Source organism: Globicephala melas, chromosome 15, assembly GCF_963455315.2.
Source record: "Globicephala melas chromosome 15, mGloMel1.2, whole genome shotgun sequence".
NCBI classification, from domain to species: Eukaryota; Metazoa; Chordata; class Mammalia; order Artiodactyla; family Delphinidae; genus Globicephala; species Globicephala melas.
The window spans coordinates 35,735,236-35,850,298 of NC_083328.1; the positions used below are offsets into that span (position 1 = coordinate 35,735,236).

At 51.3% G+C, this 115,063-nt stretch overlaps 8 protein-coding genes and 1 pseudogene across 9 annotated transcripts; 4 read left to right on the forward strand and 5 right to left on the reverse strand.

The window, feature by feature from the left end:
• Positions 1–19,945: 19,945 nt before the first annotated feature.
• SRRM2 (serine/arginine repetitive matrix 2) lies at positions 19,946–27,092 on the forward strand. Its single transcript, XM_030848411.3, has 10 exons — positions 19,946–20,080; positions 23,275–23,548; positions 24,443–24,550; positions 24,726–24,890; positions 25,067–25,144; positions 25,586–25,648; positions 25,732–25,764; positions 25,984–26,034; positions 26,198–26,290; positions 26,376–27,092. The coding sequence occupies exons 2-10, from the start codon at positions 23,307–23,309 to the stop codon at positions 26,416–26,418; spliced, it is 876 nt and encodes a 291-aa protein (XP_030704271.1). The 5' UTR covers positions 19,946–20,080; positions 23,275–23,306; the 3' UTR covers positions 26,419–27,092.
• Positions 27,093–30,868: 3,776 nt separating this feature from the next.
• Positions 30,869–35,246, reverse strand: LOC138842347 (uncharacterized). The gene is made up of 3 exons (XM_070043718.1): positions 35,203–35,246; positions 34,923–35,098; positions 30,869–33,605 (listed from the first exon to the last, which is right to left on the reverse strand). The coding sequence occupies exons 1-3, from the start codon at positions 35,244–35,246 to the stop codon at positions 32,989–32,991; spliced, it is 837 nt and encodes a 278-aa protein (XP_069899819.1). The 3' UTR covers positions 30,869–32,988.
• Positions 35,247–35,269: 23 nt separating this feature from the next.
• Positions 35,270–38,254, forward strand: LOC138842280 (serine/arginine repetitive matrix protein 2-like). The gene is made up of 5 exons (XM_030848412.3): positions 35,270–35,465; positions 35,875–36,159; positions 37,232–37,345; positions 37,485–37,595; positions 37,690–38,254. Exons 1-5 carry the CDS (start codon positions 35,347–35,349, stop codon positions 37,697–37,699), a joined length of 639 nt encoding a protein of 212 aa, XP_030704272.2. The 5' UTR covers positions 35,270–35,346; the 3' UTR covers positions 37,700–38,254.
• A 462-nt stretch (positions 38,255–38,716) lies between these two features.
• ELOB (elongin B) lies at positions 38,717–43,321 on the reverse strand. Its single transcript, XM_030848414.3, has 4 exons — positions 43,199–43,321; positions 42,943–43,077; positions 41,503–41,608; positions 38,717–38,879 (listed from the first exon to the last, which is right to left on the reverse strand). The coding sequence occupies exons 1-4, from the start codon at positions 43,319–43,321 to the stop codon at positions 38,767–38,769; spliced, it is 477 nt and encodes a 158-aa protein (XP_030704274.2). The 3' UTR covers positions 38,717–38,766.
• A 5,804-nt stretch (positions 43,322–49,125) lies between these two features.
• Positions 49,126–55,025, reverse strand: PRSS33 (serine protease 33). Its single transcript, XM_060285304.1, is given in 8 exon segments — positions 49,126–49,284; positions 49,485–49,654; positions 49,847–50,115; positions 50,336–50,401; positions 50,546–50,642; positions 54,054–54,144; positions 54,204–54,252; positions 54,925–55,025. Coding segments are annotated over 8 exon segments (1,002 nt in total).
• A 1,036-nt stretch (positions 55,026–56,061) lies between these two features.
• On the reverse strand, positions 56,062–67,628 carry PRSS41 (serine protease 41). The gene is made up of 8 exons (XM_030848543.2): positions 67,578–67,628; positions 67,272–67,407; positions 67,029–67,173; positions 66,660–66,815; positions 66,444–66,451; positions 65,641–65,916; positions 56,665–56,819; positions 56,062–56,280 (listed from the first exon to the last, which is right to left on the reverse strand). Exons 1-8 carry the CDS (start codon positions 67,626–67,628, stop codon positions 56,062–56,064), a joined length of 1,146 nt encoding a protein of 381 aa, XP_030704403.2.
• A 5,364-nt stretch (positions 67,629–72,992) lies between these two features.
• On the forward strand, positions 72,993–77,003 carry ZG16B (zymogen granule protein 16B). Its single transcript, XM_030848544.2, is given in 6 exon segments — positions 72,993–73,053; positions 73,278–73,383; positions 74,489–74,508; positions 74,511–74,662; positions 74,664–74,798; positions 76,647–77,003. Coding segments are annotated over 6 exon segments (825 nt in total). The 5' UTR covers positions 72,993–72,998.
• A 12,615-nt stretch (positions 77,004–89,618) lies between these two features.
• Positions 89,619–94,849, reverse strand: PRSS22 (serine protease 22). 2 transcript variants are annotated; one of them, XM_030848515.2, is made up of 7 exons: positions 94,711–94,849; positions 93,722–93,857; positions 93,060–93,086; positions 92,461–92,632; positions 91,944–92,221; positions 90,719–90,876; positions 89,619–90,112 (listed from the first exon to the last, which is right to left on the reverse strand). In XM_030848515.2, exons 2-7 carry the CDS (start codon positions 93,801–93,803, stop codon positions 89,852–89,854), a joined length of 978 nt encoding a protein of 325 aa, XP_030704375.1. In that variant the 5' UTR covers positions 93,804–93,857; positions 94,711–94,849; the 3' UTR covers positions 89,619–89,851. The 2 variants fall into 2 exon arrangements, with proteins under 2 accessions (XP_030704375.1, XP_060140371.1); XM_060284388.1 differs by having other exon boundaries at positions 93,722–93,946; positions 94,711–94,794.
• A 17,170-nt stretch (positions 94,850–112,019) lies between these two features.
• LOC115848107 (cysteine-rich PDZ-binding protein pseudogene) lies at positions 112,020–112,325 on the forward strand (annotated as a pseudogene).
• The last annotated feature ends 2,738 nt before the right edge of the window (positions 112,326–115,063 follow it).

A 115,063-nucleotide genomic window follows, 5' to 3' on the forward strand; every position in this document is an offset into this window, starting at 1 on the left:
ACCCGCCCTGCCTCTCACCCGCCACCCCTCCTGCACGGCGCCCCGGGCCCTCCGCTCACTGCGACCCTCCGCAGCCCTCCCCCTGTCCCCCTTCGCCCCGCTAGAGCCCCCACTCTTTTAGCTGCGCGTCCTAACGTTGGCAGAATGAAGACGCTGCTGCTCTCTAGAAAACGTCACTCCCCGGACACCCCTCTTCTTCTCCTCCTTTCTTTCTCTTGCTCTAAAGCTGCTCCTGGGCTCCCAGCAGGTGCAGGTCCAGGTGCCATGAGGCCTGCCTGACCTGGACTTCAGGCATTTCCCACGTTCTCCGCATCTTCTGCATCCGCCGTGTCCTCCAGTTCTCCCGCGTTCTCCTGTATCCTCCTCCTCAAGTCCAAATATCAGCAGAACCTGCAACTGCCTATACAAAGGCTCCTAGCTCCCTCCTCCCCCGCCTCACCCCGCCACCGCCGCCCTGGCTCTGCAGATCCCTGATCACCACCCTCGGTTCAGCAGCCACGGCTTCCACCGAACTCCAATCCTTTCTCCAGGGGCCAGGTCATTTCCTGGGTATTCTTCAGAGTCATTCAAAGGCCTTCATGAATTTATTTGCCATTATCTATTAATAATCCACTGACTACTGGTTGTTTCTAATTTTATTACGTTATAAATATCTTTGTATCTAAATTCCTGACATCTGATTATCCCCTTTCTTGAAATTTCAAAAAATAGTAAAAGAAGGCAAACGTCTTAAGAGCTTTTTATTTTATTTTTGATAAGTTTTTTAAAAAATTATTTATTTTTATTTATTCATTTTTGTCTGCATTGGTTCTTCGTTGCTGCGCGCGGACTTTCTCTAGTTGTTGCGAGCGGGGGCTACTCTTGGTTGTGGTGCGCGGGCTTCTCATTGCGGTGGCTTCTCCTTTTGCAGAACATGGGCTCTAGGCACGTGGGCTTCAGTAGTTGTGGCACAAGGGCTCAGTAGTTGTGGCTCACAAGCTCTAGAGCACAAGCACACCAGTTGTGGCACACGGGCTTAGTTGCAGCATATGGGATCTTCCTGAACCAGGGATCAAACCCTTGTCCCCCGCATTGGCAGGCGGATTCTTAACCACTGTGTCACCAGGGAAGTCCATAAGAACTTTTTAAACATGTTGCCAGATTGTCCCCAAGGAAGTGCACAAGCTTGGAGTCAGATGCCTGTGTTCAAATCCCAGCTCTGGCGTTAGCTTGCTGTGTGACAAGCAACTGCTTCCCCTGTCTCTCAGTTTTCTCATCTGATAAATGGGTATAATAACATCACTCACCTCATGGAGTCATTGTGAGAATTCACAGAGTATTATCCTGTGGGTCGTGGGTTCCAACATTTATATTCCGTAGTCCAGCGGTTCTCAGGCTTTTTGGTCTCAGGACCCCTTTAAAGAGTGATTATACTCTTTAAATTATTGAGCAGCTTGAAGAGCTTTTGGTTATGTAGGTTACATCTATCAATATTTACAATATCAGAAATTTAACATGAGAATTTAAAATAGCAATAATAAATTCACTGCATAACTGTATCTTCAAACCAAAAATGAGTGAGAAGAGTGGCAATGTTCTACATTAAAAAAAAAAATCTGTTTGGGGACTTCCCTGGTTGTCCAGTGGTTAAGACTCCTCACTTCCACCGCAGGGGACCCGGGTTCAATCCCTGGTCGCAGAACTAAGATCCCGTGTGGTATGGCCAAAAAAAGAAGAAAAAAATCTATTTAATATCACGTTTGAGAAAAGACAGCTGGGTTTGCATATCTGTGTCTGCCTTCACTCTATTGGGATACGCTGCTTTGGTTGAAGTACGTGAAGAAAATTTAGCCTCACACATAAAAAACTGGAAAAGGAAGGAATATTTTAATATCCTTTTCAGATAATTGTAGATATTCTTCTTTGATACTACACCAACACTCAAAACATGGTAGTTTTTTGAAGGTTAGTTGCAACATGGAATCTGAGACGATATCAGTGAGCTTTTTGTGTTCTATTACATGAAAATCCATTGATCTGTCGTGCATTTTGAAAGACTCTTTTACCCTCATGTGATTTCATAAATCATGTGTTGGTCTTTTCAAAAATATTTGTTCATTGACTTATACAGATCTTGCAAATGTTGACACATCTCATTATACAGTATAAATAAAATGTATAACATTCATTAATACTGCCACCAATCTCAACACAAAAGTCTGGCAATATTGGGAAGCTGTGAAGCTAAAGGTGGCATACAAGTTTTCCAAAATTGTACTTTTTGCCAGAAGACTTAGAATTTTATCATTGGCAATAAATTCTGTCAGTTTGGTGTCACTGCCTTGATTCACACTAAGAGTCACCATTGCTTCTGCATCATCAGTGCAAAGTCATCACAGTGAAAAAGGCAAACATTGTCTCAGTATTACTATGAAAATAATCATGGACCTTCTGAAAAGTCTTTGGGAACCCCCAGGGGCCACCAGAACACACCTTGAGAACAGCTGCACTTTCATTTTTCTATTAGCTTGTTCATCTTTTTCTTACTGATTTAAGAAACATTTTTATTGAACTCAGATTAACCCTAGTGTTCCACATGTGATGGAAATATTTTATTATTTACACTTGGTGGGGGAGGAGGTTGGGAAAATAGGTGTATGATAGGTGTGTGTGTTTACACATCTGAATCTTTATTTATTTGTTTGTTTGTTTGTTTGTTTATTTTTTGGCGGCACCTCGCAGCTTGTGGGATCTTAGTTTCCCGACCAGGGATTGAACCCGTGTCCTTGGCAGTGAAAGCACAGAGTCCTAACCACTGGACCACCAGGGAATTCCCTACACAGCTGCATCTAGTGGTCTTTTCCAATTTGAGTTTCTCTGTTTTTTAAAATTATCCTAAGCAAGTTCTTCCCATACTTACTTGAATAAATACTGGATAGTTTCTGTATTAGTTTGTCAGAGATGCTGAACAAGGTATCACAAACTGAGTGGCTTAAACAACAGAAAATTTTTCCTGGCAGTTCTGGAAGCCAGAAGTTTGAGATCAAGGTGTGGACTGGGTGGGCTCCTTCTGAGGGCTGGGAGGGAGAATCTGTTCCAGGCCTCTCTCCTTGGCTTCTAGGTGCATTACCCTGATCTCTGCTTTGTCTGCACACAGTGTTCTCCCCGTGTGCATTTCCGTGTTCAGATTTCCCCTTTTTAAAAGGACACCTGTCGTTTGGGTTGTGTCCACCCTAATGACTTCACCTAACTCAATCATCGGCAAAGACCCTGTTTCTAAACAAGGTCACATTCACAGGCACTGGGGATTAGGACTTAAACTTCTTTGGGTGGGGGGGGTGGGGACATAATTCAACTCATAGCATTTGCTTTTACCTTTTTCTAAAGGTTTGATAATTTCTCCCTTTCCACTTGATTCTCTCATGTTTTGGAATAAATAATAAATAAATAATAATAAATAAATAATAATAAATAATAAATAAATAAATAAAATTTTAATATATATTATCAAATCGTTTCAAAATACTGATACTGCTTAGGGACTTGTCTCTAATTTTAATTGATTGAAAATTAAGTTTCTCATTGCCCCCCAAACCAGGGATCGAACCTGTGCCCCCTGCAGTGGAAGGTGGAAGCACGGAGTCTTAACCACTGCACTGCCAGTGAAGTCCCCTGGAATTTATTTATTCAACAAATGTGTGTTCAATAGCTACTATTTACTCGGCACTGTGAACTTGGGAACCTCAGTGAACAAAATAAAGATCCTGCTCTCCAGGAACCCATATTGTAGGGTCAATGGAGGAGACATAATAAAATAGATATAATAAGTGATCAAGTTATATAGTTTGTTTAAAGTTATATACCTTGCTATATATCAATAGTTTGTGCTATCTGAGGGAATGTTTTGGATTATGGAAATGTTCCATTTCTCGATTGGGGCAGTGGTTATATTTGTATATGGCAAATGTACATTTCCAAAGGGAAATTTTTATCCTATGTCAACTATATTTCAAGAAAATTGATTTTGTAAAAAGCGTTGTGAAAGAAAGAAGGAAGGAAGGAAGGGAGGGAGGGAGGGAGGAAGGAAGGAAGGAAGGAAGGAAGGAGATCGAAAGGGGGGCCTGCAATTTGTATTGCGATTTATGTTGGAATTCGGGGTGGAGTAAGGATGTCACCGCATTCTTCGGATAGCGGGCCAAATGCCGGGTCATTGCTGAGGAATCCTTCCTGGCCCAAACGCCACCGTCCCCGCCACCCCTGCAGAAGGCAAATTAGAGCCGATGCCCAGGTCTCAAAAGGGCCTGGGTGGGCTTCCGGGGTCCACTGGACCCGACGGCGTCCGCGCGCGCCGCCTCCCGGCCGCCAGGAGCATCAGCCATACATTGTCCACGGCGGGAAACATGGGTGAGATCGTAATCCGCTCTCCACGTTGACCGAGGAAAAGCACAGAGGTCGTGTGCACAGAGCGAAGGGGTGTTTTGTCTGGTCTCCCCTCCCCCACCCCCCGTTACCGAATAACTAGAAGACCTCCTGTTTATCCTTCTGACATAGTTGTTTCATCGCAATTTCACTCCTTGGCCTATGCTGAGGCGACACGGATTTAGCTTCAAGGCTTTTTGAATTATTCATAACAGTGAAACAAATATGACATAACTCGGATGTCCATCTAATGATGACTGGATAAATAAATGTGGGCTATCCCTGCAATGCAATATTGTTCAGCCATAATAAGAGACAAAATACAGATATCTGCTACACCGCGAAGGAACCTGGGAGACCATACTCTGGTGAAAGAAGCCAGACACAAAAGGACAAATACTGCATGATTCCATTCATGTGAAATGCCCAGGACAGGCAAATCTATAGAGACAAAGTAGATTAGTGATTGCCGGTGGCTGGGAGATTTGGGGGGAAATGGGGAGTGACTGCTAAAAGGGGACTGGCTTTCTTTTGGGGTAATGACAATGTTCTGTGATTAGATAATGATGATGGTTGCACAGCGTTGTAAATATACTAAAAGCCACAAAATTGTACACTCTAAAATGGTGAATATCGGGAGTTCCCTGGTCGTCTAGTGGTTAGGATTCAGGGCTTTCACTGCCGAGGGCCCATGTTCAGTCCCTGGCTGGGGAATTAAGATCCCACAAACCATGCGGCCAAAACAAACAAACAAACAAAGATAAAAAATGAAGGATCAAGAAGTGGCATATAGGGGCTTCCCTGGTGGCACAGTGGTTAAGAATCCGCCTGCCAATGCAAGGGACACGGGTTCGAGCCCTGGTCCTGGAAGATCCCACATGCCACGGAGCAACTAAGCCCACGTTCCACAACTACTGAAGCCTGTGTGCCTAGAGCCCGTGCCCCACAAGAGAAGCCACCGCAATGAGAAGCCCGCCCACCGCAACGAAGAGTAGCCCCTGCTCGCCGCAAATAGAGAAAGCCCCCGCGCAGCAACGAAGACCCAACGCAGCCAAAAATAAATAAATTAATTAATTTTTAAAAAAAGTGGCATATATATTAAAACTGCTCCCTCAGAATGGTTTGTATATCCATAGCCATAATTTCAGTTACTTTATATAATTTCACTTTAGTTTTTAAGATTTTAAACATCTTTATAGGAGTATAATTGCTTTACAATGGTGTGTTAGTTTCTGCTTTATAACCAAGTGAATCAGCTATACATATACACGTATCCCCATATCTCCTCCCTCTTGTGTCTCCCTCCCACTCTCCCTATCCCACCCCTATAATTTCATTTTAAATACCAAAAAGTGAAACTAAAATATCTTTTGTTCCTTGATTCTAGACACGCATTTTCTGCCTATATTCATAACTTCTTTCACATTAAAATCATTGTTTAAACAGTACTTGCAAAGATCACTGATATGTTTTGTACTGATCCTGCCCTCATTGGCGTTAGTGGATACTGGCTTCACTGTACATTTTTCAACCAGATGGTGTAAGTGTTGAAGTGGCCTTTACATAGGTGAGGAAGGGATGTGTACTCCAGCGAGTGTACCATTGGAATCAAATTACAAATGTGCCCTATGCTTAGGCACATGTATCCACAGGAGATGGTGGTTCTCATTTCCAAAGTATTCAGTTTCAGTTTCAATCCTGGGATAAATATATCTTGAAACTTTATCTCTTTTTCTTTAGTAGCTTGAAAATTAAAATTTTTTTTAATTGATTAATTTATTTTTGGCTGCTTTGGGACTGTGTTGGGTCTTCGTTGCTGCGCGCGGGCTTTTCTGTAGTTGTGGCAAGCAGGGGCTACTCTTCATTGTGGTGAGTGGGCTTCTCATTGCATTGGCTTCTCTTGTGGAACACGGGCTCCAGGCGCACGGGCTTCAGTAGTTGTGGCACATGGGCTTAGTTGCTCCATGGCATGTGGGATCTTCCTGGACCAGGGCTCGAACCCGTGTCCCCTGCATTGGCAGGATGATTCTTAACCACTGGCACACCAGGGAAGTCCCTCCATGGTTCATATTTTTAAAATAAAGTAGAACTATTGAAAATTTGGATCATACATACATTTTAAATTACTAATGGCTGTACAAATATTCTAGATGGTTGTCACTGATTGGAGGAGGCTAAGGAGACATGACAGAGAAATACATTTGGGATCCTGGGTTAGATCCTGGACCCGAGAAGGACATTAGTGGAAAATCTGGTGAAATTTGAGGGCTTTAGTTAATGGGATTGTATCAATGTTCTTTTCTATGGTTGATTACTATGGTTATGTAAGATGCTAACATTAGGGAAAGGTGGGCGGAGGATATATGGGAAAACTCTATACTTTTTTTTCAGCTTTTCTCTAAATATAAGATTATTTCAAAAGACAAAGTTTTAAAAATTCTAGTTTGTGGTTAGAGAAATGTGTCTTCTCCACACTTTATTGTAGAAATATACACATTTATTATATGATATCACTTGTGTATAAAAAAATGTACAATTGTGTCCCCCAAAAGATGCATTCAAGTCTTAATCCCCAGTAGTTGTGAATGTGACCTTATTTGGAAATAAGGTCTTTGCAGACGTAAAAAGTTAAGGATATCAAGCGGAAATCATCATGGATTTAGGGTGGGCTGTAAATCCAGTGACTGGTGTCTTTCTAAGGGCAAAGAAAGGGGATGGGGACACAGACACACAGAGAGACACAGGCAAGAAGGCCATGTGAAGATGGAAGCAGAGATTGGAGTAACGTGTCCATAAGCCAAGGAATGCTGGACCCACCAGAAGCTGGAAGAGGCAGGGAAGGATCCTCCCCTAGAACTTTCAGAGGGAGTGACAACCAGATTTTGGACTTCTGAACTCCAGAAGTGAGAGAGAATAAAATTCTGATGTTTTGAGACACAAAGTTCATTGGCTGGAGCGGCGGCTGCGCGGGTCGCGATGCTGTGAGATCTGCGGGCGCTGGTAAATCGGGCCCAGGATGCAGAGCTGGCAAATCGGGCCCAGGATGTAGAGCTGGCCGTGCCTGACGGGGAGCCTGACGCGGAATTGGGTGGGATAGAGAGCAGGGGGCAGTAGTCGGGGGTGAGGAGAAGGAGGAGGCGGCGAATCGCTTGTAAATGGCTCCGAATCATGACCTGAAGCCTGAATTCCAGGAGGGTGAGTCTGAGCCCCTGGGGAAAAGGCATCTAACAGCGTGTAAGAGGGAGAGGGAGAAGAATTGTAATAGGGGCGGGGCAGGCGCCAGCTATAGCAGCCTCGCTGCTCTAGCAACCCCCGCTCAGCCACTGGTGGGCGCCACAGTGGGCCTCTCCTCTTCCTCTCTTCTCTATAAAAGGAGTCGGAATTTGGACTGAGGTAAAATGTTTGGTTTTGTTTTGTTTTGTTTTTTAGATGCTTGTCTGCCATCTTCTGGGTCTGCTAGCTTTCTGATTCAAATTGTTATTCCTTGTTCCAAAAAAAAAAGAAAAGAAAAGACACACAGTTCGTGGTGGTTTATTGTGGCAGCCCCAGAGAACAGATACACCTACTTCGGATTGTCTCTGCACCAAAACATCCAGAGGGACAAGGTCCAATCCACCAGAAATGAGAACTGTAATTGGGGGCAATGGGACGGAAAGACTGTACTTTTACTTTACGTTTACTTTGTAAAATTTCTCTTCTGTGTGGACGGTCTTATGAACTGAAAATGACTGAGGCAGTGAAGGCTGGAAAAGAGGTCACCAGGGGAAGGTGATGCTGGAGGTCCCACTGTCCCCTTTTGGGTCAAGGACCACAGGAATGGGAAACCTCAGGGACCCTACCTAGTGGCTGGTTTTCCAGGTAGAGGGGGCCCAGGAGTATGAGGTCCTGTGACATAACAAGAAATATACAGTAGGGCTTCCCTAGTGGTGCAATGGTTGAGAATCCGCCTGCCAGTGTAGGGGACACGGGTTCAATCCCTGGTCCGGGAAGATCCCGCACAGCACGGAGCAACTAAGCCTGTGTGCCACGACTACTGAGCCTGCTCTCTAGAGCCCGCGAGCCACAACTACTGAGCCCACGTGCCACAACTACTGAAGCCCGCGCACCCAGAGCCCCTGCTCCTCAACGAGAGGAGCTACCACGATGAGAAGCCCGTAAGCCCGTGAACCCGCGAACCGCAGTGAAGAGTAGCCCCCGCTCGCCGCGACCAGAGAAAAGTCCACACGCAGCAATGAAGACTCAACGCAGCCAGAAACAATAAATAAATAAAATAAAATAATAAAATAAAATAAAATAATAAAATAAATAAATTTATTTTTTAAAAAAGAGAATTATACAGTATATTTGATCTCTGCCTGTGGTTCCGGACACAGAGCTCCCAAATCCCTTGGAATTTCCCGGGTGACAGGAATGTCGTTTGTTCTAATGTGGTGGCTCTGGGTGGTTAGGTTCAGGATGAGGGCTGCCACCAGAAAGACCAAGGCTTGATTAGAAACCTAGAACTTTCAGCCCCATCCTCTGGGGAGGGAACAAGGGCTGGAGATTGAGTTAATGATCAGTCACGCCCATGTGATGAACCCTCCATACACATCCGTGAACTATGGGATTTGGAGAGCTTCCGGGTTGGTGAACACCCAGAGGTGCTGGGAGGTTGGTGCACCCAGAGAGGGCATGGAAGCTCCTCGCCCCTTCCCTCATACCTTGTCTAGTGCATCTCTTCCATCTGGCTGTTCCTCAGCCATGTCCTTCATGATAAACCCGTAACTTTTTTTTTTTTTTTTAGCCACGCTGCGCCCCTTGTGGGATTTTAATTCTCCAACCAGGGATTGAACCCGGGCTCTCAGCAGTGTAAGCACGGAGTCCTAACCACTGGACCTCCAGGGAATTCCCTTTCATTGTTAACAAATTTGTTTTATTGAAGTATAGTTGATTTACAATGTTGTGTTTATTTCTGCTGTACAGCAAAGTGATTCAGTTATACATATATGTTCTTTTTCATATTCTTTTACGTTATGGTTTATCACAGGGTATTAAATATAGTTCTCTGTGCTATACAGTAGGACCTTGTTGTTTATCCATTCCATATGTAATAGTTTGCATCTGCTAATCCCAAACTCCCACATTTTTTCTTTTTTAATTGAGATTTAATTCACATGCCATAATATCCACCATTTTTTTCCTTTAAACAATTTTACTTATTTGTTTTTTTAAAGGAGCAGTCTTTTTTAAAATTAATTAATTAATTAATTAAATTTTTTGGCTGCATCAGGTCTTAGTCGCAGCATGCGGGCTCAGTAGTTGCAGTGCATGGACTTAGTTGTCCCACGGCATATGGGATCTTAGTTCCCTGACCAGAGATCAAACCTGTGTCCCCTGAAATGGAAGTCGGATTCTTTTTTTTTAATATAAATTTATTTATTTATTTATTTATGGCTGAGTTGGGTCTTCGTTGCTGCGCGCAGGCTTTCTCTAGTTGCAGCGAGTGGGTGCTACTCTTCGTTGTGGCGTGTGAGTTTCTCATTGCAGTGGCTTCTCTTTGTTGTGGAGCATGGGCTCTAGGTGCGCGGGCTTCAGTAGTTGTGGCACATGGGCTCAGTAGCTGTGTCTCGCCGGTTCTAGAGTGCAGGCTCAGTAGTTGTGGCACACAGGCTTCATTGCTCTGCAGCATGTGGGAATATTCCAGGACCAGAGCTCGAACCCGTGTCCCCTGCATTGGCAGGCAGATTCTTAACCACTGCGCCACCAGGGAAGTCCCAACAATTTTATTTTATTTTATTTATTTATTTTTTGGCCACACCTCGGGGCTTGCAGGATCTCAGTTCCCCAACCAGGAATTGAACCCCGGTCACGGCAGTGAAAGTGCCGAATCCTAACCCCTAGACCACCAGGGAACTCCCTAAACCCGTATCTTAGTAAGGAAACTGTTTTCCTGGGTTCTGTGAGCCCTTCTGGCAAATTATTAAACCCAAGAAGGGGGTCATGGGAACACATGATCTGTAGCCAAGTCAGACAGATGTTTGTGGGTAATCTGGGGACCCACTACCTGGGATTGGCATCTGAAGTGGGAGCAGTATTGTAGGACTGAGCCTTTAAAATGTGGGGTCAGTGCTAAATTCTGTCAGTGTCAGAATTAAGTCATAGAAATCTTAGTTGGTGTCCACAGGAAATTGGAAAATTGGTGGGTGTGAAAAATCCCACACATCTGGTGTGAGAAGTGTTGGTGTGTGACTGTGAGTGTAGGAGAGGGAAAGCAGGGTGTTTTTCCCTTTTCAGGACCTCAGGGCACAGAGGCCCCATAGAGCCTCCCTGGGGCTGAGAGGTGGCCCAGGCCAGACAGCCCTGATGAAGGGCCAGGTCAGGGCTAGTTAGGGGTGGGGAGGGCCCAGGGCTTCTAGGGTTGGAGCTGGGCCTCAAAGGACCCAGAATCCTGGGATTTGGAGCCCACTTCTGGAAAAGAGTCAGGCACACACAGTAGGCACTGAATACATGTGCATTCAGTGAATTTTTATTTTTGCCCACAAGTTGACTTTGTTCATACCTCAATGGTAAAATGTCGCCTCACAGCATTCCCATCCCCAGGAAGGTGGGCTCTCCTGTCTGTAGGGGGCTTGGAGAGGATTCTTGTCAATACATTTTAGGGTTCTTTTTCTTGTTCATTTTTACCTGCAAGAGAAGGGGGTGGGGTCAGGCAGGGCCCAGAATTGACCATGGGAGGAGGACAATGGTGGCCAGTTGGGTGGGGCGGCCAGGCCAAGGGAGGGGGTCTCCCACTACCCTCTCGCCACCTCACTTGTGCCTCCCCCAAACCATGCCCAGGCCTCCCTCTTACTCAGGCACTCCCTGACCCCTACTTCTGGCCACCCTGGGACCTCCCACGGTGCAAGCTCCGGCTTGCTCTGCTCTTCATCCAGCTGTATAAGGCCATCCCGTCAATCATTATTATCACAGTGTGCCACACTACCGACCCGGAGGCCATTAATTTCAGGGCCGGAGGAAACGGGGCAGGGTGACCCCACAGGATGGAGACAGTAAGGGGACTGTAGGGCTCAGGGTCCCAGGCTGACACGGGGGCAGGAACCAGAGAAAAGACAGGGACACTCGAGATGCCCCCTCTCCAGCTGAGCAGAAAGAATGGACTCCAAGGTAGATGCCAGCCTTGCCCCACCCTCTGTAGTGACAATCTGGTGGCCTCAGGGCAGTGACTTGGCCCCTCGGAGCTCTGCCTCCTCACAGCTCATGGAGATGGCACCCTCCAACCCCTGGGCTGGTGGGAGGAAGCAAGTGGACATATGGTGGCACCTGGGACAGGGCTGGCTGCAGGGAGTGCTTCCAGGTGAGCCAGGTACAGGCTCCAGGGTCTGGGGGGAGGGGGTCCCTCTGGCTCCTCAAGCACGGCTCCAGACCTGCCTGGACCCCTGGCAGGGGATGGAGGCTGAGGGGTCCCTCAGGTCCCCTGAAGCTCCTGGCCTGTAGCTGGGGATGTCTTGGGGTCTCAGTCCAGGGGAAGCAGCCCCCTCCCCCTCCCCCCATCCCTGGAGACTTTATTTGTCCTGGAAGCAACCAGGGTCCTGTTCTTGTCCTGGTAGCTGGCGGCTGGGCCTGGTCAGGCCTGGCTGATTGCGAGGGGGGACATGTCTCTCAACATGTTGATGGCCATTGCCATGGGCATCTCTCCTGCCACCATCTTCTCAAGGTATCAGAGCTCACCCCTGTGTGTGGGGCGGGGACATGCCTAGTCATCTTCCTTCCCACACACTCTGATTCCCCCAAGACCCCCAGGGATCCCCTCCCCAGAGGCTGAGGCCAGGGCCTTGGGCTCAGGAGTCCCTCCACAGGCCTGGGGATGCTCACATCCCCCTCAGGACTCTGGGCTGGGGGCCCATTGCCTCCCCACAGCCCTGCAGAGCCACCTTCCCCAGCCGCAAAGGGGACACACCCCAGGGGCCGTCACAGCGCCTGCTCCCTCCACCCACCCCACATCCCTGCTCTGTCAGGGGCCTTGGGTCTCTGCAGTTCTGGTTTCTGGTTTCTGGTTTTGACAGGGGAGGCAGCGGCAGAAGGCTGGAGCTGAGAGGAGGAGGGTCACATGTCCTGCCTCGCCCCACTCAGCCAGTGGCTCTCCTGCTCCTGGCCTCACTCCTTCTAGGCTACAGCTCTGGCTGGACTCCTCCCAGGGCCCCTTCGGGCCTATGGTTGGTGACAGCTTCCCCTGGGGTCAGCCCTCATGGCTACCTGTACCCTGACCCACTTCAGGAAACTGTCTCCTGAGGGAGCTCCTGCAGCCGCTGGTCTGGCCCCCTCCCTTCTGCCCTCTCCTCTTGCCCATCCTCCTCAGCCTCCTCCAGCTGCCCCCTCCAACTTGCAGCCCCAGGCTTGGCCACTGGGCCCCTCTCCTCTGCTTCCCATGTCATCTGGGAACACCCACCAGCAGCTCCCTGACCCCCGCCCCCACTCTGCCCCTCTTCATGTCCACCAGGCAATTTTGAAATTTTGTTCCTGCTCAGGATCCTGATGCCCCCCTCCCCCATCTCACTGCTCCCAGCAGGATCCTCTGGTCCTGAGAACATGCCATGGGACGAGCCTGGAGCTGACTTGAGGGGGATGGTCCTCTGGCAGGTGACAGTGGGGTGGGGGACCCCAGGGATTGCTGGGTGCAGAGGAAGGAGCAGCTTGGCACCCTCCCTCCCCTGCCCCACTCACACTCCCTGCCCAATTCCCCCTACTCCCTAGCCAGTTCAAAGGTACCCCCACATGCTGGTGGGGCAGCTCTCCCACCCTGGTCCCCTGCCCGGCACCAGGTCCTCACCTTCTGAAGAGAGCCAAGCTCTCTCCTCTCTGGCTCTTAGCCTCTAGCTAGGCCAGGACAGGAAATGGACTTGGGCGTGCTATTTCCTTGCTCCTCCCTCCTGTGTCCCCATGATGGCTTCTTAGAAAAACAGTGGCTTCACTGAAACCACGTGACGTTTTTCTGAGGCTATGATGGTTCATTTCATTTTCTCTTTCACCTGCTCTACAATAAAAGTGTTTAAGATGTACCTAGTTGTGGGACAACTAAGGGCACCGTGGGTGCAGGTGAGGGGGAGAGGGAGCACCCAGCTCCTGGGCAGGCTTCCCATGTGGCTGGTAGAGGAGGAATGTAGAGGCACTGGGCCACTAGCTGCAGGAAGTGGGGCCAAAGACTCCACAGTTCTGAGCCCTTTGGAGAGGAGGCTGAGCTCCTTGTGTAAGCACAGCTTTAAGTGCAGCCCCTATGTCCAATCCCTGCCCTCTCAGTCTGTAGCCCCCAGCTCATACTCATTAGAATCCCTGGAGCCAACATTTTTGGCAGGAGATGCTTACCCTGGGAGCTCGCAGCTGGGAGCCTTCAGTCCTGGGAGACTTCCTGGAGGAGGTGATACTTGGGCTTGGGAGGGCAGTGACCAAGGGGTGTCCTGGGGAGGGCTAGCAGGAGGGAGACTGAGGCTTCCTGGGGACAGGTCCTGCGGGGGGGGCCCAGGGTCCCTGACACATACAAAATGCCACTCATCTTACCATCTGCCGTACACCACCCACCATCCCTGTATCTCTGCATCTAACTACCTACCTTTGTGGAGAATGCAGGCTGCCTGACACGTGTGCCTTGACAACCAGGAGAATAGAGTTCCTCTCTTAACATGAGGTTGTTTCACCGTTACTTTAACTAATATCCTATAGATGGGTATTTAGCTTTTTCCCTTTTTTTTTCGTATTATGAACTTGTGCCAACACTATGCATGCATGGGTGTCGCCTTCTGATCTTCAGCCGGCACGGCACTCTGTGACCCCTCCAGGGAGCGGCTCCCACCAAGGCTCTGGGGGCTCTGCAGTGTGAGGGTACCAGTTGGGGGAGTACCGCTTTATATTTTTATAAAATATGTTTATAATTTTTAAGTGATGGGATTTTGGTTGATCTTTTACTTTTCAGTGTTTGGGGGTTTTTTCCTCAGTATTTTTTACAATAAAAAATGGCGGGGAATTCCCTGGTGGTCCAATGGTTAAGACTCCATACTTCCACTGTAGGGGATGTCAGTTGACCCCTGGTTGGTGAACTAAGATCCCACATGCCATGCAGCATGGCCAAAAATTAAAAAAAAAAGTGCCACGTCTGGCAGTCATAATTCATCTGAATTTTCATAAAGCCTCAACTGCTAACCTCTCCAAAGAGACTAAATATGCAGTCCTAACAAAATAAAGTTAGTGCTTTAAAAGCTCTAGAAACCCCCAAATTACGGAGAGCATCCACCCCGAGAAGGAAGGGATGGGGAGCACGGTGCTGCCCTGGGCCAGGGCGCGTTGCACAAGGACTGCCGGCCACAGGGAAGGAGGCAGTGCCTGTGAAGGCTCGGGACCAGGACAACCCTTGTTGTCCATGGAAGGGCTTCCCTTATCAGGGTCCTGTCCTGGGCACAAGATCAGGGTCATCTTCCAGGGCCTTGGATCCGAGGTTTCTTCGGGGGCCGAGTGCTGCTGGGAGGCTGCTCAGGCAGACACTCTGACTGGTGTGTGCCCCCCTCAACCTGAGCTGAGGCTACCTGGTCCCAGCCAGGCCACCGAGCCCACACAGGGCCTGGAAGCTACCAGGCCTGGCCAGGACCATGCTTACAGGCCTGTTGGAGGGGGCGAGCTGGGACTGGGGGCCTCCAGATCAAAAGACCATGTTGGAAACCCTCACAGTTGGCCCAGTGTGCCTCAACATCAGCCCTGGGAGCTGCCCTCCTGCTGGGGCCTGGTCTCCCTCTGGAAGGGAGGGTGAGATCCTTTTCTAGACCTCCTGCCCTCCCACCCCATTTACACCCTCCTTGCTGTTCCCATGATTGGTAATGGCCTATTATTTGTTTGTTTATGGTCTGTATTGCCTTGGGTGGAATGGCAGCTCCAGGATTCCTGGGTCCAGAAATCAAGAGGTGGAGGTGGGAGAGGCTCCACTCACCCCTGCCCCAGAGGTCACCAGCACCTCAGGCTCCGGTGGTCCAGCAGCTTAAGTTCCAGAAGGAGGAGTGCTTCCACTGGGGTGTTGCGAGGAGGCCAGGGAATCAGAGGTTGAAGGCACGGGCAAGGCCTGTCTGCCTGGGGGAACAAGCAGAGGCAGGTGTGCACGTTGATTCTTCTTCAAGTAGAAGGAAAAGAGGCTACAAAAAGGCCTGGTTCTGAGGCCCTATTAAGGAGTTTGAGAGTTTATCCTGAAGGCATTTGGGAGAACTTGAAGCATTTCAGAAGGTTGCATTTTAGAAATCTTACTCTGATGACATAGATGCTAAAGTGTTAACTGTGGTTGTTTCTGGGGGCAGGGAATTGCCTCTGTGCGGTTTGACTTTTCGCTTATCTGTATTTTCTCGTTTTCTACAAAGACTATGGCTTACCTATATGGATGAGGTTTCACGGGGCTGCCATAACAAATGTCACAAACGGCATGGCACAAAACAACAGGAATTTGTCACAATCTGGAGGCCAGAAGTCCTAAATTGAGGTGTTGCAGAGCCTCCCACCCTCCAACTTCTGGTGGCTGCTGGCATTCCTAGGTTTGTGGCTGCACCACTCTAATCTCTGCCTCCATCTTCCCATGGCCTCTCCTGTGCATCTCTGCATCTCCTCTTCCTTTAAGGACATCAGTCACTGGATTGAAGACCCACTCCAAACTCATGGTGATTTCTTCTGGAGATCCTTAACTGGTTACCTATGCAAAGCCCTTTATTCCAAATAAGGTCACATTCTGTGGTTCTGGATGGACATGAAGTTTGGGGGGCCACTAGTCAACCTACCACACTGTAGGATACAAATAAAGTTTCAAAGGAAAATTTAAAAATCTTTTTGGAGGTCCCATGAAGGTTGGAGGGGAAGCCCAGAGGCTGGGAGCCTGGAGAAGAGTCCACCTTTAGAGTCTAGAAAGGAAAACATTTGTTCACACAGAGACCTGCATAGTAACGTTCATAGCAGCACTGTTCACAATAGCCAAAATGTGGAAACAACTCAAATGTCCATCAGTGAACACATGGGTAAACAAAACGTGGTATATATACATTCAGTGGGATATTATTCAGCCATAGTAAGGAATGAAATTCTGATACATGCTACAATATAAAAAAGACATTATGCTAAGTACAATAAGCCAGATACCAAAGGACAGATATTTTATGATTCCACCCTATGAGGGTTGGGCTACACACAACAGGCCTACAAGGCCTGCACTTGCCTAGCTTTAAGAACGAAGAAAGAGCCCGGAGTCATCAACACAGACATCAATGGTTTAATGGATAGGGGGTTCTTATAGTTATCCATTTTATACATATTAGTGTATATATGTCAATCTCAATCTCCTAATTCATCACACCACCAACTAATAAGAATCTGCTGTATAAAAAAATAAAATTCAAAAAACAAAGCTGGCTTACACACACACACACACACACACACACACACACACAAATAATAATAATGGATAGGGGGGATCTTACATGTCTGAAGCAAGGTCCCGGAGCAGCTCCCCACCGTGTGCAGCTGAGGGTGGGGCAGGACATAATGGCAGTCTTCTCTGTGGGGAGGGGTGGGAGGTTTGATTACCAGTTATAGGGGCACGCCCCTCACTGCCCCTTTGATAAGAACAAGCACTAGCTGGGGCCTGGGGCAAGTACGTAGGAAGGTCAGTCATGTGCTTAAGATATAGGTGAAGCAGGCACTGGTCGGGCAGGGGAATATACAGAGAGCAAGAGAACAGTCATCTCGAGTGGCCTGACCATACAATGAGGTACCTAGAATAGGCAAATTCATAGAGACAGAAGATAGAATAGAGGTTACCAGGGGCTGGGGGGAGGGGGGAGTGAGGAGCTGGTCTTTAATGAGTCCAGAGTTTCAGTTTTGGGGATGAAAAACATCTGGAGGGCTTCCCTGGTGGCACAGTGGTTGAGAGTCCGCCTGCCGATGCAGGGGACACGGGTTCGTGCCCCGGTCAGGGAAGATCCCACATGCCGAGGAGCGGCTAGGCCCGTGAGCCATGGCCGCTGAGCCTGCGCGTCCGGAGCCTGTGCTCCACAACGGAAGAGGCCACAATAGTGAGAGGTCCGCGTACCGCAAAAAAAAAAAAAAGAAAAACTTCTGGAAATGGATGGTGGTGATGGTTGCACAACACTTTGAATGTATTTAAATATTTATTTTTTAAAAAATATTTATTTATTTATTTATTTTGCCTGAGCCAGATCTTTAGTTGCGGCATGTGAACTCTTAGCTGTGGCATGCATGCAGAATCTATTTCCCAGACCAGGGATCGGACCCAGGCCCCCTGCAATGGGAGCGAGGAGTCTTAGCCACTGGACCACCAGGGAAGTCCCTGTGAATGTATTTAATGCCACTGAATTGTACACTGAGAAATAGTTTAAATGGTAAATTTTATGTTTATGTGCATTTTACCACACACAAAACAACTGCCCTAGAATACCATTTCTCACCTATCAGGTTAGCAAAAATGGAAAAGCACAGAAATGTACTCTGTTGGTGAGGTGGTGGGAAAGTAGGCCCTCCCATATTTTGCCAATGCACACTGGTATAACCCTTACTGAGAGGACTCTGTCCTTACTAACAAAACTACATTTGTCTTTACCTTTTGCCCTAGCAATCCCACTTCTAGGAATTTACCTTGAAGATATACCCCCTAACAATATGAAAATACATATGCTCCTGGTTACTCATTGCAGCATGGTTTGTAATTAGAAAATATTGGAAACAATTTAGATGCTCATATATAAGAGTGGTTAAATAAAAGTCCATCCATACATCTCTGTGAACTGATATGCAATGATTTCCAGGATATATTGCTAAGTGAAAAACAGTAAAGTGCAAAAGAGTATCTATAGTATGTTAAAGGAGTCTAAGAATGCAACATGCATGATTTTGAATTTTCTTTTGTTATTAAGGATATTATCAGAACAATTGATAACACCTCTATATAAGGTTTGTAGATTATAGTATTATTTCCACATTACTTTTCATATTTTGAAAACTGTGCTGTGGATATGTAAAGGAATTCATAGTTCTCCCCATAGGAAAAGGAGATTGTCACGAGCATTATTAACTGCAGTGATTCATGTACAGAATTTAGCACAAAATATTCAGTAAATACAGGGAATAATATCATTGGGAATTTGATTACAGGGAAGGGTCTCACTGAAGGTGGTGGGTTTTAAGAAACCAGCACCTTCACCCTCAACCTCAGAAACACCAGCTTAGGCCCAGAAAAGACACAGGCTTTGCCACTTTGCCATAAATTACTCCAAAGGTTCATCCAGCTCATGGAAGCACTTGCCGCAGTTCAAAGAGGCAAGATTACAACATCCCGAGCACCGTACACCGAAGCTACAGTTCCTACGCCAAGTGGTGGGTGGCCCAGTTACAGCGTCTGAGATGACTTTATCCTTCCCTGGTTACAAAGAAAACTAACATTAAACACAATCAAACTCAAACGGACCACAGTTCATTATGTGTCTGCCACGTGCTGGGTCCTGTTTAGGGTGCGAGACCCTCGAGATAACCAGGACTGCTGAGTGCGAGCTCAAGGTCAGGTTAAAATGTTGGCCTGCCTGCGAAGCCCAGCTTCTTCAAAGTCTGCTCTGAGGGAGACTGGCTGGTTCTCAGGCTCAAAGAAAACGAACTTAAAACCATTAACCTAAGACATTCTGCAGAAGGGTGAAAAATTTAAGGGTGTTTGTAACGTTTTTGCCCGGCCACGACGTATATAACATGTCCCAGGTTCTGTAGGCGAAAATCACATCGCTGCCTGGGCGCCTTACTCGGAGATCATAAAAAAAAAATCATTCCCCAGGGGCAGCCGGCCGGGTTCAGCGGCTGGAAGCTGCGAACACCACGGCCTCCTGGCTCAGCCTTTGGCTCAGGCCCTGGGCCTGTAGCTAGGTTCTGGGGTTCCGCGGGTGTCCGCTGGCCGGGGTCTGGGGGGCGGGTTCTCCTGGGTGCAGAAGGACGGGTGCGGCGCGGCCCCGGGCTCGCCCCAGGAAGCCTGCGATCACTTGCAAACAGCTGTATCAGTGGGCTCGGGCTCATCGCCTCCCAACACGGGGAGACAAAATGGCGGTCGTGTGGGGGCAGGGAGGGCGAAGCTACGTACGGGTTCCATGCCACGCTAGAACTACAACTCCCAGGATGACCTGGGTGGAAGGCGGGAGGCCGAGGAGAGCGCTAGCGTCGCTAGGCCCTGTGTCCTCTCGACCCCTAGTGGAAAGTCTCTGGAATGCGTTGTTTGCTCCGGTCCGCCCCCCAGACATTCCTCGCAACTGGCTGACGGGAATCGTAGTTCTTCGACGACAGAGTTGAACCTCCTTCGGGCCTTACGAAACTACACTTCCCGGTGCGGTTTTGGCGCCTGCGCACAAGGCCGGGGGGCGTACTACGGTTCCCGGCAGGCCCTGCGACGCGCGCAGCTGCGTGCTGACGCACATAATTTGTCGTGCTGACGTGCAGCGCGGCCCAGGCGGGGTGCGAGTGGCGCAGTCGGAGTCCGCTGCGGCCCCGGAGGAAGCGAGGAGTCGGCGGTGTTGGCTGAGGCGGGCGGGCCGGCGAGGCAAGGCGGCGGCTCCAGGCCCCGAGGGACTCAGGAGCTCGAGCAGCGGCGGCGGCAGCACCTCTCCCCCTCGGAGGCGGCGGGCGGAGGCGGCGGCGGCGGGTGAGAGAGCGCGCGAGCCGGGTGGGGGAGGGGCGGCGGCCCCGGCGCAAGGCCAAAGCGCGCGGAGAACGGCTCAGGCCGCCGCGCGCACGCGCGCTCGCCGCCCCTAGCTCGCGCGCGGACGTCCTTGCTGGTCTGCCTCCCTTCCCCCCTTCTCGCGGTTCTTGTCGCGCGCGGGCTTTTATTCTTCCCTCCCCCATGGCAACGGCGCGCGCCGCCGACTGCACTCGGGCTCGCGCGCGCTCTCGAGGGGGGAGCGCGCGACTCGGCTTCTCGCCTCCCTGACGCGTGCGGCGAGGAGGCCCTCCTGCAGCTGTCTTTGCCGACATTTTCTCGGCGAGGAGGGGGCTGCGGCGTCCGGGGCCCGCTGCCGGCTCCTTTCCCCTGCGCTTCTCCGGCGTCCGGCCTACCCGTCCCTCCCGGGGGCCTGGGGTCGGGCCCGGAGCCTCCCATACTATGGGGCGCCGCGCAGCCCCCTCCCCCATTTCTCAAGGCTGAAAATAGGCCTTGGCCGCTCAGCCAGTGCAGAGAAGGCCTTGAACTAGATGTCCGGGAGAGTTAGGCAGTTTGGATTCATTACTGTGTGTCATGAGGTATTAGGAAGAGAAGGATTCTAAACGTTTTTTAAAAAATTTACGTATTTGGTTTAGGTATGTAAAGGCAGAACACATACTCCTTTCTTTCTTGCACTTTTTCATCGTCTCCCCCAAAGTTGTGTTACGGCTGGGGAGGAGGCTGCCAGCCCTTCCTTGAGAAAACGCTGGACTTTTGTCACTATTTCGCACACAACTTTTCTAGGCCTTGGTTTTCACTCGGACGCTTTTCTAAGATATCTTCTGGGTCAAAAATTGAAGAGTTGTGTTTCCTCTTGAGTGTGAGTCTAGGTCTCTTCCTGAGCTAGTATTTTAGCTTCTGGGGTTTCATAGTGTCTACTCAGCTACTACAGTGCCCCAGTGCTGAGCTTGTTGTGCTTATTACTTTTGTCCATTTTCTTGCACACTCTCCTCCCTTTTTGGTGCGTTTTTTTTCTTGAATACCATAATACTGAATTTCAAGACCCCCTTCTGCCTGGTTAGTTGGGCATCGTGATAATTTTCCAACAGAAAAAACGCCTTTTTGTCTTTTTTTTTTTTTTTTTTTTGCAGCTTTTACTGTCAACTTTTAGCTTGGGTGATTTTTGCATACCCACAGTCCTGGACCCCAGTTTAAGTGTCCTTATTTAGGTTTTGGTGATTTGTGTTTGTGTTGTTAATACACTTTTTGGTCCATCCATCCTTTTAGTGTTTTGAGCACTGTCTTAGATGCTGTGGTATTTCTGTTTGTTTGGGTTTTTTTTTTCTTTCTTTTTTGGCTCATTCCGTAAAAGTTCTCCAGTCTGTTGTGATTTAATATCCTTTGCTTAGCAGCTGCTGGTTATCCTTTTCCAGGGAGTGGGAGGATTATTGTGTGAGGTGGTATGGAAGTGTGGGTGAATGGTTAAGCTGAAGAATTGATTGCAGGTCAGAAGCGTTCTGCAAGGGAAGCAGAAACTGGGTAGGGTATAGAGAGCCAAAGAAGGCCTAGCTTTAGAATAGGGAGGAGAAAATTTGAGAAAATAAAAGTGAGGGTTGGAAAATTTCTTGTGCTGTAAAGAAATTTTTCATTTCTTTGCACAGTTCCACTTGTCTTTCATAGATTTAGCATCATTTGTCACTCCTTTAACCCAGTATTGTTATTTCGTTTTGTTTTGCTTTCAGATCTCTAGAGTCTGCAACTGGGATTGGGCAGGGACCCAGCCTTAGAGTTGGGGGGTAAGGGGCTCCAAACTGTTCTAGAGTTGTCCTAGCTCCCTTTCATTCAGCATCTCCCTGTATGGGGTGGGGGGGGGGGCTTTAGTATATTCTTCCAGGTATTTGTATGATGTTTCTTTCAGAATTTTTAAAATGAAGCCTTTTCTTTTATCCAGTTCTATGTTTTTCCCCTTTACTTTCACTAATCTCTCCACTTTGTTCCTTGGGTTCTTTCCTGGGATCATTTTCCCTCACACATTTCCCCATGTGAAACTATCTCGGACAGGATGAGTTGGAGAAAAAAACAGAGTACATGTAGCTGGAGAAAGGAATAGAGTGTACGTAGCCAAGAAATCTAATCAGTAAAACTAGAGTTAGAGGGCTCTTCAGAGTCATGCTGGGGTTGGGACAGATTGAGAGGATAGAACCTGGTAGGAGGCACGTGATAATGAGAGGGTTAAGGACGGCCTGGAAGAGAAAAACTAGGAAATGAGATAACGGGACTGTTAGGGAAAGTTGACAGTTTGACGTTAATGAAAGTAAGGTATGAAGAGTGGGGGTTTTGTAAGTGCAGGGGAAGGAATGTAGAGAAGGTATGGGGACAGTTGGAACAGAGGAGGCTTGTTTGGTGTATTTAGAGCATTGAGTTGAAAATGTAATATTTTACAGGAGCTAGTGAGAGTTCGGTGAGCCACAAACCATGTGAGAAATCCTATTGGGAAGGAAATTGAAGGAATATGTTATTAGTCAGGATAGTTGATTGGAAATGGCCCCTTACTTAAGAGGTGAAGTATAAGAGGATTACATATCCAAAGTTCATGTGTTTCTGATGTGCATGCTGGCCTTTAGCCTGGGCCACCTTTTGGATATCTAGGGGCTGTTCAGTCAGACTGTATTCATAATTTCTGGCTATCTTCAGGGTAGCCTGAAATGCTTAGGTCAGTTCTTGAAAGAGTCTAGACTTGGACTGCAGGCCTTTGGGTGCCACAGATCTTCGTTTGGTGTTTGTTGTGCCCTGTTTGGAGGCTTCAGTCAGTTGCCAGGGTTAGGAATTAGAGTAGTTGGTGAAGATACCAGTTGTGTATATTGGGGCTAAAGGAGAATAAAGAGAGTGTGTGGAGAAATTTGGGAGAAATGGGATCTTTGTTTTGGGTGGAAACAGGAAAGCTAGGTGAAAACAAGAGTGGCTCTTGCACATTGTGGGGAAAGGCTGTAAGAGCTGGGCTATGATTTGGTGGAAAGAAAGCAGTGCTGGAAGGATGAAGAACAGGTTTTTTTAGGAGACCAGGAGGATTATGCAGCTAAAGGAGGTTTAGTGTGGAGAGACATGTTGAAGTAGGGTTGAAGAAGAGCAAGGATTTGGGTGGTGGTAAGTGGCTAGTTTGGGGCCAGGGGCCTGACCCGTGTCTCCCCGCTCCCCTTCAGGAGCGGTGGTGCCCCACCCCGGGCACGGGGCCATGTACAACGGGATCGGGCTGCCGACGCCCCGGGGCAGCGGCACCAACGGCTACGTCCAGCGCAACCTGTCCCTGGTGCGGGGCCGCCGCGGTGAGCGGCCTGACTACAAGGGAGAGGAGGAACTGCGGCGCCTGGAGGCTGCCCTGGTGAAGCGGCCTAATCCTGACATCCTGGACCACGAGCGCAAGCGGCGCGTGGAGCTGCGATGCCTCGAGCTGGAGGAGATGATGGAAGAGCAGGGGTGAGGGAGGGCTGGGGGAGAGCCAAGCACTGAGTGAGTGCAGAGCTGGGGGAGTTAGGTGGGATGTAGGGAGCTTAGGGCTGGTTGAAAGAGGCCTGGAGAGGACTTGTAGGAGGGGAGGAGGTAAAGGAGCTAGCGGATTGAAAGGAGTTAAGGGACAGTTCAAAGTGAGAGATGAGGAACCTGTGTCTGGGATATAAAAGGGAGCCTTTTATGAGGTATTTAGATGGAGGCACATGGGGAAAGAGGGGGGCCATTGAGAAGCAAATATGTGCTTTAAGGGAGAGGTGGGGAAGCAGACCAGGGAAGAGACAAGAGCTAGCTAGGTAAGCTGATATGTGTTGTCATTGGTAGAGAAAAGGAAGATAAATGGATTTAAGGATTGAGGGCTTGGACAGTAGCAAAGGCAGGAAAACAGGAATTGGAATAATACCCGGATAAAAGGGATCATGGGTTGGATAGGGAATTGAGATTTTGGAAAAGGAACCTATTAAGGTAGAAAACCTTTTAGAGCAGTGGTTTTCAAACTTAAGCAGTGGCGCCCGTTTCATATAATGCATGTTCCTTTGGAATCCCAGGAAATGAAAGACTTGTTCTTGTTGATTGGATTTGGGGAGGAACACCTGGAACTCTGCCTGCTTAACTTTCCTCTCTTGGCCCCTGGAGTGTAGCATGTTTAAAATCCACTGTTCTAGAGGGTGTAGTCAGTGGAGGGAAGAAAGATGACAGGAAAAGAGCAGGATTTAATAGAAGGGCCCTTTGGGTGACAGTGAGTGAAAAATTGTATGTGTGCATGGAAAGGGAAGGGATCCTGCTGGGAACGAGGGAACTGTAAACCTGGGACTGGGGAGAGTGTCTAGTCAACCTCTAACGCTGAAGGCTTTTGTTCTCCAGGTACGAGGAACAGCAAATTCAGGAAAAAGTGGCGACCTTTCGACTCATGTTGCTGGAGAAGGATGTGAACCCTGGGGGCAAGGAGGAGACCCCAGGGCAGAGGCCAGCGTGAGTGTTTCCCTCTCTCGATTTTCTCTGGACTTTATTCTGCTTTTGTTGTTCTCTCTGTTTAGTTTGGACTTTCTCCCTGCTCTTGTCTTCATTTTCTCATGGCTGTTTGTGTGAATATGACTCTGCATTTTGTTCTCTATCTCCTTTAGACCTTTGACCTTTTCTCCTCTAGGGTAACTGAGACTCACCAGTTGGCAGAATTGAATGAGAAGAAGAACGAGAGACTCCGAGCTGCCTTTGGCATCAGTGATTCCTATGTGGATGGCAGCTCTTTTGATCCTCAGCGTCGTGCTCGGGAAGCTAAACAACCAGTTCCTGAGCCACCCAAACCTTACAGGTACACAAGACCAAGAAGCCAGTGTCAGTTTCTCTTCCTAATTCTAAGCACTCTGCTCCATTTTTTGTGTGTGGACTATGTCTTTTCAAATTCTTGAGATTTTGTTTTTCTGAAGTTGAAATGTCTAAGAAAGTTTGTCTTAGCACCCATCTCTGCCGTTTTTCATCTTTCCTCAGCCTTGTCCGGGAGTCTAGCAGTTCTCGCTCACCAACCCCAAAGCAAAAGAAGAAGAAAAAGAAGAAAGATAGAGGACGGTAAGTTAGTTGGAAAGCTATTCTAGTAGCCAGAGGACCAAACATGTCATGTTTTTTCTCTCTCTCTGGAAATAGAGTATTCTTATTTCTAGGAAGTAGGAGAGAGTTGTCAGAAAAGTCAGGGAAGAGGGAGTTACCATTCAGGTCTCACCTGGTAGAAGAAATAATGTGTGCTGCTTCAGTGGGGAAGGGTTGATTCTGTACCTCTGCAAAACTGATCAGCAGCATTTTGGAGTTATGTTGTTTTTTCCATTTTGGGGTTTGTTACTATATCATAGGTACCTACGCCTCTTGGAGAGTAAATAAGTTCTGGGCTTAGATCAGCACATTGGTGCTATTGGAGTTGTTCTGTGCTTTAGAAGCTTTTTTGGGGATGGATTATAAGTGGGTGGGCCAGAGAAGGAGGCAGGCTGAATGACCTGTTTCTGAACCCACATTTAGCAGGTCAGAGAGCAGCTCTCCTCGACGAGAGAGGAAGAAGAGCTCTAAGAAGAAGAAGCACAGGTATGAACTGGGAACAATTGGAGAGGTTTGGTGAGTCCAGGCCTAGGTAAAAAATAATAATTTTACTTACTTTTTACCAACAGGTCAGAATCTGAATCCAAGAAAAGGAAGCATAGGTAAGAGCTCTTTGTGGCATTGGGAACATAGTGGCACATGGAGCAGTGAGCCATTGCTTGATGGCCTTGCTGGCTCTTTAGGGTTTTTTTTTTCTTGGGGTAAAGCTCAGTTCCTTGATCTCCTACTGTCAGTAACTCAGTTCTTTCCATTTTACTTTTCATTTTATTTCTTTTTTTAAAAATGATTTTTATTTTAAATAATTTTGCTTTATTTCTCAGGTCTCCTACTCCAAAGAGCAAACGTAAATCTAAGGACAAGAAGAGGAAGCGGTGAGTGAATTAGAGGGGAATTTGCTTAGTGAGTAGATGAGTGCCACCTGGGGATAGGGCAGAATCAGTCACGTCCCTGACTGGTAAAAGGTTGAAGGGTGGATAAGGGGAACCCAGTGCAGGTGTGACAGCACCCTGAGCTGTGGTGGTGGTCTTCCTTCAGGTCTCGAAGTACAACACCAGCCCCCAAGAGCCGACGGGTGCACCGTTCAACTTCTGCAGACTCTGCTTCCTCTTCAGATACTTCCCGCAGTCGGTAAGGGGTGGTCCAGGAGGAAGGGAGGGAGAGGGACTTGTGGGTTAATCAATTTAATATTTATTGAGCGCCCACGGTGTGCTAGGCGCTGCACAGACCATTCGGAAGACACGGTCCCTGCCCTCTAGGAGCTGACAGGCTAAAGCAACAGGATGGACAGACATATACATTTCCCCTTCTCTTTTTTTTTTGTTTTTTGTTTTTTGTTTTCTTTTGTTTGTGATTTTGTTTTGTTCTGATATATATGGACTGCCAGAATAGGGAGGGTGGTGGTTTGTTCGTGGTGTCTGGGGGAGGAAGGAATCCTTACCCTGGCTTCCTTAATCGGGGAAGGCTTCCTGAAGGAGGTGGGCTCAGAGGTGAGTTGTGAATGAAGCGGGTAGGGAATGGACTGGGTGGAGGGTTTTGGGAGGTTTGGGGGAGGTAAATATAAAGGGGTAGAGGGAGAACATTTTTGGGGACTGATGTTGAGAAGAGAAGGAGCAAAGTGAACTGGACTTGAATTTCAATATGAGTTACTTGAATCCTGTGAGTAAGAGAAGGTTCTTTGGAAGAGGGTTATATTGAAGAAAGGTGGATGGGAGCTGGGGAGGGGGTTTTCTGTTCTCCCCTGAACTGATTTTCTTCCTCTTTTCCCATCCTCAATTACCTTCCTCAGGTCTCGAAGTGCTGCAGCTAAAACCCATACAACTACCTTGACTGGGCGAAGTCCTTCCCCTGCTTCGGGGCGTCGAGGGGAGGGAGATGTACCATCCAGGGAACCAGGTATCACCAACATAGGGCAGCCTAGTAGCCCGGAGCCTTCTACAAAGCAGCCTAGCAGCCCTTATGAAAACAAAGATAAAGACAAGAAGGAGGTATGTTCCTGAGTTAATGGATATTCTTTGGTTTGCAGGGCTGTGGATTCAGGATAGGTGTGTGAAGTTAAGGGAGAAGTAAGGTCCGGTTTTGTTTTTTGCATTCCTCTCAGTTATTCATAAAGTTCTCTTTTTCATTTGCAAATCCTTTAGAATTGTGGCTTTCAGACTTTACTGGGTGTTAGTTTTACATCACTGTCTTCTTTGTACTTACAAGTTGATAAAACTGGAACAAAAAAAATTTTTTGAACTACACCTAACTTTACTACTTATAGTGTCTCTAGTATCAGTTTCATTAAATGCTGGTTGTGGCTCATTAAAACTTTGCAACACACTGGGTTGCTGCTTGCAGTCTGAAAACACAACTTTGGAAAGATCTATTCAGTACCTGTTGTTTTATACTTGCTATTAAAATTCAAGCTCTAGGGCTTCCCTGGTGGCGCAGTAGTTGAGAGTCCGCCTGCCGATGCAAGGGACATGGGTTCGCGCCCCGGTCCGGGAAGATCCCACATGCTGCGGAGCGGCTAGGCTCGTGAGCCATGGCCGCTGAGCCTGTGCGTCCGGAGCCTGTGCTCCGCAACAGGAGAGACCACAACAGTGAGAGGCCTGTGTACCGCAAAGGAAAAAAAAAAATTCAAGTTCTAATCATGTTTTCTTACTTCAACAGTCACAGTATAATTTAAATTGCTTTTTGCTAAATTTGTAGCTCTCCTGTCTGTTTTCCATGTTACCCAGAGTTGGTTTTCCAAACTGCAAGTTGGATCATCTCAGAAATTTAATTTACTTCCTATTGTTCTTGACTTTAATATTTAAAGCTTTTATAACTTGGTCTCTTTCTGTATTTCCCTGTACTTCATTCTGGTCTTTCTTACTCACATAAGTCACGTACTCAAATCTTTGTTTTTTTTCCTTTTATTTTAATATAGATATTTTTTAAGAGTGAAGTCAGTCATTTTGGGAAACTGCTTTATCTTTCCATTTAAAAATACCTTCTTTTTTGCACTCAGCATTTTGTAATGGTTGTCTGTTGTGAAATATAGTACATTAGTTTGCATTATGATTTTTCTCTGGATAGAAGACTCAAGATTGTAGATTCTGTTTTCGTACGTTTCTCACTGTGTTTTATATTACGTGATCTCTTGTTATTGAATGAATGTGACTGCCTGTGGTGAGGAAAAGGACCAGTTGGTATAATGGGGTGCATAGAGGAAAAGTTTCATAGGAAAGGGTGTTGGGATCTTACAGGTGATAGGAAGTTTTGGTGCTTACATACCCGTATCCTTACTCTTTTTTCCACTCTTAGAAATCTGCAGTTCAACCTAGCCCCTCTCCGGAAAGGAGCAGCACAGGGCCAGAACTACCTGCTCCCACTCTGCTCCTTGCTGAGCAATATGGCGGCTCCCCACAACCCCTTGCAACAACCCCCTTAAGTCAGGAGCCAGTGAATCCCCCTTCTGAGGCTTCTCCAGCCCAGGGCCATTCACCACCTAAGTCTCCTGAGAAACCTCCCCAGTCTTCTTCAGAGAGCTGCCCGCCCTCTCCTCAACCTACCAAAGTTTCTCGGCATGCCAGCTCTTCCCCTGAAAGTCCTAAACCTACACCAGCTCCTGGGTCCCGCCGAGATATTTCTTCTTCTCCTGCATCCAAGAGTCGCTCACATGGCCGAACAAAACGGGATAAGTCACATTCTCATACTCCTTCTCATAGAGTGGGGAGGTCCCGTAGTCCTACCACTAAGAGGGGGCGGTCTCGGTCTCGAACCCCTACCAAGAGAGGTCATTCTCGGTCCCGGTCACCTCAGTGGCGTAGGTCCCGGTCTGCACAGAGGTGGGGACGATCTAGGAGCCCCCAGCGACGTGGCCGCTCTAGGTCTCCTCAGCGACCAGGCTGGTCCAGGAGCAGAAATACACAGAGAAGAGGCAGGTCTAGGTCAGCAAGACGAGGCAGGTCACACTCTAGATCCCCTGCAACTAGGGGCAGATCTCGTTCTAGAACACCCACCCGGAGGGGCAGATCTCGGTCTAGGACACCTGCCAGGCGGAGGTCACGATCTAGAACACCCACTAGGCGCAGGTCTCGGTCTAGAACACCAGCCCGGAGGGGCAGGTCTCGGTCTAGAACACCTGCTAGGCGCAGATCTAGGACCCGATCACCAGTACGACGGAGGTCTCGTAGTAGATCGGTAGCCAGGAGAAGTGGCAGGTCACGCTCTAGGACCCCAGCCAGGCGTGGGCGGTCACGCTCCAGAACCCCAGCCAGGCGTGGGCGGTCGCGCTCCAGAACCCCAGCTAGACGAAGTGGCCGGTCACGCTCTAGAACACCAACCAGGAGAGGGAGATCTCAGTCTAGGACACCAGCAAGACGAGGAAGATCCCGTAGTAGAAGTCTAGTTAGACGGGGAAGATCTCCCTCTAGAACACCACAAAGAAGGGGCAGGTCTGGCTCCTCATCAGAGCGGAAGAACAAATCCAGAGCATCACAGAGAAGGAGCAGGTCCAACTCAAGCCCAGAAATGAAGAAATCTCGAGTTTCTTCGAGGCGGAGCAGGTCTCTCTCTTCACCAAGGTCCAAAGTAAAATCCCGCCTGTCTTTGAGGCGAAGCCTTTCAGGGTCCTCTCCACGCCCTAAACAAAAGTCTCAGACACCACCAAGGCGCAGTCGCTCCGGATCATCCCAACCTAAAGCTAAATCTAGAACACCACTAAGGCGAAGTCGCTCTGGTTCTTCTCCGCCTCCTAATCAGAAATCTAAAACGCCATCAAGACAAAGTCATTCCAGTTCATCTCCTCAACCTAACGTGAAATCTGGAACGCCAAGGCAAGAGTCTGTAACAAGTCCCCAGGTAAATGAACAATCTGCAACACCACAAAGACAGAGCCGTTCTGAATCATCACCTGACCCTGAGGTGAAGTCTAGGACCCCTTCGAGACATAGCTGCTCTGGGTCTTCTCCTTCTAGAGTGAAATCTAGCACACCTCCAAGACGGAGCCGATCTGGGTCATCATCTCCACAACCCAAAATGAAAGCAGTAACGTCACCAATCCAAAGCCATTCTGGCTTCTCTTCTCCAAGTCCTAGTAGAGTGACATCTAAAACACCTTCAAGGCAAAGCAGATCAGAGTCTCCATGCTCCAAGACAGAATCTAGATCGTTGCAAAGACACAGCCATTCTAGATCCTCCTCTCCAGATACCAAAGTGAAACCTGGAACACCACCAAGACAGAGTCACTCAGGGTCTACTTCGCCATGCCCCAAAGCAAAGCCCCAAACTCCACCAGGGCATAATCTTCCTGGATCAGTGTCACCATGTTCCCAAGAGAAGTCTAAAGATACATCAGCACAGAGTTGCTCTGGATCTTTCTCTCTGTGTCCAGGAGTAAAGTCCTGCACACCACCCTCAGCTCTGCAACAGAAAGGACAATCTCCAACTTCACCAGACTCCACATCTGGTACTTCAAGTCCAGAAATGAGACAGAGTCATTCTGAATCTCCATATCTGCAGACCAAATCTCAGACACCTCCTAAGGGTGGCCAGTCCAGGTCCTCATCTCCAATCACTGAGCTGGCACCCAGATCTCCAACAAGACAAGATAGAAGTGAATTGTCAGAAGGTCCTAGGCTGAAATCTGGAATGTCTCCTGAGCAGAGCGGGTCCCAGTCTGACTCTTCCCTATATCCTGCAGTGGACTCTAAATCTCTTCTGGGGCAGAGTAGATTGGAGCCTTCTGAATCAAAAGAAAAAACGAGCTTACTCCTTCAGGAGGATGTTACTGCATCATCTCCAAGACCAAGAGACAAATTGAGTCCTCCTTCTGTGCAGGATAGGCCTGAGTCTTCACCAGTACTCAGAGATACCCCTAGAACTCCATCAAGGGAAAGAGGTGGTGTTGAGTCATCTCCAGATACAAAAGACCGAAGTAGTGCATTAACTAAGCCAAGCCAAGATGAGGAATTAATGGAGGTGGTAGAGAAATCTGAAGAATCCTTAAACCAGGTCCTGCCCCATTTGTCTCCAGAACTTAAAGAAATGGCTGGAAGTAACTTTGAATCATCTCCTGAAATAGAAGAAAAATCTGCCATGTCTTTGACTCTTGACCAAAGCCAGTCACAGGCTTCTTTGGAAGAAGTCCCTGCAGTGGCCTCAGCTTGGAGCGGGCCACACTTTTCTCCAGAACATAAAGAACTGTCTGACTCTCCTCCCAGAGAGAATAGCTTTGGATCACCTTTAGAATTTAGAAACTCTGGCTCTCTTGCAGAAATGAATACTGGATTTTCTCCTGAGGTTAAAGATTTGAATGGACCTTTTCCTAATCAGCTGGAGACAGATCCATCTCTAGATGTGAAAGAACAATCAACAGGGTCTTCCAGACACAGCAGTTCTGAGTTATCCCCAGATGCGGTGGAAAAAGCAGGAATGTCTTCAAATCAGAGTGTCTCTTCGCCAGTACTTGATGCTATACCTAGAACACCCTCAAGGGAAAGAAGTAGTTCTGCATCTTCTGAAATGAAGGATGGTTTACCCAGAACCCCCTCAAGGAGAAGCAGGTCTGGGTCTTCCCCAGGACTTAGAGATGGGTCTGGGACTCCCTCAAGGCACAGCCTATCTGGGTCGTCTCCTGGAATGAAAGATATACCTAGAACACCATCCAGGGGAAGGAGTGAATGTGATTCCTCTCCAGAAGCAAAAGCTTTGCCTCAGACTCCTAGGCCAAGGAGTCATTCTCCATCATCCCCGGAGCTCAACAATAAGTGTCTTACCCCTCAGAGAGAAAGAAGTGGGTCAGAGTCATCAGTTGAACAGAAGACTGTGACTAGTACTCCTCTCGGGCAGAGACGTCGGTCTGGATCTTCTCAAGAACTTGATGGGAAACCCAGTTCATCGCCTCAGGAGAGAAGTGAGTCAGACTCTTCTCCAGATTCTAAAGCTAAGACACGAATGCCACTTAGACAAAGGAGTCACTCTGGATCATCTCCAGAGGTCGACAGCAAATCCCGGCCTTCTCCTCGGCGTAGTAGGTCTGGCTCATCCCCTGAAGTTAAAGATAAGCCAAGAGCAGTACCCAGGGCACAGAGTGGTTCTGATTCCTCTCCTGAACCCAAGGCTCCTGTCCCTCGGGTCCTTCCAAGACGAAGCAGATCAGGTTCATCAAGCAAAGGCAGAGGCCCTTCGCCTGAAGGAAGCAGCAGTTCTGAGTCCTCTCCAGAACACCCACCCAAATCCAGAACTACTAGAAGAAGTTCTAGGTCATCACCAGAGCCCAAGACCAAGTCTCGTACTCCCCCTCGCCGTCGCAGCTCTCGATCATCTCCTGAGCTGACTAGGAAGGCCAGGCTCTCCCGTAGAAGCCGTTCTGCATCATCCTCACCAGAGACCCGCTCTAGAACTCCCCCAAGACGCAGAAGAAGTCCCTCAGTGTCTTCCCCAGAGCCAGCCGAAAAGTCAAGATCCTCACGCCGGCGGCGTTCAGCTTCATCTCCACGCACTAAGACAACTTCAAGGAGAGGCCGTTCTCCTTCACCAAAGCCTCGTGGGCTGCAGAGGTCCCGTTCCCGCTCGAGGAGGGAGAAAACCAGAACAACCCGTCGTCGAGATAGGTCTGGATCTTCTCAGTCAACCTCTCGGAGAAGACAGCGGAGCCGGTCAAGGTCTCGGGTTACTCGGCGTCGCAGGGGAGGCTCCGGTTACCATTCAAGGTCTCCTGCCCGGCAGGAGAGTTCCAGAACCTCCTCTAGACGCCGAAGAGGCCGCTCTCGGACACCCCCAACCAGTCGGAAGCGTTCCCGCTCACGCACATCACCAGCCCCATGGAAACGCTCCAGGTCTCGGGCCTCTCCAGCCACTCACCGGCGATCCAGGTCCAGAACACCCCTGGTTAGCCGACGGAGGTCCAGGTCTCGAACTTCACCAGTCAGCCGGAGGCGATCAAGGTCCAGGACATCGGTGACTAGACGAAGATCTCGATCAAGAGCTTCCCCAGTGAGTCGAAGGCGATCTAGGTCCAGAACACCACCAGTAACCCGCCGTCGTTCAAGGTCCAGAACACCGACTCGCCGACGCTCCCGTTCTAGGACTCCACCAGTGACTCGGAGAAGGTCCAGATCTAGGACCCCACCAGTAACCAGAAGGCGATCTCGAAGCAGAACCTCCCCTATCACTCGCAGAAGATCAAGATCCAGAACATCCCCGGTCACCCGAAGGAGGTCAAGATCTCGCACATCTCCGGTAACTCGAAGGAGGTCTCGCTCTCGAACCTCTCCAGTGACACGCCGCCGATCTAGGTCCCGAACTCCTCTAGCTCTTCGGCGCCGCTCTAGGTCTCGAACCCCATTGTTAGCACGTAAGCGTTCTCGAAGTCGCTCACCACTTGCTATTCGCCGGCGTTCTAGGTCCCGTACTCCACGAACAACTCGGGGCAAACGGTCCTTAACAAGATCTCCTCCAGCTATTCGCAGGCGTTCTGCGTCCGGAAGCAGTTCTGATCGTTCACGTTCTGCTACTCCTCCAGCAACAAGAAATCATTCTGGTTCTCGGACACCTCCAGTAGCGCTCAATAGCTCCAGAATGAGCTGCTTCAGTCGTCCTAGCATGTCACCAACTCCTCTTGACCGCTGTAGATCACCTGGAATGCTTGAGCCCCTTGGCAGCTCTAGAACACCCATGTCTGTCCTGCAGCAAGCTGGTGGTTCCATGATGGATGGTCCAGGTCCCCGAATTCCTGATCACCCGAGAACGTCTGTGCCAGAAAACCATGCTCAGTCTAGAATTGCACTTGCCCTGACGGCTATCAGTCTTGGCACCGCTCGGCCTCCTCCGTCCATGTCTGCAGCTGGCCTTGCTGCAAGAATGTCCCAGGTTCCAGCTCCAGTGCCTCTCATGAGTCTCAGAACAGCCCCAGCTGCCAGCCTTGCCAGCAGGATTCCTGCAGCCTCTGCAGCAGCCATGAACCTGGCCAGCGCCAGGGCACCTGCCATCCCAACAGCAGTAAACCTGGCTGACTCAAGAACGCCAGCTGCAGCAGCAGCCATGAACTTGGCCAGCCCCAGAACAGCAGTGGCACCTTCGGCCGTGAACCTTGCTGACCCTCGTACCCCCACAGCACCAGCTGTGAACCTGGCAGGAGCCAGAACCCCAGCTGCTTTGGCAGCTTTGAGTCTCACGGGTTCTGGCACAGCCCCAACTGCTGCAAACTATCCGTCCAGCTCCAGAACACCGCAGGCTCCAGCCCCTGCAAACCTGGTGGGTCCTAGATCTACACATGCCACAGCTCCTGTGAATATTGCCAGCTCAAGAACCCCTCCAGCCTTGGCCCCTGCAAATCTCACTAGTGCTAGAATGGCTCCAGCCTTGTCTGGTGCAAACCTCACCAGCCCTAGGGTTCCCCTCTCTGCGTATGAGCGCGTTAGTGGCAGAACCTCACCACCACTCCTTGACCGAGCCAGGTCCAGAACCCCACCAGGAGGCCCAGGCTCCAGAACCCCACCATCTGCCCCAAGCCAGTCTAGAATGACATCTGAGCGGGCTCCCTCTCCTGCCTCTAGAATGGTACAGGCTTCCTCACAGTCAGTTCTTCCTCCAGCTCAGGATCGGCCTAGGTCCCCTGTGCCATCTGCTTTTTCTGACCAGTCCCGATCTTTGCTTGCCCAGACCACCCCTGTAGCAGGGTCTCAGTCCCTTTCCTCTGGAACGGTGGCAAAGACCACATCCTCTGCTGGTGACCACGATGGCATGCTCTCTGGCCCCGTCCCTGGGGTGTTCCACCCAGAGGGTGGGGAACCAACTGCCTCTATGGAGGCCCAGCAGCCTTCTGCTTTGGCTGCCCTGCAGCCAGCAAAGGAGCGGCGGAGTTCGTCCTCCTCGTCCTCCTCTAGCTCCTCCTCTTCATCGTCATCGTCATCGTCGTCGTCCTCCTCCTCCTCTGGCTCCAGTTCTAGCGACTCGGAGGGCTCTAGCCTTCCCACTCAACCTGAGGTAGTACTGAAGAGGTGAGAGGACTTTTAGAACTCTTCTACGGGGAAGGTTTTGGGGATGGTTGGTGGGGGTGGGGAGGGAGAAGCCCTATCCAGAGGTTCTTGGCTCTCTGAGGAGGTATGGGGACCATGATCCTTAAGCTGGGGGTAGAAGAGAATGCCGGGGTGGGGGTTAACGGGGGGAGGAATGGGACAGGTAAAAGTCTCCGAAGGTTAATTCTCTAGAGGATAATGATAAGTTTTCCGTCTCTACAGAGGACAGAACTAGAGGAAATGGACTTAATTTTACAGCAGGAGGGATGGCAGTTAGACCTCAAGAGGAACTCCCTGGGCTGGAAGGATCTTCAGAGGTCATCCTATCCCTCTCCCTGCCTCCAGGCAGGACGGCCCCTCCCCCAGCCAACCCACACACACAGAGGCTTCCCCATGCTGTGGCTCTCCTCTCTGAGGACGGAGAGGACGGAGACCACCCAGCCTGGCTTCCACACCTGAGCCCAGGGACCTTATTCCTCCATCAGGGACATTCTTGAGGTTTAACCTTGATCCCTTTTGCTGCGGGCCCCAGCCTGTTGCTTGTGTTAGCAGAGGTTGGGTCAGTTGGGGCCACTGCTCTCCAGAGAATGCACTCACTGGCTCTCGGTTTGGAGAGCTCCGGGCCTTTCTCAGGCACCCCTCCCCCACTGCCATTCCTCCAGGCCAAGGAAGGTAGGGTTGGGGCTGGGGCAGCTTGTCTCCTTGTGACGCCCTCTTCTCCCGCAGGGTCCCCAGCCCCGCCCCAGCCCCAAAGGAGGCTGTTCGAGAGGGCCGTCCTCAGGAACCGACCCCAGCCAAGCGGAAGAGGCGTTCTAGCAGCTCCAGTTCCAGCAGCAGCTCCTCCTCTTCATCATCCTCTTCTTCCTCCTCTTCCTCCTCCTCCTCCTCCTCCTCCTCTTCTTCGTCTTCCTCTTCTTCCTCTACTTCTTCCTCCCCCTCCCCTGCTAAGCCTGGCCCTCAGGCCTTGCCCAAACCTGCAAGCCCCAAGAAGCCACCCCCTGGCGAGCGGAGGTGAGTGCTGCCTTGCTTGAGAAGGAAGGGGTGGGGTGTGACCCTGGGTTGTGAGATCCCTGCTGGACTGTGGTGTCTGCTTGTACAGTAGGAGTGGGGCTCTCCTCTCCCTGCTTACTCTGTTGTGCCCTGTTCTGGCAGAGGGCTGTCATCCAAGTGGGTGCTCAAGCCAGAATTGGGGAGTCCTAGGTTCCTTCCTCTCCCTGCCCCTGACATGCAGCCTGGTCCCAGGTTCCAGGGATTCTAGCTTTTAAGTCTCCCCTTTGCTACTGCCAGGGTCTGGCCACCGTCATCTTCTCCCGACTCTATCCACAGCCTCTTCCCTGTCTCCCTGCCTCCACGCCATTCTCTTCCACACGTAGCCAGAGGGATCTTTCTAAAACGCACATCTGGTTACTCCCTTCACAAATCCTTCCGGGACGCCCTGTGGCCTGCAGGATAAAGCCCCACCTCTGCGGGAATGGCGTGTGAGGCTCTTCACCAACTGGCCTTGCCTGCCCTGTGTTCTCCTCTCCTGCCCGCCCCCACACATGCCCTGTGCTCCAGCCACACTCAGCAGCGCCTTGCAGTCTAAGGAGAACCCCATGCCTTTGGACATGCTGTTCCTCCTGCCTGGAATTCCCTTGTCCGCCTGGTGAACTCCTCGTTCTGCAAGACTCCGCTCAAACAGCACCTTCAAGAAGACTACCCTGCCCCTTCCCTGCCCTGCCCCATGTCTCCCTCCCCTGGGTCCCCAGACCCCATGTACATCGGTCCTGCGGGGCTGCTTCCCACACGTGGGGCCAAGCGAGCCTCCCTTGGCCTTCCTTCACCATCAGACTGAGCCCCTCCAAGGGCAGGGACTGTCTTTATCTTTGCCTCCCCCGCTGCACCCCGTGCCCCGCCTGTTGGGGTACTCGGTGGATGGTGTGCGGGCGGATGGGTGAGTGAGCGGATGAAGGTGGGTCTGAGGTTGGCCCTGCGTGGTATGAGGTTTGGTGGTCAGGACCTGGGGTGGGGTGGGGGTGGTCCTGAGTGTTGGCTTGTGGGTTTGAAAGAGTGTGGCACTATGGGGACCTACTCTGATCCCCAGGTCCCGCAGCCCCCGGAAGCCAATAGACTCTCTCCGGGACTCCCGGTCCCTCAGCTACTCGCCTGCGGAGCGCCGCCGCCCCTCACCCCAGCCCTCACCGCGGGACCAGCAGAGGTAGGGTTGCCAGTGTGTGCTGTCCTGCCAGCAGCCCAGTCTGGCTGCCACTGATTTCTGCAAAATAAGTTCTAAGGCTCCAAGGTACCAAGGGTTGGTGGTGTCCTGTGTGTGGTCTCATGTCTGTCCTTCATTGTAGCAGCAGTGAACGGGGTTCCCGGAGAAGCCAGCGTGGGGACAGCCACTCCCCGGGCCACAAGCGCAGGAGGGAAACGCCCAGCCCTCGCTCCGTGCGGCACCGTTCCTCCAGGTATGTGTCTTTGTCACACTCTAGGGCTGGGCTCACTTCTGAGAGCTCCAGGGCTGGCTGGGGCCTCTGCATTGATTATTCTCTTCCATTTCAGGTCTCCGTGAATCTTTTTTGGGGAATTCCACCATACCCCAAGTTCTGGAGCCACAGGACGTGCCCCCTTTCTCCCCAACAGAGCCGTGGGAGGAGGTCTTTGTCTGCCCTCCCCACCAACCCTGGCAGCATCCTGGGGGAGGGCTCCCTTCTTTCCCTCCCTCTTTTTTTTTTTCTTTGTTCTGTGAAATGTTAATCTCTGTGAGTTTTTCCTGGTTCACATGTTTTGGGGGGTTTGGGGTGGGTGGGAATGAGAATGGGAGTTGCGGGAGGGGAGGATACAGTTTGGGACTCCCAGGTCTTGACTCGGAAAGGATCTGGGAGGCACTGTCCCCCTTTTAGCCCCGAGTTCTTGGGGGGGATGATGGTTTGGTACTTGCAGACCTGTGTGAGGTATACCTGGAAAAAAGGGGCAGTTGATTAGTTGGCTCCTCTTGGCCTCCCAGTGAGGTTGTGGCCCCTTCCCCCCCAACTTTTCTTCACGTTTCTTAAAGGCATTTTGGTTTTTTAAAATCTGTACAGCAAGAGCAACTTTTTCTGTCAAATAAAAACGAGAAATGCAGGAATTGGGTCTATAGATTGTTTATTATGGGTGGGGAGAGTTAGTTAGGAGAGGAGCTGCCCTTATTCTGTGGCTGCATCCCTCTTGCAAGGGGCATACCTTGGAGGAGCCTTATGGGGTGGCTCTAGGCTGTGGATCCCCCACAGAACCCACTCAAACCAACACGCTCGTTCCAGCTGGGAGCCAGCATGCTCATGCTAGGAGGGGGCTGGCCACTCTGAAGAAACAAAAGCCTCTAAACCTTTTATCCCCAGGCTGAGCAGAAGGCTGGCCTGGGGGCCCTGGGTTCCTCTCCCCATTATGGCCTTTTGAGGGGTAGGCTGGGCTGGGGGTTGGTAGCTGGACTCAGAGAGCTTGGGATGCAGCAGGCTGGCCTGGAAGAGGCTGAGGGTGGGGCAAGGCGGGGAGCACCAGTGAGGTGATGCCTGAGTCAGGAGAAGGTGTGTAGAAAGAAGCAGCAACCAGGTGGACACCCAAATCTCTTTTATTGGGGGGGTAGGGCGGTTGGGGGACCTCTCACTGCACAGCTTGTTCATTGGTGCTGCTTCCTGAGTCCTGTGGCTTCATCACATCCGGCAGCTCGGGTGGGCTGGAGAAGGGCTCGATGCGCAGGGCCTCAAAGGCCTCATCTGGTGGAGAGGGGGTGGCCACTGCAAAGTGAGTCTCCCACACTTACAGAACCAACCTGATCCTGCTCCCCTCCCCCAGCCTGGCCATGCTAGGGCCCTTTTCCTCACCCTCTGCATCCCTCAGCCTCTGGGATTGCATCCACCTACAATCTCCCCCATCACCTTGTTCCCTTCTCGTGCTTCTCATCATACTTTGAATAAAATCATCATGTCATTATGTCTCTCCACATGTCTCCTTGTGGTCCCCATGTTCCCACATCAACCTCTTTCTTGCCCCAAGGTCTCTGCATTTGCCACTCCCTAGCTTGACACTTAGAATGGCTGGCTGCCTAAGAAAGGCATCCAGGGGCAATCAAATATCACCTCTTCAAGGCCACGACAGTGAGAGGCCCGCACACCGCGATGAAGAGTGGCCCCCGCTCGCCGCAACTAGAGAAAGCCGTTGCACAAAAACAAAGACCCAACACAGACAAAAAAATAAATTTTTTTTAAAAAAGTTTAACCAAAAAAAAAAAAAAACACCTCTTCAGAGAAGCGTTCCCCAACCACCCTGTACAACCACCCACTCTACATGCCCAATGCCCTGTGCATTACACTGGGAACACTTAATCGCTAGCGCGAATGTTTCTCTTGACCAGCTGCTTTCCTACTAGAAAAGCAGCCCCAGGAAGATTTTCCCTGTCATTCCTGCTGTTACTACACAGATAAATGAACACAACTTTTTCTTCTACATGGGAAACTTCTCTCCACCTGGCTCAGGGATCTCAACCAATTAGGCTCCCCAGGGGAAGTCGGTCAGGTCTGACAAGTTTTAACTTTGGGGGTTGAGGGGCTGCAACTGGCCTCTAGTGGGGAGAGGCCATCTTTCGTAAAAGCCAGAGATGTTAAACATCCTGCAATGCACAAGACAACCGCACCCAGAATCATCCAGCCCCAAATGTCAACAGCGCTGAGGTGAAGACACATGGCCCAGCTTAATAACAAATTCATCTTCCAAGCCACAAATCTGAGTGACAATTCTTGCCTTCATCACCTCTCTCCATTCTTTGGAAATAAAGTCTGGAAGATGCTATTTAACACCAGACACTATCATAATCTCCCTAACCAAGCAAACCACTTTGGGGGGTGGGGAGAGACCCGTCTCTGCACAAGGAAACTACCCACCCAGAAGTGCGTTTTTGCAAGTGGAAGCAGACAGACTGCAGTCCACACCACAGCCCCTATCAAAACAGCAATGACACACCTGAGGTGATGCCACCAAGGGTCCACAATCTATGCCATAAGTGGGGGTCATGGGGAGAAAAAAATCACCTCACTGTGCTGTGATTTTTTTCACCTGCAAGATGGTTGAGTAGCTGCAAGTCTATAGGGTGCCTCTGTTCAAATTAGAGGAAGAGATACTTTTTCTGGAAGAATGCAGCCTGGCCCTGGCTTAGGAAGAACAGATGTGCTTTCAGCCCTCCCTTACCTGCCTCAGAGAACAGCCTTGTATAGTACCCACCCTGTACAAAGTCTGCACCAGCCCCTCACCTGCCTCACTGTCACTGTGAGAGTTGAGGGAACCCACACAAAGGCCCGTAAAACTGCTTTTTCCTGAGCGCTTGCAGGGCCTGGGGTGCACGGGGGCTCACATTGCTTTGCTGTGAGGCTGGTCCCAGTGTCATACTCCTTTATGGAGACAAACTCCAGTCTGGGAGGGGCGGGGCGTGAAGTAGCTGCCCGAAGACACAGCTGCTGAGGCCTCACATAGTTTATCCTTATGAAACTGAGAAGTGCAGTTAAGGCTATATGCTCCCTCCTGAGCCCTTGCTACATTTTCTTACAAGAAGCTAGAAAAATAACTCCCTGTAACTTCATCCAGATTTACCCAGCCATTCACACAGCCCCTGGGTCTGTCTACAGCTGTGAAAACACCCTATAACTCCTGTTTAAATTTCCAGAGACAAAGGATAAAATTTAAATCTTTTTCTTGGCAAAAGGAGCAACATAAACCACCCCCACCCCTCAGGTTTCTGAACTTTGGTCACGGTGGAATGTGGTTAAGGAGAGTACAGGCTCTGGGGCAAGAAAGGGCTGAACCTGATCTAACCTCCCCAGGCTTAGTTTACTCATCCTTAAAATGATCACAATACAACTCTGGCCTGTACAGAGATGCTGGGGGAGTAAGCGATGTACCACGGAGACACTGGCTGGCATGGTGCCCAGCTCAGACAAGGTCCTGGCAGCCGGCAGCTGAACTGTGGCCTCCCACATGACTGCCAGCAAGCCTCGGCGTCCATGTCTCCCAAATGGGGATGGCAGTGCTTACCCCTCAGGGCTATCAAGAGGATTAGATGGGACAACAGAAATAAAATGCAGAGTGCAGGGCCAGGTGCTCAGTAAGTTCCCTGTAACTGTAAGGTAGTACTGTGACTAAGAATCTTTGAATCCTCCATGAAATGGGCTTCAATTTCTACAAGTATCTCATGTGCTTCTCATTGTTTTTAATGGGGGAAGCAAACACACTATTATAGGATATTGCCGGCATTTGGTGAACTGGGAGACATGGTCCAGGAGGAACAACTGCAGGCTCCCTGACCACCCCTTTCTTTGGCCATTTCCACCCTGTCGCTGTCCCTCTCACCTGCCCTGAAGGCTAGCCCCACAGTGGCTGGGGCCTGAGGCCGTGCTGTCTGGCTGGTGAAGCCACACTCGCCCAATGTCTTTCCGTCGTCCAGAAGCTGGTCGTCCTGAGGAGAGAGGCAGGCAGGGTCTCAGAAGAGGCCCCAGGAGGGGCAAGTCCCAAAGACTTCTCTGGTCAGCAACTACACTGAAAGTCAGAAGACGGAAAAGAAACAGCCCCGAGTAGGGCCCAGAACCACCCCAGAGTATATCAAACAGTTTCCAGGACTACACCCAAGACTTTCCAAATCAGAACCTCCCAGGGTAGGGTAGGGGTCTGGAAGCTACACTCCTGCAACTCCAGGTGAATCTAATCTAATTTCAATCTACACCCCCCTGCAACTCCAGGTGAATCTAATTTCAAGTGTCAGTGACCCCCATCTGGCCACAGGCAGACCTGGTTGAATCCCAGCTCTACCACCTTGCACAAGATGTGCAAGTTTGATGTGAAGTTTCCTTATCTGTAAAACGGGAGTTATTGGAATTCCCAACTCATAGGGCAGCCAGAGGCTTCAATGAGCAAAGGACCTACAGAAAGCACAGAGCACAGCAAGTGAAACAAGCTCAGGCAGTAGGAAAGGTCCTTATTATAGAAGCCCCGGCAGGTAACAAGAAAAGGCCTTTAGAGACAAAGGGGGTGAAGGCTCAGCCTGCAGCAAAAGATCAGTTTCCCAGTTTCCACCCAGAATCAGATCAAGGAACTTAGGTGAGGGACCTCATGCTGCCAGAAACTTGAAATGAGGGGCCAACAAACAGGACTCCTCAATGAAAACCCCAAATCCCACGACATCCTTGCTGGATAATTGCAATTGGCTTGTAAGGGGGAAAGGGGCGGGGGCTTTTAGAACATCAGCAGTAAGTTGGGGAGTAATAAACAGTTGTTGGGTGAAGAACTGGTGGGACCTGACTCATCTCAACACCCTCCATTTCTCCATTTCTTTGTATTAAGGCGTGTCTGGGGCGGGGGGCGTGTGAGAGTCCTGCACACGATTGAGCATCGGGGTTCAAATCCTGACTCTGCCAACAACCTTGGCCTCGTTAAGTGGCCACCTCCGAGCCTGTTTCCTTAACCGCAGAGCAGGGAAATCAAGGGCCAGCACGTCGCGGGTGGGACCGCTGTAGGGATCAGATGTGACGCTGGCCCTCGGCGCTCAGCATAGGGCCTGGCGCGCGACTTTCAAGCCATCCGAACGGAGACCCCCGGTGTAGCGACCGCTATCGGGGCTTCATCTCCCCGAGTTCGAGCAACGGCCCCACGCGGCGGAGTTCCGGCCCGCGGCAACCGGTCGCTGATGTTTACATCAACGACTGGGCCGCCTTGCGCCCACGGCCAGGCTCGGGCGGCGGTTCCGAGCAGCACGCTCCCCCAGCTCCCGGCCGCCCGGAACCGACGGGACCGCACCTTGTACAGCCGCTGCTCGTCCGGCGGCCGCTTGAGGATGCCCTCGACGATGCGCTTTAGCTCGAACACAGTGCTCGACTCCTTGGCGTCCGTGAAGATGGTGGTCTTGTGGCGCCGGATCATGAGGAACACGTCCTGGGGGCGGCGGGCCGGGGTGAGCGCGGAGCCCGGGCCCCCACGCACGGCCCACCGCCCTTGCCGCCCCCGGCCCCGGCCCCGGCCCCGGCCAAGCGCCCCTCCCCCAGCGCCCGCTCACCATCGCGGCGGCTGCCTCTCCCCCTCGACGCGCCGGCGCGGCCGCGCTCCGCCCCGTTCCCGGCTGCCCGCGCGCTGTTCCCAGCGTACCCCGCGCCTGGCGGCCCCGCCCCATGACCGCCATTTTAAGTAATCCGTAAAGGGGCGCGCTACGGCCGAGCCTCCGACTGCGGACTGGGCGCCGTGGCGCGGGGCGGGGCCGGTTGGTGGAGTGGCGGAGGTAGTGGGAGGCCGACAGGGACCGAGCGCGGGAGGGACGCAGGGCGCGGTGGCGCCATCTTGGGTGTGGCAAAGCGAGTTCCCCCTGTTGATGCAGTCTAGGGGACTCCCGTCCTTGTGGGGAATGTCAGCCTTGTGGGGACTAACTTCAAGCGTAGGGTGCCTCACAGCCTAATGAGAGTGAATGAATGATGTGTCTCGGTCATCAGGGCGGCAAGACATTCACATCTCAGCGAGACCTGGGCTGCCAGGTTTGGGAGTCTGACTCATGATTATGGGTCTTCCTGGCGGGTGTTTTGAGGAGGTGTTAAATTCTGGATCTTTCGGCCGCCGTATCAGGAAACAGCCCCATGTCCCTGCCCTAGCCTTGCTGTAAGGATTATTTAAACCAGTTTACCGAGGCTTTAGGGCCTGTAAGAATCCTTGGAAGCTGCTTTTGGGGTTAGGGAGTGTGTAAGCAGCTCTTTGCAGGAAACTGCCCTCAGCAGGAAGCCCCTTTTCTTGTCACTTTAGCAAAGCTATATTGTAACTAACTTTTTTTTGGGGGGGCATACTGCTCACCACGTGGAAACTTAATTCCCCTGACTAGGGATCCAACCCCCTGCCCCCCTGCGTTGGAAGGTGGATTCTTAACCACTGGCCCACCAGAGAAGTCCCTGTAACTAACTTTTAAACCAGGCACTGCCCCTCCACCCACCCCATGTTCTACCTACCCATCTCTGGCCCAAGCACACCTTTCAAATCTTTTAATTACACAATACCTTGCCAAACTAGTTGGTTCTTTAGAACAATGAGCAAGTATTTAACAGATGACCAGATCTCTTCTCTAGCTTTCCCTTCAGTAACCTGAACAAACTGTGTGACCAAACTGTGTGAACAAGATAACATCTAGAGGAAGAACCCAAGAAGTTAACCAGCCTGCATGCAGTGGAGGGATGGCAATAATTCTGACCCGCTATCTCAACAATTAACTGAGATTACTTCCCTTCTGCCCTTTAAAAGTTTCATGGCCGAGCACAATCTGTGGAGGTGGTTTTTGGGGGACGCCGAGTCTACCATCTCCCCAGATTGTTGGCATTCTGATTAAAAGCACCTTTCCTTTGCCACCAACATTTGTGAGTATGCAATTGATTGTGAGCAGCAAGCAGCAGGACCCCCATTTGATAACAAGGCCTGGCAAACATCCTCGGAAGAAGCAGCATGCATGGCCAAAGTTGGTGTTCACGCTTCCCAGGAGGAGGGTGCCCTGGGCAACTGCCCGCCTTTCTGCCCAGGTCCACTCAGGCTCCAGAAGGGCCTGTGGACTTGGTTTCCCTCTCTGGCTGCCCTTCGTACCTACTGACAGCCTAGGCCTCCCTCCTTGGTAGTTGGATGCTCTCCTGCATCGCCCCAAATTGCAGTTATACTAGAGCAAGAGAAGGAGGCTTTTTCAACCTCTCCCAGGGAGAGGGAGAACCTCAGCTGAGTCATTGCTGGCACGTGCCAGAGAAGGCATGCCGTGGCACCCAATGAGAGATGAGCCAGTGGTGACCCTGGATGCTGAACAGCTCAGCAGTTGTTGAGGCCACAATTTGAGGTTCTTTGGAGTGGGTGGAATCTGAAGATGATGCTGCCTTGGCCCTGAATCAAGCTGGTGGCTAGCCATGCAGGCTCTGGGCTCAGACCTGCTGGGATTCAAATCCTTGCTCTGGCACTGAGTGTGCAGCCTTGGGCAGTTAACCTCACCAAGGCCCAGTTTCCCCCTCTCTGAGATTGGAGAATAACTGTTTGTAAAGTTTGCGGAGGCTTGGTGTAAGCAGATGGGGGGGGGGTCCCTGGAGAGAGAACCCAGCATGGTTTTCTTGACAGAAGAGAAGCCATTTTTGGCCTAAGCCACTTTGTGATCTAAGCCTGGCCTCATTGCAAGCCCTTTCATGAATATGCATGTACCCTTAGCCTAAAATTCCCCCAATTTTGCTGTTCGGGAAGACACTGCTTTGGGAAAGATCCCTGGTGTTCTCTTCACTTGCTGCAAATAATAATAAATCCTTCCTTCTCCCCATCTTTGGCTTGGTTGTGGTCTTTTCGCTTGACACTCACCAAGAAGCAAACCCAGTTTGCCGGTAACATCACCAAGAGTTAGCACTCAATAGATGTTTCCTAAACTATAGCTATAGTTATCATTTTTGACTTCTGGCCTCTGGCTCCTCAGGAGTCCTTTGAAGTCCCTTTCCTTCCTGGGACTCCTCCACACCTGTGCCTCAAGGCAGCCCTTTCCCTCAGATGGGATCTCTGTGCACCCCATTGTGCTATGGTGGGTGGGTCGGTTGCAGGAGGTAACTGCAGTCCTCGTGTCAGTGAGTACAGTGACACCTCCTGCAGTGGGAATGGGGTCAGGAGAAGTTTGAAGGAGGAGCAGGGGCTGAGCCCCCAGCCACCCAGTTCTGTGGTCTAGCTGGGTGCAGGCCCTCCTTCCTGGGGGCCATGACAGACAAAATGGGAGTCTCAAGATGGTGGGTGAGCCAGCTGGCCAGCTGCTCTTGCTTCTCTGCACAGGAAGTCCTCCTGGGCCCTTTCTGCCCTGTGGCCTCAACCACCCAGTGCTCATGATAGAGACCCTCCCCGGCCTCCAAACTAAGCCTGTAGGGTATCAACCTGGTGGGACTTCTCCTTTGGTCTACTTAAACTTTTTAAAGTGTTGATTAATAAAGAGTAATTGTCAATCATCACTCGTTACTAGTGTGCCTCTAGTTGTGTCATACAACTGGTTTCATTTCTATGAGGGAAGTGACAATTCAGTGTGGAATTAGAGTCAGTCGCCCAGATTCAAATCTGGTTCCACCTCTTGCCTGCTGTGGGTCTTAGGGCATATTACCTAGCCTTTCTGGTCCTGTTTCCCCATTCGTGAAATGGGAACACCTCACGGGTGTTCAGAGATCAGCTGAGAGCCCGCCAGTGCCTGGCTCAGGCTGCGTGCTCGCTGGGCAGAACTGAGTCATTTTGACTCTCCCTACAGCCATGATAGGGTTCGTGTTACCAGTTCAGATTGTAGATGGGGAAACTGAGGTTGAGTCAGTACTCCTGGGAGAGGCTGGGCCATCTGGCTGCAGCTCTACCAACTGGAGCAGGTGAGCAGCTAGAGAATGCTTGCTTGGACAGGAGCCTGATGTCCTGTCCCCGGTGGGTTCTGAGGACTATCCTCGCCGCCCCAGGGCCTCCCTCCTGGCAGATCAGGCAACCGTTGTGAGGCCAGGGGCAGGATGCTACTGATGCAGGGCCAGGTCCATACCCCGCCACCACCGCCGGCGCCCCCCCTGCCCCGCCCCAGCTCCAGGCCCAATGACCTTGCTGACAGGCGGGATGCAGCAGCACAGGGTGCCGTGCCACTGAGCCTGCTGGACAGAGTAGAGCTGTAGCTTGTCCAGCCCTGTGAGGCTGCCACAACAGGAACAAGCAGAGAGGAGGCAGGCCTGGAGGCCACACTGTTGGAGTGGAAGTGGAGAGAACCAAGGTGGTAATACCCTCTTTACCACCCCCAGCTGCCTCCAGAATCAGACCACCTGGGTTCAAATCACAGTCTACCGTCTACCAGCTGTATGCCTTTAGGCCTGTTTTCTCATCTGACAAATGGGGAAACCCCCCTCACAGAGTGTCTAGTGAGAATCTCATGAGATGGTGCAGTAGAGCTCTCTGCACCGTGTCTGGTGAGGGTTTAACGAGTAGCAGATTTCTGCTCATTCCCTTCCGTGGGCAGCCCGCCCTCTCCACTTCTAGGACACCCCTGCTTAGCTCTCACCTTATGCTTCAGAAACACTTGGCTCTGGGACTTCCCTGGTGGTCCAGCAGTTAAGACTCCACGCTCCCAATGCAGAGGGCCCGGGTTCGATCCCCAGTCAGGGAAATAGATCCTGCATGCCGCAACTAAAGATCCTGCATGCTGCAACGAAGATCCCGTGAGCCTTAACTAAGAACCAGCACAGCCAAAGAAAGAAAGAAAAGAAACACTGGGCTCTGAATGGGGATCCATTACTCTAATCACGGCAGGTCCAAGACTGAGGCATCCTGGCTCTCAGTCCTTGGCTTTTTCTGGTCTCAGTACTTTGGGAGGCATCTTGAGGAAGTTCTCTGGGCTGGCCCCCGGCTGAGGGCGGGATGGGAGGATGGCCAGCATCACCCATCAGGGGCGGCCAGGGTCCCACCGCAGATGTGCCCACAGCCTTTTGCCTGGCCTGCCACAGCCATGCCCTGTTCTGGGTACCCTGGTCCCCAGTGACCCCACCAGGGGCAGCCAGTAGACGGCCCTCAGCCTAGGGGAGACAGCAGCCCGGAGCTCCCTCACTGCCCAGTCCACAGCCCCACCCTCCCAGCCTGGCTTGGCCCAGCAGCGACCACGTGCTGCAGCCACTTTTTCCCCTGGGAGGAAAGAAGGGAGGGAGACGAAGCTCAGGCCTGCGTGGCGGCAGCTGCACTTGGTCCTGCCCAGCCAGACTGCCCCTTCAATGATAGCTTCCCCTGTCCCCCCTTTCCCGACTGCCCCGTCAGCTCCAAAGGGGGGCTTCAGAGTTTCCAGGTTTTGTTCCGGTTCTTGTTCTTTCTGCTGTTCTAGAAACTGAGCTCTGTCTATAGGGATGGATGATCCTTGGCCTGGGGATGAGGAGATGGCAGAGAGGGGATGGGACACCAGGTCCCAGCACATGAGGGTGGTCAGGGAGTTGAAAGGGCCTAGGCCGGTCTCCAGATGCAGGTGGGGGAAGGGGGCGGTCCTGGGCCTGGGGGCCTGGCCAAGGCTAGGACACAGCCTCAGACTCATCCAGGGCATGGATGGGGGCAGTCGCAGAAAAAACAAGGATATCAGAAGCTATGGCCAGGCCTATCTGGGGGCTCCTGTCTCCTCTTGGCAGAGGGCATGATGTCAGGTGCCCCAAACTCCTAAGACCTTAGAATTCATGGGAAGGCCAGGCCTGGTGGCTGGCCATCTGCCTCCTGGGGCACTTTCACTGCAGTGGGGCAAAATCTATTTGAGTTTTCTATTGCTGTGTAGCAGATGACTGCAAACATAGCAACTTAAACACTAATTTATTAAATCACTACTCTGTGGGTGGGCTAAACTGGGTTCTCTGCTTAGGATCTCACCGGGCTGAAATCAAGGGCTTGGCCTGTCAGGGTTCTCATCTGGAGGCTGGGAGTAGAGTTGGCTTCCAAGCTTGTTCTGGTTATTGGCCAAATTCGGTTCTTTGCAGTAGTAGTGCCGAGGCGTCCCTTTCCCTGCTGGCTGTCAGCCAGGGGCTTTCATCAGCTCCTTGCCACGTGGCCTCTCCATCTTCAAAGCTAGCAATGGACAGTCATTTCCTTGGTGTTGAATTCCTCTCATATTTGAGTTTCTCTGACTTCTTCCAGAAAAGAAGGGCACACAGACCAGACCTAGCACTGACTCACTTGCCTGTCTGACTGGAGCTCAGGGGGTTAAATATGAGCAGGAAGGGAAGGGAGGGAGTGTGAGACCCTGGGACACTCGGGAGGCTCCTGGAGGAGGGTTGGCAGCTTGGGTTTGGTGAGCCCCAAGGAGGAGGCAGGGGATAGACAGATGAATGGGTGGGTGGATGGCCCCTTAACTTTATTAGGCCTCTAAGCCCTAAGTCAGAAGGGGCAGGGTGGGGGGATGTGTAGATCCCCACACAGACCAGGCAGCTGAGGGACTCCAGAGTCTGGCTTCAGGTCAGTGTCACTGCATCAGAGGCTGAGGCGAGCCTGAATCCAAGGGCTGTAAGTAGCCATATTGGTATAGACACCTGGACGGTTGGGCAGGGCACAGCCCTTGCCCCAGCTCACCACACCCACTAGGACCCAGCGCCCAGACCTCATACAGGTCAGGGGTCCTCCAGAGTCACGCTGCAGGAGAAAGAAGAGCTTAGGTCCCAGCCCTCCAGAGACTTTGGGTCCCAGGGCTGCAATCCCCCAGGTGGTGCCTCTGGGTTGGGGTCCAGGACACTGAACCCTGGAGGTGGTACCTCCTAGGTCCTGGGTTCTAAGGAGGTAGGGTGCTGGCCATAGCAGCATGGACTCCAGAGTTTCCAGGCAGCTTCTCGCACCTGGCAGGCATCCTTCTGGCCCTCGACATAGCCGGTGCACAGGTTCCCTGGCAGCACTATGTGCTTGGCACGAGGAATGTTGGTGCCCATGTAGTAGAGGAGGTCACAGGTGTGAGTACCCAGCAGTGGCACCCGTACTCCCTGCAGAGGTCGCCACTCTGGGAGTGGCACTGGAGAAGAAGGGGGGACTTCTAAGAGCTGGGAGACAGTGAGGTGGAAAAACTGTGAGGATGTTTGGGTCCCTGGAGGTCACGGTGGGTCCTGGATTGGGGCAGTGAGGGGCTGGGATTCCCGATCAGAGAGAGGTGGAGAGAGATCGCCTGTCCGGCCCCAATGCCCCAGTGCCCCGCCCTCTGCCTCACCTCCTGAGTGGAGGCTGCCCTAGCCAGTGACCCAGCATGGTGTACCTGGTGGTGGGCAACGCCCAGGCTCAGGCAGGCAGATGGGCTGGACTCATGTGCTCAAGGGCACTAGGCGGCGAAGCTGCAGCAACGCCAGGTCTCCTCGGGTCCCGTCCTCTGAGTAGTCCGGGGGCAGCAGCACCCTCTGCACGGGCACCAAGAGAACGTGGGGCAAGGCAGGACACAGGTGCAGTGCCCCGAGGCGCACGGGGCACTCAGATGGCAGCGCCCTCCGGCATGACAGCGGTGGGTCTAGTTAAAGCAGCTCCTTCTCCACCCCCAGTAGGGCCCCCATCCCCGCCACCCTCTCACTCAGAGCCTGGGGACCATGCTTCCACCAAGTGGCACGCCCCCTTCCGTGGGTCTTGCTCCACCCGCCCCTGCCCCCTTCGACGTTGAGCCCTCAGCGTAGGGGAGTGCCCCTTGTCCAAGCCTGGGCTGCCTGCTCACCTCAGGAAGCAGTGTGCTGCCGTCAGCACCCACTGGGGGGCGATGAGCGCGCGCACACACACACACACACACACACACACACACACACACACACACACACACACACACACACACACACACACACACACACACACACACACACACACACACACACACACACACACACACACACACACACACACACACACACACACACACACACACACACACGCCCCGCGGTGCTGGATGCTCGCCTGCCTCGGCCACTCTCCGTCCTGGGTGTCCCGGTCCCCCACGATGAGACTTGACACGTGAGGCTGCCCGCAGGCTGTGGGAGGACAAGGGGAACTCAAGGGTGAGCAGAGGAGCAGGGAACTCGGAGGAGGATGAGGGCAGGGAGACACAGGGCTAAGGTTGGGGGGGGTGGGGGGGAGTGGAGGGGGGTTGGCACACTGGAGGAGGAAGCACGGAAGGGACTGGATTATGGGTTTGGTGTCAGATAACAGGGTGAGGGGAGGGAGGTCAGAGATTAGGAATGAGGGTGCCCTCTGGTTGGAACCTGAAGAGAGAGGAGGAGGATCTAGCCCCCCCAGAGGCCCTTTTGTCTTCCTTTAGACCCTGGTTGGTCCCAGACCTAGCCCTGTGGCCCAGGCTCTATGCCCTATGCCCAGGCCCCAGAGACCACCCCTGCCCCCCACCCACTGTGAGATTTGGCCACCTTAGGTCTCGATACAAGCCCTGGACCCCAGCCCCTCCCCCATCTTGTATTTCCATTGCCTGACAGCTGCTCCTGCGTGCCCCCCACCCCTAGACCCCACAGCCCCTGGATTCTGTTCTCACTCTTGCAGCTGGTGTCCTCCTTGCTAACTGGGCTGGGGGACAACCTGGGGGCTTAAAGACCCAGGAGGGGGTGGGGGCCTGGCCAGGAGGTAATTAAGGAGGTCAGGGCGGGGCTGTGGCTTCATCAGCCCAGCCTTGAACAAAGATGCTTTGAACAGTGCTTTTGAGGTGGCAGGAAAGGGACACCTGGATTTCTCAAAGGAAACCTGGCTTGGGCCAAGGTGCACAGAACTGGGGGCGGGAGCCTGTGCCCAGCCAGGCAATGTGGGGGGCGATGTGGGGTGGGGATGAATGGGGGTCGGGGTTGTTTTGGTCAGGCCACAAAGCTCCAGAGGATCCTTGGCCGCTCATCTCTGAACCTGATCCTGCCTCCTGGCTCCTTGCAGTGCTCAGTCACTGGGGCTTCTGAACAGCATTGTTCTGTCCAGAAATCCTGGCCGGGACAGCCTCATACAGAGCCCAGGCTTCAGGCCTTGCATAGACCCTCCCAGCCCCAGCTCTGCACAGTTTTTTTGTGGGGGGTGGGGAATGAATGTCTTATGAATATCTTGTTTAAACCTGGCAGCTCTCCTCGCTTAACCCTAGAGGCAGGAGCAGACTTGACCTTTGGAAACAGTCTCCTCTTCAATTTGGGGTGGCCAGGACAGCAAGGCTGCCAGTCTCGGGTGAGGCTGGGAGATGCTGGAGACAGGGCTCAGTCGGTGGGCTGGGCCTGGACTGTGCCCACTTCCCAGAAGGCTCTGGAACCTCCTTCTACCAAGTCATCCAGCAGCCCTCCACTTGGTTCTTCCTCCTGGGGGCCTTCCTGCCCAGCACACCTCCTCCTCTGCCACGTCACAGTGGGAGTTGATGTGTGATAGAGGAGGTTTGATTTGTTTGTCCTCCCTCCATGAGGCAGGGTCTGGGTCTCTGTCCCTGTCTTAGCTCAGGCTGCCAGAACAGAACACCACAGACTGGGGAGCTTAAACACAGCTTATTTCTCACCATTCTGGAGGCTGGAAGTCCAAGAACAAGGAACTGGCAAGATGGGTTTCCCTCTGAGGCCTCTTCTCTTGGCTTGTTGGTGGCTGGCATGTCACTGTGTGATCACACGGCCTCCTCTTTATGTCTGCTGGGCATGGGGGGGTGCTGGTGTCTGTTTTTAGCAGGACATTAATCCTATCGGATCAGAGCCCACCCTTAAGACTTCATTTAACCTTAATTACTTCCACAGACAGTCACATTGGGGGTTAAGGCTTCAACATATAAATTTTGGAGAGGACACAGACATTCAGTGCATACCAGTCCCCCATGGCCTGAACAGTGCCCAGCACAGAGTGGGCACTGAGTCTTTGGGAGTGAAAGGGGCCAGCAGGGCATCATGCCGGGAGTGAGGGTGAAGGATATGAACGAGGGGACCTAGAGGCCAACCGGCCCCAGCCCCAGCCCCTCCACTCGAAGTGAGGGAGGGCAGCCTCAGGCCTGACCTCTGCTGTCCACACTCTAGGAGCAGGCTCAAGCCCAGGCTCAAGGACTCCGGAGTCGGCTTGTGGAACGCCCTCCCTCCAGCCCTGAGACCTTGGGAGAGTTTCCTCTTCTGTAAAACCCGCCTCCCAGGTGGTTGTGAAGATTAACTGGGTTAGCCCACGCAGAGCTTGGAATAGTGCCTGGCTGATGTAAATGCTATAGAAGTGCCACAAGAATGAAAGAAGCACCTTCCCCAAGGCTCCTGACCTTTCGTTACACCGGATTCAGCTGCCATTAGAGGGCTTGGCAGGAATGGAGCCAGGTGGGCAGTGTTCCCCTTGGTGCAGAGTTGGGGCAGCTGGAGAGGCAGGTGGGAGTAAGAGTGACCAGGGACCCTGGGAACACACAGCTATCTCTGGAGATATGGGCCAAACCTTGAGAGGGGAGTTCACTGGAAGGCGGGATGGAAGGAGCTGCGTGTCTGCCTGTTGCAATTTAGGTGAGGCGGGAAGCCTGGAGGACAGACACCTGGGTGCAGGGACCAGGAAACAAATTCCCACTGAGAAACTGGCTTATGGTGGGAGGATCTGGTACTGATTGAATATTGGACAATCAAAGCTGAGAGGAGTAGGAAAGGAACCTCGCTCCAGGGGCTCACCCCAACCCAGCCCCTGTCTCAGATTGAGAAACTGAGGCACAGACCCCTGCTGGGCCCACATGCCCTTCAGTCCCACCCTTGAGTCACACTGCAGAAATGACCCCTCAGCAAATGTCATCTACTTGCCCTTCTCACAGCTATCCTTCTCAGGGCCATAGCTGAGTCAACCCCACGTTTTTCTGGTGCTGGATCTGTCCCCACTCCCAGGGGAGGGCAAATGACCCAAACGAGGGCCATCATCCCACCATGTCCTCCAGGTCACAGTGATTGATCAAGAGGTGACACATGACCCCAGACCAGCCAATCAGAATCCTTCCCTGGGATTTTTATCCTGGAGGAGGGAGAGAGGACCCCTTGGGGCCCAGGCAGGGGGCAGCCATAGCTGGCCTGAAAGCCTGCAACCTTCCAGGCTGAGAAAGAGTGTCCTGTGAAGCTGGAGCTCCTCATTCCAGTCATCCTTGCCCTTGGTGGGCTGTTCTTTATCCTTCTAAAGCAACTCTCCTTCACTCATGCTGGTACTAGGGGATTCTTTTGCTTACAAACAAAGTCTTTAAATGCCAAGGATGAAAACAAAATAACAGTTCAACAAAGGTGCAGAGGATGTGCCCCCTGAGCTGGCTGCCCTGCCAGTGTGTTTCAGTATGGCAGTGCCCAGCCCACCATCTGCAGCACAGGACTCATCTCTGACGAGGGCCCAGCCCTACCCTTGGCCAGATCCCAGGGGCACCCTGTAGACCTGGCAGCAGGAGGAGGTGGGACGGGGTGGCCTTTCCAGGATCCAGGTGGTATGCTCACTGATGTCCCAGCAGAAGCTGGGCCCTTTGGGACGGCCACAGCCAGACCCCACACCATGCTGACCCAACAACCAGGGGTCATCTAAAGCAGCCTGAAGGGGGACAAAGGTGTGGGGTGAGCCAGGCCAGGGGGAGGGGCATGCCGTGGCACCTGGCTGGAGTCCTCTTGAGCCTCTGGGTAGGTGACCCTGAACAGCACCCTATGGGTGGACGTGGGACGTGCACCTGGGCGGGCTTGAAAGTATTTCTGTGGATGAGTCTGTCACATGGGCACTGGGCCACCAGAGGCTACTCTGCCTGCACTGGAGGAGGGGCAATGTCCAAGCAGGCCTGCAGGGCAGTGTCGCAGTGTGGTCGGTCTGGGGCCAAGTGCTTAATGGGCATTAAATCACACTGTCTTCCAGTAACACATGGGACACCAGGGCAGTGAGTGTTCTGCTTGGGTCAACTCAGAGGGCCTTTGTGGGAGGTGAGTGGGGGCACCCTCAGGTTTTGGCTGTTGGGGAGGGCAGATGGGGGGAGTGGAAATCTCAATGCAGGTGAGTCTTACAGGAGACCTGGGAGACCCCACCTGCCCGGTACCTGCTGGCCCCTCTGAGTCAGGCCATGCAGTGAGAGGTGGACACAGGCCCTTGTGAGCTGAGTGACTTGAATAGTTCTGTCACCTTGCTGGGCCTCAGTTTCCTCACTGTGATGAGGGGGAAGAGAAGCTCCAGCCTTGCAGGGCTGCCGAGGGGTATGAAGCCTGAGCGTGGTGTCCTACAGCCTGTGTGGCTGTCCTGGTGGGCAGAGGCGAGGGGGGCACCCTCCCAAGACTCCTCCACCTGCTTCTTCACAGAGACAAGCTGTCAATCGACCAGAACTTCTGATACCTTCTGCTCTCATAGCACCTCTGGATCTCATGAAAACGCAGATCTGCCCGAGCAGTTCCAAGCAGCCCAAGTCGGCCCCGCTGGCCTGGTCCCTTGGCCATGCTGAGGCTGGGGGGAGACACGCTTGATGCTGCCCCTCCACCCAGGCCACCTATGGAGCTTGGAGCCCCCACGCCCCCAGGACAAGCCTCAACCACGGGGAGTCAGGAGAGAAAGGGCCATGCCAGGTCCTTGTCCCCCACAGGCAATGCTGAGGTGTGTCCCCGTGATTTCTCAGGGGATCCCGGCCAGACAGCGCCTCAGCTGCCCACAAGGGTAACTTCCTCATCTGGGCAAACGTCATTGGCTCTCAGCCCTCCTGCCTCAGTTTCCCCACTCTTCACTGGGGCTTCTTGGTATCACCTCCCAAATAAATTATCTGCACCCTCGTCCTGGTCCCAGGTCAGCCTTTGGGGGACCGTGGTGAGACCAGGAGTGTCTGGCGTCTGTGTAGTGGGGAATACGGCATGAGCGCTAGGGGTGTTTGGGGGCATTTCCTCCCCTGCACTCCACTTCAGCCTTCCTAGCCCCCAGGGACCCTGTTGCTACTTATGTCCTCCTGTAAATTATCTTTCTTTTTTTTTAATATTTATTTGGCTGCGCCGGGTCTTAGTTGCAGCACACGGGATCTTTGTTGCAGGATATCTTTAGCTGCGGCATGAGTGTTCTAGTTCCCTGACCAGGGATTGAACCTGGGCCCATTGGGAGCACAGAGTCTTAACCACCAGACCACCAGGGAAATCCCTGTAAATTATCTTTCTGATTGAACTAACCTGAGAGGGTTCTGTTGTTTGCAACCAAAACCCGTGTAGCACATATGGGTGACAATGGTTTAGGAGTTAAGGAGTGGTCTTCGAGTGGATGGGACATGGGTAACTGTGAGGGTATCCAGGAATCCACCCAGGGCCATAGAACGTGGTGCAAGGCATCAATGTGAACATGCACACGTTTATTAGCAAAGGGGACAGAAGGGGACTGGGCCTGGTCCAGCAGGCAGTCCTGCCACTGGCGTGCCCCCAGCCCTTGGTGAATATGTCTGGAGCTGCAGTAACTACTGCACCCTCATGGGCTTAGGTGTGCACAGGCCAGCTACAGGAGTCAGGGAGCCCAGAGCAGAGCGAGGGGCAGCAGCAACTGAGAGGGGTCTGGCCTGGGTGTGCTGTGGCCCACCAGCATCTGGATCCAGTCGAAGTAACTACTGACATTGGTATAGATGCCGGCCTGGTTGCGCCTACCACAGCCCACTCCCCAGCTCACGATTCCAATCTGAATCCACAGCCCATTCTTTTCACAGACCAAGGGTCTGCCTGGGTCACCCTGGAAAGCAGTGTGGGTGAGCAAGACCTGGGATGGGGCAGGAGGGGCCAGTGGAGAGGCTGGTAGAGCAGGAGGGGCTGTGGAGCTGGGCAGACTGGCTGCAAATCCCACTCCTCCCCCTGGAAGCAAAAAAACTTCAGTTTCTGCATCTGCAAAGGGGGGCAATAGTCTATCCACTCAATTTCATAGGATCAAAGGAGGTACAATTAATGTAAAACAGGAAGCTTGTTTTATAGGCTGGATAAATGAGGTCTACAATGATTTTCTCATGAATGAACTCTAAGGGTGGATTGGTAGGGGGTCAAGGTGGTTGCCCTCAGGCCCAAGATTGGGAGGGGTGGTACCCAGTTTCAGTATGGCCCTCATTGGGGCAGGGGTACTCACTTTGCAGGCGTCAGTGTTGCCATCCTCAGAGCCAGGACAAATCATATTATTACTGCTGTGACTGCTGTAATCAGGCTGATGGAACAGGTAGGAACACCTGGATTTGTTTATGATGGAGACTTGCACTTCCTGAAGATCGTAGGGAGGTGGCAGATCTGCCAGGGGTTGAGGGTGGGAGAGAGAAAGACAACAACCTTAGCCTCTCCTCTGCCATCTGGGGAAAGGGGGTATGAAGGGGAGTGGACTTCCTGGAGTATCCACAGCACCTGGGACATTGCTCTTGATTCCTCTGCTCTAGTCCAGCACCCAGTATGTGGTGGGTGATGAACAATATCACAGAAGGACCCAATGGATGGACAGGCTGTCACAGCACCTCCCTGAGGCTTGGTTTCCCTCTCTGTAGCCTGCAGATGACAGGCCCTGCCTGAGCCAGTGGGGAGAGACCATGGCTGAAGCATACACAGGGGGAGGGGCTGATGCAGCTGAGCCTGTTTATAATTAGTATAGCTGCAGGATCCAGGCTGAAGTTTTCCCAAATTTGATGAAAGATATGAAACTACACATTCAGGAAGGTGAACAAATTCCAAGTAGGATAAACACAAGGAGATCCACACTGAGATACATTTTCATCAAAATATCAAAACGCAAAGACAAAAGGAGAATCTTGTAAACAGCGAGAGAGAAGCTACACGTCAAGTATAGGGGATCTTCAACAAGATTGACAGCCACATTCTTTTCAGACACCTGGAGGCCAAAAGGCAGTGCAATGACATATGTAAAGTGCTAAGAGACTAAAACAGTCAACCAAGAATTCTAGATCAGACAAAGCTATCCTTCAAAAAAAATGAAGGCAAGATTAAGATATTCCCAGATAAGCAAATGCTGAGAGTGTTCATCATTAGTAGGCCTGCCCTACAACAAATGGAAAAGGGAGACCTTCAGGATGAAATGAAAGGGCAGTAGCCAGTAACTTATACCCATAGGAAGAAATAGAGAACACTGGTAAACATAACTACACAGGTAAACATACAAGCCAGTATTATTATAGTTTTGGTTCATACTTTTTTTGCTATACAATTTAAAAGACAAATGCAATTTAAAAGACAATAATTGTAAATCTCTGTTACACAGAGATTGCTTACACAATATATAAAGATATGGTTACACAATATATAAAGATGTAAACTGTGACAATAACAACTTGAGAAGAATAGAGTTGTATAGGAACAGAACTTTTGTATGCTATTGAACCTAAGTTGATATTAATTCAAAATAGACTGGTATAAGTTTAAGTTATTAACTGTAATCTCCAGGGAAACTGCTGAGAAAATAACTAAAAAATATACAGAACAGGAAATAAGAAGGAAATCAATATAGTACACTAATAAAAATCAATTAAACACAAAAAGGAGGAAATAAGGAACAAAAAAGATATGACTTAGGTATAGATATAGATATGATATAGATATAAGATATCTATATCTTCTACATCCGACAAAATATAGAAAACAAATTGAATAATGGTAGAAGTAAATCCTTCCCTATCAGTAATTAATTTTAATGTAACTATTAAACACTCCAATTAAAAGGAAGAGATTGGCAGAATGGATTAAAAACAGAGATCCAACTATATCCTGTCTACAAGACAATAATTTTATTATATTTTAATTTTTGTATTTTTTAAAATTTATTTATTTATTATTTTTGGCTGCGTTGGGTCTTCGTTGTTGCATGTGAGCTTTCTCTAGTTGTGGCAAGCGGGGGCCACTCTGTTGTGGTGCACAGGCTTCTCATTGCGTGGTTTCTCTTGCTGCAGAGCACAGGCTCTAGGTGCACAGTCTTCAGTAGTTGTGGCACATGGGCTCAGCAGTTGTGGCTCGTGGGCTCTAGAGTGCAGGCTCAGTAGTCGTGGCACATGGGCTTAGTTGCTCCGCGGCATGTGGGATCTTCCCAGACCAGGGCTCAAACCTGTGTCCCGTGCATTGGCAGGCAGATTCTTAACCACTGCACCACCAGGGAAGCCCGACAATAATTTTAGATCCAAAGGTAAATATAGGTTTAAAGTGAAAGGTTGGAAAAAGACATTCCATGCATAGTAACCAAAAAGAGCTGAGGTTGCTATACTAATGTCAGACAAAATGGATTTTCAGTCAAAACGTGTTACAAGAGTCAAAGAAGGGGGACTTCCCTGGTGGTCCAGCAGGTAAAACTCTGTGCTCCCAATGCAGGGTGCCTGGGTTTGATCCCTGGTCAGGGAACTAGATCCCACATGCATGCTGCAACTTAAGAGTCTGCATGTCGCAACTTAGAAGTCTGCATGCCACAACTAAGAAATCCCACATGCCACAACTAAGTATCCCGCATGACGCAATGAAGATCCTGCATGCTGCAACTAAGACCCAGTGCAGCCAAAATAAATTTTAAAAAAATAAATAAATATTTTTAAAAAGAGTCAAAGAAGGACATTATATGTTGACAAAAGTGGTAAGTCCTCAAGGTATAATAATTATAAATATCTACACATCTAACAACTGAGTCCCAAAATACATGAAGCAAAATTGATGTAACTGGTGGGAGAAATAGACAGTTCTATGAGAACAGTTGGAGACTTCAATGCCCCACTTTTATTAATGGATAGAACAACCAGAGAGAAGATCAGTAAGATAACAGAGGACTTGAATAGCATTATAAAGCAGCTAGACCTAAAAGACATATACAGAACAATCCACCCAAACAAGAGCAGAATACACATTCCTTTCAAGTGGATGCAAAACATTCTCCAAGATAGATGACATGTCAGGCCACAAAATAAGTTGCAATAAATTAGAAAAGATTGACATCATAGAAAACAGTGGATTGAGGCTAGAAATCAATAACAGAAGGAAAACTGAAAAATTCACAAATATGTGGAAATTAAACAACATACTTCTAACCAATGGGTCAAAGAAGAAATCACAAGGAAAATTAGAAAGTATTTTGAGATGAATGGAAATAAAAACACAACATACCAAAACTTATTGGTTGCAGCAAAAGCAATTCTCACAAGGAAATTTATAGCTGGAAATGCCTATGTTAATAAAGGAGAAAAATCTCAAATCGACAATCTAACTTAAGGAACTAGAAAAAAAAAGAGCAAATTAAACCCAAAGGTAGAAGAAGGAAGGAAATAATAAAGAGAGGAATGGAAAAAAATCAAACTAGGGAACAGAAAAACAATAGCGAAAATCAACAAAACCAAAAGTTGGTTCTTTGAAAGATCAACAAAATTGACAATGAAAGTGGGGACATTATTACTGACCTTAAAGAAAAATTAAGGACTATAAGTGAATATTATGAACAACTGTATTCCGACAAATTAGATAACCTAGAGGAAATGGACAAATTCCTAGGAACACACAAAATACTAAAACAGACTCAAGAAGAAATAGAAAATCTGAACAGACACATAACAAGTAAAAAGATTTAGTCACTAGTCAGAAACCTCCCAATGAAGAAAAGCCTTGGGCCAGATGGCTTAAATGGTGACTTCTATCAAACATAGGAAGAAATTAACATCAATCATTCTTCCAAAAAACAGAAGAGGAAGGAACACTTCCTAACTCATTCCATGAGACTGGCATTACTGTGACACCAAAGCCCAAGCAAGTTATCACACACAAAAAGAAACCATAGGGCTTCCCTGGTGGCGCAGTGGTTGAGAGTCCGCCTGCCGATGGGTTCGTCCCCGTCCGGGAAGATCCCACATGCTGTGGAGCGGCTGGGCCCGTGAGCCATGGCCGCTGGGCCTGTGCGTCCGGAGCCTGTGCTCCGCAGTGGGAGAGGCCACAACAGTGAGAGGCCCGCGTACCGCAAAAAAAAAAAAAAAAAAAGAAACTACAGACCAACATATATGCAAAAATGCTCAACAAAATACCAGCAAACTGAATCCAGCAGCATATTAAAAGAATTCTACACCACGACCGAGTGAAATTTATCCAGAGTGCAAGGTGGGTTCAACATACAAAAATCAATCAATATAACATACTACAGACTATAGTAATAGAATGAAGGAAAAAAAAACCCACATGGTTATCCTAATTGATGCAGGAAAATCCAACACTTTCATTATAAAAACACTCAATAAACTAAGGATAGAGAGAACTTCCTTAACATGATAGAGATCATATGTGAAAAACCCACAGCTACAGAATTGTGAAAGACTGAAAGCTTTCCCCCTAAGAACAGGAAAAAGATAATGATGCCAGTTTTTGCCACTTCTATCTAACATTTTACTGGAAGTTCTAGTCAGAGCAATTAGGCAAGAAAAGGAAATAAAACACATCCAAGTTGGAAAGGAAGAAGTAAAACTATGTCTATTCACAGGAGACATGATCTTATATATAGAAAATAATGAAGAGTACACAAAGAAGGACTAGAATTAATAAATGAATTCAGCAAATTTGCAGGATCTAAAATCAAGACACAAAAGTCAATTATATTTCTATACACTACCAATGAACAATTTCAAAAGGATATTAGAAAAGAAATATCATTTTACAATAGCATCAAAAAGAATGAAATAGTTAAATTTAATTGAGGACCTGTACACAAAAAACTACAAAACATTGCTGAAAGAAATTAAAGAAGACATAAATAAATGGAAATATATCTTCTGTTTATGGACTGGAGACTTAATATTATTTAGATGATAATACTCCCCCAAAGCAATCCACAGATTCAATGCAGTCCCTATCCAAATTCCAATGGCCTTTTTAGTGGAAATTGACAAGCTCATCCTAACATTTAGAGGGACTATCAAGAGACCCCAAATAACAAAATCAATATTTGAAAAAGTAAACAAAGTTGGAGAATACACACTTCCCAATTTCAAAACATACTTGGAAGCTATAGGAATCAAACAATGGGGTCCTGGCAAATGGATAAACATACAGACAAACGGAACAGAATTGAGAGTCTAGAAAATAAACCCATTCTTCTTTGGTCAACTAATTTTTGACAAGGTGCCAAGATAATTCAGTGGAGTAGAGAATAGTCTCTTTAACAAATGGTGCTGGGACAACTAGATATCCAAATGCAAAAAATGAAGTTGGACCCACTACTTCGCACCATAAACAAAGATCAACTCAAAATGAATCAAAGAGGACTTCCCTGGTGGCGCAGTGGTAGAGAGTCTGCCTGCTGATGCAGGGGACACAGGTTCGTGCCCCAGTCCTGGAAGATCCCACATGCCACGGAGCGGCTGGGCCCGTGAGCCATGGCCGCTGAGCCTGCGCGTCCGGAGCCTGTGCTCCGCAATGGGAGAGGCCCCAACAGTGAGAGTCCCACATACCGCAAAAAAAAAAAAAAGAATCAAAGATATACATATAACAGCTAAAACTATAAAACTCTTCAAGAAAACATGAGGGTAAATCTTCATGACCTCGAATTTGGCAATTATTTCTTAGACATGATACCAAAAGCAAAAGCGCCAGAGAAAAAATAATCTGAACTTCATCAAAATTAAAATATTCTGTGCATCAATAGATACTATCATGAAAGTGAAAAGAGATGTGGTCCACGAGTCTTGGCTCAGTCCTGCATCTGAAGTGCTCTTCCCCCATCAACACCAGGGACTGACAACATGGAACAACCCGGAAGGAAGGAGCTATGATGCCTCTTTCGAAGAAACTGAAGAGTTAAGTAAGAGGATTCAAAACACAACTTTCTGACACTAAAGCCTACCTGTTCTGCAGAACTTCAGCTAGGTCTTCATTTCAACTTTCAAACCTTTAGCTCTTCGTCCTTTTCCTGGAGATTATTGCCTCTTTCCTGGCATCACTTGGCTCTCTAAGCATCATGAACCCCATTAGGCCAGCTGGTCTTACCCTTAGCTACATATTAGAATCACCTGGGACGCTTAAAAATAGCCCAATGTCTGTGCCACATCCCAGACCAATTAAATCCATGGAGTGAGACCCAGGAGCCAGTTTAAAAAAAAAAAAGAAGAAAAAAGGAAAAAAAACCCCCACAGAATAGTAAAAGATATTTGCAAATCATATATCTAAAAAGGGTCTAGTATCCAGAATATATAAAAACGATTACAACATCACAACAAAGACAACTCAGTTTAAAAATGGGTTGGGGGGCTTCCCTGGTAGCGCAGTGGTTGAAAGTCCGCCTGCCGAGGCAGGGGACGCGGGTTCCTGCCCCAGTCTCGGAAGATCCCACATGCCGCGGAGCGGCTAGGCCCGTGAGCCATGGCCGCTGAGCCTGCGCGTCCGGAGCCTGTGCTCCGCAACAGGAGAGGCCGCAGCAGTGAGAGGCCCGCATACCGCAAAAAAAAAAAAAAAAAAAAAAAAAATGGGTTGGGGGGCTTCCCTGGTGGCACAGTGGTTGAGAGTCCGCCTGCCGATGCAGGGGACACGGGTTCGTGCCCCGGTCCGGGAAGATCCCACATGCTGCAGAGCGGCTAGGCCCGTGAGCCATGGCCGCTGAGCCTGCGTGTCCGCAGCCTGTGCTCAGCAATGGGAGGGGCCACAACAGTGAGAGGCCCGCGTACCGGAAAAAAAAAAAAAAAAAAAAGGGTTGGGGGGGGTTGGTCTTCCCTGGTAGCGCAGTGGTTAAGAATCTGCCTGCCAGTGCAGGAGACATGGGTTTGAGCCCTGATCCAGGAAGATCCCACATGCCGCAGAGCAACTAAGCCCGTGTGCCACAACTACTGAGCCTGCACTCCAGAGCCTGCGAGCCACAACTACTGAGCCCGTGTGCCACAACTACTGAAGCCCGTGCACCTAGAGCCCGTGCTCCCAACGAGAGAAGCCACCACAGTGAGAAGCCTGCGCACACGAAGAGTAGCCCCAGCTCGCCGCAACCAGAGAAAAGCCCGCGTGCGGTAATGAAGACCCAACGCAGCCAAAAATAAAATAAATAAATTTATTTAAAAACAAACAGGGCTTCCCTGGTGGCGCAGTGGTTGGGAGTCCGCCTGCCGATGCAGGGAACACGGGTTCGTGCCCCGGTCCGGGAAGATCCCACATGCCGCGAAGTGGCTGGGCCCTTGAGCCATGGCTGCTGAGCCTGCGCGTCCGGAGCCTGTGCTCTGCAACGGGGGAGGCCACAACAGTGAGAGGCCCGCGTACCGCAAAAAAAAAAGAAAATAATAAATAAATAAATTTTAAAAATTGGGTTGGGAATTCCCTGGAGGTCCAGTGGTTAGGACTCTCTGCTCTCACTGCTGAGGGCCCAGTTTCAATCCCAGGCTGGGGAACTATGATTCCACAAGCCACGTGGTGTGACCAAAAAAAAAAAAAAAGGGTAAGGGACTTAAATAGCCATTACTCCAAGGAAGATATACAAATGGCCAACCAGCACATGAAAAGTTGCTCAACATCACTAGTCATTAGAGAAATGCAAATCAAAACCACAGTGAAATACCACTTCACACCCACTAGGATGGCCAAAACAAAACAAAACAAAACAAACAAACAAACAAACAAAAACCTGGAAAATAACAAGTTTTTTATTGAGGAGAATGGAGAGAAATGATAACCCTCACTGTTGATAGGAACGTAAAATGGAGCAGCTGCTATGGAACACTGTTTGTCAGCTCCTCAAGAAGTTAAACATAGAATGACCATGTGATCCAGGATTGCACTCCTAAATACATTCACAAAATAATTGAAAAGAGGTATTCAAGCACAAATTTGTATACTAATACAAATACCCAAAAGATGGAAACAACACAAATGGCATCAATGGAGGAATGGATAAACAAATTGTGCATCCATACAATGGAATATTATTCAGCCATAAAAGAGAATGAAGTTTTCATACATACTATAATATGGATGAATCTTGAGAACATTATGCTAAGTGAAAGAAGCCAAACATAAAAGGTGACACAGTGTATGATTCCATTTATATGAAATGTCCAGAACAGGTAAATCCATAGAGACAAAAAGTTGGTTAGTGGCTGCTAAGGGCTGGAGGGAGGGGGTAATGGGGAGTGACTGTTTAATGGTTATGGGATTTCCTCTGGGCGTGATGAAAATGTTTTGGATCTTGATAGAGTTGATGGTTATGCACTGTGAATGTTCTAAATGCCATTGAATTATATACTTTAAAATGGTTAATGTTATATGAGTTAAACCTTAACAAGAAAGGAGTGAAGTACTGACACACACTAAAACATGAATGAACATTGAAAATATTATGCTTAGTGAGAGAAGCTAGCACGTAGTGTATAACTGTATTCATATGAAGCGTCCAGAGTAGGTAAATCCATTAGACACAGAAAGCAGATTAGTGGCTGCCAGGGGCTATGGCCCTAGAACAACAGGGAATTAGGAGTAATGGTTAATAAGCATGGGATTTCATTTTGAGATGATGAAAATGTTCTGTAATTAGACAGTGGTGATGGAACCACTCTGTGAATATACTAAAAAAAAAAAACCGTCTGAATTGTATGCCTTTTTTTTTTTTTTTTTTTTTTTGGCTGCACCGCACGGGGTGTGGGATCTTAGTTCCCAAACCAGAGATCGAACCCACACCCCCTGCAGTGGAAAGAGTCTTAACCACTGGACTACCAGGGAAGTCCCTGAATTGTATACTTTAAAAGGATGAATTTTATGGTTTTTGAAGTATACTTCAAAAAACCCCCCAAAACAAACAATGCCTGATGTCTTTCTGACAAGTCCACCCCAAAACCTCGCACACCCCCGCAGGCTGGGGGTGTGGCCTGGGGCGGTGCAGGGGGGCCTCCCTCTCTGGTTTCTGGCTCACAGACTCGGAAGGGAGGGGTAGCTGAGTGTGGGTACAGAAAGCCCTGCTCTACAGGGGGGCGGGGTGTGGAAAGGAGGTGAGGAGGGATTGCTCAGCGGGCCAAAGCCAAAGCACAGTGGCACACAGACCAAGGTGGGGGCCACTGCAGCTGGCGTGGCTGGCACAGGACGTGGTGAATAACACTCCCCTTCCCAACCCGTCTGTCCCCAACCTCACTCTTTTTCTCATGGATGTCCCCCCAGCCATTCACCCAGCAGTCATCACGGTTCTTGAATTCAGAGGAGGAGGACAGGACACAGACGGGCTGGATGTTCTTATTGAAGGTGACGGAGGAGGACAGCTTCAGCAGGGAGCTGTCGTCCTGCAAATAATTCCTGGATTTGGGGTATATAATAATACTCTTCACCCTGTAACGATGGAGGTAGGCCCGCAGGCTCCAAATGGGTGGTGTGACAGACAGCTCGCCAAACTGGACCGACCATTCATAGGGATCTCTGTTGCTGGCAGGGGAGGAGAGAGCTGTCAGGGGTCCTCAGAGGGAGGGTGGGCCACCTGAGCACACCTGGGGCTGCTCCCTGAGCTGAGACCCCCGAGCTGCTGCGGGGCTCACCCCAGGCACCATTAGCAGGTCTTCCTTCGACCAAAGAGGCCAGGGTAGAAACAGGGAGAGCCCAGACAGCCCCAAACAAAGTCCCACACCTGGGAACTTGGGGGTGTTGGCAGGAGGGTGCCTCCCCTAACAGCTCATCTGGCCAGTCACTCAACCACCTGTCACCTCCAAGAACCCTTCTCAAAAGGCTACGAGCAGGTGCATGGGCGCCACAGCAGGCTGGGCTCAAAACAGCTACCGGGGCCACTGTCACCACAGGCCAGGCTGTGTGTCCAGCACTTACTTCAGCTCCTCCCCGCGGCGGGTGGGGGGGGGGATGGGGTCACCTCTGCTGGGAGGTGGGGTGAGGAAGGTGGAGGTTGGTGGTGCCATTTGGGGACAAGTGACGTGAGAAAGAAAAGAACAAGACAAATGTGCGTGGGAAAGTTCTGGGAGAACGTTCTGGTAGAAACCGCACAGGGTTTCCTCCCGGAGCGCCCTGGGGGACTCGCGTGGGTGCGTAATGGGCTGCAGCCGGGACTGCGCCTCAGGAGCGCCCGAGGGCCGTGTCCACGTGGGGCATGCGCGCAGGTCCTGGTGCAGACCCAGGGCCCAGGGTCAGCGGGCCGCCCGCCCCCAGACTCATTTTTGGAAGCAGTGCGCGGCCGAGAGCACCCAGCGGCGGTTGAGCAGGCTTGCTCCGCAGTAGTGGGAGCCCCATAGGCGCAGGCTGCCCTGCGCCCAAGCCCTGCATCCTTTCCATACACTATGAGTGTCGGGACAGTCCGTTGGCCACATGGCCCTGGGATGGACAAATGGACACCAGGCCGAGTTGCGGGAGGCAGGCCCACCCCGTCCACCCTCACCCACCGAGTGGGAGAAGAAAAGGGGCGCCCCGGGGAACCGCGCGTCCTGGGTCTTGCCGCCCAGGAAGAAGGGGACGCTGGGGACCTGCCCCACGTGTTCCACAGGCGCACGCCCCTCCCCCACACCCAGGGGGGGCCCCATCAGTTACATGCGAGCATAGAAGAGTTCTAGAAACCTGGGGCGGGAAGAGGAAAAGATGAGTCGCCATTCGCGCTCCGGCTCAGGTGCCCTGCGCAGGTAAGCGGGCCCCCTGGACGCCTTACCTGGAAGCAACAGGTCCCTATCCCGCAACGCTGCGGGTAGGAGAGAAAGTGAGCTCCCTTTGGTCTCCACGCGCCCCACCCTTCCCCCATCACCCCTAGCTGCGCCGGCAGCCCTCGCCTCAGCTCACCCTGCCTCGCGATTTCGACCCGCACCAACAGTTGCGCCAGCAGCAGCGTCCTGACCTGCGCGCCCACGGCTTCTTCTTCCCGCCGCCTGGCGCCCCTTCTGCTTCCGCCAGCTCCAAGGCGCGGCTGGGGCGCCCCCTCGGGGAGAGGGAGCCACGGGAACCCTGGCCGCCCCCTTCCCTCAGCTTGACCTCTCTGGTCCAAGGGATATTTGGGAACCTGGGACGTCACAGTGCCCCGGCTTTGAGCTTCTACTGGAGCTCGGTCCCCCAACTAAGTACCTTGTTATGGCCCAGGAGCCAGGTTACCCAGACGATCCCTTTCTTGTCTGCAACCCTGGGGACCTGGCTGCCCCCCATGCTACCCTCTTTTCTACCCATTCCTTCCGCTAGGAAGGAACAAGGACCTGCCCCATAGCCAGGACTCCCGTGAAAGCACATTAGCAAGTCTTCACTGAGACCCCCATTGGGGGTCTCGCACTGTGTCATCTACTGTTAAACGTGATGATCCATTACAGGACCCACAGAATAAATGTTGGCCTGATTTGACCATCTAGAGGGCTCTTAGCCTCCATGTCTGCCTGCTGCCCAGCAACAAGCCTCACCTAACTCTATGGAGTCTACAGGTAGCTTCCCTTCCTTGCAGACAATATTGCACGGCACCAAAGTCACCAAACTGACTCTCTCATAGATGTGAGCAGACCACTGAGTTGGGGTCCACAGGACCACCCTCTGAGTCAATGATATTTTAGGAGGATTCACAGAACTCAGAAAAGCTGTTGTACTCCTAGTTATGGTTCCTTACAGTTAATGGATACAGATAACATCAGCAAATGTCAAAGGTGCAGAGGAGAGTCTGGAAGAGACCAGGTGCAGGCTTCCAGTTGTCCTCTTCCAGGGGAGTCAGGTGGGCAGTGCTTAATTTTCCCAGCAATGACGTGTGACAACACTCGTGAAGTTTTGCCAACCAGGGAAGCTCACTGAAAGTTTGGTGTCTAGAGTTTTTACTGGGGTTTCATCACATAGGCATGGAGGGCCCATGTGGCCAACATTATTTCTCAGATTGCAGCCCCTCCAGTGGTCCAGCTGATCCAGTGTGACCCAAAGCCCCGCCATAAATCACATCGTTATCATCAACTATCCGGAGTGGCCTGAGGCCCCAGGTCTACAAAGACAGTCTTTTCAGGCAGGACATTCCAAGGGCTCAGAGGTTATTTCCTAGGAGGTGGGCAAGGGCCAGTCCTTTCTTTGGATTGTGCAGGGTTTGAACATCCTAGGCCTGTTCAGTTAACCTTTTACTGCACAGCAACCAAGGATGAAGAAATATTTGCAGGGAATTTACGCATGCACCAGAAGGATCTATTTCAATAAACTGAACTGACTCCAAGGAAACCAGAGATAATACAGTAAGTCCCCTACATACGAACGAGTTCCGTTCATAAGTCCAACAAAGTTAGCTGAGGTACCCACCTAACACAATCGGCTATATAGTACTGTACTGTAATAGCTTTATAATACTTTCACACAAATAATACATAAAAAACAAACACAAAAAATAAAGAAAACTTTAAAAAAATATTTATTTATTTGGCTGCGCTGGGTCTTAGTTGCAGCACACAAGATCTTCGTTGTGGTATGCGGGGCCTTTAGTTGTGGCACTCGGGAATCTTTTAGTTGTGGCATGCAAACTCTTAGTTGCGGCGTGTGGGATCTACTTCCCCGACCAGGGATCGAACCTAGGCCCCCTGCACTGGGAACATGGAGTCTTAGCCATTGGACCACCAGGGAAGTCCATAAAGAAAACTTTTTTTTTTTTTTTTGCGGTACGCGGGCCTCTCACTGTTGTGGCCTCTCCCGTTGCGGAGCACAGGTTCCGGACGCACAGGCTCAGCGGCCATGGCTCACGGGCCCAGCCGCTCCGCGGCATATGGGATCTTCCCAGACCAGGGCACGAACCTGCATCGGCAGGCGGACTCTCAACCACTGCACCACCAGGGAAGCCCCAACACTAATGGAATTTTAATTACATAAAAGATTAGAGAAAAATGTGTTGTTGGGTGACCTGGCATTCCATTAAAAGTATTGAATTTCTCTGGGGAAAAGTGGAGAAAAATGTTTTGCTTAGAGCATCCGATGAGATTTTGAATGAGTGAGTAAAAGGGGAAGAGCCGAGAGTTTCAAAAATGCACAGCCAAGTTTTCCCCTTAGGATGGGCCTCCTTGTCTGGTAGCCGTGACCTGAAGGCAAGCCCGGGCACAAAGGCCAGCTTTGGACTTCCCTTGAGGCGGGGACAAAATGCCCCTTCCCATCTGATCTTTCCCCCTCCCCCACTCAGCGGGCTCTTCCATCTGATTCCTGGGGCCTAAGGCGTCAGATGAGGCCACGTGCAGAAGTCAGCACCCACACCTTGCCCCAGGAGTCTGAGCCCAGGACACAGGATCCAGCTTGCGAGCCAGGGTGGGACTCCTTGCAGAGGGCTGCAGGGAGGTGCCCACCAGCTCTGAGTGCGCTGGGGACAGAGGCCCTCAGTCTGCTGTGCCTCAGGCTGCAGAGCACAGAGGGGTCTTTGCAAGCCCCACATCCAGAGGGGAGGGAGGCAAGGATGTCAGCCCTGACCCACCCCCAACCCACAAGCCAGCCAGACCAGCATCTGCCTCTGCTGGGAGAAGGGGACCCAATTGTTCCAGGCTCCTGACAGAGTGAGATCTGGGGCACGCCCACACAGGGGATTATGGTTTTAATGCTGCTAAATCCCCTTGTGGGCAGCCCTGATCCCAGGGGACAAAGGGCCTGTGTTGAGTCTCCCGAGCGGGCTCACAGCCAGCACTGGGCCAGGGTGGACAAGGGGGCAGGGCTCCTCTGAGGGTGGGGCTTCCAGCATAGGTATGCATGGTGTACACGGCTGTGCAGGGTGAGTGCAAGCTCCTGGGTGTAGGGAAAGCTGGGCAAGCGTGTGTGTGTGTTAAAGGGTGCATCCACGTGTGAGCCTGTGGTGCACACGTGCATTTTGAACGCATGTGTGTGCATGTGCATCCCTTATAAGCATGCTCATGCACTCTATGAAAATGCACCTCCCGTGTGCTCTCGGGCATGTCCTGTCAACCCTTCCTTGTCCAGGCTGGCAGCTGTTTCTTCCTCCAACTTCCACCCCAGGGACTTCTTCCTGGAGTCCCAGCCCAGACAGACCCTCCTTCTGGGCTCAAACCCTGGCAGCCTGCATCTAGAAGGAAGGCTCAAGAACAGACAGCATTATCAGAAAAAGTGCCCGAGGGTGGGCTCGGACAAGAACACAAGTCCCCTTTGTGATGTCTCTGGGCCCTTTCCTCTAGGAGCTGTGCCTGCCAAGGTCCTAGGCCTCTTCCACCTCCGCCTCCCCCAGGAGGATTCCAGGGCCTCGGGAGGGTTTCTCTGCCCCTCTGCAGCCTATTGGCCCTGCCCTTCCCCAGCCCAGCCTCTGATGCATTCATGGGGCTGAAGGCCTCTGGTGGCTGGGTGAAGGCTCTGGAGGACAATGGGGGCTCTCATCTTTGCAACATGAGTCAGTGGTGGCCTGAGCCCTAGGAGCCTGTCCAGGGAGACCAGTGCATGGCCAGAAGGAGGGGTACGGCTTTCTGGACAAAGCTGCTCTCTGCTCCCTTCTGCCCACTAAAGGCTGGTTGTCAAATGAAGCCCCCAAGCCGCCTGCAGCCACGACCATGGGCAGGGCTGCATCTGTTGCAGGGTAGGGACAGGGATCCTGACTTTGTGGGTGAAGGGCCACGTGTTTCAGGTTTTCTGGGCCATAAAGTCTCTGTCACACCTGACCAGCTCTGCCTTTGCAGCCTGGATGCAGCTCCAGACGATATGCAAATGAATGGGCAATAACACTTGTTTGTGGACAATTACATTGGCATTTCATGAACTGGCCATGAATCACATTCTTCTCCTGAAATTTTTCTAACCATTTAAAAATATAAAAATTACTCTTACCTCACGGATTGTGCAAAAACCAATGGAGGGCTGGACTTGGCCTTTGGACCATAGTGTACTGACCCCTGGCGTAGGGACCTGATGTAAGTAAGGAAGGTGACAGCTAGACAGGGCCTCCACCCTGACCCTAGGCCCCCCCAGCACAGCCATCTCGATGAAGCCAACGTCCCAGTTCCTGGCAGCCAGCACTTCCGAGTGAGGCTGTGAACACACCAGACCATGCTCTGCACCCCTTCTCCTTGTAACCACATGGGGGGGGGGGGTTGGTTCAGGACACTGTAGTCTATGCCCAGCCTGTTTCCTGTGGCAATGCGTCAGCACAGCTGTGGGGTCCATTTCTTCTCCAGGCCTGAGTAGTTCACCGCCACAGCGAGGACACCACCATTCATGAAAACTGTCACCTAGACAGACAGGTCTGTTGTGTCTTATCTTGGGCGATTCCAAAGGCTGCTCAAAGAATAACCTGCATACCTGACCACAGGTGTAAAGCTTTTGTGTTCAGGCCCGTGGATGGAGAAGGATCTCACTGAATTCTCGTAACACCTGTGAGGGGGGTCTATTGCTACCCACATATAACAGAGGGGACAATTGAAGCATACGAGAGTGACATGAGCTCCCCAAAGGGCATGCCTAGGAAGTAGGGAAGTGGGGATTCAGACCCGATCTGGCTCCAGATCCATGCCCACAGTACCCCTATATTGAGGACTGTGACCCCATGGCTCTTCCCAAAGGTCAGGGAGGCCATGCAGACAGCCTGAGCTCTGTCCAGTCACAGAAAGCCTGGGCTTGCTGTACCAAGAGGGTCCCCAGATCCCCTGCCTTCAAGAAACACCCCATTCCCTCCCAGATCAAGTCTGACCCCTCGGCCTTGCCCAGGAGCTCTGGGGAGAACTGGCCTGGAGAATCACCCTGTCCCCACCCACAGCACCTCTGGTCCTGTGTCATTGCTGCTGGTCATCCCATAGCCCATTCAGCCCAGTTCATCCCCAGCTACACCAGACTCAGCACAAAGGAAAGATCTCAGACGTCTTCCAGTGACAGGCCATGGAGGGCCAGTGCCTGGGGTGTCTCTACCACCTGGCACCAGGCACTCAGAACTGGACTGTCCACTTCGGCTGTCTAAGGGCCAGAGGGGAAAGGCCAGGGAACCCAGGGCTCTGCCCAAGCATGAATAAGGCCCTGGACCAGGTTCTGCACGAGGTAGGAGTCCTGGGCCCCATGAAGCTACTGGGGGCAGCTGCCCCGAAGCACCCCTGTGGGGTTGAACCCCGTTTGGTCAAGCTGGAAAGGGCTCTCAGGAAACCTTCCCCACCTCCAAAGTCAAGGTCAAGTGCAGGTACCCAGGAGAGAGACCCACAGGTGACAGCAAAATGCTTGTCACTGTTTCATTTTGTTTGTGTAGGCCACAGGGCCAAGACAGTAAACACAGCACATCCGGGATCCTCCCCCTGGATGGCTCTGGGGATTCCTCCAGGAAGAGCCCCCACTTCCCAGCTCCTTTCTGTCCCCCTGGTGGCCCCTTTGTTCCTTCATTCTGGAGGGGGGCCCATAGGGCCCAGGAGGGTATAAAGGGCCAGGTGGAGGGCGCCCAGGTACAACAAGACTCCCCAGTGCCAGGACTGGACCACAAGACTCTCCAGGCCAGGTAAGACAGTGCCCCCTGCCATGGATGGGCCAACGAGATCGGGTGGGACCCATCTCTGAGAGTCAGATGGCCTGTTCTCTTCTCTCCAGGAGGCCTTCACTCGCCAGCCAGAAGCCATGCTGCTATGGCTGACCCTCACCCTTCTGTGGAGCCCCACCTGCTGGGCAGGGCGTAAGTCTGGCTGGGTCTCTCCCCTCCAGCCCATCCCCCTAGAGGCCACCCTCACCTCCCTCCATCCAGGACCTGGGGTCTGGGCCCAGCCCTTCTCACAGACTAACTCTAGTCTCAGGCGTGTCCCATTGTCTGGAGGGGGTACACCCTCTTCTGGGCAGAAATAACCAACATGTCCCTGTGTAGTTTTTTTCTTTTATCCCACCTGGTTCTTCATCTAATAGAGATGTACGGGCCCGGAGGAGGATGGCATTTCAGTACCTTTAAAGACTATGAAAATGAAATCACTGGGATTCGAGTGTTTGTAGGTGCTATCGGCATATTTAAGAGGTGAGTAGGAGCAGGACCATGGAGCCCCTTGCTGTGTCCCAACTCCTGCCCCAGTCTTGCGAACAGGGGTAGTGGGGCTTAGAGCCCCTTCTCCCAACACCCTCACTGGGTTCCTGATGACCCTAGGAGTTCAGTTGAGTCCTTGGAGTCCTGGAGCCACCAGTCATCACCTTTTTTTTGTCCCTTTTCCTCTGCTGCTTCCTCTCCTGCACACCAGCTCTACTCCCTTCTCTCTCCTCCTGCAAGTCCGGCCTCTGCTTCCTGGGTTGATCTAAAGGGAAGGGTAGATGATGCTTCTCCCTACTTTGTCCTTTCAACCCAAACTCAACCATAAATGGTCTCTCAGTTTGAGAATACCTGATGGGAAAAGCAGGAGAAAGGTCTGCCCAGTTTAGGGTCAAAGAGAAAATGAAGTGAGGGTCAGAGTGCACCACTGATTGAATACAAGAAGTATATAGAGGCAGCAAGCCCAGGGTCTTCCACTAATGATGGGGTGGGGGCGTTGCTCAAGGTCTGGGGTGGATCTTTGCTCTGCATTTACTGGGTCCCAGGGACCTGGGAGAGGGAATGGGCCAGAGCTGCAGACACTAAAGGAGACAGAATGTGGGTGGGGCCAGATGAGGAGGGGAGGCTCTGGGACAGGCACCAAGGTCGGGGAAGGTCACAGATAAGAGTCACCTACTTCTCAGGCCTGCCACCTGGACTTGTTGGAGTGATTGGGGCTCCAAAACCTGGGCCCAGGGACAGCTCCCTGCTCTGAGTCATGACAGTAGCTGGCACCTCCTGAGCATCATGGTGACTGGGTACCTTGTGGAGCTCTCCTGATGGAAGGTCTCAGTGACTGCTCCCCCAATCACTCCCACTTTGCAGATGAGCACACTGAGGCCTGGAGTTGCTAGGTAGCAAGCCCAAAATCACAGAACTTGAAAGTAGCAAAGCAGGGGATTGAGATCAGGAAGCCTGTTTCAGGCACCCAAAGTCACGTGCTCAGGGACTTATGCTGCAGTGACAGGGCTGTCCTTCTTGCTGGTGACCAGGGGATAAAGGACCTGGGGGTGGTGAGTCACCTGGATCCCAGGCCTTCAAAGCTCCCCCTTCCTCCCAGTATCCAGGTGAGGTTTGGATCCCCTGGAGTGAAAAATATGGAGTCTCAGGTGCGAAGCCCCAGGAATGCCTCCTGCTGCCAGGTTAACACATTATAGGAATCTACGGCTCCTACAAGCTTTTCCTCCAGCACCTGGTCATATACACCGACTTTGAGTGCTGGAGAGGAAGCACTCTCCACACTTGGAGAGGAAGGTGGCAGGACCTTTTTTGACTCCCCAGGTAACAGTAAGGAAGTGCTCACTGGAATCTTTGAGCATTACAGGCTCCTGGGCATTTCCAGTATCGGCTTTGAGTGGGATTATCCTCTAGTAACCTTGAACTCTGTTCCACCAGATAGCACCACAACCTAAAAGAAATGAGTGCTCCTGGGTCTCCAGGGCTGGGACCTGGGTTACCCTGCTGAGCCCATCTGGCTGGTGGTGGGCTTCATGCACAAGGGAGTCTGAGTTGAGACTCTGAATCAGAATCCATCAATAAATCAAGCTTCTGAAGCAACAAGGCGTCCAGGCATGGTCCTTGAGTCTGGGATAGAACACAGCCTTCTGAGCTTGTGCGGGATGAGGCCTCCGGGGCGGAGCTCACTGAGCAGAGCTGCAGGACGAGGCAGGAGGTGGGTCTGACACCCCAGGCCTTTTACATGCTGGTTGAGAGTCACTTAGTGGTTCTTAACCTGGAGTCTGTGGGAAAATTCAGGAATCCTTGAACTCGGATCAGGAAAAAAGCACTGATATTTTCATTGTCTTCTACTGGAAATTTCATGTTTCCATTGGTAGAAGGGACCTGGGACCCCTCTTTAACAGCGCCTGTGCCTCTTCATATCAATTAGAGTTGTCCCAGATAGCTTGAAATTCACACTCAGCACTGCTTCCAAATTATGGGTGTTTGTGTTTTGCTTTTTCCTTTTTTTTTAAACTTTGGCCACGCCCCACTTGTAATGCAGGATGGTTCCCCGACCCCAGGGATTGAACCCTGGCCTCTGCAGTAAAAGCACCTAATCCTAACCACTAGGCCACCAGGGAACCCCCAGATTTGCCTTTTACTGAATCAATAATAAAAGCACAGGTGTTCATAGGACACTTGTAAGGCACGTTTTAACAGGTGTATCTGCAGCTGCTTTGCGGGACGTTCTTTTCTTCTTGTGTCAGGGGAAGGCAGAAGGAGGGAACCAGAAAGGGCAGCAAAACTCATAATAGAGATTTTCCAGTCTTAGGCTTGGTTAAGGGGAATCTCCAGCTCTTTGTCTGCGCTGTGCTGAGTATGGTCTTTGCTGAGGGCTTAGCAGGCTGGCAGCTCTTCTACATTTCCTCCTCCCCAGGTGGGCTCCCCACTTGTCACAAGGGGTCGAATAGGTGAAAGCCTGTCCTCCTGTGTGGTCCCTTGGGGAGATGGGTTGGATTGTGCTGAGCTCTGCATGTGCCCATTAGCTGGGGGACGTTTGCAAGAACCAGGGACAGGGAATGGGGCTGAACGCTGGCTGGGAAGAGGCCGAGGAGCCAGGGGTGCCTGGAGCTCAGCAGGGGTCTCCGTGGATCAGGGGCAATGGGGTGTGGCAATGATTGCCTGACTCGGGACTTGTCACTGGGGTCCTGCCTGGCCTTGGCCACCATCTCCCCTAGTGACCTCAGGCAAGGTGCGGAACCTCTCCGAGGCTGCTGCTTCAGATACAGTGGGAATAAAGCAGTGATGTGATGTCACCAGGATCAGGACACTAGTCTGGAGGCCTGATCCGAGTGATGCTCCCCCAGCAGTGTTATCCCGCAAGTCCTTGGATGGGGCAGTGGGATTAGACTTTTAATTTACTTAGAAGAGCACAAGCAACTCCACCTAAATGAGGGAAGGGTGGGGCCCTGTCTCCCACTTTCTCTGCAGCCGGCCTTCTGTTCCGTGCAGTTGCTTCTGTGTCTTCAACCCCTTGGGGGTCACCTAGGGCAGAACCTGCCTGATTTCTTCCTCCTCACATACCCAGGCTCTGTGCCTCTTGGGTGTTTCACAGCAAACATCAGTCCTGGAGTGGGGGGGGGTGGTTGGAGGGGGGAGTGTGCGGCCGGAAAGTCCGCCTCCCTCCCAGCATCCGGCTGAGGTTTAGGGCGCACTGGAGCCCGCGGTAAGGAGCCCCCAGCGGTAGCGGGCCGGAGTCCCTGCGGTAGACGCGCTAGAGGGTCACCCGGGCGGCCTGCATCCGGCATCTGCGCTGCGGCACCAGCAGGAGGCGCCAGGCCACCATCGGGTACCGCGCGGGGCTGCGGTTCAGCGCCCGCCCTCCCGCCTCCCGGCTGACACTCCCGTCCGCCAACGGCCAGCACCTGCTCCACTGCCTTTCGGGAATCGGCTTCAAGTGGGGATTTGGCCCCGAGAAGCCGTTCGCCCAGTCGGCCCGCCGCGGTGACCAGAGAGCTGATGACCCGCGCGGGGAAGCAGGACCCAGCGAGGCCCAGTGCGGTCCTGAGCCGGTCTCGGGTCCCACCACGCCCTGCTTCCTCGCGGCCAGGTGGTCAGGACCAGAGGCCAGGTGACCCCGAGCTGGTACCAATCGGCAAGGCCAGAGTGATGCTGAATGCCCGTGTTGAAGAAAGGTTCTGCACACACGTGAGCCCGCCTGATTCTTGCCCCCAAGGGGAGTGGCTCCAGGCGCCCCCAAGCTCCCTGGGCCCGCGCACTATGCGAGCCTTATATTCTGATGACCGGAGGTTCTGAGAACAGCGTCTCAGGACGCTGTCTCCACCACGCGTGACTCCGTGGGGCCCGGGCAGGGCTTGGCCCGGAGGACACTTCAGTGTTTGCAGTGGGAATGATGAAGGAATTCCCAAGAACCGGCTCCCAAATAAGGATGAACCGTGCCCAGGAAGGTGCTTCGCAATTAGTCCCCACAACAGCCCCTGAGCTGGCGCCACGCCTGCTCCGGCCCCTCCCTCCCCTCCTCCTCCCACCCGCTCCTCTTCCGGCTCTCCTCCAAATGCTCCTCTTCTCCTACCTTCCCCAGTCTAAGGCAGTGACTGCTGTGGGGATCAGTGCTGTCACTCTTCCCATCAACACTGTCCCATTCTGACCCTCGTTGTTGCCAACCAGGAAGCACTGGGAGGCGACCCGCTCCCAGCTGCCAGCCCCAGGAAAGGTGGGCCCCAGAAAAGGAGTGGAGTCTCCTCAGTACTGGAAACATTTCCCTTTTAGCAAGCCAGGGGCAAGGAATTAATTATGCAACAGAAAGGAACTGGTTCCAGAGTGCTGCTTGTGAAAACTGCTTTCTGTTGCAATGTTTTGTGTACGTGTGTGAGTAATTCTCCCGTGACTTGATTTATTCCTGCAACAGGGGTGGATGGATGGATGGAAGGATGGACTGAAGGAGCAGTAGCATCCATCCTGCACCCATGTGGGGCCAGGCCTAATGCCAGATGGTTTCACAATTGTTCTCTCATTTAGTCCTCACAACACCTCTCAGGTGGGTGTTAACATCCTATCTTTACAGATGAGGGAACCCAGGCTGAGAGAATTGTTGTAATTTACCCAGTGGTTGTGGAATTTAAACCTACTATCGCTCTGCCCCCCCCACCCCCGCTCCCCTATTCAGATGTCCATCCAGTGCCCATCTGGGTGCCATCTGGGGGGAGAGATGTCCTTTCCTGAGTGTCCCCACACACTTCAAAACTCACACAGCAGGCAGTCTCCTTGCAGGTTTCTTTCCGCTGCTCTGGGAACTCGGGGCCCAGAACTTACAGGGACTTTGGCAGAGCCGGCCTGGCCCCTGTGATCTCCTTCTCAGTGGTTCTACAAAAGTTAAGAAACCGGGCACATGTCAAACCTGAGCCCTGGGGTCCAGGCTGACGGAGGGACGGTTTATCCTGGGCTTGGATCCTGCTCTTCATCTGGCCTTTGGTCAGAAGTCAGCCTGTCAGCCTTCGGAACATCTGCATACATTCTAACCTCTTCCTTATCCACGTCCTGGCTGAGCCATGGAGGGTCGTTTGTTTGGGGGCTGTGAATTGTTTCTTCTCCACACACTGAACTCCCAGCCCCTAACCTGTCCCTGGACAGTGTCACTAGTCCCAGGCCCACCAGAGGCCCACCAGGGTGCAGGGACCACCGGCCAGCCATCAGGGGGCCCTTGAGAGACATTCAGCCGTGCAGCCAGGGTGGTTGGGCAGCCAGATGCTGAGAGGAGCTGCTGGAGGTGGGGCAGCTCCTCCACTCCACCCCACCCCCAAGAGGCCCCAAGAGAACCCTCTCTGTCTGTTGCACCAAGCCGGGGTTGGGGTGGAGTTTTATGAGCACAAGTGTCAGTCTTCCAGATCCTCTGCAAACACCCTCTGGAAGTGGCCAGGGAAACAGATGACAAAGGGGCTGGTGTGTGTATCACAACCAAGGTCAGGCTGCAAGGTCTCCGTGGGTTTTGCTCTTGGTTCAGGCTCCTTCCTCCTCACTCACCATCGGCACAAGTGGGAGGTGGGGTGGGGGGAGGAGGCACCCCTGGCTGGGGGAACTGAACCGTTTCTGCTGTCTTTTGCCAGCAAATGTGGGGCGCTCTGAGGAACACACACACAGACAGATCACATACACACATGACACACACGCAGATACACCCAAACACAGACACGTACAGAATGTACACAGACACAAACACACACACACGTACACATATAGATGCATAGAGACATATACAGACACACACAGATACATACACAAATACAGACACACACGCAAACATATACACACAGAAACATAAATGTGAACATACACATGAGGCGTTTTGCTTAAGTGAAGGACCAGCTATTCCAGGAGTCACGATGCACCAGAGTCACTTTGAGCTCTGGAGCCTCAAGCACCTGGGCTGTCACCTTCAAATCCCCAGTTTGAGGTCCATTTTTTCTGTGTCACCTCCAAGCCTCCTGAATTGCAAATCCCACCAGAAGGGTGAGTCTGGACTGCATCACTCAGAGTTCACAGGGCCCCAAGCAAGAGTAAGGCCACCGGCTCAAGCAGGGGCACAGCGTGGAACCCAGAGGTGCTTGAGGGAGACTTTGCCAGTGTTCCCCATCCAGTCTGTATAGGTTGGCACATGGGTGTAGACACCAGGCTGGTATGGCCCAACGCAGCCTGATTCCCAGCTTACAGTCCCAACCGGGATCCAAGCATCATAGATGGAACAGAGCAGTGGCCCCCCCAGTCACCCCAGGGACAGGGAGGGCAGGAGCCGAGCATGAGGCCTTCCGGAGCCCATGGGCCTGCGCACCCTCTGCTGAGGTCACAGGGGCTGAGCAAGGATGCTGCTCCCTGTGGATGCTGGGGTGTGGGGGTGGGGACCGAGTGGGGACACGAAGAACCTGGAGGGTGGATGGAAGCCACCGTCACCTCGCAGGAGTCTTTTTTCCCATCACAAAGAGGCACGGAACATGTCATACTGGATGAGGCCCTTCCTGGGGAGGCTGGGCTATCCTAGGTGCTCACCTGCTAGTACGTCTCCCAAACGCAGATGGGCCCAGCCACCGCCGGGAGGACCCACGCTAGGACTGGATCTCCTGCGCCTCTGCCCACCCAGCTCCTCCCGCCTCCCAGAACCAGGAGGCAGGGGCTGGGGCAGTAAGTTCAAGCATCTGCCTGGGAACTGAGGGCCCTACTAATCTCACAGCCTCTCAGCCTCAACTGCACTGGCTCCGCCACAGGCAGAATCCAGGACACTGGCCCAAGGCCCCCAAGTCCTATGCAGGTCCCTGTGGTGAGAGGGCTCAGGGAGTCTAACTGCACCAGGAATCTGTCCCCTGGGCCACCCCTGCCCGTGGTCGAGGGTGGACAAGGAGACTGTTCACAGACACGGAGGTCAAGTTGGGATGGGAAAGGGAGGGAGCGACCCACCTGCCTCAACACAGTAGAGCTGGGATCCGAACACCCAGGAGGCGCTGATGATCCCACATGCCAGCTTCCGGGGATGATGGCGCTGGGAGTGTCCCCACTATGTCAGCACCAGGGTCTGTGTCCCCCAGGTGGCCCTCGGCCGCCCCTGCCCTCCAGGAGACTCTGCAAGACCAGCAGGGAAGTAGCAGTGTGGGATGCCCTCCATGGAGCCCCGAGCTCTGGGCGAGCCCGCCGCCCAGCAGGGCTGAGGGGCCGCCCTCACTCGTGCTGCAACAGCAGCAACAACCACTACCACAACCCAGTGACAGTGGAGACAGCACCCACAGTGACCACAGCAAAAGCAGCAGCAGCAGCAGTAACAAAAACGACACACAACCACGTGAGTCAGGGCATCCATTTAGCTTCCTGCTCACACAGACCCTGAGTCCCACATCCAGAGCCGGGTGTAGAGATGCCCCTTCACTCTTGCTGGAGACGCCGTCCTGTTTAGTAAAGCACAGCTGTTCCAAAGCACACGATCAATCAATCAATAAAGACCTAGGAGGGAACAGACGCAGGTGCTGCCTCTGCAGCTAAGGAGCCCGTGGCCGCCCTCCACCCACCCCACTCACCCGAGGAAGCAGTAACGCCCAGGGCGCCCAGCTGAGGGGGGTGAGGGAGCCCCCACCCACGTGCCCCTTGAGGCCATCCTCAGCTCACCTGCTGCAGCCACATTCCTTCCTGGGCCCCTTGGTCTCCCACAATCTTCCCGGCATCCCTGGATAGGCCCCACCCCGGGAGAGACCGGCAGGTGGGGACGGGGCCCAGCCTCAGCCATCACATGTGTCCCCTCCTCTCAGTTTCTACTCCAGCACCTCCTACGCACACCCCACTGGCCCTGGACCCTTGGCTGGGACGTCCAGGGCTGGGCCAACCTGGAGGCAGCACATCCTTGAGGGCCCCTAGGAAAGACAGACCAGGGAGGCAGGGTCACCATTCTGGTCATAAAGTCACCCCGCTCTGTTAGACCAGGAGTGCAAGAACAGGGCGAATCCCAATTCTCCTTCTGGTCTGGGGGAGGCCACCCCAGATGGAAGGAGCTTCCGGGTCTCCTCCTTGATTCTTCCTCCTCCCACCTCCCCAGGAGGCTCGCTGGCCCCCAGGGCCAGGCCTCTGCCCCTTGGCCCTGTCCCAGCCAACCAGAAATCTCCCTGGAGGATGACAGAAGCAAAAGACCCAGGCCCCACAGGAGAGCAGAGGGGCCAGTGGCGGGGCAGGGCAGCGGTCAACAGATGCAGCAGCAGAAACAGGCAGAGGCCTGGCCAGCCGCATGACTCTCCACCTGCAGACGCTGTTTGAGGGTCAGCATCCTTGGATGGCACCCGAGGGATGGTTGGTGGGTCCCTCACCGATGGCAGTCACCCGGAGCCCTGGCTGGGCAGGACCTGGCCCGCTCCTCGCTGGCAGTCCTCTCGGACTCCTGTCCTGCCCCTTCCAGGGAGACAGCTGAGAGGAGGCCGGGTACCACAGGGCCCATCTGAGGCCAGTCCCTCCTAGGATCCAGGGTCGGTGGAGCTGGTCGGGCTTCCCCAGACTGAGATGTGAAAGCCACGTCATCCAGCAGGCAGCCCATCACCTCCTGTGTCCAGGAGACCTGGGGTCCCTACTCGCTGCTAAGGGATGGCCACCTGGCCTCCCTGTCCCACCCAGGGCACACGATGTCTCCCTGTGGACCGGCCACCTCCTGACTCCCTTCTTCCCAGAGGAAACTGCAGCTCACGGAGAGTAGAAATCTCTAGGTTCATGGTTAATCCACAGCAAAGCCTTCACTTTTCATTTGTGGAGTAGGACAAGGCAAGTTGAATTTAGTGAGTTTGACATTATTAGAATTTCTCTGATGGTTAGGGACAGTCCCCACTGGGTCAGTTAGCAGAAATTAAAACCAAGGACCCCAAAGGCAAACCTCCTGAGTGATGTGCATCAATGGCAATATCTAAGGGTTGGAGCTCAGCAGGTGGCTGAGGCTAGATGCTCCTTTGAACATAGCCACCTGGGTGCTCTGCTCGTGGGAAGGGTGACTGGTCTCTGAGTGCAACCTGTAAGACCTGCAAACTTAGACCTCACGTGCAAACCAGGGCGGGCTGGCAGTGAGCTTGCGTATAGTGTAAGCAGGGCGAGGGGGAGGGCAGTGTGAGTCAGACTGCAGGCAGGAGGTGTGTTCATCGGCGTCCCCACTTGACCTTGACCCAAGCAGTGGAACCGAATTGAAGGAATAACACGACTTTCCAGTTCTCATAGGACTCCTCCCTACAGACCGAGTCAACCTGTAGGATTCTTGGATAATTTCTGGGCAGAATGGGGTGGCCTCAAGAAAGAATAGACTTCTGCTAAGGAGAGAACTCAGTGCTTGAGTGAATAATTAGAAAAACAAAAGAGATGTGTCCACATTGTCCACCAAACTGGTGACAGAGACCATACTCATTACCATTACCATTAACTCAAGAAACATTTACTAACATTTTTTTTTTCCAGGACCGTTTTCTGGACACTGACTGTATCATGCTGGATAAGGTAAAGGTCTCACCTTTCATAAGCTCAGAATATTTCCTGGGAAAGATAACTGAGTAAATAGACAGTAATAAGAGAACATGACAAATGCAGGGACAGAGGTTTACCTTCTGGTTATGTGTGTTAGGGAGGTGATGATAAACCAGGAACAAATGAAATAAATTGTATATATTAAATAGTAATAAATGTGCTGGAAAAAGAGAAAGCAAGGAAAGGAGCAAGAGTGGAGGGAAGGAACATTGTAAACAAGATGATGACATGGTGACATCTGAGTAGAGATTTGTAGGAAGGGAGGGAGTGGCCATGCAGTCCTGCAGGGGAAGAGGAAACCCTAGGTGCAAAGGCCCTGAGGCAGGAGCATGCCTGCTGTGTTCCCAAACACAGCTGGGAAGCCAGAGAGGCTGGAGCCCCGCAAACAAGGAGGAGAGAGATGAGAAGGGAGGCTGGAAAGATGACATCATTTACTCTGAGTAGGGTTTGGAATAGAATGACAGGATCTGACTTAGGTTTTAAGAGAACCACTCTGGCTGCTGTGCTGAGAACAGCCTGGTGGGAACAACAGCCGAAGCAGTGGGACCAGTTAGGAGGCCATGACAGAAATCTGGGATAAAGAGGAAAGTCGCTTGGGATGGCATGGGAAAGAAGTGGCCAGATCTGGACGTATTTTGGAGATAGGAAAGAACTCACAGGATGTGCTGATGGCTTGAACTTAGAGAATGAGAGGAAGAGAGGCGTAAGGAAGATGCCACAGTTTTGTGTTGTTGGGGTTTTTAAAATCAGTTTTATGGAGGTATAGTTTACACAGAGTAAATTTCACCATTTTTAATAAATTATAGTCCTATGAGTTTTGATAAATGCATCCAGTTATGTAACCATTACCACAATCAAGATATAAAGCCAGTTCCATCACTATTAAAAAATCCCCCTATGCCCCTTTGGGAGCAATCCTTTCCCCACCCCAGCCCCTAGCAACCACCCGTCTGCTCTCTGTCCCTATAGATTTGCCTTTTCAACAGTGTCATATAAATGGAATCATGGTGTGGAGCCTTTGGAGTTCAGCTTTCTCCCCTCGGCATCATGTGCTTAAGGTTCACCATGTTGTGGGGCTTCCCTGGTGGCGCAGTGGTTAAGAATCTGCCTGCCAGTGCAGGGGACACGGGTTCAATCCCTGGTCTGGGAAGATCCTACATGCCACGGAGCAACTAAGCCTGTGTGCCACAACTACTGAAGCCCGCTCACCTAGAGCCCGTGCATCGCAGCAACAGAAGCCACCGCGATGAGAAGCCTGCACACCGCAACGAAGAGTAGCCCCTGCTCGCCACTAGAGAAAGCCCGTGCGTACCAACAAAGACCCAACGCAGACAAAGATAAAAGAGGGATTTCCCTGGTGGTGAAGTGGTTAAGAATCCGCCTGCCAATGCAGGCGACATGGGTTGGATCCCTGGTCCGGGAAGATCCCAAATGCCACAGAGCAACTAAGCCCTTGCGCCACAACTACTGAGACTGGCTCTAGAGTCTGAGAGCCACAACTACTGAGCCCGCATGCCACAACTACTGAAGCCTGTGCACCTAGAGTCCATGCTCTGCAACAAGAGAAGCCACCGCAATGAGAAGCCCATGCACCACAACGAAGAGTAGCCCCCGCTCACCACAAATAGAGAAAGCCCATGCGGAGCAACGAAGACCCAACCCAGCCAAAAATAAATAAATAAATAATTTAAAAATAAATAAATTTATAAATAAAGATTTAAAAAAAAAGATTCACCATGTTGTGTATAGTTTGTTCATTTTTGTTGCTAAGTAGAATTCTACTGAACGGATGGACCACAGTTTGCTTATCCATTCACCAGCTGAAGAAACATTTGGGTTGTTTCCAATTTTTACCAATTCTGAATAAAGCTGTTATAAATATCTGCATACAGATTTTGTAAGAATATGTTCTCTTCTCTCTTGGATCAATCTTAGGAGTAGGATTGCTGCATGGATGTTCAACATTACACGAAACAGTCAGCATGTTTTCCACAGGGGCAGTACCAGTTTGCACTCCCACCAGCAACATGTGAGCGTTCCAGGAGCTCTGCATCCTTGCCAACACTTGGTGTTGTCAGTACTCCAAGGTTCCCAAACTGAGCAGTTGGAAGGAAGGACAGCTGCTTTGTGCTGAGATGGAAATTCTGCCAGTGGAGCAAGTTTGAGAGGGAATACTGAGATTCATTTGGGGTCACCTTAAGGATGAGATGTCTATATGATATTTACAAGGGGATGTTGATTAGTTGAGTGGACATGCAGGGAGAGAACTCTGGAGTCACCTCTATGGATAGTGTGTAGAGCTATGACAACAGATGCTATCACCCATGGATACAAGTAGGTGAAGGAGGAGAGAAGTCCCAGATATGATGTTGGGGCATCAATCACACAGAGGTTGGGGAAATGAGGAAGAACCAGCAAAATAGACTATGTTCTGTGAAAGTGATTATTCCCCCCTCAGTAAGAATTGAGACAACTGTGTCCCTGAAAACTGGTATTTGTCCTGGTTTGCCTGTGTGTGATTGTTTAGTAGCTGCCAACAGGAAATCAGACCCACAGGCCCATTGGGTCAAGGCCAAGTGGTGAGGCAGATGAACACAGCCCCCACAGTCTGACACACACCACCTTCCCGCATGCCCTGGTTATGCTCTTACTCACTAGCTGCCTGCCAGTCTGCCTGGTGTCATCATGTGAGGTCTAAGGTTGCAGACCTTGAAGGTCATACTCACAGGCCCAGTCATCTTTCCCATGAGCGACTTTGTGATACTATGAGCACAACGACCTGGGCACAGGTAGCAAAGTTTGGCTTGGAGCTGGGAAATCCATTGTCTCCACCTTCACGTAGAATTCCACACTCCCCAGCCAGTCTGGGGAGCTTGGGGAGCTTGCGCCCTTGGTGAGGAGACTGGTGAACTCATTAGGGCACCATCAATGGGGTCATGGTGAGACTCCTTCAGATGCCTCCCCGGGCAGTAGCACTGACTGGGAGACTTCAAGCAGGAAAGGGAGAGAAAGAAAATACTTGCTCTTGAGTAAGCATGATATGAAAACATGAAACTAACTGGGACACCCTCCGAAGGTCCAAAGCTCTTGTGGATAGGTATGAGCTCAAAGCCTTCATAATTTGGATAATTTAAGTGTGATTTGATTGCACTGACAAAATCTGACATACTGTTTCCATGATAACAGTGTTTATTGTAAAAAAAAAAAAAAGCAAAAAAGTTTTCTGTCAATCTAAAACTATTCTGGGGGCTTCCCTGGTGGCTCAGTGGTTAAGAATCCGCCTGCCAATGCAGCAGACACGGCTTCGAGCCCTGGTCCAGGAAGATCCCACATGCTGCGGAGCAACTAAGCCTTTGTGCCACAACTACTGAGCCTGCGCTCTAGAGCCTGAGAGCCACAAGTACTGAGCCCACGTGCCACAATTACTGAAGCTCACACACCTAGAACCCGTGCTCTGCAACAAGAGAAGCCACCACGATGAGAAGCCCATGCACCACAACGAAGAGTAGCCCCCACTCGCTGCAACTAGAGAAAGCCCACGTACAGCAACAAAGACCCAATGCAGCCAAAAATAAATAAAATTAATTAATTAAAAAACGATTGTTCAGAATAGTTTTAGATTGACAGAGGGTCTGAAGCAGGTATATCAGTTACAAAGGCATTTAGCTGCAGTAAAAGAAGATCAGACCAACAGTGGCTTGAAAGCACACAAGAAGGATGGAGGTGGCTGTCTAGGATGGAGGCAACTTCTCAACCATGTCCTCACACCCGCAGCTTCTGAATCTTTGTTCACTGTCAATTTAGGTGTTATTCAACTCGTAGCCTCATGTTGATAAGATGGCTGCTAAGGATTAGGCATTACATCTGTATCCAAGACTAGAAGAAGGCAGACGGTGGGAAAGGATAATGCCAACTGAACATGTTCCTGTTATCAGGAACAAAACAAAGTCTTCCCAAGAAACTACCCATCAGACATCTGTTTCCACTGGGACCTTGTGGGAGACTGTGGAAAGGAACATTTAGTTTTTCCAGTCTCTGAGGTGGAAGAAGGAAGGGAGGGGTGTTGGAATGGGGTTATTGGCTTAGCCAGCCAAAGGAGTCGGCCACCGAGGGACCTCATGGGGTTAGATGCGATTTACACACTTGTTCTGGATGCAGAGTAGAGACGAATTGGCAGGTCCCTGGTGTGGAAGTGAAAGTCTTCTAAAGAATTAAAGATCTGAGGAAGGAGCATGTGGAAGAGCAGTAGCCAGACCTCGCAGCCTATGACCAAGGCACTTCCATAGTAAGGACATGGGTCACTGTGGCCAGATGGCGGCACCCCTGCGCTGGGGGAGGTAAGGAGGACTCTCCCTGGCGCTGCTCCATGTGGGGAGTTAAAGGTGAGTGGAGGCACCTGCTGGGAGCCCAGGTTGGCGTGCCAGCCCCTCCCACTGGCACTTCCCCTTAGCCCGACAGGCCAAAGGAGCTCCATGTGCGGCCCCCAGAGGCAGGAGGTGTCGGTGGAGCCGAAGCAGTGATGGCCCCCACCCCCGCCCATTTGGGGCTTGCTCCTGGCCTGGTTCCAACCAAGGGGCAAACAAGCTCTCTGCGATGCTGGTGTGGACCCCACCAGGGCTGGACTGACCACATTTCCACCTCCTGGGACCCCCACCCAACTGGGGAGGGAGTCACTGGAAATCTTGTCACACTTTGGAGCCGGGGCGGGCTCCCCACCCCATGGCCCAGCCCGTCTGTCAGGCTTCTTGGGGCTCTGGGAAGGTGCCTCCGGCTCTGGGGTTCCCTGGAGGGTGATGGCCAGCTCAGAGAAAACCCACCCTCACCTGAGGGTCCCACATTTACGGGGTGACTTCTCAGCCCCAGTAGATGTTTCCTTTGTTTTCTTTAATTTTATTTATTTATTTATTTATTTATTTTTTTGGCTGTGCTGGGTCTTTGTTGCTGCATGTGGGCTTTCTCTAGTTGTGGAGAGCGGGGGCTATTCTTTGTTGCGGTGCGTGGGCTTCTCATAGTGATGGCTTCTCTTGTTGCAGAGCATGGGCTCTAAGTGCACAGGCTTCAGTAGTTGTGGCATGTGGGCTCAGTATTTGTGGCTCACGGGCTCTAGAGCACAGGCTCAGTAGTTGTGGCGCACGGGCTTAGCTGCTCCACGGCATGTGGGATCTTCCTGGACCAGGGCGCGAACCTGTGTCTGCTGCATTAGCAGGCGGATTCTTAACCACTGCGCCACCAGGGAAGTCCCCCCAGCAGATGTTTCTAGGTGTGGCCTTCTCAGGGGCTTCTGTCAGGATGCCATTGGAAGCAGAGGTAGAGGGCGGTGAGAGTCAGGGTGTGGGGGACACTGAGCCACAGAGGCCAGTGGCCAGAGACAGAGACAGAGAAGGAGTGAGGGGACAGGGACAGGACGTGGGGGAGAGAGGAACAGAGGAAGAGCCTGGAGGGCAGAGGGGGAAATGGAGGCAGCAAGAAGGGCAGCGAATGAGGCACTAGTGGAGGGGTATGGGGGGGAGGGGAGACTGAGTCCAGAGAGGAGGGTAAGTGGACAAGGGAAGCAGAGTGACAGGTAAAGCGGGACCAGGTCACAAAGGGGAGGGGCCTCACCTGAGCCACCTGCTCACCCCCCAGCTGGTTCCCAGGCCAGCGGGAGGCCAGGTTAGCGTTTGTTTGTTAATAAGACCAACCCCACAGCACTTATTAACATGGGGGTAATCAAAACAATATGAACAGAAGTTTTAGGACAGTGCTCGCAGTAAAGGATACCAACCAACCAAACCACACCTGTGCTGCCTTCTCAAGCTCACTGCACTGATTTTACATTTACGTTTCTAGTTGGAGACCCTGAGGCAGCCACTCAGCTCTGTCCTCTGCACAGCTGGACCTACTTGTCTTCCTGACTGTTAGAAAAAATCTCTCTCGCACATACTCATCAAACCAACCACACAGCCCTGCCTGCACATTCGCTTGTTTCTGGGAAGCCCAGGTGGCGCTGATGGGGTACAGTATCCTGGGCCTTGGGAGGAGGGGCAGGGCTGGTCCAGGAGGCCAGAGGCCTGGCTGCAGAATGGTGGGCATTGGGAAAGGGGAGCATTAGCTCGGTCCCAGGCAGACCCTATGGTGGCCTAGGACCCAGCTCTCAGCCCCACCCCGTGGGGGCAGGTGAGGTGACTCAAGCCCCCACAGAGACCTGCTGTCTCATTGTTTTGCTCCTTCATTCCGGGGGGAGGATTCACAGAATCAGCAGTGAGTCACTGGCTGAGTCAGCTCCTGGGGAGTCCTGGCTGCCTCAGCCCAAATCTGAGACACCCGGCTCTAAGATGAGGGAGGATGGGGGACACCCCACTCGTGTGTGTGTGTGTGTGGGGGGGTGTTCTCCTAGCCAGCCCTGTTTCGGAAATTCAACAGGCAGGTTGGGGACCTGCCTGGCCCTGCAGCCCCCAACACCCACCTTTCAGGTGGGAGAGCTGGGCCTCCCAGGTTGCTGGGCCTCCTGTCTCCTCTCCATTTGGTCTCCCTGGTGGCAAGGGGTTACAAAAGGACAGTGCAAAGGTCAGAAGTCAGGATGTTGAATCCTAGGTGGGCAGGACACCTGGGTCCCTGGCCAGACCACCATCCAAAGTCCTACCTGCCAACCCCCGTTTTAACCCTGACTGGACCCTTCTTCCCAATGTTCCCATACCCGAGGGAAAAAATAGGAACTAGGGTAAAAATAATTTATTGAAATTGGAGGAATAAATAAGATGTGTGGGAGGAGTTACAAATAACTGTAAAAATCATTAACATGTATGTACACAAAGGCGCTCCGGGCCTCGGGGGTGGGGCCTGAGCCCAGGGGCGGGGCGGGGCCTCCCCGCGGAGGAGATCCGGCGCCGGCACTCGGGCGCTCCCAGAGGTAGACCGCTTATTTACAACGGAGGAAACAGCACGTGGTCTCCCCAGATCCCTAAACCCCGCGGCCCCGGGCGGCCCTGCGAGCTCGCCGCGCCCCCAGAGCCCGTCCCCGGCGTCCTGTGGGCCCGCTACCCTGCGAGTGCCCGCGGAGCTGCACCCCTTGCACGATCTTCTGTACCCAGGAGCGGTGGGCGGCTAGGCTGATGTAGACGCCAGGCCGGTTGCGCTCCGCACAGCCCTCGCCCCAGCTGATGACGCCCGCCAGCAGCCAGGTGCGCTCGACCTGGCACATCAGGGGGCCTCCGGAGTCGCCCTGCGGAGAGGAGGGAAGGTTAGGGACCCGCGTGGGGCAAGCGGTGAGCAGAGCCCAGGACCCGCGCCGCAGTAGGTGGCAGTTCCCTTCGCGGGGGACCATTTCTCCGACCTGGGGGCCGCGGCACCCTAACCAACGCCACCAGGACCGGGAGGGCGGGGAAGGACACACTTCCCAGGCTCACTTCCGGTAAGAAGCACTTTGTGCTAGACCTTCTCCCTCACAGCCCTGGAGGCAGGGAGGATTGTGACTTGCTTCACAGTTGAGGAAACCGAGGCTCAGAAAGAAGAAAACTGACCCAGCCCGGGTGTGGACCATTGCACCGTCCCACCGTGCTCCGCCACAGTGGTGGAGCTGGAGCTGGCTCTGGGGGCCAGGACCGTGGCACCCCTTCAGGAGGATGCCAGCTCCCTGAGAATGGGGTCAGGCACACCGGAGGTGCTCAGAATGTTTGATGTATGAACGGCTGAGCCAGGCTGGGGCCGGGTTCTGTAGGCATCTATCTAGGGGGACTACCAGGTCACAGCTGATTCTGGGAGGAGGCGCAGGAGCAGAGGGGTGATGGAGCTCAGTGGGGCAGGGCTGGGAAGGAGGTGGTGTGCTCACCAGACAGGCGTCCCGCTCCCCCTCCAGGTAGCCGGCGCATAGCATGTCCTCCGTAATGGCGCCCTGCCCGGCTCCCCGCCAGTACAGGCGGCTGCAGACTGCTGAGTCGATGATGGGAACCTTTAGCTTCTGGAGGGTCCGAGGGTCGGGCAGGGGCACTGGGAGCAGGGAGGAGAGAGTCAGGCTTGGGAGACTCTCCTGGTGGCCTCCTCAATTCCCTCCTCAATTCCCTCAGCAGCGTTTCTCAAAGGTTAAGTGGATCAACTCTGTCAGGCTCTCCCACAATGCCTGCAGAAAGCCCAAATTCCAGGACTCCACTCTGGATCTACTGAATCCCAAATTAACGTGCAGCCTGAAACTCTGAATCTTTAACGAGATCTCTGATGCCAATGAGATGGTTCAAACCAATGGTCCAGGCTTGTCCCATCTCAGGCACTACTTTATCCAGCACTGGTACTGCTACAGGCTAATGGCCACTCAGTGTTGAATCTTATTGGGACTTGAGGGACCCCTGCCATCCCCTAGGGGGATTGATCCTAGGGTTGGTCTGTAGACCTTCCCCAGTTCATAAATCCACCTTTCACAGGAGCCCCTAAGAATGACCGTGGGGAGACTGACTGAAACTTCAGAGTCAGTGGGGTCCCCAGATGCCCAAACTGGTGTCATTTCTCTTAATTCTTCTGGAATCTGGTTAAAGTTCCATATATATATGTCACTGCTTCTCTGCCTCTTACTTCATCTAATCTAATTTGTGTTTCTAGATGAGGTTTTCCAAACCTCCAGACTTGGTTTGCCAATTATATTTTACCATTTATGGAGACTGCATTTTCTCCTGGAAATTTTGCCTGCAATTGTGTCATGATGCCACCAGGGGGCGTTTATTCCAGATTTGGAATCTTAGGGCTGTTTTCATATTCACCTGGTTCAGCTTGGTCCCATAGACACCTCCTCTCAGCTGTTCCTATATCACTTAATATCTTGGTTGATCTGGCATCTTTGCCTCAGAACACAGCAAAAGGTACCTTTTAACTAGAAATGATCTAGAACTATCCACCTAGGCTTCTGTGTCATCACATCTCTGGGTCACAACCTGTCTTTTCTTCTATCTGTGTTGTGCTCTGCCTCTGGCCTCTATCCTTTGCTGCCCGTGGCACCTGTATCTCCCAGTGTCCACCGCCCTCTGTCCCCACCCACCCCCATACCCCTGGTGAGAAAGAAGCCACACCTCCATCGTGGATGCTCCCCCAGCCAGCAACCCAGCAGTTGGTGTCCGGAAGGAGATGGACGGAGGAATCAGGCAGGCAGATGGGCAGGATGCGTTCAGAGAACTGGATGGCGTGCTCCAGGTGCACCAAGGCGATGTCAGCACGGGCGCCTTTCTTCCAGGAGTACGCAGGGTGGAGCTTCACCCAGGCAATACCCACCTCCTGGGACCTCGGGCCGGGGTTCCCCAGCTGCCAGGCCCCCAGCAGCACAGAGAACAGGGCTGGTTTGTTCGGATGGCTAGAAGGGAGAGGGAGGGGGTGGCATCAGCCAGGAACCACTGGGTGTTCAGGAAGCGTCTGGGAAGGGTTTCTGGTGTAATGGCATATGAAGGCTCCTGGTGAGCAAAAGAGGCTTCTGGGGAGAAGCAGGGACTCTCCTGAGGGACCCAAGACTGGACTGAGGCCTGGAAGCCGGGGCCGTGTGGGTAGCCCGGGGTCTGGGGAATCGAGTGGAAGGGACCGGCTGAGCGTACGTACCCCTTGAAGCAGTGGGCGGCCGTGACCACCCAGCGGTTGGTGAGCAGGGAGCCTGCACAGTGGTGGGTGCCATTCTTCTGGATGCTCACAAGCCAGGGCCACTCAGCATCGGTGCTGTCCTCACCACCCACGATTCGGTTCAGGCGTTGGGGCTTTCCACAGGATGGGGGACCTGGCGGAGGAGGGGCCGGTGTGTCAGACCCTCAGGCACAATCCTCATCCCTTCCAGCCCCCCTTCCCTGCCTTCAGCACTTAGGCCTGTGCTCCAGTCTCCTCCCACCCTGGCTCCGTTCTTTGCTGCCTTTTCCCCGGCCCTTCCACCCTCTGCCCTCCACTCTGGCTCAGCACTTGGTCCTCTAGCCCTTTGACATTCTCGGGCCGCTCACCCCCTCCTGGGCCTCTCTCCTCCGCATCCCGACTCGCTGGGCCGCATCCTCACTTTCTGGGCCTCTTTTCCTGCCTGCCCTTCCTCTCCAGCTCAAACACCCTCTTGCCCCACTGCCCGCTTCTGACCTGTCCCCCACAGACAGACACACAGACACTACCCTGCCCTTCAGGCTTCCTCCCTCCCCGCTTCCCTGAGGGCAGCTCTGACTTACCAGCTGTCTTGGCAGCAGCTAGGGTGGCTGAGGGCAAGAGAAAGAAAGGGTCAGGTCGGTGGAGGGGAGCCCTGGTACCCAGCAATCCTTCCCGGTGGCTCAGTCCCTGGGGCCCTCCAGACCTTCCCAGGCGGGGCATTTCCTGGAGCCTGGGCAGGACAGACCGAAACCTCAGGCCCTCGGTGTGAGCTGCAGCCTTGGCCTCCCTGCGACTTCCTGTCCAGCCTGTGCCCGGGCTCCATCCAGCCTACCTGGGGGTGAGGGGTCAGCCCCTGGGGTGTCTCACTGAGGTGAGAGGGAGAACCCCCCTCCCAGGCCTTAGGTCTGGATGCCGCTGCCCCGGCAGTGGACCATGCAGACCCAAGAGACAGGAACGGGACATGAAGAGGGTAAATAACAAGCAGAGCTGAGCACACTGAGCACTGACTGCACTAAGCCCTGTCCTGGGCCCTGTAGTGCAGTGTTCTATGTACTCCTCACAGCTGTGGAGGAACCTGAGGCTCAGAGCAGGCAAATGACAGAGAGGGAGAGGGAGAGAGGGAGGTGGGGGAACAAAGCAACAGATGAGAGGGAGAGGAGGGATTCAGGCAGGACCAAGAGGGAGGACGGCTGGGTGGACAATGGGGAAGGGGTGGAGGGGGCAGCAGGCCCTCAGGACTCACCTGGAGCAGCCAGAAGCAGCAGGGAGGTTACAATGCTGAGGTAGTACCTCCCCAGGGCAGGGAGAGTCTCGGGAACCACCATGGCCACTGCCGACAGGAGAGCTTGGATTCCCTGCAGGCCACCCCGGGTTTTATCCTGTGAGGCAGAATGCTGTTGGACCAGTCTCCCAAGTGAGTGGCTCAGTCCCGCCACCCCGGGCTGTCAGTCACAGGGAGGGGGTGGGGCTTTGGGGAGGAAATAAGCCGTTAAAGTCAGGGGTGGGGCTGGCGGTGGGGTTGGAGGGCTCTAGCTGGGACCCCTACCTCGGGCCTGGATCCGCGGACTCAGGTCTCAGGATCTGGGCTCTGGAGGGGCAGGAGAGGGAACTTGGGCCCTCAGGTCTAGGCTGGGCCTTGACCTTGACTGGAGGGGCAGGGCAGAGAAAGGCCCTTAAGCTTGAAGGGGGGGTGGTCCGGGTGGGGAAGGAAGGCACGCAGACTCTGGGGCCTGGGTCCGCGGTGGCGGGAGCCGTTGGGGAGGCCCTGGGGCCTTGGGTGGGTGACAGCGGGCAAGGGACTGCCCAGAGGCTCCGTAACGGCTCCTGTGACTCAGCGGAAGACCTGACCCAGCCCTGGGCTCGGGGATCCCGTTAACCCACTTGCCAGAAGGCGTGAATCAGACCCCCGGTGGCCACCTGTCCCGGGGACACCTTCCTGTGGGCCCTGTCACTCAGCAGCCTAAGGATTCATCTCTCACCTGGACTTCCAGGAACCCCAGGTGGGGCAGCCAGTTGCCCAGGTGGCTGTGACTGATGCGGCTGCCTGGGGAGGGCTGGGATGCTGAGTCCCCACCCCCCACCCCAGCCCCTGTGCTCCCAGGACCACCCCCCTGGACCCCTCCTTGGGGTCAAATGGCTGCTGGGTGATGCTTGAGCGGGGAGCCCAGGTGGGGGTGTGAGAAGCAAAATGCTCCCCCAAGGAATCTGCCCGCGTGATCCTGTAACCCTCACCCTGCAGTCAGGTCTTCCGTGACTCAGTACCCCACACTCCAGACACCCGTGCCCTGAGCAGGAGGAGTCAGGCTTCTTCTGAGAGAGACTGTGTATCTTTGTCCTTCAGTCATTTGATCAACAAAACTTGCGATGGCCCTCGATATGCCTGGGGAGGGGCGTGGACATAACAGCAGTTACGGTGTGCGTAGTGAGCCAGGCACCACCCCATTCAGTCTGCAAAGTCCCTTATTATTATTCCCATTCTGCAGATGAGCAAACTGAGGCCACTTAGGGAGGTGAGTGACTTACACAAGGTCCCGCAGCTGGTGAGGGGAGGAGCCCAGATGTGAACCCCAATTCTAGAGAAGGGCCAACTGGACTCTTGGAGCCCTGAGGGAGCCCAGCAGCAGACAGATGGTGACCCGCCCCCTGGGGTCAAAAGTGCTGGGTGGGTGGGAGCCCAGGGGAGGCACCTGATGCCGGCGGGGGGCGGGGGCCGCCAGTGAGGGCTGCCCAGAAAGGAGGACCTTGAAAGGGAGGCTGAAGGAAATGATGGAGTTAACCCTACAGAGGCTGGGGATGGGGACCAGTTGGGGGGGAAGCCCGAGGTCACGGAGAGGGAGTGAGGGCCCGGTGGGTGGCTCGGGGCATTGGGAGGGGCTGCCACCACAGCCCATGTCCTTTGTGGGCAGACCGCCTACCACAGCTTCTCCTAAGCCCCACAGCTTAGCCAACACACGTTCTGCCCCCAGAGCCTGCCCAGGGGTGGACTCCCCTCCTGCTGTCCACCTCCTCAGGCTGTTAGGGGTTCCAAGAGTCTGTGAGACTCACCTGGAGATCATCGATACCAAAAAGGATCATTGATGTGTTTTACTGGCCCCTGCTTGGGTTGGAGGGGCAGGAGGCAACTCAGGATTAAACCGCAGGCCAGAGGTGCCCTCCTGCTGCGTGGAGGCCCCTGCCCCACTCCACCCAAAGACAAGGCAAGGGTGGGGCGCAGGAGCGTGAACAGCTCCTAGCTGACGCATTCACCTCTGTCCCAGGACTGGGGGTGGGGAGACTGCTGGGAAACAGAGTGGCTAAGGTGAGGGGCACCTCCAGTGGGGCCCCAGCAGCAGTCGAGCAGAAATGCCAGCAGGGTGGGGGAAGGGGGCTCCCCGCCACTGCCCTCCCCCACCTACTGTCTGTCCTGGGTCCACCTCTGTGCCCTGTGGCTGGCCTTGCCCCTCATGCTCTTCCAACCCACTCCCTTCCTGAATCTAAGGCGGTTGGCCTCCCCAGCTCACCCTACAAGCACTTATTGGGCACCGGCTGTAGGCCAGGTCCTGTGCTGGGCACTGGGACACGATAATGAATAAGACACATGTCCTATCCTTAGACAGCACACATCTCCCCAGGGGTGGGAGGCAGTGAGCAAGTAATGACCGCAAGGGGTCATGGGGGGATGGGCACAGAGGCCTGGGACTGGGGTAGGAGTGTCAGGGAAGGAGGGGGCTGTAGGCGTGGACCCTGGAGGGCCATCCTGAGGGTGGGTGCTGTGTGCTGCGACTCTCAGAGGAGAGGGACGGTGAGGAGGTTCCCCATGGATCCTCGGGATCTAGGTTGGTACCTGGTGCACACTGGGTCTCGATGGATATTTGTTGAATGAATAAACAAATGAGGAAGAAGTGAGTCTGGAGAATTCCACTGGGGACCGACTGCTTCAGCCTCTTGCCTCTCCAGTTCCTCTGTGTTCCAGCTCTGTGTGCCATTCATGCCACCTGGATCACTTCCCAGGTGATCCAAGGGGCAGGCATGTGCCCCAAGATGTTTCCGTCTTCGTGATGGGGTGGCCAGGAAGATAGCCCCAAGGGGAAGGGCCCGGGAAGAACCAGGGGAAGTCCAGAAAAGCCAGTGAAGACTTCCTGGCACAAGTCCTGGAAAAGGGCCCCACAGACCGGCTCCCCAGTTCCCAAGGAGTGGAGACCTTGGTATGATTCAATATTCATTCAAACAGAATATTCATTGTGCCCACGGTATGCCAGACCTATGCCAGGCGTCGTGGCTGGGCATCTCTTCACCGGGGCAGGAGATGGATGGGCTGCCCACCCTGCCACCCACTATCCGTGTCCCTGCCAGGCCGTCTCAGGACCACTGATGATTTTGCAGGGAGCTGGGGGTGACAGATAGGGCTGCAGAGGCCTCAGAGGGCATAGCAGCGGGAGCCAGCAATGCTCAATCCAGAGAAGTGACTCACTGCCCCCCTTCTCTCAGCATCTCAGACGTGGGCACCGGAGTCTGGCAGATATCTGATCAGGGGTATCCGTTCATTATCCAACCAAATCTACTGAGCACCTACTGCGATACGGCTGTGAACAAACCAAAGACAATCCTGCCCTCACGGCAGGGACACCAGGGGAAACAGAATAAACAACATAAATAAGTAAATCATTTAGTTTAATAGATGATAAAGTCTATGGGGAAAACCAAAGCCGGAAGGGACTCGGGTGGGGGTGGGGATGGGAGGGGGAACAGGAGGTGGGGTGTGGCATTTTGGGGTTTGTAATCTTACATCAGGAGCCCAGGGAAGAAGTGCAAACCTTCAGCTGAGACTTGCAGGAGAGGGGCAGAGGCAGGTGTGGTCAGAGACCATTCCAGCCGCAGGAAGAGCAAACTCAAAGGCTCGGTGGGTGGAATGGAGGATTCCAGTGGCAAAGTAGAGGCACAGGGGCTAAGGGGGCCTGGCCTGGCCACCCGGCCTCCTTGTGTAGGTGACACTGAGCCTGGCTCCAGCGGATGAGTTGGGGACACTAAGGAGAAGAGGTGGGGAGAGCCATCCAGGTTGAGGGGCCAACCAGCTCAGGGCACAGGGACAGGGTACTCGGGGCAGAGGTCACCAGACCACCAGGGTCCTCGTGGGCCCAACCATATAAGGGAGCCTTGGCTTTAGGGCAGAAGCCCTGCACAGAAACCCAGCAGAGAGCGTTGGCCGCGGGAACTGCTCTCTCCTCTGAGGCTCATTTTCATGCAGTTCTGGCCCTGGCTTGGAGGTTGCGAGCTGTTTTCTGTAAGGAGAGGCTGGATCTCTGAGCTGGAGAGGGGAGCCAGGGTGGGGTGGGGGTCATGCTGAACTCCAGGCAAGCCACTTGGCTCTGAGATCAGCACTGCATTCCAGGTGTGGAATCCAGCCCTCCAGTGGGTTTGGTCAGATCCACACTGCTGTGTTTTTTAAATTGGGCAAATCCACATTAAAAAAAAAATCTGGGGGCTTCCCTGTCGGTCCAGTGGTTAAGACTCCATGCTTCCAATGCAGGGGGCACGGGTTTGACCCCTGGTTGGGGAACCAAGATCCCACAAGCCAGGCAGTGCGGCCAAAAAAAAAAAAATCTGAATTTTGACTAATGCTGTTGTGAACACGAGTGTACAAATGTTTTTCTGAGTCCCTGCTAAAACAGATGTTTGCACACCCATGTTCACAGCAGCATTATTCTCAGCAGACAAAAAGGTGAAACAACCCAGTGTCCATCGATGGATGAATGGATAAACAAAAGGTGGACCATTATGTACTGTTCAGCATGAAAAGGAATGAAGCACTGACACACGCTACAACATGGATGGACCTTATGCTGAGTGAAATAAGCCAGACACAAAAGGACAAATACTGTATGATTCCACCTATATGAGGTCCCTAGAGCAGTTAAATTCATAGCAACAGAAAGTAGAGGATGGGTGCCAGAGACTGGGGGAGGGGGATCGGAGTTAGTGTTTAATGGGAAAGGAGTTTGCTCAAGAAGATGAAAGTTCTGGAGACGGATGGTGGTGATGGTTGCACAACACTGTGAATGTATGTAATGCCATTGGACTGTACACTTAAAAATGGCCAAAATGATAAATCTTATGTATACTTCACTACAATTGAAAAATGGAAAAAGAAATCTGAATATCCACTGTTTCATGAACCTCAGAAGCGGTGGCAACACTGGGCCCCGCTGGGCTGAGAGGCCTGATTCCAGTCCAGCCACACTTACCCACCCGCACTCCGCGGTTTGGGCCAGCCAGGGCACCACATCTTTGGGTATCTCCTGCGCTCGGAGGGCAGGGCTTGGGACAGAACAGATGCTCCATCCCTGCCGGGTGACTCAAGTAAGCTCCCAGAGCAAGCAGAGCACTCCGAAGGAGCCAGGGACATAGCAGCTGCTTCTTCCAACCTGGCCTCAGTTTATGCATCTGTGCAGAGGCCTGTCAGCCCCGCTAAGTCTGTCATGACTGCTCAGGCTGAGCGCCGACTGAGCAACAGCCAGGCTGTGCTGTCTGCAGGCGAGTTTTTCCAGGGCCCTAATGGTTTTTTGTTTTTGTTTTTGTTTTTGTTTTTTTTCTATACGCGGGCCTCTCACTGTTGTGGCCTCTCCCGTTGCAGAGCACAGGCTCTGGACGCGCAGGCTCAGCGGCCATGGCTCACGGGCCCAGCCGCTCCACGGCATGTGGGGTCCTCCCGGACCGGGGCACGAACCCGTGTCCCCTGCATCGGCAGGCGGACTCCCAACCACTGCGCCACCAGGGAAGCCCCCTAATGGTTTTGAGGAACCTGGCCTGGCTGGTCTCCAGGACACTGCTCACCAGCTGGCATTTCATCACCTTCCCGAGGGGACATCCTTCCATCTAACCACTCCTGAACTGTCCTAGGAGCTCGGCTGTCACTCGGGGCTCCCTGCCTCTTGGAGACTGGGGTGAAGAATGCTCTTAGTCATGGAGGAAAGGAGACATTTCCAGTGATGTTTGGAAAGGTCTCCCCATCCCTAAAGCCCGGGTCCCCCTCAGAGCCTCACCATGGCTCCTATGGCCCCAGGCCTCGCATTTCCTCTACCTCTGCCCAGGCTCCTCAAGGCCCTCTTGGTTCTGCTTACCCCAGTCCCAGCCCCAGAGTTCTGTTTCTTCTTTCTTCCACGAGAAACCCAGCTTCATCAGTGCACACCGAATCCTTTCGCCATCTTCAGGCTCTCGGACCCTGGGCTGTGTAGTCCAGGCACTCCCCACCCGCACCCCCCACCCCAAATTCTGCGAAATAAAATTTTCTCCATCTTATAACAGCATTGCCTGTCCTCTTGACATTTCCTCAAAATGGAAGTTGAGCATCCCCCTCCTTGCCAGCCTTCCTTTCTGTAGTCTTAGGGGTCCCTCCTCCCCAGTCCCTTCCTCAACCCCATACTTTCTAAACACAGAGCCCCTCCTTGACCCACACCACTGTCTGACTCTTTGAATGCTGGACATCCAGGGTCCAGGTGTTAATAGTGTGACTCCATGTATCTTCACTCTGGTTAATGTCTTCCTGGAATATAGAGCATTGTTCATTCTCGTGGTCCACTGAGACTTTCAGCACTTTTAAAAAAACTGCACTTATACCTGTTCCTCCATTCCTTAGTGGTCCATCTCTTTCTCGATGGCAGGTCTCCATGTCAGCTTCCTCCAGAGTTTTCCTTCCATGGCTTAGAGCATTCTCCTAGGTTTTGCTCATAACCTATTCCTTCTTCGGAAAAGTTGGCTGTACGTCAGAATTCTTAGAGCACGTTTTCCCCATTGACTCCTGTTGTTCTGGAAAAATATCCCACCAGCCTGGCTGGGAATCACCAGGGAGGAAGGTGGCCAGTCATCCTACAGAAATGTCATTGGAAAGGTCTCCTTTCCTCCATGACTAAGAGTGTCCTTCACCAGTCAAGCACACTGCTCTTCCTCCTACCCAGGACCAACTAGAATGACTCTCACTGCAACACTGAGAAATCAGTCTGGAAGGACTGCAATTCCTCTGCACCAGGAAACAGAGAGGGGAGCCCCATGCTGGGAAGGGCTGAGCCCAGATGGAGCCTGATGGGAAGAGTTGAGCTGGGAAAGGCAGAGGGAGTGGGCACGCTGGGCAAACTGCCTTGCTAGGTGCCCATTGCCGGCCTGGGCCACTTCTAGCACTCTTGGTGACTCATCAAAGACTCGCAGACCTAGGAGTTGTGAGGTCAGAGGTCATGGCCAAGGGCTCATGGAGAGGAAGTGACTGTACAGAATTAACTTCGGCTAGGGGTAGGTGGAGAATGAGAGGCTCCCAGTTCCATAGGTGAGCTGGACACAGAGCTGGAGTCTGCAGGTCTGCCTGTGGGGTACCTACTGAGCCATGAGCTAGGCAGCCACGTGATGCTGGCCAGAGAGAAGGCGTGGAGAAACCAGCTCCAGCATCCCCTGCAGGGTGGAGAGCCACCTGCCTCCAGCCACGTTCCTCCTCCCCCACCAACCCTCCAGGGAAATAAGTGACTGTGCTAATTACTGCTAATGAATGGCTTCTGGGTAAGTCAGAGTGTGGACGTTTCTCTTGCCAGGAGGACAGACAACTCTGGGGGAGTCAGTTGGCAGCTGGGATTGGGATACCCCTGATCTAGGGGCCCAGGGAGAGAGACACCCCCCACTTGCAGTCCATAGCTGTGCCTCTAAGACACAGGCTGGGTACTGGGGATCTGGATTCCCACCAGGCATCTTTAACTAGGAATCTGGAGGTTCCCTCAAATTCAGACACTCCCCAGGCACCATGTCTCAGAAAACGGCACCACCATGCACCCAGTTGCTCAAGCCACACGCCTGCGAGCCATCTTTGATTTAGCCTTTTCCTCCCCACCCATAACCAATTGTAAAGGAAAAACTCCTTTCCTGTACACATAGGACACTTTTGATACCAGGTGTGTGGGTTTTTCCACCACAAGCAATTCTCTGTGGACACCAACTGTGTGTCCTACGATTTAACTCAATTCTGACACTAACTGGAGTTTGTGCAGACGCCACAGGTTAAAGCCTCAGTCCCATAAGACTCCCCCCATCTCAGATGCCAATCACAAGTGGTGGGTCCTCAGGTCACCTGCACTTGTCTGACGTGGCTACAAATCTGGAGTTCCCAGGAACCCCCTCCTCAGGTTTGATAATTTACTATAACGACTCAACAGAACTCGGGGAAACACTTATTTACATTTACCAGTTTATTATACAATAAAGGACACAGATGGACAGCCAGGTGAAGAGGCGCATGGGGCAAAGTCCGGAAGGGTCCCGACTGCAGGAGCTTCTGTCCCCATGGATCTGGAGTGTGTCACCTGCCTTGCATGTGGATGTGTTCCCCACCCTGGATGCCTTCCAAACCCTGTACTTTAGGGATTTTTATGGAGGCTCGTCACGTGGGCACAATCCATTACTAACTCAATCTCCAGCCCCTCCCCACTCCCCAGAAGATGGGAGATGGGGTTTAAGGTTTCAAGCTTCTAATCATGGCTTGGTCTTTCTGGTGACCAGTCCCCATCCAGGAACCAAAGAGGCTACCAAGAATTATCTCATTAGAACAAAAGATGCTCCAATCACCCAGGAATTCCAAGGGCTTCAGGAACGGGGGTGAGGGGGGCAGAGACCAATATATACATATATTTGCAGTGTAAGTGTCTGACATTAAGCTTTTGGTTGCTGGGGCAACCATTTCAAGACATCCATCTTGAATGAACACATCGCCAGCTGTGCAACACAGCTACTAGCTGACAACCAGATAAGGAGCCAGGCGGCCCCGCACATGAAGGATTAGAAAGGTTTAGAAAGCCCTGAGTGACCTAGATAACTGACCACTGGAGTGACCCCACTTTTCCCTTCCTGAACCCAAATTCCCACTCTTAGGTTTTATTTATTTATTTATTGGCCTTGCCGAGAGGCTTGCGGGATCTCAGTTTCCTGACCAGGGATTGAACCTGGGCCACGGTAGTGAAAGTGCTGAATCCTAACCACCAGACCACCAGGAACTCCCCCAACTCTCAGCTTTTAAATTCGGCCATGAATTAGAATTTAAATTCGACAAAGAGTGAAGCCGGGAAACCCCAGCCTCCTCACTCTTGGACCCTAATAAAGGCAGAGCCCCCTGTCCGCGTCCCCCATCCCCCCCCACCCTCGACCTCGCTGTGTGGCCCTAGGGTGTACGGTGTGCCCCCCCAGGACCTGTGAGTAATAAATCTGGTTTCTTTCCAAAGTTTCCTGAGGGTTGTTGCTAAGGTGTGTCTTGCAATCATAATAAGAACCACAAGGGCCAGCCCAGCCACAACACGTCTTGTGAAGGCCTTGCCGTGTTGTAGGGCTGGGAGAAGGGCTCAGGCACCCCTCGCCACCAGCGTTACTACTGATAGGCTGAGCCCAACACAGCAATACTTCTTACTTCCCACCAATCCATCGGCACGTCCTGGTGTCTCCAGCCCAGAACAAGCGAGTGGGAGAGCCCAGGCCTTCTCCCCCACCCCACAACCCCGGCACAGGCCCGCCAGCCCCTCTCCTGGTGGGTCCTGGGTCCCCTCCAGGCTCTTCTCCCGCAGCAACCAGAGATGTTTAACAAAACACCAACTAGGTCACGGCATCTCCCCATTAAAAACCCTAGCGGTGCTCACTGCACTTAGGAGATCTCAAATCCTCGCGTCTCCTCCCTGCAGGTGCTTCAGCGTCCACCCGTGCTGACCTCTTCCCCTTCCTGTCCTCACTCCTGGCTCAAGCCCAGCCCCATTGGGCCTCTATTTCTTCTTGGCCCTTTGCACGTGCTGCTCCATCTAACCGGAAGGTCTTGACCGCACCTTCAGAGCAGGCACCTTCTCTTTGGCCTTAGTTTAAGTGACACCCTGTTATTCTTTTTTTAAAAAATTAACTAATTAATAAACTTGGCTGCGCCGGGTCTTAGTTGTGGCACGCAAGATCTTCGTTGCCACGTGCGGGACCTTTAGTTGTGGCATGGGAACTCTTAGTTGTGGCGTGTGGGATCTAGTTCCCAGACCAGGGATAGAACCCAGGCCCCCTGCATTGGGAGCACGTAGTCTTAGCCACTGGACCACCAGGGAAGTCCCTCTGTTATTCTTTTACACAGCCCTGTTGGGAAAAGTGTGGAAGACTTGAAATGGGCAAATGAGATGCCTGGATAGCCTTCCAAGGCAAGCTGGAGCCTCCAGGGATCATCCGATCCCATAGGGGAGTGCACCTTTGTTTGTTTCTGATGAGGAGGCTATTTGACAGCTCTGTGGAGACAGAAGTTAATTGGCAGAAAACTGATAGTAATGCCAATAATTCCTGCTCCTAGAAAGCAAGTCATATCCCACCAATGCTACTGATTACCCTGTGAGGATGGACAGCATTGCTGGTTGGCATTCTCGTCATCCTGTGGAAGAGATGATTCCAAAAGTTACATTCCTTGCTTTAGGCTACTGAGCAGTCTTCCATCCATTATTAGTAAATTGATTTCAGCATTCCTGATTTCCCATGTATATGTCTCTTCTTCAGATTCTCTTTTAAACCAGTTTTAACATCTTGATGGTTTCCTCCTTCATTAATGAGTTAAAGTCTTTGACACATGCCACTCATATTTATTTGAAAGTCATGCTTTTACCTTTTTTGAAAATTACACTTTTAACAGCTCACTGTTATACCCACAGTGCTTGGCACGTAGCAGCTCCCACCTTTGCTGAGTCAATTGATTACTTAATTAAATGAAACAGTACGCAACTTTTTTCCTAACTGATAAAACAGGCTATGGATTCTATTTTTACCCTTTTATATTATTGGAATCATGCTACTACATTATTTTAATCTGTTTTCTAAATGTAATATATTTTGGTATCTTCCCATGCCAGTAAACTATTTTCATAACATGAAAATTAACACTGGACATTCATTCTTTTTATTACTGTACAGAATGCTTCATTAAACAATCTTATTCAGAAATCTTTGAAAAACATCTCTGATTATTTCCACAAGTTATATTCCTAATAGAGATATTGCTAGGTCAAAGGTTATAAACTTATATACAGCTTTTAGCATGTATTATCAAACTACTCTCTGTTCTAAAATTGTATAGTGATTTATTTTCTTTCCTTTCTTTACCATAGAAAGATGAAATGCAAATATTTTTCCCTCATATCCTAGCAGAGTTTCAAGATCCCGTCTTTCTTGCCCTCGAGGAAAAGGGAACTAGTTTTCCAGGTGTTAATGACTTGGTCACAAGACTTACCTTGCCCTCAGGTCTGCTGGGAAAGACAAGAGGAGACAGGAAATGCTTCACTGAGGAACAGAAAAGGGGAAGGAATTCCCCCAGTCTAAATCAAGGAAAGACCAGCAAAGTTCCGTGTGAGGGCGCAGCTCAAAGGCTCAGGAGCCCCAAGGAGCCCAGGCTTCACCGGGAGACCCCAGCCATCAGGTGCCAGGGCCTGGGAGTGCCCAGAGAGGACCCACCTGATCAGAATTTACTCCTCTCCCATGCCGGCCCTGAACTGGGCTGCGCTGCCAACCTCCACTTGTGCCACACCTGCCACCTCCACGCTTCCCTAGCAAAGCAGATATCCAGCCAGGACGCTCTGAGGGGGCCCAAATGAATGTCACCTACAGGCTGTAAATAGTTGCTTCCTCAAGCCCCCGACTGCCCCTTAATGCCGCTGCTCCAGCCCTCCTCTAGACCCCCAAAGGGAGTAATTAAAGGGTTAATGCTGGGGACTTCCCTGGCGGTCCAGTGGTTAAGACTGTGCTTCCAATGCAGGGGGTATGGGTTTGATCCCTGGTTGGGGAACTAAGACCCCACATGCCACTCAGCATGGCCAAAAAATGAAAAAAAAAAGGGGGGGTGTTAATGCCTGTTGAGACAGGGGACCTCCAAGAGTCTCCAGCCAGCCTTTTCTGATTGTTTTCTGCCTGTAAAGAACTGGTTGTTCAATATTTTTTATGTTGCCCCTGCACTTGTCCTGGGGATGGGGAGGGGGTCAGTGGGAGCAGTGCAGGAACTGACCTGAACAAGCCCCAGACTCCCTGAGCTGGGATAGTGGTTACTGTCATCTTCATTTCTCCTGCTTTCTTTCCCAACCTGATTAATCCTCTGAGTCCTTCCCAACTTTGCTTCCCATGGGACCAGTCTCTCTCTCACAGCTGTCCTAGGCCCACAGTTCACAGGGCAGCCCACACTGCTAAGGGCTGACGCTGCTCCAGAATCATCTGCACCTCAGTTGCAACTTCTGGCACTCAACACGTGAACTCACTTCAGCCTCCTTACCCTGCTCAAAGCACCGTCTTCCCCACCATACCTAGGAGGAAATGAGCTCAGAGAGGGGAGGAGCTCACCCCAATTCACATGACTGGGAAGTAGGAAGTCCAGGAGTCAAACACCCCAGGGCCATTTTAAGACCTTGATAAGCCTGGAACATTTGTAACCTTGAAGCCTCCACCACATGGCATCAAACATGTGAACGTGCACCTCCCTTTACCAAGTAAATGCAATGACCCTGTTACTATATGCGTTCAGTCGCAGTTGGCAAGTGAACACAGTGATATGTTGGAGACATTTAATAAACATCTATTCGTTTCGATTTGGCAGCTCCCTTTTCGGATTTGAGAGTAAGAATTATTTTTCAAGACGCAGACAGTTTTGTAAGCCCCACCGTGCTGTAATACTGAAAGGCTCCAACAGGCTGCAACCTTGGTCTTCTCACGCATGTCCAGCTCCCCCGGCGCCCCCCGCGCCCCTGACGCCCCCCACGCCCCCCGCACCCCCCGCAGCATAATCCCCATTTAACGCACAAGAAAACCACATACAGGATTCCTCTGGGTGCAAATAGCAGAGGACTGTGACTCACACTGGCTGAGGCAAAATAATGACTATTACTGTGAGTCTACTATTCCCGGAAACACCTGCCCGGGAGGACAAAAGGTGCAAATAACTTTACGCCTTGACTTCAGAAAAATCCATCAAAAATGGCACCACTTTTTAACAGGTAACATCAAACAACTGTTGAAGCTCCAAGACTCTGAAACCCTCACCTCGCTGAGACGACAAATCCTAAACTACTGTGACCAACAACCTTAAACTGTATAACATGATTCTTACCCAATCCTCATTAAGGTGCACCTTAAACCAGACCTCCAAACCTCACTATCTCAACTTTGCCCTTCCCACCTCCTCTCCACTAAGGACTCTTTCAAGATGCTGCTCTTCCTGAACAAGGGAAGCAACAAACTCAGTTCTGTCTTTGCAACAGGCTGCTTGGATAGTACTTTCAAGGAGCCAGCATTTGACGAGGGAAACAGGACCAACACGGTGGGCCGAGCCCAACTGGGCCAGACGCAGCACTGGAGTAAATCTCCCTGGAGGGGTGGGCACTACCTGCCAAAGAGAAAGAAAGGGAACAGATGTCTGGGAGCCAAACAACAGTGTCTACTGCAGTAACCCATGCCCAGCTGGGTTAAATGCCTTGCCCAAGGCCACGCAGACTGTTGGCATAAGAGCTGGGAGGAGAACGCAGGCCTTCTGGCCAGCAGGCCATTGACCTCGTCCGCACCCACACTGGAAGCCTGGGAAGCCTCCTTCCCTGATCTCCCGGGTGCTGCTGCCTCAGGGTGACCCAGGAGGAAGCTCCTGTTCCTCGTCCCTCCGCACGAATCTGCACTAGTCCAGGTAAATATAAGCTAATTGCCCACTGATTAATTAATGACCTAGAACCGCTCTGGAACCTCAGCAGGCGGAACCATGATCACCGCGAGGGGGATGCCGGGAAGGCGGCGGCTGGGCCGATATTCGGCCTCAGAGGCTGCCGGCTGTGGGCTTTGGAACGAGGGCGGCCGCGTTGGGGGCGGCCCTTCCGCGCCCCAAGACCCCTGCCAGCGTCCCCCCGGGCCTGGACGCGCCCGAAATAGAAGGAAAAGCGTCTTCATGGTCCAGGAGCCTAGCAGGTGCCGCGGACCGCAGCGGTCTTCGACTCCGACCCCGGCTGCCTATCAGACTGTGTCTGTCGCCCCCAAGTGGCCGTGTGGGGGACTCGAGCCGGAGTTTGCTGCTCCCCACCTGAGCCCCATTCCTCCTCCTGCCTTTGTTTCCCAGAGCCTTGGAAGAAGTAAAATACGAACGATCAAAAATGAGAGGAGACGGCTTCCCTCGTGGCTCAGTGGTTAAGAATCCGCCTCACTGTAGGGGAGACGGGTTCAAGCCCTGGTCCGGGAAGAACCCACATTCTGCGGAGCAACTAAGCCAGTGCGCCACAACTACTGAGCCTGCGCTCTAGTGCCCGCAAGTCACAACTACTGAAGCCTGCGAGCCACAAGCCAGTGCAATGAGAAGCCCGCGCACCGCAACGAAGAGTAGCCCCCGCTTGCCACAACTGGAGAAAGCCCACACGCAGCAGTGAAGACCCAATGCAGCCAAAAATAATAAATAAATAAAATAATTTTTTTTTTTAAATGAGGAGACTGTGTTCAGGAGTTTTGCAAGCTGGATGTTCAATACATTATCTTTTAAAAGTCATTGTTGGGGACTTCCCTGGTGGTCAAGACCCCACGCTCCCAATGCAGGGGGCCAGGGTTCGATCCCTGGTCAGGGAACTAGATCCTGCATGCCGCAACTAAAGATCCCACATGCTGCAACTAAGACCCAGTGCAGCCAAATAAATATATATTTTTAAAAAAGTCATCGTTAGAAGTTGTATTATATAAACCTACAATTAAATTATATTCAAAAATGTAGCAAATAATCAAAATTCATTGCTTTCTATTTATTTTACGATTATCTATGTTCTTGAGGTTTTTGTGTCTATTATATCCGTATGGTGGAAATACCATACAATGATGTGCTACTGTACATTTATTTCTGACTCCACATTCAGTGACCCTGTTGGTAACTTGACATCATCCATAATGGGAGTATTTATACCACAGAAATTGGCAAACTCTAGAAATCAGTCCCCACCCCCACAACCCCCAACTCCCACCAGGGTCAAACATTCACCAGCACACCACTTGAGTCAGACAATGGTGGGGTGCACAGAGAACAAGGCCCATGTCTTTTGGGGGGCCAGCACAGGAACATAATCAGTTTTATCAAGGCCCAGCACAGGTCCTGACCATGGTGCTCAATGAATGAGGAAGAGAGGGAGGGAGAAAATTATGTGCTAAACTGGGCTCTCTGTAAATTTTCTTAAGATCAGCTTACCTAACCTTGATTGTGCGTCTTACCTGACCTTTCCCCGGTTGACCTAACAGTCCTCACTGCACGGTGTGCAAGGCCTTGAATGCCAACAATTGAAATAGTTTCCCTGGTGAAGGTCAGCCAAGGAAGGATTTTGAGTTGGGGATGATATAATTCAAATTTTGCTTTAGGATGAGAATCAGGCCTGTGTGCAGGACAGGTTGAAGAGAGGAAGGAACAGAAACCAGGAGACCAGACTGTTTATTCAAGACTTGGCTCAGCACTCAGGACCTGTGTAGGGGCAAGGCTGTGGAGAGGAATGTAAATCACAATCCGTGGCCCCAGGGAGTTCAACCTTGTGGTGCAAGAGATAGTAAACTGACGATTACTATGAGTGTGATAAGTGCGTTGAAAAAGGCAGTTCAAAGTGCCAAAGAGTGACATTCTTTCTGGAGGAGGCAAAGAAGCTGTGACCCAGCCCTGACAAGTAGGGCTTGTAGGCAGAGGGAAGTTATCAAAAGAAGGAAGAGGGGTGGGTCCCAGGCTGAGAGAACTGCCCAGGCAAAGGCCTGGGTTTGTAGAGGGCCTTGGAGATTTGGCTGGAACAGGAGGGCTAAGAGGAGGGTGATAGGAGATGGATCTGGAAAAGCACTGGTGTTCTCACTGCTGAGGCTGAGCAGGAATGGTTAGTGTGGGGGCAAAGAGCAAGTCCTGACAGAATGGGATGGGGGATGCTCTGTGTATTCTCCTGTTGTGAGCTCCATGTCTGCAGCAACATGACGTTTCAGCCACATCTCCTATCTTCCTTCTGTGATCCAGCCAGGAAGGAATACTGATTCCCAGTATGGCTGAAGGCTCCTGACTCCATACCTGGCCCACGCTGCTCTTATGACCAAAGTTCTGTTCAAACACACATATTCTCTCCATCTATCTATCTCTCTGTCTCTCTGTCTCTCACTCACACACACACACTCCATTTTGGAAAGTTTATACAACTTTTATCATCTAGCTGGATGGCTAGATTCAAAGTCAGTCTCCTGAGATTCTTTTTTTAAAAAAATTTTTGGACAAACTCAAAAAATAAAACTGCCTTTGAACAGCTTTATGTTTGATACATTAAAATTTTCAATTTTTTTGATGTTTGCATTTTGCTTTTGTATTCTGGGGCTATAAATATATTCTATATTTTCTTCCAATATGTTTCTATAAACATATCATCACATTTTTATGAATGATATGAAGTACAGATATACTATTTTCCAAATATATTAGCTAATTTTTTTCAAGGATGCTGACTGAATAACCTTTTCATTCCCCACTGATTTGAAGTGACATTGACATAAGATACATTTATGTATATGTGTTAGGGTAAAATTCATTCACATATCTGTTAAGTTTTAACCAGGGAAGCAGAACCTCCATGAGCAATATAAAATAAGGAATTAATTGTAGAGATCACGTTTTACATGATTGTGGGAGTAAGGGGGAAAGCCTATGGAAGGCTGGCTGCCTCTTCATCTACAACTGCTAAAGTCAGAGAAATCAGAAAATCAGAAAAAGAGTTAAGGAAGAAGCAAGGGACAGCGAGGACAAACTGGAACCACATCTGTCTCTCTCTGCTTCTACCCTTGATAACATAATGACTTGCAGAAGGAGCTGGTGCCCTTCACCTTGAATCTGCAAATGTGCCTGGCTCAGGACACTGAGAAGCTAGTGGAAGAGACTTGGTGAGAGCTGCAGGAGCCATGGACCTGCTGCTGACCAAAGGGGCTCAGCAGATCAGTGACCATGTGCATGAGCTAGTGAGGACTCATCCCTGCACTGACCTCAGAGCTTCATTGCTGCTGCTTCATTTAAACCTTCCCGATCACACACGGATTTCTTTTCAAGCCATACCAACATGGAAGGGAATTCTGGGGAACATAGTTCCCTATATATATATATATATATATATATCAAGAAGATATAACAATTATAAATATATATGCACCCAATATTGGAGCACTTATATATATAAAATAAATATTAGCAGAACTAAAAGGAGAAATAGACAGTGATACAGTTACAGTAGAGGACTTCAATATCCTACTTTCAACAACTGATAGATCATTCAGACAGAAAAACTGGACTTGAATAACACTATAGACCAATGGACCTAGCAGACATATACAGAACATTCCATCCAAAACCAGAAGAAGACACATTCTTTACAAGGCACATGGAACATTCTTCAGGAGAGATTATACATTAGGTCACAAAGCAAGTCTTAACAATTTTAATAAGATTGAAGTCATATCAAGTATTTTACCTAACCACAATGGTATGAAACTAGAAATCAAAAATAGGAGAGGGCTTCCCTGGTGGCGCAGCGGTTGAGAATCTGCCTGCTAATGCAGAGGGCTCGAGCCCTGGTCTGGGAAGGTCCCACATGCCGCGGAGCAACTAGGCCCGTGAGCCACAACTACTGAGCCTGCGCGTCTGGAGCTTGTGCTCCGCAACAAGAGAGGCCGCGACAGTGAGAGGCCCACACACCGCAATGAAGAGTGGCCCCCGCTCGCTGCAGCTAGAGAAAGCCCTCACACAGAAACGAAGACCCAACACAGCCAAAAATAAATAAATAAAATTAAAAGTCCAGTTCCTTCCTAACTCTACTAAAAAAAAAATAGGAAAAAAATTTATAAATATGTGGAAATTAAATGATATACACCTGTACAACCAACCAATGGGTCAAAGAAGAAATCAAGAGGGAAATAAAAAACTATCTTGAGACAAATACAACATACCAAAACTTATGGGATTCATCAAAAACAATCCTGAGGTAAGTTAAGAGTGATAAACACCTACATTAAGAAAAAAGAAAGATCTCAAACAATCTAACTTTACACCTCAGGGAATTAGAAAAAAGAAGGAAAAATAAGTCCAAAGTTAGCAGATGTAAGGAAATAAAGATTAGAGATAAATTTCAAAGACACTAGAAAGACAATTAAAAAGATCAACAAAACTAATAGTTGGGGTTTTTTAAAAAGATAAAACTGACAAACCTTTAGCTAGACTAACAAAGAAAAAAAGAGAGGAGACATTACAACTGATACTACAGAAATATAAAGCATCATAAGAGACTGCTATGAACAACTATACGCCAACAAATTGTATATAACCTATAAGAAGTGGATAAAATCCTAGAAACATGCAACCTATCAAGACTGAATCATAAAGAAATAGAAAATCTGAATGGACCAATTGCAAGTAAGGTAATTGATGCAGTAACCAAAGACCTACCAACAAAGAAAAGCCCAAGACCAGAAGCCTTCATGGGTGAATTCTACCAAACATTTAAAGAAGAACTAGCTACTACTCCTTCTGTCATGGAAGGATGGTGTGTGAAAAATGTAAAAAGAAACTTGGTACTGTTATCACTCTAGATACATGGAAAGATGGTGCAAGGAATATCACAGGAAGTGGTGGAAGAGAGCTGGACAAAAATAAAGCTTTGACCTAAAAAAAAAAGCAAGACTTGATCCACATGGAAAGAATACGTCCTCCACTTGCAGAATTTGTAAAAGTTCTGTGCACCAACTGGGTTCTCATTATTGCCAGTGCTGTGCCTACAAAAAGGGCGTCTGCACTGTGTGGGGAAAAAAATTTGGATACCAAAAACTACAAGCAAACGTCTGTCTAGATGTATTGAAGTTTCTGGCTTTCATATGATTTACTTTTTGCTTTGAATTTTCAAGGCATAACATAGATGTTCAGGTTACAAAATATGTCTTAAAACAATTAGGTTTAATCAGGGAAGTTGATTGGTATTCATTCTTCTGTTTTCAAGCAGTTCTGAACTGCAACAGTGTAACTAGTTTTCTGTCTTAAGTTGCTTTTTTTCCTTACAAACATCTTATTGAACTGGAATACGTGGCAAATGTAATGAAAAATGATTTTCCCAGTTCTATATGTACTTTTTATTTATCATTATTTATATATTATTTTTATCCTTTCTCTCTACTTTATTTGTAGATATTGCAAAAGTGTGAAGGAGATTATTGATATTTGGCTCTGAACTTGGCATCCAGACATGTAATTCTTCCCTCATTCCCTGTTGGTTGCATAGTTCTCAGAATCAGCAGCCCCTTAATTAATTGCAGCTTCATAGGGAATTTAAATATCTGAGACCTTTATTACTAAATTTTTCCTTAAGTAATTAGCCCAGACCCAAATCAAACACAAGCTGTAGTTATGATATTTTTTATTTGTTCTTGAAGCCAAAGTACCATTATCTTTCATATGAGAATGAGAACACAAGGGATACCCTGTATATGTCCACATGAATACACTGGATTTCAGAAAAATACATATTCCATACATTACCTTGAATTCAAACTGTCATGAAAGCCAGGATAACTATGTGCACCCATGATGATATGCAATGAATGAATCACCACTCTTAGGGAAAGTGCTTTGATGCAGAAACCAAACTTTTTTTTACCTCCTCTACTTCCCCCTCCCCTGCTAAAAATAAATAGAATTTAATTAATTAATTAAAGAAGAATTAATGCCAATATTTCTCAACTTTCCAAACAATTGAAGAGGAGGGAACACTTCCAAACTCATTTTATAAGGTCAGCATTACCCTCATACCAAAGCCAGATAAAGACAGTATAAAAAAAGAAAATTATAGGCCAATATCTCTGATGAACATAAATGCAAAAACCCTCAACAAAATGAGAGAAAACTGAATTAAACAGCACATTAAAAGGATCATGCGGGCTACCCTGGTGGCGCAGTGGTTAAGAATCTGCCTGCCAATGCAGGCGACACAGGTTCAAGCCCTGGTCCAGGAAGATCCCACATGCCGCACAGCAACTAAGCCTGTGCTCTACAACTACCGAGCCTGCGCTCTAGAGCCTGTGAGCCACAACTGCTGAGCCCGCGTGCCACAACTACTGAAGCCCGTGCACCCTAGAGCCCATGCTCTGCAACAAGAGAAGCCACCGCAATGAGAAGTACTGCAACGAAGAGTAGCCCCTGCTCTCCGCAACTAGAGAAAGCCCACGTACAGCAATGAAGACCCAACACAGCCATAAATAAATAAATAAATAAATAAGTTCACTATTGAAAAAAAAAAGGATCATGCACCACAACCAAGTGAAATTTATCCATGGGATGAAAGGAAAATTAAACATATGCAAATCAATAAATGTGATATACTACACTAACAGATTGAAGAATAAGAATTATATGATCATCTCAGTAAATTCCAAAAAAGCATTGACAAAATCCAACATCCTTTTTATGATAAAAACTCTCAACAAATGAGGTATAGAAGGAATGTACCCCAACATAATAAAGGCCATATATGACAAGCCCACAGCTAACATATTCAACAGTGAAAAGCTGAAAACTGTTCCTCTAGATCAGGAACAAGACAAGGATGCCTACCTTCACCACTTTTTTTTTTTTTTTTGGAGTAAAATTGCTTTACAATATTGTGTTAGTTTCTGCTGTACAATGAAGTGAATCAGCTATATGTATACCTATATTCCCTCCCTCTTGGACCTCCCTCCCACCTCCCCCATCCCACCCATCTAGGTCGTCACAGAGCACTGAGCTGAGCTCCCTGGGCTATACAGCATGTTCCCTCTAGCTATCTATTTTACACATGGTAGTGTATTTATGTCAAACCTAATCTCCCAATTCATCCCACCCTCCCCTTACCCCGCTGTGTTCACATATCTATTCTCTATGTCTATGTCTCTATTCCTGCCCTACAAATAGGTTCACTTGTACCATTTTTCTAGATTCCACACATATGTGTTAATATATGATATTTGTTTTTCTCTTTCTAGGTTACTTCACTCTGTATGACACCACTTCTATTCAATATAGTGCTGGAAATCCTAGCCAGATCAATTAGACAAGAAAAAGAAATAAAAGGCATACAAATCAGAAAAGAAGTTAAATTCTCCCTGTTTGTAAATGACATAGTCTTACATATAGAAAACTCTAAAGAGTTTGCCAAAAATATGTTAGAATAAATGAATTCAGTAAAGTTGCAGGATACAAAATCAACATGCAAAATTCATTTGCATTTCTATACACTGACAATGAGCTATCTGAAAAAAGAAATCAAGAAACCATCCCATTTATAATAGCATCAAAAAGAATAAAGTTCTAAGGAATATATTTAACCAAGAACATGAAAGGTCTGTACATTGAAAACTATAAGACAGTGATGAAGGAAATTGAAAAAGGACATAAGTAAATGGAAAGATATGTCTTTATGGATTGGAAGACAATATTTTAAAAATATCCACACTACACAAAGGGATCTACACATTCAATTCAATCTCTATCATAATTCTAATGGCATTTTTCACAGAAATAGAAAAGGTAATTCTAAAATTCATATGAAATCACAAAAGA

What these genes read in the sequence shown, in the direction of transcription:
- PRSS22 (XM_030848515.2), bottom strand. Translation starts at nt 93,803, where the DNA reads ATGGTGGTTCCCGAGACTCTCCCTGCCCTGGGGAGGTACTACCTCAGC. An exon ending in AGCTGCTGCCAAGACAGCTG is followed by an intron (nt 92,633 to 93,059) that starts GTAAGTCAGAGC and finishes CTCCTCCGCCAG; the next exon opens with GTCCCCCATCCTGTGGAAAG. An exon ending in GCCGCCCACTGCTTCAAGGG is followed by an intron (nt 92,222 to 92,460) that starts GTACGTACGCTC and finishes TCTCCCTTCTAG; the next exon opens with CCATCCGAACAAACCAGCCC.
- PRSS41 (XM_030848543.2), bottom strand. Translation starts at nt 67,628, where the DNA reads ATGGGGGGCAGCCAGGTCCCCAGGGTTGCAGACAAGAAAGGGATCGTC. An exon ending in ACAAGAAAGGGATCGTCTGG is followed by an intron (nt 67,408 to 67,577) that starts GTAACCTGGCTC and finishes CCTCTCCCCGAG; the next exon opens with GGGGCGCCCCAGCCGCGCCT. An exon ending in GGACATCCATGAGAAAAAGA is followed by an intron (nt 56,820 to 65,640) that starts GTGAGGTTGGGG and finishes AACCCCTGGCAG; the next exon opens with ATCTGCCACCTCCCTACGAT.
- LOC138842280 (XM_030848412.3), top strand. Translation starts at nt 35,347, where the DNA reads ATGATAAGTTTTCCGTCTCTACAGAGGACAGAACTAGAGGAAATGGAC. An exon ending in GGCTGGAAGGATCTTCAGAG is followed by an intron (nt 35,466 to 35,874) that starts GTCATCCTATCC and finishes CTTCTCCCGCAG; the next exon opens with GGTCCCCAGCCCCGCCCCAG. An exon ending in CCACCCCCTGGCGAGCGGAG is followed by an intron (nt 36,160 to 37,231) that starts GTGAGTGCTGCC and finishes TCTGATCCCCAG; the next exon opens with GTCCCGCAGCCCCCGGAAGC.
- ELOB (XM_030848414.3), bottom strand. Translation starts at nt 43,321, where the DNA reads ATGGCGGTCATGGGGCGGGGCCGCCAGGCGCGGGGTACGCTGGGAACA. An exon ending in GAGAGGCAGCCGCCGCGATG is followed by an intron (nt 43,078 to 43,198) that starts GTGAGCGGGCGC and finishes CGCCGCCCCCAG; the next exon opens with GACGTGTTCCTCATGATCCG. An exon ending in GGGGCTAGCCTTCAGGGCAG is followed by an intron (nt 38,880 to 41,502) that starts GTGAGAGGGACA and finishes CCTCTCCACCAG; the next exon opens with ATGAGGCCTTTGAGGCCCTG.
- SRRM2 (XM_030848411.3), top strand. Translation starts at nt 23,307, where the DNA reads ATGTACAACGGGATCGGGCTGCCGACGCCCCGGGGCAGCGGCACCAAC. An exon ending in GAGATGATGGAAGAGCAGGG is followed by an intron (nt 23,549 to 24,442) that starts GTGAGGGAGGGC and finishes TTTGTTCTCCAG; the next exon opens with GTACGAGGAACAGCAAATTC. An exon ending in TCAGATACTTCCCGCAGTCG is followed by an intron (nt 26,291 to 26,375) that starts GTAAGGGGTGGT and finishes ACGGTGTGCTAG; the next exon opens with GCGCTGCACAGACCATTCGG.
- LOC138842347 (XM_070043718.1), bottom strand. Translation starts at nt 35,246, where the DNA reads ATGGTCCCCATACCTCCTCAGAGAGCCAAGAACCTCTGGATAGG. An exon ending in GCCAAGAACCTCTGGATAGG is followed by an intron (nt 35,099 to 35,202) that starts GCTTCTCCCTCC and finishes TTGAGTGGGAAG; the next exon opens with GCTAGAGCCCTCCGAGTCGC. An exon ending in GGCCTCCATAGAGGCAGTTG is followed by an intron (nt 33,606 to 34,922) that starts GTTCCCCACCCT and finishes TTCCGGACGCAG; the next exon opens with AACGCCTGCGAATAGCTGGA.